The 144,179-nt window shown below is 43.5% G+C and overlaps 7 protein-coding genes across 15 annotated transcripts in view; 1 reads left to right on the forward strand and 6 right to left on the reverse strand.

Moving 5' to 3' along the window:
- Window positions 1-1,093: 1,093 nt before the first annotated feature.
- Window positions 1,094-16,736, reverse strand: LOC139387562 (autoimmune regulator). The gene is made up of 13 exons (XM_071133886.1): window positions 16,590-16,736; window positions 15,950-16,124; window positions 15,083-15,211; window positions 14,394-14,462; window positions 14,135-14,248; window positions 10,096-10,226; window positions 9,751-9,872; window positions 9,542-9,611; window positions 7,009-7,110; window positions 1,972-2,093; window positions 1,607-1,685; window positions 1,371-1,457; window positions 1,094-1,174 (listed from the first exon to the last, which is right to left on the reverse strand). The coding sequence occupies exons 1-13, from the start codon at window positions 16,734-16,736 to the stop codon at window positions 1,094-1,096; spliced, it is 1,428 nt and encodes a 475-aa protein (XP_070989987.1).
- Window positions 16,737-19,164: 2,428 nt separating this feature from the next.
- LOC139386944 (ras-related protein Rab-6B-like) lies at window positions 19,165-25,755 on the reverse strand. Of its 2 annotated transcripts, none has more exons than XM_071132848.1 (8): window positions 25,599-25,755; window positions 23,052-23,110; window positions 22,586-22,639; window positions 22,190-22,295; window positions 21,868-21,979; window positions 21,197-21,290; window positions 20,551-20,617; window positions 19,165-20,061 (listed from the first exon to the last, which is right to left on the reverse strand). In XM_071132848.1, the coding sequence occupies exons 1-8, from the start codon at window positions 25,666-25,668 to the stop codon at window positions 19,997-19,999; spliced, it is 627 nt and encodes a 208-aa protein (XP_070988949.1). In that variant the 5' UTR covers window positions 25,669-25,755; the 3' UTR covers window positions 19,165-19,996. The 2 variants fall into 2 exon arrangements, with proteins under 2 accessions (XP_070988949.1, XP_070988948.1); XM_071132847.1 differs by having other exon boundaries at window positions 22,574-22,639.
- A 522-nt stretch (window positions 25,756-26,277) lies between these two features.
- On the reverse strand, window positions 26,278-35,979 carry LOC139387014 (solute carrier organic anion transporter family member 2A1-like). Its single transcript, XM_071132963.1, has 14 exons — window positions 35,749-35,979; window positions 34,656-34,793; window positions 32,614-32,776; window positions 31,634-31,852; window positions 31,059-31,157; window positions 30,614-30,756; window positions 30,390-30,462; window positions 28,920-29,084; window positions 28,498-28,717; window positions 27,931-28,078; window positions 27,199-27,395; window positions 26,940-27,004; window positions 26,694-26,817; window positions 26,278-26,525 (listed from the first exon to the last, which is right to left on the reverse strand). Exons 1-14 carry the CDS (start codon window positions 35,794-35,796, stop codon window positions 26,405-26,407), a joined length of 1,923 nt encoding a protein of 640 aa, XP_070989064.1. The 5' UTR covers window positions 35,797-35,979; the 3' UTR covers window positions 26,278-26,404.
- Window positions 35,980-36,737: 758 nt separating this feature from the next.
- Window positions 36,738-43,868, reverse strand: LOC139387563 (espin-like protein). The gene is made up of 5 exons (XM_071133887.1): window positions 43,718-43,868; window positions 41,630-41,748; window positions 38,682-38,864; window positions 38,001-38,372; window positions 36,738-37,934 (listed from the first exon to the last, which is right to left on the reverse strand). Exons 1-5 carry the CDS (start codon window positions 43,866-43,868, stop codon window positions 36,738-36,740), a joined length of 2,022 nt encoding a protein of 673 aa, XP_070989988.1.
- Window positions 43,869-48,816: 4,948 nt separating this feature from the next.
- LOC139386513 (kinesin family member 1Ab) lies at window positions 48,817-108,922 on the reverse strand. Of its 8 annotated transcripts, XM_071132093.1 has the most exons (48): window positions 108,610-108,922; window positions 98,289-98,477; window positions 94,321-94,394; window positions 94,002-94,184; window positions 93,200-93,268; window positions 92,382-92,560; window positions 92,117-92,228; window positions 91,482-91,559; window positions 91,196-91,261; window positions 91,069-91,086; window positions 90,813-90,891; window positions 90,176-90,254; window positions 83,210-83,352; window positions 83,053-83,091; window positions 81,793-81,992; window positions 81,401-81,480; window positions 81,240-81,315; window positions 80,983-81,062; window positions 80,608-80,714; window positions 79,386-79,469; window positions 78,079-78,259; window positions 77,890-77,962; window positions 76,140-76,236; window positions 75,829-75,977; window positions 75,313-75,491; window positions 74,890-75,027; window positions 73,900-74,018; window positions 73,612-73,697; window positions 73,354-73,489; window positions 72,941-73,109; window positions 69,752-69,842; window positions 69,433-69,551; window positions 69,283-69,338; window positions 67,428-67,536; window positions 65,569-65,720; window positions 65,305-65,410; window positions 64,973-64,996; window positions 64,506-64,620; window positions 64,273-64,406; window positions 64,055-64,116; window positions 63,675-63,820; window positions 63,219-63,407; window positions 62,976-63,047; window positions 62,052-62,158; window positions 61,733-61,855; window positions 59,647-59,839; window positions 52,520-52,638; window positions 48,817-52,362 (listed from the first exon to the last, which is right to left on the reverse strand). In XM_071132093.1, exons 2-48 carry the CDS (start codon window positions 98,392-98,394, stop codon window positions 52,323-52,325), a joined length of 5,136 nt encoding a protein of 1,711 aa, XP_070988194.1. In that variant the 5' UTR covers window positions 98,395-98,477; window positions 108,610-108,922; the 3' UTR covers window positions 48,817-52,322. The 8 variants fall into 8 exon arrangements, with proteins under 8 accessions (XP_070988194.1, XP_070988198.1, XP_070988197.1 ...); XM_071132097.1 differs by lacking the exon at window positions 83,053-83,091 and having other exon boundaries at window positions 81,793-81,923; XM_071132096.1 differs by lacking the exon at window positions 83,053-83,091 and having other exon boundaries at window positions 69,283-69,356; window positions 72,941-73,127; window positions 81,793-81,923.
- A 12,300-nt stretch (window positions 108,923-121,222) lies between these two features.
- Window positions 121,223-133,781, forward strand: LOC139386556 (alanine--glyoxylate and serine--pyruvate aminotransferase b). Its single transcript, XM_071132204.1, has 11 exons — window positions 121,223-122,753; window positions 123,149-123,341; window positions 123,456-123,520; window positions 126,370-126,470; window positions 126,595-126,665; window positions 126,755-126,839; window positions 126,970-127,068; window positions 127,185-127,254; window positions 130,297-130,392; window positions 130,647-130,775; window positions 133,389-133,781. Exons 1-11 carry the CDS (start codon window positions 122,484-122,486, stop codon window positions 133,494-133,496), a joined length of 1,287 nt encoding a protein of 428 aa, XP_070988305.1. The 5' UTR covers window positions 121,223-122,483; the 3' UTR covers window positions 133,497-133,781.
- Window positions 133,782-138,891: 5,110 nt separating this feature from the next.
- Window positions 138,892-144,179, reverse strand: part of LOC139386557 (bcl-2-related ovarian killer protein homolog A-like) — a 9,957-nt gene continuing 4,669 nt past the window's right edge. The window contains exons 4-5 of the mRNA XM_071132205.1: window positions 140,803-140,966; window positions 138,892-140,124 (exon numbers count right to left, since the gene is read on the reverse strand). Coding sequence (XP_070988306.1) covers window positions 139,999-140,124; window positions 140,803-140,966 — 290 coding nt within the window. The 3' untranslated portion in view covers window positions 138,892-139,998. The remainder of the gene's footprint in view (window positions 140,125-140,802; window positions 140,967-144,179) is intronic.

The raw sequence follows: 144,179 nt of genomic DNA on the forward strand, positions 1-144,179 counted from the left end.
CTTCAGAGTCACTCTTCTGACGGGCCTTCAGTGCTGGCGATATGGTTAATTAAGAGTTATCACAAATGTTTGGTTTCAATGAAGCACGACAGATTGTACATGATGTTGGGCCTTTCATAGATTGAGTGACTCATTAACCAGGTTTTAATCCAACCTTTAATGGCTGGAGCACACGTGCCATGACTAGAGTGGCCACAACATTTTAACAGACCAAAACCAACAGTAGAGGGGAAAATGCGATACATGGGAATTGAAAGATCTTTTTACGTGCACTACGTCATCACCCACAGCCTTTTATCCGCAACCACTCAGTTTAATGGGAACACCCCATTAAACCGAATGGTATGTGTTCATTTCTGGATGTCCGTCATCCATTTCGTATGATATGTTAAGAATGACCATTTCTATGATACGTTACAGGATTTGCAGTTTGTACAATATGTTACAGATTTGCAAAATGTAGGATATGTCATGAATCCCAATTTCTTGTGGCTGAAGTTAGCTAGGTGGCTAGCGTAAGCTAAGCTAGGGGTTAAGGTTAGGTTTAGAGTAGAAAGTATTTGCAGTTGCTACAATGTTACAGTTGTCTGTGGTGAGATTCTAACACGCAACCTTTGGTTTGCTAGACGTTTGCTTATGTGTCCATCCATCCACCCCGACCGACCACTCTACTTTAATTTTAGCCTTAATTAAGTAACCATACCATACCAAAGGTAAAATATCATATTCATTTGAGTGTCCCGGATTTACTACATGACATCTAGCCTATGAGAAGTGAGCCCCCGCTAGGAGACGGTTTCTTTAATGTCCCGTCGGGGAATAAACGCCCATTGCACTGCATCCCTCGTGGAGTTATGCTAAACTCCTGAAAATGTACAAAAACAACATTCCTGAGCTAAGTGACGGTCTTCAAGAAATTCTAGAACTGAGACATTCTCAGTGTCTGGAGCAATATAAATGAAATCATCTGTTATGTTGAACTGTGGATCCTTCTTTTAAGGAGGAGAGAGATAGAGAGATAAAAAGAGAGAGGGATTGTGTTTGTGTGAGATCATAACATGTGTTTTGAGCTTGTTATGTGTGCGTGTGTATGTCATTGGAAGTAGCCCTGAGTGTCCGAGAGAGGCCTGGAGATGTTATGGAAAGCCCACTGCAGGATCCCATCTATGGAGCTCTGCTGAAAGAGGACAAATATAGAACTTCATTAAATAATAGTTCCCTGCCACAGACATGTCTATTGTCTATCTCCGAGAGATAGACAATAGACATAATAGAGATAACTTTCTCTATATGAAATAGCGGAGGGATGTAATGACATGTTATTCACATCTTATATCACTTATCTTGATTCACATGAAAGTCTGATTCACCTCTCCCATGATGGAGTCGAGTTCATCCTTGTGTAGGATGGGCTCTGAGAGAGAGGAGTGCTCCTGAGTGTGTGGAGTCAGACCAACCTGGGTGTACAGTGGTTGAGAGAGAAAATAAGACTGTATAATGACCACACACACACACACACACACACACACACACACACACACACACACACACACACACACACACACACACACACACACACACACACACACACACACACACACTGTACCTGTAAGCCCTTGGATTCCGCCTCTCTGTCTGTTGAGCTGCCCCAGGGCCTACTGCAGGAGGAGCAGATGGACCTCCCACTGTCACAGACAAAGACAGAGGAATGCTGACTGATATGCTGTTGAACGTTCCATTACTAGCCATTGGTAGCCATTAGCGTCACACAAATGATCACGTGACCTCAAACTTTCAGTTGATGTACAGTAAAGAACGCTGTTGCTTTTAGAAAATAGATGGTGCAGCTTATAATATTGAATGAACCGGTGAATACACTATCAGAAACAGAAGATATGACTTGATAGGTTAAAAAGTGTAATACTCAGAGGTGAGTACGACGAGACGAGATGGATTTAGAGGTGGTCTTACTTTGGGAAGTGGCAGTAGGTGTGGTACTTCTGTAGGCACTGGAGACAGAGGGTCAGGTCTCCTCCACTGAGGAGGCAAACCCCACACGTCTCCCTGACCTCCACCACCTCGCCACCTGCACACTGGTACAAACAAATGCATGCATGCACGCACGCACGCACGCACACACACACACACACACACACACACACACACACACACACACTGTTAGCATACTGTAGCACTTATGCTGTAGCCCTTATAACACCTTGTTATAAAGCATGTATAATAGTTTATTCATCATCTATAAATCATTACTCACACATTAGGTAATGTTAGTTAGCTAGTTATTCACTAATGCAATTGTACACGAGAATGCGTACTAAACTACTTTTTTTTAGCACAGCCGTGTTAAAAAAAGTTGTTTCGCACAACCTCGAATGTGTACAGTTGCTTTTCTAATAAAGGTTTCCTATTAAATAAAATTAGTATTTTTATAAATGCAGTCAGGCTACTATTTCAGCCCTCAATGAAAATATAGGCCTGGTCCCGACACATCTATGGTTGTAAGCCAGGCCGGCTGGCCGTTCATTCTATCAGTTAGGTTGCCATCATTCTATCGGTTAGGTTGCCATAGACACGACCCAGCCGTGAAGTCTTTTTGTTCTATATCTATATCAGTCGTTCTAAATGTTTGGTTGCCATGCCTGCTGGCAACGCTCTTATCCCTTGCTAGCTAGCCAACTACAGCTAACACATTCAGGTCAGACAGTGCAGCTAAAATATCAGCAAAGTAGCGGAATTTGTTTAAGCTGTTTTGGATACATCCATGGCAATGAGCTAATGATGCGTGATTTCACTTGGCATAGAAAATGTGCTCTCTCTCCAGGACACTGTTCAGAGGAGCTAGCCAACTACACAGCTAATGTAATCATTTCAAACTGAAGCTGGTAAGACAGCAAACCATTCGTGAAGTATTTTTGTTGTCTATCTATGGACGCGGCCCAGTCGTTTGTTCTAAATGTTCTATTGCCATGCTATCTGGCAACGCTCTTATCCCTTGCTTGCTAGCTAGCTGACTATGGCTAACACCAGCAAAGCAGCTGCATTTCATTTAGTTTGACCTGTTCTTCTATTGACATTTATTTTTATATATCCATAAAAATTATGCTGATTCATGATTTGAGAAAATATGTCCGTCTCGTCCTGACACGTTAATTCTTAATAAGACGGTGGAGATCAAATTTTAGTATTGAAACAATGTTGCAAATGTCAAGAAACCTACATAAAAGTTTGTACAAATCCTCCCTCCGTTGTTAAAAACCAAATGTTAGGCGAGAAGCAATGGGGAAAAAATGTCTAGATGATTTTTACAGTGGAGATCAAGTTAATGATTTGGACTGATGGGACAGTTGATGCACAGGGATTTCTCAGATGGAACAGAAAACAAGATGCCCATTTTTGCTAAACAGGTTTTTCAGTATGGCTTAGAACACATCTCAACCAACTACAATGCTTGTTTTGACCAACCGGTTATAGAAACATTTATAAACAACTTTTAAGCGTTTTAATATGGGTCCTTACAAACCGTGCACTAATCATTAGTAAAGTATTTTTGCAGGGCCTCATCTAAAGTGAGAGCTAATTATACTTTATAAATGTTTTGATTGACCAGTGTAATTTCTTACAAAAAGATGGACATGCCATTGTTAGACATTCCAGCAGTACCTGATGCTCAAAATAGCCTAGAACATATCAATGGTAAAACAATAAGCACACACGACAGATGATGTTTAAGGCACTATATAAAAAAATGTGATTTTAAGACAGTCACACTGTTGTAGTAGTGTGATGTCTAAATTTAGACACATTCTATGCAGAGAAAAATAACGTATTTAGTCTGAAAATGCTAATATTAATATTTATTGGCATTGACTTTTCTACCAAAACCAATGCGTTGACTGCAGTCACTCCTTGGAGCAGTCAATAGACTGCCATCACATTACGTGGAAAGAGTTACTACTTCTAAAGGCTCAGTAAAAGTGCCCCCGAACAAAGCAAATGTGAAAATAGTCTGCGCTTAAAAGACTGAAGCACTGGAAGCATTTAAAGGTTGTACATGCCACATTTCTACTATCAAGTCATACATATAACATTCTACCTCAGTCACATATCACTAGTAAATGAAGGATTAAAAATCCACTAGAGACAAACGGGCCATTATGGCCAGCGGTTGTGTGTCGACTATCTCCCTGTGATTTGTTCGAGGTTGACAACAACAGCAAAACATTTGCATTTACAACTCATCCCCATGTCCTTGGAACAGTTTTATGAATAAAATGGTTGATAGATTTCTTTCAAACGTTCTGTGTTGACCACGACTCCACGACTCCATTTAGTTGCTTCCAGCCTATAGACAGAAACTAAAACAGGAAGCTCCCGCTCTCAGGTCTGTTCGACTCTGGTCCGACCAATCTGATTCCACGCTTCAAGATTGCTTCGATCACGTGGATTGGGATATGTTCCGCATTGTGTCAAACAACAACATTGACGAATACGCTGATTCAGTGAGCGAGTTCATTAGCAAGTGCATCGGCGATGTCGTACCCACAGCAATTATTAAAACATTCCCCAACCAGAAACCGTGGATTGATGGCAGCATTCGCGTGAAACTGAAAGCGCGAACCACTGCTTTTAACCAGGGCAAGGTGACCGGAAACCTGACTGAATACAAACAGTGTAGCTATTCCCTCCGCAAAGCAATCAAACAAGCTAAGCGTCAGTATAGAGACAAAGTAGATTCACAATTCAACAGCTCAGACACAAGAGGTATGTGGCAGGGTCTACAGTCAATCACGGATTACAAAAATAAAACCAGCCCCATTGCGGACCAGGATGTCTTGCTCCCAGACAGACTAAACAACTTCTTTGCTCGCTTTGAGGACAATACAGTGCCACTGACACGGCCCGCTACCAAAACCTGCGGACTCTCCTTCACTGCAGCCGACGTGAGTAAAACATTTAAACGTGTTAACCCTCGCAAGGCTGCAGGCCCAGGCGGCATCCCCAGGCGCGTCCTCAGAGCATGCGCAGACCAGCTGGCTGGTGTTTACGGACATATTCAATCAATCTTTATTCCAGTCTGCTGTTCCCACATGCTTCAAGAGGGCCACCATTGTTCCTGTTCCCAAGAAGGTTAAGGCAACTCACTCACTCACTTCCGTCATCATGAAGTGTTTTGAGAGACTAGTCAAGGACCATATCACCTCTACCCTACCTGACACCCTAGATCCACTCCAATTTTCTTACCGTCCCAATAGACGACGCAACAGACGATGCAACAGCAACCACACCGCACACTGCCCTAACCCATCTGGACAAGAGGAATACCTATGTGAGAATGCTGTTCATCGACTACAGCTCAGCATTTAACACCATAGTACCCTCCAAACTCGTCCACAAGCTCAAGACCCTGGGTCTCAACCCCGCCATGTGCAACTGGGTACTGGACTTCCTGATGGGCCGCCCCCAGGTGGGAGGGTAGGTAACAACATCTCCACCCCGCTGATCCTCAACACTGGGGCCCCACAAGGGTGCGTTCTGAGCCCTCTCCTGTACTCCCTGTTCACCCAAGACTGCGTGGCCATGCACGCCTCCAACTCAATCATCAAGTTTGCAGACGACACTACAGTCGTAGGCTTGATTACCAACAACGACGAGACGGCCTACAGGGAGGAGGTGAGGGCCCTCGGAGTGTGGTGTCAGGAAAATAACCTCACACTCAACGTCAACAAAACAAAGGAGATGATCGTGGACTTCAGGAAACAGCAGAGGGAGCACCCCCCTATCCAAATCGACGGGACAGTAGTGGAGAGGGTAGAAAGTTTTAAGTTCCTTGGCGTACACATCACGGACAAATTGAATTGGTCCACCCACACAGACAGCGTGGTGAAGACTGCGCAGTAGCGCCTCTTCAACCTCAGGAGGCTAAAGAAATTCGGCTTGTCACCAAAAGCACTCACAAACTTTTACAGATGCACAATCGAGAGCATCCTGTCGGGCTGTATCACAGCCTGGTACGGCAACTGCTCCGCCACAACCGTAAGGCTCCCCAGAGGGTAGTAAGGTCTGCACAACGCATCACGGGGGCAAACTACCTGCCCTCCAGGACACCTACACCACCCGATGTCACAGGAAGGCCATAAAGATCATCAAGGACAACAACCACGAAGGCGAGGTCAGTACAGGTGCATCAAAGCAGGGACCGAGAGACTGAAAAACAGCTTCTATCTCAAGGCCATCAGACTGTTAAACAGCCACCACTAACATTGAGTGGCTGCTGCCATACATGTAAAAAATGTATCACTAGCCACTTTAAACAATGCCACTTAATATCATGTTTACATACCCAACATTAATCATCTCATATGTATATACTGTACTCGATACCATCTACTGCATCTTGCCTATGCCGTTCTGTACCATCACCCATTCATATATCTTTATGTACATATTCTTTATCCCTTTACACTTGTGTGTATAAGGTAGTTGTGGAATTGTTAGGTTAGATTACTCGTTGGTTATTACTGCATTGTCGGAACTAGAAGCACAAGCATTTCGCTACACTCGCATTAACATCTGCTAACCATGTGTATGTGACAAATACAATTGGATTGGATATGATTTGATATGTTGTGTCCTTACTCTTTTACCATTGATATGTTCTAGGCTATTTTAAAGAGCATCAGGTACTGCTGGGAATGTCTACCAATGGCGATGTCTACCAATGGCATGTCCGCCTTTTTGTGAGAAATTACACTGGTCACTCGAAACACAAACATAAAGTAATGATTTAATAAATGATGAATAAACTATGTACTAACCATTATACAAGCTTTATTACAAGGTGTTATTATAAATTGCACAAACTAATCTGAAAGAGACTTTGAAATGACTAACGATAACACTAACCGTTTGGAGAGAAAGAGAGACAATAGAATAGACAATTGGAGGAGACTAAAGGCCACAAAACTAAAGAATCACCTGATATGCACAGACCTGACCGCTCTTGGTTGTGGTGACGCTGGAGAGAGAGGTGGAGGATAAGGAAGAGAAGAAGGAGAAGTCGATGGTGGAGTTACTGGAGCTGGTCTCTGTCAACTGGCTCTGAGCCAAGGGCTATGGGAGAGAAGACGAGAACTGTCATACCTCAGTATCGTACTGAGATCGAACCGTTATGCGTCAATGTCACACTGAGGTAGAACCGTTATACCTCAATATCACAATGTGGTATAACTCTTTCACATCAACGTCATACTGAGTTAGAACCGTTATGTCTCAATATTCATATTGGGAAACGGGTTGGAACCTAAATACAGTGCCTTGCGAAAGTATTCGGCCCCCTTGAACTTTGCGACCTTTTGCCACATTTCAGGCTTAAAAAATAAAGATATAAAACTGTATTTTTTTGTGAAGAATCAACAACAAGTGGGACACAATCATGAAGTGGAACGACATTTATTGGATATTTCAAACTTTTTTAACAAATCAAAAACTGAAAAATTGGGCGTGCAAAATTATTCAGCCCCTTTACTTTCAGTGCAGTAAACTCTCTCCAGAAGTTCAGTGAGGATCTCTGAATGATCCAATGTTGACCTAAATGACTAATGATGATAAATACAATCAACCTGTGTGTAATCAAGTCTCCGTATAAATGCACCTGCACTGTGATAGTCTCAGAGGTCCGTTAAAAGCGCAGAGAGCATCATGAAGAACAAGGAACACACCAGGCAGGTCCGAGATACTGTTGTGAATAAGTTTAAAGCTGGATTTGGATACAAAAAGATTTCCCAAGCTTTAAACATCCCAAGGAGCACTGTGCAAGCAATAATATTGAAATGGAAGGAGTATCAGACCACTGCAAATCTACCAAGACCTGGCCGTCCCTCTAAACTTTCAGCTCATACAAGGAGAAGACTGATCAGAGATGCAGCCAAGAGGCCCATGATCACTCTGGATGAATTGCAGAGATCTACAGCTGAGGTGGGAGACTCTGTCCATAGGACAACAATCAGTCGTATATTGCACAAATCTGGCCTTTATGGAAGAGTGGCAAGAAGAAAGCCATTTCTTAAAGCCACCTGGGAGACACGCCAAACATCAACATGGTCAGATGAAACCAAAATGGAACTTTTTGGCAACAATGAACACACCATCCCCACTGTCAAACATGGTGGTGGCAGCATCATGGTTTGGGCCTGCTTTTCTTCAGCAGGGACAGGGAAGATGGTTAAAATTGATGGGAAGATGGATGGAGCCAAATACAGGACCATTCTGGAAGAAAACCTGATGGAGTCTGCAAAAGACCTGAGACTGGGACGGAGATTTGTCTTCCAACAAGACAATGATCCAAAACATAAAGCAAAATCTACAATGGAATGGTTCAAAAATAAACATATCCAGGTGTTAGAATGGCCAAGTCAAAGTCCAGACCTGAATCCAATCGAGAATCTGTGGAAAGAACTGAAAACTGCTGTTCACAAATGCTCTCCATCCAACCTCACTGAGCTCGAGCTGTTTTGCAAGGAGGAATGGGAAAAAATGTCAGTCTCTCGATGTGCAAAACTGATAGAGACATACCCCAAGCGACTTACAGCTGTAATCGCAGCAAAAGGTGGCGCTACAAAGTATTAACTTAAGGGGGCTGAATAATTTTGCACGCCCAATTTTTCAGTTTTTGATTTGTTAAAAAAGTTTAAAATATCCAATAAATGTCGTTCCACTTCATGATTGTGTCCCACTTGTTGTTGATTCTTCACAAAAAAATACAGTTTTATATCTTTATGTTTGAAGCCTGAAATGTGGCAAAAGGTCGCAAAGTTCAAGGGGGCCGAATACTTTCGCAAGGCACTGTAGCTCGACAAATAACTCCACAAATCAGTGCGGATAGAGCAGCTTGCTATGGACTGGGCAAGCTAGTTGTTTACTAGTCTGAGTTCCAGTCTCTGTAACATTCCACTCCTTGTGCAGGTGGGAGTGAGAGAGAGAGGTGGACATTAAGGAGGCTTGGCTTGAAGCGCTAGGCATCATGATACGACGTGCATTATAATGTGTTAAGGATATTAGCAGGCCTATCGTTACTTCACTGAATTACATAATTATTCTTAATTACATAACTTTGAACATCCAAGAGTTGGCTCATACTTTTAAAAAAGTGCTTATGTTCCGGAACACTATAAGATCACTTTTGTTCCCGATTCTGTTTCCATTTGTTGAAATGTTCTCTTCTTTTCCGGTTTTCTGTTCTGATCCCTGAACCGGTTCCAACCCCAGGGTAGAACCATTATACCTCATGATCATGAGGTAGAACCGTAATACCGAGTTGGAACCATTATACCTCAATATCATACTGAGGTAGACCGTTAATACCACAATATCATACTGAGTTAAAAATCATATACCGCATTATAATACTGATGTAGAACCATAATACCTCAATGTCATACCTTTAGGGTGGAAGTAGTAGAAATAGTAGTGGAAGTAAAATGGTATGATATTGAAGAAAATACCAACTTTTGACACTGACCTGAACAGGTTGTACTGGGTAGATTCTCTCTCTTCTCACCTTATTGCCATGGCATGATTGACAGCGCCAAGTGCCACTAGAGAAAGGAAAAAAGCTTGGGTCTTATGAAAGATTTTGACTTTTGTTGGCCTAATGTAAAAAAAAAAAACACACACAAATAAAACAAAGTTATATGCACAGAAGTCAAGTAAGGATTCTGTCCACATAAAGTATACCTTGGTATTGTGGTGAGGGGAGGGTCTAGGCAGGTCAGGTGGTAGGCCCTGGGACAGCCATCACAACAGATGAGCTCACCTCCATCTTTACACACTGCACACTCATCATCATTACGCTGGGCCTGGATACACACACACACACACACTGATAGACACTCATCTTTCATATACAATCTATTTTCAAATCAATGTGAAAATGTAAATGTTGATGAATGTGCATTTTCTTTGTCAACTACATGAGGCAAATACAGAAACACACTCCCTCTCAACATGATTGGTTATTTACCTGGGAAAATAATGTATGAATACAACTGTATTGCTTGAACAGTCACTTACGTCTCTTACCCTGGTGCTGGACTCCTCCTTGTGGTGGTATTTAGTATTTGCAGACTTTGTCTTGTGTCCTCCAGTCAGCTCATTGAATGGCCCAGAGGTGTAATACTCACCACCCACTTTAATGCACTTTTTGGCACTTCCTGTAGAAAGACAAAAAAATGTAGTCCTACTCTCCCCTTTTGTTCTTAATATTTAAATGCCTACAATGAAACCTGTTATGGTGAGATGGTGTCTTATGGTGTCTGTGGAGGTTCATTGGCTGACGGCTATCTAGATTAGATTAAAATCAACTTTAGTATCCCACCAGGGGGGAAATCATTTGGTTATGTACTTAAAAAGAAAAAGTACATAATACATAAAAACATAGAATAATACACAATCAAATTAATATGGAAGTGCAATAAGCCACATATTTACAGCGCAACTGCAATGCATATTTACTGTGCACTCCTATAAACTCTCTATTGGCTCATAAATTGGTGCCGACAGTGAGGGCTGCCGTGCTTCTAGCTCTTAGGAAACTTTGCAGTATTTTATTTTTTTATGTATTATATTTAACTTTATTAGCCCAGAAAATTGTTTGTGTTATTACAGAACTAATGGTTATCAGAGTGGTGGTAACTCACCAGCACTACCAGCAAGCATTATGAACAGGAATATGACTTTCCCAAATCAGATCTTTTGTTCGTACCCCCCAGGGCAATTGAACTGATTCCAGAGACCGACCCAAAACACCGCCTGCGGAGGAGAGGTACTCGGAGCGGACTTCTAGTCCGACTTAGGAGGCATGCACACCACACACTGCTTCCGAGTATATTACTCGCTAATGTTCAGTTTCTGGATAATAAAGTTGACGAGCTTAGGGCGAGCAATTCTTTCCAGAGAGATAACAGAGATTGTAACATACTCTGTTTCATGGAAACATGGCTTACTCGGGATATACTGTCTGAGTCCGTCCAGTCAGTTGGGTTCTCAGTTCATCGCGCAGACAGGAATAAATATCTCTCCGGAAGAAGAAAGGTGGTGTTGTTTCATGATTAATGACTCATGGTGTGATTGTGATAAAATACAGGAACTGAAGTCCTTTTGTTCACCCAACCTAGAATACCTCATAATCAAATGCCGACCGTATTATTAACCAAGAGAATTCTCTTCAGTTATAGTCACAGCCGTGTCTATCCCCCTTCAAGCCGATGCCACGACGGCCCTCACAGAACTTGACTGGACTTCATACAAACTGGAAACCACATATTCTGAGGCTGCATTTATTGTAGCTGGGGATTTTAACAAAGCAAATTTGAAAAAAAGGCTGCCAAATTTCTGTCAACACATTGACTGTAGTACTCGCGCTGCTAAAACATTCGACCACTGCTACTCCAACTTTCAGGATGCCTACAAGGTCCTCCCCCGCCCACCTTTCGGCAAATCTGACCACGACACCATTTTGCTCCTCCCATCCTATAGGCAGAAACTGAAACAGGAAGTACCCATGCTAATTACTATTCAACGCTGCCCTGACCAATTGGAATCCACACTTCAAGATTGCTTGATCACCGGGACTGGGATTTGTTCCGGGTAGCCTCTGAGAAAAACATTGATGAATATACTGATATGGCGACTGAGTTTATCAGGAAGTGTATAGCAGATGTTGTACCCACTGTGACTATTAAAACCTAACCTAATCAGAAACCGTGGATAGATGGCAGCATTCGCGCAAAACTGAAAGCGCAAACCACCGCATTTAACCCTGGCAAGGTGACTGGGAATATAGCAGAATACAAACAGTGTAGTTATTGTCACGATTGTCGTAAAGAGGAGACCAAAGTGCAGCGTGATTAGAATACATTCTTCTTTTAATGAATGAAGAACACAAAGAACACTTAAACAAAAAACAACAAAACTAACGTGACGCTATGACAACGAGTGCAGACACAGGCAACTACACATAGACAATAACCCATGAACTACAATACATCACAGGCTACCTAAATATGGTTCCCAATCAGAGACAACGACAAACACCTGCCACTGATTGAGAACCATATCAAGCCAAAACACATAGAAATAGACAAACTAGACATACAACATAGAATGCCCACTCCTATCACACCCTGACCAAACAAAACATAGAAACAAACAACGCAAATCATGGTCAGAGTGTGACAGTTATTCCCTCCGCAAGGCAAACAAACAGGCAAAATATCAGTATAGAGACAAAGTGGAGTCGCAATTAAACAGCTCAGACATGAGCAATATGTGGCAGGGTCTACAGACTAGAAAAGGAAAAACAGACACATCGCTGACACCGGCGTCTTGCTTCCGGACAAGCTAAACACCTTCTTCGCCTGCTTTGAGGATAACACAGTCCCACCGACACTACCAAGGACTGTGGTCTCCCCTTCTCCATGGCCGACGTGAGTAAGACATTTAAGCGTGTTAACCCTCGCAAGACTGCCGGCCCAGACAGCATCCCTAGCCGCGTTCCCAGAGCATGTGCAGACCAGCTGGCTGTTGTGTTTAAAGACATATTCAATCTTTCCCTATCCCAGTCTGCTGTCCCCACATGCTTCAAGATGGCCACCATTGTTCCTGTACTCAAGAAAGCAAAGGTAACTGAACTAAATGACAATCGCCCCGTAGCACTCATTTCTGTAGTAATGAAGTGCTTTGAGAGACTAGTCAAGGATCATATCACCTGTCACCCTAGACCCACCCTAGACCCACTTCAATTTCCTTATGGGCCTCCACCAGGTGGTGAAGGTAGGAAACAACACATCCACTTCACTGATCCGCAACACTGTGGCCCCACAAGGGTGCGTGCTCAGCCCCCTCCTGTACTCCCTGTACACCCATGACTGCATGACCACACACACTTCCAACTCAATCATCAAGTTGCAGATGACACAACAGTAGTAGGCTTGATTATCAACAATGACGATACAGCCTACAGGGAGGCTCTGGGAGTGTGGTGCCAGGAAAATAACCTCTCACTCAAAGTCAACAAAACAAAGGAGATGATCGTGAACTTCAGGAAACAGCAGAGGGATCACCCCCCTATCCACATCATTGGGACCGCAGTGGAGAATTTGGAAAGCTTCAATTTCATCGGTGTACACATCACTGACAAACTGAAATGGTCCACCCACACAGACAGTGTGCTGAAGATGGCGCAACGGCCCCTCTTCAGCCTCAGAAGACTGAATAAATTTGTCTTGGCACCTAAAACCCTCACAAACCTTTACAGATGCACAATTGAGAGCATCCTGTCGGGCTGTATCACCGCATGGAACAGCAACTGCACCGCCTGCAACCGCAGGCCTCTCCAGAGGGTGGTGCGGTCTGCCCAAAGTATCACCGGGGGTAAACTACCTGCCCTCCAGGACACCTACAGCACCAGATGTCACAGGTAGGCCAAAAAGATCATCAAGGACAACAACCACCCAAGCTACTGCTTGTTCACCCTGCTATCATCCAGAAGGCGAGGTCAGTACAGGTGCATCAAAGCTGGGACCGAGAGAATGAAAAACAGCTTCTATCTCAAGGCCATCAGACTGTTAAATAGCCATCACTAGGCGGCTTTCACCCGGTTACGTAACCCTGCACCTTAGAGGCTGCTGCCTATATACATTGACTTGAAATTACTGGCCACTTTAATAAATGGAACCCTAGTCACTTTAATAATGTTTACATATTTTGCATTACTCATCTCATATGTATATACTGTATTCTATTCTACTGTATCTTAGTCTATGCCGCTCTGACATTGCTCGTCCATATATTCATTTATTCTTAATTCCATTCCTTTACATAGATATGTGTGATTTGGTTATTGTTGGAAATTGTTAGATATTACTTGTTAGATATTACTTGTTAGATATTACTGTACGGAGCTAGACACACAAGCATTTTACTACACCCGCAATAACATCTGCTAAACACGTGTATGTGACAAATAAAATTGGATTTGATTTGAACTTGGAACACAAGGTTTACAGTCATCAGGTTAGGGTTGTGGTCAGGATAGTGTTGTGATTCCAGTGTTACTCACCAGATCCAAACACCTGTTTGATGAGGATCTCCTCTCTGGCCCCACAGCTGACCGGCAGCTCACTGGACGACAGAGTGACTGCCCTCTGTACCGAGGTGGACACCGCCTGGACACCTGCTACATGGTAATAGCACAGTAATAATGGTCAGTTTATAGTGATGATGTTGATAAATTTAGGCTGATATCAAATATTTTGTGCCTTCCCCAAATCATCACAGAATCACAAACAGAGAATGGAATATCAAACAGATTTGATGACCCTTTCCAGTTGGTATCTGAGAGACCACTGCAGCACCTTCACTTTTCTTCACCGACTTCACTTTGCCACCTGGAACAATGACACCAAAACATGTATAATGAGCTTGGTTAAGAAACACTTGAGTTTTCATCGCAGTGCTAGTTGTGCCACCAGAGACTCTGGGTTCGCGCCCAGGCTCTGTCGCAGCCGGCTGTGACCGGGAGGTCCGTGGGGCGATGCACAATTGACCTAGCGTCGTCCGGGTTAAGGAGGGTTTGGCCGGTAGGGATATCCTTGTCTCATCGCGCACCAGCGACTCCTGTGGCGGGCCGGGCGCAGTGCGCGCTAACCAAGGTTGCCAGGTGCACAGTGTTTCCTCTGACACATTGGTGTGGCTGGCTTCCGGGTTGAATGTGCGCTGTGTTAAGAAGCAGTGCGGCTTGGTTGGGTTGTGTTTCGGAGAACGCATGGCTTTCGACCTTCGTCTCTCCCGAGCCCGTACGGGAGTTGTAGCCATGAGACAAGATAGTAATTACTAACAATTGGATAACACTAAATTGGGTAGAAAAGGGGGTAAAAAAAATTAAATAAAATAAAGAAACACTTGAGTTTTGAGTATATTGTAGTACAACTTGTTGTCATATGGTTACGGAGTGCATTATAATGGGTATCTGGTACAATATCTTATATCACACCTAAACTGTTGTTACTTTTTCCGTGGTGCTGAGAGTGGTGAGAGTGATGAGGGTGTCTCTCCCCCAGGCCCCTCTTCCTGCTGTGGGACTCTCGAGACCCTCGTGGGGATCTCTTCCCCTGCTTGGAGCCCACCATCTCCCTACCTGACAAAATGGAACACCACCCACAGAATAAATTATAATTATAATAAACTTAAATTCTTGTTAATCTAACCGCACTGTCCAATTCACAGTAACTTTTACAGTGAAAGAATACTATGCTATTGAGGAGAGTGCACAATTATGAATTTGACAATATATTAATAAACCAATTAGGCACATTTGTGCAGTCTTGATACAACATTTTGAACAGATATGCAATGGTTCATTTGATCAGTCTAAAACTTTGCACATACACTGCTGCCATCTAGTGGCCAAAATCAAAATTACGCCTGGGCTGGAATAATTCATTATGGCCTTTCTCTTGCATTTCAAAAATGATGGTACAAAAAACAAACAAAAAACATGTTTTTTTCTTTGTATTATCTTTTACCAGATCTAATGTGTTATATTCTCCTACATTAATTTCACATTTCCACAAACTTCAATGGTGTCAAGAATATGCATATCCTTGCTTCAAGTCCTGAGCTACAGACAGATTTGGTATGTCATTTTAGGCGAAAATTGAAAAAAAGGGTCGGATCCTTAAGATGCTCCAATGTCACTACAACTCAACTCCCTCACTTCAGGGACACAGCCTTTCAATCAACTGTTTTTCTCTGCCCAAACTACCCCCTCATATGCAATTGATCACTACCCCAAGTACCCCCTGAGGATAAACCAAGTACCCTCAGAGGTTCTAGTGCCACAGGATGAGAAACTGCTTAAGATGGGGTTACCAACCTGGTTGAATGCTGGTCAGGAGGGCCTGCAGTCTTGGGTAGCTGTGCTGGTTGTAGTCCTTGGCCAGGTTGGTCCAGAAGGCCTGGATGGTGGTCCTACTCTGCTCCAGGAGCCAGGAAAGCAGGGAGTACATGGCCTTGTGGATCCCCTCTCTGCCCTCCTTCTCCAGGGTATCCTATGGGTGGTCATAGCAAATTTTTATGATAATAATACTTTTTAGCAAACATTTTTATCCAAGGCGACTTACAGTCATGCGGGCATACATTTTTACTTGGGGCTAGTGCCGGGAATTGAACCCACTATCCTGATGTTGCAAGTGCCATGCTCTACCAACTGTCATTCAATGTTCCATGTACTGTAGAAAATGGTACAGAGTGAAATATACACCGATTTTTGTTGTTGTTGTTAATAGATAAGAATAAGATTTAGATGATCTGCAAGGTCTTCTCAGCACCCAGAACCAAATCAGTTAAGGCTGTTACGAGAGACAATCTACAAGGCGATGTATTGAAGAGAAAATATAATAATTGTACATGACCTCCGTCCAAGCTAACATCAGGAAATGCTCAAACTTTCTCCATAAGAGCTCTTACATCAATATGAAATATACCATTATTATTATATACTCCCCATAGCTCACCTTCAGAATTTGGTCGCTGATGATGCTGCGGTCCACCAACCCATAGAGCAGTGGGAAGGGATCATCAATCACCATGGAGATGTCCGTGCGGAATTCCTTGAGCTGGGAACGGGGGTCAGGATCCTCAAAAGCCTCGACTCTGGACATGGCTCACAGTTTAGTATGTGTGGTGTTCATTCATACAGTATGTTCAAGTGGTCTAATGTTGTCTGGCTTTTATGTGTGGTGTGTTGCTGTTAAGTCGCACCGGCGAAGTGTAACAGGAGAATCTGAAATGATTGAAGTGACCTTTGGTTCGTGACCTCAGTGTTGGAGGTGTGGCTAGTCCAGGTGAGGGTCACTTGATGGGTATGTCCGCCATGGTTGCTCAAAAGTGTTTCTGGTTTCCTTTTTCCAGATGAACACACACACACACACACACAAACACATTTGAATGATTATTTAGAAAGTCCTCAGTTAAGCCACTGAGATTTGCTCTGCCACTCACCTCTCCAGGGTCCACATGTACATTGGTACTCTAACCGCCTTGCCTGTGTCCACCTGTCTCTCGGGGGGGGGGGGGGGGGGGGGGGGAACTAAAGACCACCACTAACTCCTGCAGGGGAATACCTGATTCCAGTCTCACTAGAAAAGCCCAAACCCATGGGGACTGAGAGCCCAGGTGAGTGGCAGTCTACACGTCACTGTGATACGAATCTATTAGAAGGTGCTTTCCACTTCAACTTCCCCCAAAATGTGTCATTGTTTGTCTGCTATGATCTCGGCCACAAGTATTAATCGTGAATGTGTGGTCATATTTTTTTTTTTACCTTTATTTAACCAGGCAAGTCAGTTAAGAACAAATTCTTATTTTCAATGATGCCCTGGGAACAGTGGGTTAACTGCCTGTTCAGGGGCAGAACGACAGATTTGTACCTTGTCAGCTCGGGGGTTTGAACTCGCAACCTTCCGGTTACTAGTCCAACGCTCTAACCACTAGGCTACCCTGCCGCCCCATATTGATACTGTCACCAGATTGGGTAACATTTGACATGTAATTACATGATTAATGGTTTATTTAATCATTTCTAAATGTGTTATAAACCATTCAATAACAGTGACTATTCCCCACAATGTGTTTTATTTAGGCATTTCTATGCAATTTAAAAACTCTAAATGCTGTTTGGAGAACTGCAAAAAACAAGCAAAAATGATCATTATCACCTTGGATGCTGTAGCTTCATTCACCTCAGTTGATCTACAGACACATGGCTATACAATTACCCGCCACACGTTAACTCAGATTAACTCAAAACTATCATTTAACACGTTCCCTGAGTGCCAGGTCAGTAATGATTACTACAAGTTCAGATAGCTGGCTATCTCACATAGGTTAAATTGAGTGACTGTCAATGGGTGACATATGGAGGAAAACAACCCATTTTTGAAAGTGCGTCTTCTACTTTGATGTTGTTGTTTCTTTAATACAAAAAATAAATAAAAAATACAGTCTTATGTAGCTACGGCCACGACCTCAGATACTCTTATGATGAGAGCCATCAGAGGTATCTGCGCCAAGGCATACATTTCAACGTGTATTCTTCGGGCAAACAAAGTAATTGAGACTGAGGATGGACCTCTGAAGGGAGATAATGCCCCGTGTGCTGACGAAAGGGACAGAGTCCTCATTGTGACCGTCACCGACTTGACGTCAAACGACGCTGGAACATACTGGTGTGGCGCGAAACAATTTGGTGCGGCATAACCACACTGAAGTCAACCCTCGACGTCTCTAAAGGTACTGCAACACCTTTGTGTCGCACCCTCAAGTACTTGTCACTCCCTCAACAGATTGCATTATACATTCCTAATCAGGCCTCTGCTTTTGGCCCGAAACCTAACTTGAGATCCCTTCCCATTACTCATTTTTCATTGACTCGGTGCACGATTGGCGTGATTGTCAACATCCTGTATCTCAAGTTAAGGGGTTCCACCCTAAATGACGAGGCGGAGGTCTTTTCTTGTCTTTTCCCCACTAGCACTGACTTAGCTGGTTTAAAAAAAGACTTTGCCGATGGGAAAATGTACTTGGTATGAGGTGTTGTTGTCTCACCTAGCTATCTTAAAATGAATGCACGAATTGTAAGTGGCTCTGGATAAGAGAGTCCGCTAAACGACTAAAGATATCAAATGGAATTTCAGATATAACCTATTCACACTATTGTGCAAACAGTGCTGTGTTGACCAAGTCATTTTCTTTCCACATTGTCCTTTCAAGCACGGTTCCAGCAACTGTGTTGGAGGTGTAGCCAGGCCAGTAAACTGCTGCTCGGGTTGACTCAGTTGTTCAAAAATTAGGTTCGGGGCCAATTCTGAATTGAGTTGTGAATTGCTCTTTAATTGCAATTCATTCTTGAATTACAATTGAATTTCAATGCGCCACACCTTTACAGGTCTGCATTTTTAAATAAGTAGAGCAGTCTGGAAATACTCAAAGGTTCTTTTGTAGGTTCATAATAATTCACCATTCCCTTTTGACAGACGAGACCATTTCGCAATGGGTAAGTGTGGATGGTTTAGGAAAGTGAAGCCCTTTAATCTTTCATTTATTAATAATTAAACATTATTACATTATTCATACCAGTGAACAAGGACCACTTCTACCGAGGGACGTTCATAACATACATATTACATTATTATATACAGTGCAGTGCAGTGCAGTACAGTGGAGCTTAATGTGTATTACCAGGGGAAAGGAGGAAGGAAGAGGGAGGGGGAGGGGGAGGGGGAGGGCTTGTGAAATTCCATTGGCTTTTTTTCTTCTTCATTTACCACAGCACAGGTGTTCTATAAAAGTTGCCCATTGAGAGTGACATATTTTCACAGCTATAGTACTGTAAGTAAGGGTGAATCTATGGTAAATCGACGCCTGTGGGGAATATCAAATGGAACACATTGTTGATATGAGTATGCTATTATTATGCTATAAAACATTCTACGTTAGTCGAGCCACTCCAGGGTTGTAAGGTTTGAGATCAGCATGCATGCGTGCTGCAGATATTCAGACAGGGCAGCCATCTTGGAAATGGACTTCCCCACTTTTCCCAATTTACGTGTCATTTTTGGTGCTTTCCCTTTTATATAAAAAAATACAAAACATAACGGCGAAAAGAATTCGAGTTTCACTCCATTTCCTCCCTTTTTTCATTTTCTAAAACTTTTTTTTCTCTTTTTTTTCCTTCTCTGGCACTTACATATTGACAAAGTATACACTATTTTACAACTGAAGACTGAAATAACACTTGATTCGTCCAATCAGATATACGGTACGCAGCCCATATCCAATCAGAAAAGTCAACTGGAAGCTAACCAGTAGGAAGCAACACAACAAGCCTATGGTGTGAAGGAAGCTGTCCGACAGCTCTGCATTAACACAAGCACCCACCCTCAGGGACAGTGGGTTCTGCTGGTTTGTCCAGCTTAATGTCAATCACTGGAAAGTATCCAATTAAGGAAAAACTTAGGGAATAGATAAAACATTATCTGCATATTCCATTCTCAACAACAAAAAAGAGTAAACAGAGAGGACTATAATGCAACATAATAGACACTCCCCACTCTCTCTCTCTCTCTCTCTCTCTCTCTCTCGCTCTCTCTCTCGCTCTCTCTCGCTTTCTCTCTCTCTCGCACACATCGTCTATCTTTCATCAAGTTTCCCTAGGCACAGGGTGCTACCCTGCTATACCGTCACTAGGGGGCATCCTCTCCCCCTGTCCTATAGAATTCATACCAATCAACTACGTAATATTCCTGGTTCACTGCACTGAAGACGTCTGCCTATTTCTACTTATTTCTTTGTGACAGTGCCAGCAACCACGATGAGTTAAACCAATTTTTCTCTGCACTGAGTCTCTCTTTGCTGTTCTGGGCCTTGGTTGACAGATTGTTAAGTCACTCAGTGACTCTCTGTTCTAAAGGATACTGCCTTCAGGGTTCGCATCGTCCAAGCTCTCCATCCCAGGTAAGGCTGCTGCCACACGTCGAAACAGCTAGTGATAGAGAGAGGGGGGGAGAAAGGGGGAGAGAGAGGAAGGAAAATACATTGAAAATACATAATACAATTAACATAAAGCTACATCTTAAAAGGAATTTCCACTACGTAAATCTTACACACTATAAACAAATGGTTCTGTATAGTGCCAAAAACATAGTTGTTTGGCTTGCAAACACAGCAGAAGCCTTTTTGGTGCTATATGTAACCTTTTTTTTGAAGGTTCTATAAAGAACTATGCTCATCGGGTTCTAATTGGAAACTTCAAGTTCCACAGAGACATGTGACTAACATAAATGGAATAATGTGTCCCTAAACAGGGGGGGGGGGGTCAAAATCAAAAGTAACAGTCAGTATCTGGTGTGGCCACCAGCTGCATTAAGTACTGCAGTTGTTTGGATTTTTACGAATTATCTTTGAAAAACAGGGTCCTTTTTTCTGAGTTTAGAACCATCATCTTTCCCTAAAAAACCCTTGAGGAACCCTACTTTTTTTTGTGTGTATTCTTGAGTGAGTCAAACCTGAAGCATATAAAGTGCCTAATTAAGAAATTGAAAATGTTTATAGGAAGAATCACCTGTTTGACATTGGTGCCTGTTTTGGCACTGGTTTCGATGAACATCACGTTCAGTTCTTTGGCTCTCTGTTCTCCCTCTTCAATAGTGATTTGTCTGTGGGAGAATCAGACCAAAGCATACATTCAGATGTTAAAGGGGAATACTTGCTAGAAATCTTTAACAGTTTTTTTTAGAACCAATGGCGTTAAACAATTGATGCATTAAATCAAATCAGGTAACTTATGTTCATCATTTCAATCCATATGTAATCCATTTTAAAGGACTTAAAAAGTCAAAATAAGGCAGACAAAAGACCATGATAGGATTATCCAAGTTCAAAGCATTCAAAAACAGATACAGATGTACTATCTGAATTTGATCACTCTTTTGTCGAAGAGCATTTTGCAAACTTGTAGTGTATTTGAGGTTTAAAAGGCTTCTAAAGTTTTTAATTTCCACCTACAAACTTTGGAAGCCACAAAAATGTCCTAACAAAAAAATGTATCAACTCCTATAAAAATGTCCATTCATTATAATCCACATAATAATTCACATGTCCTGTTGCTGCAGGATTCTTTTCCTGCTGTGAGAAACTGGTCAAATTAAGATAGAACACCTGTATACAGCATGTATTCAGTATGCAGGCCTAATATGTAAATAACATGTGCACCAGACGTAAACGATCACCCACCTCTTCTCCTCCAGGTCTGTCTTGTTGCCCACTAACATGATGATGACATCACTGCCCCTCTCTGTTCGAACGTCGTCAATCCACTTACAGGTCTGCTGGAACGAGTTCACGTCTGGGAAGGAAATATATTATGTACCTTTCTACTGGATGTTACTGTGTGTTACAATGTATGCCATTGAAGGGCACAGTGTGTGTGTGTGTGTGTGTGTGTGTGTGTGTGTGTGTGTGTGTGTGTGTGTGTGTGTGTGTGTGTGTGTGTGTGTGTGTGTGTGTGTGTGTGTGTGTATCAGGTTCTGCTCGTCGTGTGAGTTCTGCCACTCACTTGTAATGTCATACACAACCACAGCGACAGTAGAGTCCCGTATGTAGCTGGGGATGAGGCTCCTGAAGCGCTCCTGACCTGCTGTATCCCACAGCTGCAGTCTCACCTAGACACACACAAGCCCACTGAGCTGCAGTACTTGCTAAGCAACACTGTTAAACTACAACAAGCCGTTACAAACATGTTGATTTAACTTCATTTCACCATAATAATTTATGAATGACTCATTTACATTATGCAGTAATATGTATAGTATGTATAGTTAGTATGTGTAGTATGCTAGGACAAATGAGGGTGCTTTGTACTAGTTAGGGTGCTAGGCCCCTAAAAAAATGGGTAAATAATGTAGTCAATGTTGATCTGTGTTCATTTCAGGTAACTGACAGAGTTTCTTACTGTTCGGTCCTCCAGGTACATGGTCTTTGATAAGAAGTCAATCCCAATGGTCGCCTGTTAAATGAAACAACAGGAAAGTGATACTCGCAATAATAGTGCAATAAAAGTCCACTGTGTCACAATAATAGCACACAGGTTACACTGTGTCACAATAATAGCACACACGGTACATTGTGTCACAATAATAGCACACAGGTTACAGTGTGTCACAATAATATCACACAGGTTACAGTGTGTCAATAATAGCACACAGGGTACAGTGTGTCACCCTCTATCTTTTGTTATTCACAAAGGAAAGGGATCTACTGTGATAGATAGGAAACATAAAACATATATTTTGTGTGAAGGCCAAGTGCGCAAATCTAATCATGTCTATTGTAATTAGATTTGCATTGCCCTTTGTACTGTAGTTGTTGTCCTATCATTTGTTTGTACCAAAACAGGAAGTAAAGCAGCCAGGTCTTACCTGATATGTGTTGTCGAAGCTGTCGTACATAAACCGGGTGATCAGCGATGTCTTCCCCACTGGAAGAGGAACAGAACACAGGGTTGAATATTGAAGAGTTTATTTCTAAAAAAAGCTACGTCCACCATTGTCTTTTTTCATCAGAAATGAATGCTTATGGGTACCTTTTTGTGGGTGTGCAATATTACTGGTTTCAGAATTTCTATTCCTAGATTTTAGATGTGTATTAAAATGGATTTTGTTGCAAAGGGCTATATATCATTTTTTTTTTGCTGGAATTGAATATTCGTATACTGTATATTTAACATATACATTTAACCCATCATAAATCTAGCATCATTCTATAGTGTTTGGTTAGAGTTATGTCTCGTCCCAAATGGCACCTTATTCCCTATATAGTGCCCTACTTTGACAAGAGTCCTATTCCCTATATAGTGCCCTACTTTGACCAGATCCTTGTTCCCTATATAGTACCCTACTTTAGACCAGAGACCTATTCCCTATATAGTGCCCTACTTTAGACCAGAGCCCTATTCCCTATATAGTGCCCTATTTTAGACCAGAGCCCTATTCCCTATATAGTGCCCTACTTTAGACCAGAGCCCTATTCCCTATATAGTGTGCTACTTTGACCAGAGCACAGATCACATATTACTGTATTGATTAATTTAGTAAAATATATATATATATATATATTCAACATTGATGTTACAAATGTATCATTTCTACAGTTCTTTATTAAAAATGTATTATTTTTTTATCACATTTGACTTTTTTCTCTGAGATGAAGGCGGCTATATTATGCAACAAATTGGGATCGTTTGTCTCTCTGAAATAAAACCATCTAGTGTCATTTAACAACCCCATGCCATGAAACCCCAATCTCTTTCAGAAGTTCTTTAAACAAAAAAAACTAATATGCCAACATTTCTGAAAATGGATATACTGTATAGTATTTTGGGACGAAACTCTTCATATACATATATGTATGCATGCACAAGCACGCTCTCGCGCACACACACCCAGACACACACACACGAAACCCACAATCACAGGTACACTGAATGACAGCCTCGTTAGCACCCATTACCCAATGTTTATCACTCACAGGCCAAAACAATATGAGGTTAAGCAATTTATTAAAACCTGAAGATCTAAAGATCACCAATTCAGTGTTTTAGGGGACACTCATCACAATTAGTAGCCTACAGAAAACAATTGGCATTGGCCAATACAGGCTTGAAATAAGCACCACGGACAGCTACATAACAGCATACATTATGGAAAGCCACTAGGCTGCTACATACAAATGCAATAACACACATGCACACACAGAAACAAACACACACGCACACAGTACCATGGACAGCTACATCTCAGCATCCTTTTCTATGGAAAGCCATGCCAGCTACCATTATATACACACAACCATACAAGAACATACACTCAGTTATGGAATAGACATGACACACTCTCTCTCTCTCTCTCTCTCTCTCTCTCTCATACACACACACACACACACACACACACACACACACACACACACACACACACACACACACACACACACACACACACACACACACACACACACACACACACACACACACACACACACACACACACACACAAATCCATTATATTATAAATAAACCATTACAATGCCCAAATGTATAGTATTTTACACTTCAACTCCATGATCGAGCAGAGGTGGATAGCCACTCCGACTGTCTGCTGTCTGACCACGTATTCTAAGAGGTTTATAGCGCTGAACCATTATCGATCTCTTGAGTCTTTGCCATATCAACCACGTAAACAGTCATTGTTCTCTAAATTATAGAATTATTGAATAAATCATCATGTTATGACACTAACAGACCATTCGTGACAATTAGGATATTATGATTTGGAACGGTGAGTCAACGGATTGGAGACAGTGACTGCGAGGTTTATAAATTCGACAGACATCGCCAACCTGGGTGTGTCCCGAAATGACACATGGTAACTATTTATCTATATAACCATTTTAAACCGGGGGGAAAAAATCATAGCTAATCATATAATAAGTTTCAATGTTGAAGTCTATAGTCAACGATTGAACTGTGATTAAATGTTATTATAATTTTGAAACAGCGAATATTTCTGCCGGCCACTGCACCACATCAAAACATCCAAATTCTTATATCACGTCGCTTACTGTATCTGTAATACCAATGATGATGAAATACAATGAAACATGATTAAACAGAGAAATTGTTTGAAATCAAATATGAATATCGGTAAAATGCGGAGGATAGCCTACATTGTATTTCATGACGTTTTAGATCGAAATGGATGACTAATCAGATTTTCTACAGAAACAAAATCGTGACAGGAACCAGTGAATTGGTTGATTGAGTTAACATTTGACACAAACTCTCAGCACATTTACAAAATAGTGAAAACTTTCAAATAGACCAAAGAATACAGTTATGGCCTTCAAGATGCGTTATCGTGTTTGGCAACTGATAACCAAGCCTCCAAGGCGTTCCAAAGGACTCAACTCACCGCTCTGTTCTCCTAAAAAGACCAGTTTGAATTTCCTCAGAGGGTTCCCCAAGTCTCCTCCGGCGGACATGGTTACAGCGATAACTCTATCGGATTATAATAGAGGTTTTCTGATCCAGAGGCGTTGGTTCGATCACTATCGGTGTGTCGGGATCCTCGTCTGCTCATAGAATGATGGGAATGCAGCTCAGCGTCGTCCTGTCAATTTAGGATGCGTGTGCGCCTGCGTGACCTCACCTTATTCATCCTCTCACCTTCTTGAATATTATTGCATTTTCTCCCGTTAATTACAGTGTAGAGCTACTCAACAGTAAAGTAAGTAACATAATACAATATTGATGCTTTCCGGTTAGTTTTATTTTCAAACAGAATGTGTTATAAACCATTTGTTGTAGTAATATGACATTCAGATTCATTCACAAATAGTGTCATTTATACACATAAAAACAATGTAAATAATGTACAATAAAACAGTAGTGTATACAGGTTTTCATGATAAGCAAACCAAAAACATTCCTTTATCAAAGTAGCATATGAAGTTATCAAAAGTCCCTTAAAATAATGGAAGAAACTATGTCAATTTTGATTATAGTCCAAAATGAAACACTTTCAGTGTTGATACTACATAATAATAACATTTAGCAGACACTTTTATCCAAAGCGACTAAGACAGCTCAGTTTAATTGGCCGATGCGGGAATTGAACCTGCAACCTTAGTATTGCCCGTATTGTGCTCTAACTTAAGCCGTAAGAACCAATGGTCTTGACCCTTTCCCCAGTGGCCCCTCATGGTCAGTGCTGGCCTCTCACACCGGCACCCCAGGCTCCTTCTCAATACTCAGACAAGGTGTGTGCTGTACTCTCCAGCCTGCCAGGGCTAGCAGCACCAACCCCAGGCACTTATAACCCAACTGCAGCCCAAAGTACCTGGGAGAGAGGACACAGCAAGAAATGTACCTTATTCAGTATATTCATCATGATAAGTGTCTTTATTTATTCCCAATCTCAATTTTTTTTTAAAAAAACACTCACAAGGACAATAAGACTTTGTTCTCAGTGACCCCTAATTTGCAAGCACATCAAGTGCGGGCGCACCTGTTCCGAAGGATGTTGTTGTCGTAGTAACCACAGGCGCCCTGTTTTTTCCCACAGGCGTGCTTCCACCAGACACAGGAGTAGTCAATGGCCAGCCCAAACACTGCAGGGGCTGGCAGCCAGGCTGAAACATATATACAAAATATATTCAGACATTGGATTTTTGGGGGGGGACTGGAACATAATGGAAAATTAAGGATAGGGCACTGTTGTCCAGCAATCACATGCGCTTAGAGGCTAACTTACCTAGCATTCTTATCAGCAGGAACTGGACTCCAATTGCGAAGGATTTCTCCTCTTGAAAGACTGTCCTGAAAAAATAAATACAAATCATGCATACATATCATCGTCATCATCTTCACCCCACCACCACTGTCATCGTCATCATCAACACCATAATCATCATCACCACCAGCACCATCATCAACACCACCATCCTCATCATTGCCACCACTATCAACACCATCATCACCATCATTATCACCACAACCGTCATCGCCGGTACCTGAGCACCATCATATAGATGGGGTTGTGGGAGAGGCTGGCAATGAAGCCAGCGAAGGCGATGAGGAGAATGGCAGGCAGGACGAGGTGAGGGCAGCTCTTGGTGCAAGAACCTGGGAGGGCCCTGCCCATCCCCATACCAGCCGCGCCAGCGGGCACAGCAGACAGAGCGGTCACACAGCTACACATGGTGTAAGTCTAGGGAGGAGAGAAAGGGTACATTATTTTAACAGTATTTTCTTACAGTCTTAAAGGATGTCCCACACTGCATACAGAATTAGGATCTTAATTTGAGCCAGTTTGCTAACAGCAGGAAAATAATCCCATCAGAAGGAAATATGAATTACTATGTGTATTATAATCAATGGACATTTTTTTGTAGGTTTCTTGCTGATACATTTTCGATAGGGCAAATCAAATTTGACATTTTAGAGTGGAAATCACAAACTTTAAAATCCTTTTTAAACCTTGAAAAAACCACAAGTTTGCATTCACAGCTGTGCAGGAGAATCCTCAGCAACAAAAGAGTGAAGTTTAAGATCCCACGTCTGTAAGCAAAAGGACTAGTAGCCCTTTGACTCGTTTATGAGATACAAGAGGCTACCAAATGTCTTTTGAATACCAACTTCCAGATAGTTTGGTTTCAAACTGGTTTGTGCTATCTCGCCACAGATCTGTTGACCAGGGCTAGGTTTCACATACAGTCTATCTCAAGGATGACCTAATGTCGTACCTGGACTCTGTGAGGGTTTAATGTGTCGACGGAGACATCGGTGCAGCCAGCGTGACAGGGAGAGATGTACTCTGTGTTGTCCTCTCCACACACAGGGTTAAACATGTTATTCAGACAGGAACAGTTGGAGTTACAGAGAGATAGAGACCTGGGGGTGGTGGGGGGGGGGGGGGGGGGGGGGGGAGGAGGAGGATAACAACACAACTGAGATCGGGTGGTCCTCAGATAGAATCACAGGTTTTGATGACGACTGACTTGTGCCTTTCAAGATATACTATTTGAGTTAGTGATAGAATGGAATAGAATATTTGGCAACATTTCAGTGATGGTTGATTAGGAATGTATTGAGTGAAGGCTACAATGGTGCAACATGTTGAGTGTACAATAAAGTCAGTGATCTGTAGAAAGGTCGTGATGTAGAAAGAGTATAGGGAGACTTAACATGAATAATTGAGAGCAGAGGATTTGTGCTGCCGATTATTATTATTATTATTTTAATTTTTTAATCACACAGTAGAATACCGCACAGTAATGAGGGGTATTTTTGTATAGACAGATCCCGCTCACCTATTAGTCCACTGGTCCTGTGTGTCACCGTAGCCTGTGTTGACCCCCGCCACTCTCTGAGTGGAACAGCCCATGAAGAAGAGAGGTACACAGAGCAGTATGGAGAGGGAGAGAGGTGCCAAACACAGCCAGAGAAGGGTCCGCACAGGTGGGCGTACACACTTCATCACCACCCCGCCCAGCAGCAGCCCTACAGCAGCCATGGGCAGGTTGATGGCCCCTGGAGAAAGACAACAGGGTGGAGGTCACAGTTGGTTATTGAGAAAAAACGATGGAAAGTTGAAAACTACTTAGAGGACATTGTGTGTGTTGTGTGTGCGTTTGTGCGTGTGTGTGGTGTGTGTGTGCGTATGCGCGTATGTTTCGTGTGCATAGGTTTGTGTACGTGTGCCTGTGCATGTGTAGCGTATGTAACTCCTCACCGATGAGTAAGCTGCTGTAGGCGGCGGTAGTGCCGTACTGGTGCTCCAGGAACTTGCTGAGGAAGGTGGCGAGGCCGGTGATGGAGGAGGAGAAACAACACTGAGACAGGATCAGCAGCAGGAAGACGGGCCGCAGCAGAATCCTCAGGAGCAGACGCGGGAACACTGGGATATGCACAAGAACACACACAACGGCCACACACATATACACTATACATACAAAAGTATATGGACACCGCTTCAAATGAGTGGATTCGGCAATTTCAGCCGCAACCGTTGCTGACAGCCAAATCGAGCGCACAGCCATGCAATCTCCATAGTAGAATGGCCTTACTGAAGAGCTCAGGGACTTTAAATGTGGCACCGTCATAGGATGCCAACTTTCCAACAAGTCACTTTGTCAAATTTCTGCCCTGCTAGAGCTGCCCCGGTCAACGGTACGTGCTGTTATTGTGAAGTGGAAACGTCTAGGAGGAACAACGGCTCAGCCGCGAAGTGGTAGGCCACACAAGCTCACAGAACACGAACACAGAGTGCTGAAGAGCGTAGCGCGTATAAATCGTCTGTCCTCGGTTGCAACACTCACTACCGAGTTTCAAACTGCCTCAGGAACCAACATCAGCACAAGAACTGTTCGCCGGGAGCTTCATGAAATGGGTTCCATGGACGAGCAGCCGCACACAAGCCTAAGATCACCATGCGCAATGCCAAGCATCGGCCGGAGTGGTGTAAAGCTCGCTGCCATTGGACTTTGGAACAGTGGAAATGCGTTCTCTGGCCGTTCTCTTCATCATCTGGCAGTCCAACGGACAAATCGGAGCTTGGCAGATGCCAGGAGAACGCTACCTGCCCCAATGCATAGTGCCAACTGTAAAGTTTGGTGGAGGAAGAATAATGGTCAGTGAAAAACAGTGAAAAACACTGTTTTTCATGGTTTGGGCTAGGCCCCTTAGTTCCAGTGAAGAGAAACCTTAACGCTACAGCATACAATGACATTCTAGGTGATTCTGTGCTTCCAACTTTGTGGCAACAGTTTGGGGAAGGGCCTTTCCTGTTTCAGCATGACAATGCCCCCATGCACAAAGTGAGGTCCATACAGAAAAGGTTTGTTGAGATCGGTGTGGAAGAACTTGACTGGCCTGACCTCAACCCCATCGAACACCTTTGGGATGAATTGGACTGCGAGCCAGGCTTAATCGGCCAACATCAGTGCCCGACCCCACTAATGCTCTTGTGGCTGAATGGAAGCAAGTCCCTGCAGAAATGTTCCAACATCTAGAGGAAAGCCTTCCCAGAAGAGTGGAGGCTGTTATAGCAGCAAAGGGGGGAACAACTCCATATTAAAGGCCATGATTTTGGAATGAGATGTTCGACGAGCAGGTGTCCCAATACTTTTGGTCATGTAGTGTATATTAACATACACAAGAACATACACACAAACATCGACTTAATCCCTTTAAAGGAACTTACTCTTTAAGAAGTCAATTAAAGAGGTCTCTGAAGAGGTCTCATCTTTCAAAGGGTCACTTTCAGTCTTAGGTGCCTGAAAAAAAGCCAGATAATCAGTCAATAGCCTGAAACATTTTGAGAATGAGGTATTAGTTATCTCTTGAATCGACTTAGAATAGAATGAACCCAAAATGAACCCCTTAGAATAGAATGAACCCAAACCCAGGAAGTGGTTGACCACCTACTTTGGCCTGGGCCGGTACCTTGACCCTGGGGAAGAAGAAGTAGGGGATGGAGGCCAGAGCCAGACATCCAGAGGAGACCAGCAGGCCCATCCACCATGCCCCAACCCAGCGAGGGTCAGACAGGGTTAGGTCCAATGGACTGTCTGGGGTGGGATAGAGGGGGATTAGAGGAATGGGGGAGACAGGGAATAAGGAGGGGATGGTAGAGAGGGGTGAGAGGGGATGGGGATAAGGATTGGGATGATGATGGATGGATGGATGGATGGATGGATGGATGGATGGATGGAGAGAGAGAGAGAGAGAGGATGGGGAGAAGAAGAGGGATGGGGCTCAGGAGCAGGGAGAGAAAGGTAGAGAAAATGAAAGTCATTGCTTCATATTGTGTATACTGTATATGTTCTTCTCATTCTCACAAACAGGATCTAACGGTTCAACAGTGACTAACCTAAACCTATCTTGTCCACATCTACATAGATTCGGAGCATCATGGAACCCAGGAGGTACCCAAAGGCTGGCCCAAACACAGAGATGGAGAACAGGATGGCTAGAACACAGAATAACTCAATTATGACTTCAATTCCAATCAGGTGATACTTGAAATATTCTCCTCACCAGGACCAGATTCAATGAATCCCCATAAATGATTTAATTGATAATATCCTCAGATCAAAATCAAAATCATCAACAAAACATTTAAATCTAACAAATGTTTCAATTAACAGTTTGTCCGGTTCTCCTGCCAGAAACATATTTTTATTTTTTATTTAGCCTTTAGTTAACTAGACAAGTGAGTTAAGGACAAATTATTATTTACAATGACGGCCTACCCCGGCCAAACCCTCCCCTAACCCGGACGACACTGGGCCAATTGTGCGCCGCCCTGTGGGACTCCCAATCACGGCCGGTTGTGATACAGCCTGGGATCGAGCCTGGGTCTATAGTGACGCCTCTAGCACTGATCCCTGATCATAACAGATTCAGGTAAAGCAGCACTCAGGCAGCACTGTAGCAGTATCTTACCAATGTAAAGAGCTGAATTCCCAGGCTCAGCAAAGTCGTCTATGTAGGAGATGCCAAAGGGTTGGATGGGCACCGAGCCAATGCCAAACAGCACCTGGGAAGCAGCCAAGGTCAGCCACTGGGTCCGCGCCTCAGAGGGGTCCCCACCGCCCCCCTGTCTGCACACTTCAGGGGCAGAGGAATTCTCCCTTGGAACACACATGTCCCATGACCCACCGGCTAAAAGCACATTCATATATATATTTCTGTGAGGTGATCAGTTCAGTCCCGTTGAGAAACATGCATTGAGCGTTATTATTACTTGTGCCAACCTATGAAGTACAAAAACAAACAAAAAAATATATGCACTCAGTATTGAGTGACACCTTAATATTGAGTTGCACCGCCCCCCGGTTTCCCAGTTTTTAATTTCCTGTTTTACTTCTGGGGGGAATGCAGTTAACAATTGTGAATTCGTGAGGAAGGTGACTTCCTCGCAAACGGAAACTCTCACCCAAACACCTCTCTTTAAACACCGTGTTTATCATGGCCAAGAATCACATTTTTGTTTTCATTACTTTTTGCAATACAGACCATTTTGACTTTGTAGCTGTGGAATCTAGTAGAAACCGTCCGCACACTGGACCATTTCACACACCGCCTTCACCCAATCCTGTTTAGTCCACTTTTGTTTTTGTTTTTTACCAAACCAAGAACTAACTACTGCTGCTCGTATTAACATAATTCTATGTGAGCCTTAACAGATTCTCACCGTTTCATCTGTCCATGAGAGATTAGTTGAAATATAACTAAATTGATAAAAGTGTTGATAAAATCTTAACATTTTAAACATTTTATACATTTTATACATACATTTTCTCTAAAGTGTACTATCTCGAGCCAGCCTGCACTGTAATGCATTGAATTTTGGCAAAACTGCCTTGTAATATTCCCTGCACAGTAATATATTGAGAGTAATATATAGGGTTTTGTCTTCTTACCAGCTGACATAGAGTGGTACTGGTAGGGCTTGGACAGGAAGTGAGGTAGGGCCAAGGTGGCAGCAGCACAGGACATGAGCAGCCCCCCAAAGCCAATGAAACGAGGCCGGTTGACCCGGCTCCCAAAGTAACTGACAAACACCACCAGCACCATGTTCCCCATCTGTAGGACACAGTCACAGCAAAGCGGACATACAGTTGAAGTCGGAAGTTTACATACACCTACATACGCCAAATACGTTTAAACTCACGTTTTTCACAATTCCTGACATTTAATCTGAGTAGAAATTCTCTGTCTTAGGTCAGTTAGGATCACCACTTTATTTTAAGAATGTGAAATGTCAGAATAATAGTAGAGAGAATTATTTATTTCAGTTTTTATTTCTTTCATCGCATTCGCAGTGGGTCAGACGTATACATAAGCTCAATTAGTATTTGGTAGCATTGCCTTTAAATTGTTTAACTTGGGTCAAACCTTCCACAAGCCTTCCACAAGCTTCCCACAATAAGTTGGGTGAATTTTGGCCCATTCCTTCTGACAGAGCTGGTGTAACTGAGTCAGGTTTGTAGGCCTCCTTGCTCACACATGCTTTTTCAGTTCTGCCCACACATTTTCTATAGGATTGAGGTCAGGGCTTTGTGATGGCCACTCCAATACCTTGACTTCGTTGTCCTTAAGCCATTTTGCCACAACTTGGGAAGTATGATTGGGGTCATTGTCCATTTGGAAGACCCATTTGCGACCAAGATTTAACTTCCTGACTGATGTCTTGAGATGTTGCTTCAATATATCCACATACTTTTCCTTCCTCATGACGCCATCTATTTTGTGAAGTGCACTCGTCCCTCTTGCAGCAAAACACCCCCACAACATGATGCTGTCACCCCCGTGCCTCACGGTTGGGATGGTGTTCTTCGGCTTGCAAGCCTCCCCCTTTTTCCTCCAAACATAACGATGGTCATTATGGCCAAACAGTTCTATTTTTGTTTCATCAGACCAGAGGATATTTCTCCAAAAAGTACGATCTTTGTCCCCATGTGCAGTTGCAAACCGTTGTCTGGCTTTTTTTAATGGCGGTTTGGAGCAGTTGCTTCTTCCTTGCTGAGCGGCCTTTCAGGTTATGTCAATATTGGACTCGTTTTACTGTTGATATAGATACTTTTGTACCTGTTTCCTCCAGCATCTTCACAAGGTCCTTTGCTGTTGTTCTGGGATTGATTTGCACTTTTCGCACCAAAGTACGTTCATCTCTAGGAGACAGAACGCGTCTCCTTCCCGAGCGGTATGACAGCTGCGTGGTCCCATGGTGTTTATACTTGCGTACTGTTGTTTGTACAGATGAATGTGGTACCTTCAGGTGTTTGGAAATTGCTCCCAAGGATGAACCAGACTTGTGGAGGTCTACAATTTATTTTCTGAAGTCTTGGCTGATTTCTTTAGATTTTCCCATGATGTCAAGCAAAGAGGCACTGAGTTTGAAGGTAGGCCTTGAAATACATCCACAGGTACACCTCCAATTAACTCAAATGATGTCAAATCGTCTATCAGAAGCTTCTAAAGCCATGACCAAATTTTCCAAGCTGTTTAAAGGCACAGTCAACTTAGTGTATGTTAACTTCTGACCCACTGGAATTGTAAAACAGCAAATTATAAGTGAAATAATATGTCTGTAAACAATTGTTGGAAAAACGACTTGTGTCACGCACAAAGTAGATGTCCTAACCGACTTGCCAAACCTATAGTTTGTTGACAAGAAAGGGTCTCTCTATAGTGAGAATGGAGCACCACATAATATGTTACATTAAATCCCTTTTTTATTTAATAGAATTTCAAAGAATGTGACTTCAAAGTGGCTCTTATTCCTGTGTATTGACGCTATGTTCCCCATGTACTTTTGACATATCTATACTGTCATATATATATTCTTTAGTGATTTCAAGTATTGCTGTGCTCATCCAGGCTATATAGAAGTGCTGGAGTGCATAGACAGTTGCACACGCATGTGTTTAATCCCAGTGGAGACCAGCAGGGGCTGCTGTACCTCGTGCAGAGAGGAGACGGTGCCCATAGACATGCTGTTGAAACCGAAGCGCCGTTCAATGGTGGTGATGCAGCTCTTGAAGTAGGCACTGTGCAGCAACTGGGTGAGCTGGAGCAGACTGTGACACAGCACAAATATCTATGTGTGTGTGTTGGGGGGGGGGGTAGTAGTCGCATGGTAAAGAGGGAAATAGGGGAAGGAGAGAGACAGAGGGAGAACCAGCGACCGAGAGAGGAATAGGGGATGAAAAGAGAGATGTTGGAAGGAAGAGAGAGAGATAGAGAGGGAGAGAGAGAGAGCAGACATAACTCAAACTGTCAGCCCACAGCAAAGAAGATATTCTCTGCTACTGCTACTACCTGAATCCCATCAGTCATGGAGTTACCTGCAGATGTTGGTACTTGGAGGTCTTCACTGCTTATAGACTTTCTCTGTGTACCAATAGTAAGTCGATAGGCACTGAAAACCTACATGAAATTCTTTGTCCTTGTGTGTTCTGTTTTTTCCTCTGGTAACCTTTGTTCTACCTCTTATGTCGTGCTGTGACTGAAGAATGAGGGGAAACGGTTTTTGATCTCGACTTTGAGCCTATGTATAGAACGTTTGCAGTCCGTGCAACAAGTGGGATCTAGAAGCAATATTTGTGTTGATCTTCAAAGTCTTTTCCCTCACCACAAAACACTTGCACTTTTCCTCACCCCCCCCCCCCTCTTATTCTTGTTGGACAGTTGAATCAGTCATTTCAAAATTGCTTGCTTGCTTAATGGACATTTTAGTTTTGAATCAAATTGGTCAGCAATTAAAGGGATGTTCAACTCCAAAATCAAAGTTTGTCAGAATGTTTACAGACCTCAGGTAAGTCCACATCCCAGGCCATCTGTTTTGTAGATCAAGCTATGCGCCACACTTCAAAATGAATGGAAAACATAAGCACCATGCAATTTACAGACGTGCTTATCTTTTACATTTATTTGGTTTTGAGGGATAGCCGGATCTACACAGCCGATGTCATGCACTCATCTAGAGACTCTAACATTTTTGAGATGTAAAAACAGCTGAGAATGTCCCGAAGAGCACACGCATTCATACATACCTTGATGTTACAAGATGGTTTTGACTTCTCTTTTTTCTCCTCCTCCATTCTGACAGCTTGGCAACGTTCACTCACCCCAACAGGCGAAAAACAATCCAAACTTCCACGCTTCTTGCCGACTGCGTGTGAGAGTGTGTGTGTGTGTGTGTGTGTGGATGTCAAGGTGGAATCGTGGTGTGCATGTGCGTTGGGGTGGTCACAACAAATTATTCGAGTTAACCCTTAGATGCCTCCGAGAACAAAAAGTCCCTTCCCAAACCACACCTGGACAGGAATGTGATAAAACGTCCAATGTGTCAGACAGTACAGAAACAGAGAGTTGTCGCAAGCACATGGTAACATCTGAGTCAGTAATTGGCTGAATGGGTCCCCCCCCCCCCCTTCCCACGGATTGGCATGACTGCCTTTGGCTTTAAAAATGTGAGCAAAGCAACTCCAATCAAATCCCGGGAAGGTACATGTTTAGCCAACTGTATGGCCCAACCTGGATTGTTGTGCATTCTGGTCTAAGATCGGATGGACATTCTGGTCTACACCCAACAGAAGAATGGCTTAACATCAGAGAACATCCAGAGGACTTGATCCTTCAAAGGTCATTCGACATAAGGTGCTTTATAGTGTTGTAGTGGTTCAATAAAAAACAGTTTGAGCTGCAGTAAATCATGTTGTACCTTGGGCGTGGGAAGACCTTAGGTTATGTTGTAGGGACGTATGCTCTTGGTCTTAATATTTGCAGTATCGATATCATAATATACTCATTATGGAAGCAGAGTCATGCCAAAAAAACAATTTGGATTTGGATTTAATTACAGTAGACTCGGCTTCTTTCAATTGATTCACAATTGCATAACATGTACGCACACTCATAAACTGAATTCAGAGCATTCAATCTTCCAATTTACCTTCTGAAAGCACCAGATTAGCAAAGAAAAATCTAGAAATGCAACAACGTTATACAAAAATATCAAAAGGCAAAGTGAAAACAAGGACTAGTGTTTGAAATCAAACAGCTCAGCTTCTTTCTCCTTCCAGAAAGCAAAGCTACGGTTGATGTATTTACAGATCTCGTCATTGCTGAAACAGGAGAAGTCCGTGCCGCTGCTACACTTGAGAAGCTCTTCTTCTTCCGGAGTGGCAGTCTGCACTAGGACCTTGGGCACTAGCCTTGTGTCTGGATACTGGCACTCTCTGGCAACCCCAGGATGGGACCTTCCAGGTACTACAGCATTCCCAAAGAACCTGGCTTTGATGTCCTCAAATCCGTCACTCCACTGCCGCTTCCCTTCTTGGATCTCCTGGAGGATGGCCTTGTGGAAGTCCCTGACGGTCTCCCATGGGAAACAACCTACATGATCGAAGACCTCGAAGCACAGCAGGTGCCTCATTTTCCGCTCCTCAGCCAGCAAATCCTGCTCCAGGATGTGGAAGTAGCCCAGCATGAAAAGGTCAAGGGTCAGGGTGTCGTAGGCAACCGGCGCCCCGTCCACCTGGATAGGCAGGAAGTGCTCGGGGGAATAGGTGGTGGGGCACCACTGGCTTAGGGATACCGGCGAAGACTGTATTTTGGCGCTCCGCCAGGTGTTGAGCATCTTGTCTACTGCAGTTTTTTGGCGGTAGAAGAGAAAGAGAGAGCTGGTCCGGTGTGGCGTCCCCATTTGTGTCGTCCAATTTTGTATCCCTGATTGTATTGTTGTTGTCTGATGTGGTGTCCCTGACTGTGTCGAGTTCCTTATTGTGTCGACCACGGCCTCTGCTCTTTCGACTGCCTCCTTTCTCACCCTGGCTCTCACAGAGATGGCGTATGCTGACTTCTTCCAGTGGCTCAAGAACAGGACAACAATGCGTTCTTTTCTCAGGCTGGTCGTCTCCATGACCCGGATTGGGGTAGGGATGTCATGGCGGGCTAGTTCAAGTTCACAGCCTAGAGCGGTGTTGGGGGTTTGAACAGCTATCTCAGAAGCTTCCACCCTCCCTCTCGGAGTCTGGCTCCTTGTAACCGGTCGATGCGAGTCATTCACAAACCCCCCAAACGGGTAAATCCCCCCAATTTGACCTTCAAAGTTGGACCTCAAACTCCTCACCGACACCCCGGACTGCTGGATCTCCCTCTCCACCCTCTCCCTCCTCCCTTTGCTGTAGCTCTGGCTCTCCAAGCGGTGGCTGAAGGATGACACCATCTCAACACGCTGAAGCCTACACATGCCCCTCTCAATCCCCGCCCCCACCGTTTCCCCCTCCCCTTCCCCCACCACCTCCATAACCACTTCCTCATCTCGGCTCGTCAGACTGGCCAGGAGTTGGTACATGCTCTTGACAATGCCAGAGACACGACTACACCACACAGGAAGAGGTAGATGTCCGTCTGCGTCCATCTGCTGGAGGAACTCATTGTTGACGGCGATGTTGGCGATGGGGTCGGGTAGGATGGCGCGGAGCTCCTCGGTGAGACGTGCCAGCTCCAGCTCGTAGGCCTGGCAGCGCTTCTGCATGGACACGTTCTCAATCTGCCTCTCAAGGTAGAGCAGGTCGTCCTCAGTCAGCAGCTCACCGAACGGGCCCAGGATGGCGTTGTGGGCCTGTGAGTACTTCCAACCATCTGCTTCGGTGTAGCTATTAGCCATGTCCTGGTGGTGAGCAAAGGAAGGAAAGGTCTCAACTTAAAAACAATGGAAAGGTTGAAGCTAAAATGGTTAGCATCATCAGCTACATGCTACTTTTAGCTATCTACATGCTAAACAAAACTAGTGTTACACATGAAAAATACTTGTTTGTGACGATGTTAGAGTTTCTTCCACACTATAAATGGCACAATCCTCAGACACCCAATGGTAATTTACTCCAGTCCATATCCGGAAAACTATGGAAGCATCAATCTGCTTCCATCGCAGTTAACGACTGTACAGAATGCTACATGCATGTCGGTGAAAACATACCTTCATCCTTTGCTCCTCCTCGTCCTGTAACCTGGCCTTGAGTTGGCGCACCATAACCTGCCTCTTCCACTCTGCAATGGGCCGGCCACTCTCGTCGTGGGTGGGCACCAGAGAGTCTATGTCAGCCAGGATCACCTCCTCTATGGGAATGAGCTCCAGTAGCTCCCCCTCACTGTCAGCCCTCTGAGGAGATAATATACCATCAACACATAGTTTATTTCCAAAAAGCTTTCTCCACTAATTTTTCAACATAATTAAATGCTTATGGGTACCTTTATGTGTATGTAAAATATTATTGTTCTCAGATTTAATATATTTTTTTCTATTAAAATGGGCTTTGTTGCAATATGCTATATATCCATTGTTTAGCTGGAATGGATATTCATATCGGGTATATTTAAAATATAAATTCAACCCATCATGAATCGAGCCTCATTCTATAGTGTTCGGTTAGAGTTAGGCCTCGTCCCAAATGGCATTCCCTTGCGGCGTAATACCAAGACGTGCATTACTTTTGACCAGAGTCCAGATCTCATACTACTGCAAAGATTTAAAAAATGTTTTTTTTTTTTTTTAAATATTGATGTCACAAATGTATAATTTGTACAGTTCTTTATTAAAAATGTAATTATTTGTCACCTTTGACTGTGTAAAGCCTTGCAGTGCTACTTTTCTCTGAGAGTGAGTCGGATACAGTGCATTCAGAAAGTATTCAGACCCCTTGACTTTTTATACATTTTGTCATGTTAGAGCCTTGTTCTAAAATTGGATTAAATAAATACAAATCCTCATCAATCTACACACAATACCTCATAATTGTCACGATCGTTTAGAGATGGATTGGACCAAGGTGCAGCGTATACATTTGACTTTTATTAAATGACACCGAAAAAACAACAAAATACAAAAACGAAGCAACATGCAGTGCAGAAAGCAACTACACACAAACAAGATCCCACAATCTAAGGTGGGAAAAAGGGCTGCCTAAGAATGATCCCCAATCAGAGACAACGATAAACAGCTGCCTCTGATTGGGAACCATACTAGGCCAACAAAGAAATAGAAACATAGATTTGCCCACCCAAGTCACACCCTAACCAAATAGGGAATAAAAAAGGCTCTCTAAGGGCAGGGCCTGACAATAATGAGAAAGTGTAAACAGGTTTTTAGATTTTTTTTGCAAAAAGTACCTTATTTACGGTATTTAAGTATTCAGACCCTTTGCTATGATACTCAAAATTGAGCTCAGGTGTACCCTGTTTCCATTGATCATCCTTGATATGTTTCTACAACTTGATTGGGGTCCACCTCTGGTAAATTCAATTGATTAGACATGATTTGGAAAGGCACACACCTGTCTATATAAGGTCCCACAGTTGACAGTGCATGAAGTCGAAGGAATTGTCCGTAGAGCTCCAAGACAGGATTGTGTCGGGGCACAGATCTGGGGAAGGGTATCAAAAAATGTCTGCAGCATTGAAGGTCCCCAAGAACACAGTGGTCTCCATCATTCTTAAATGGAAGATGTTTGGACCCACATAGAGCTGGCCGCCCCAGCCAAACCTTGTAATCAGGGGAGAAAGGCCTTAGTCAGGGAGGTGACCAAACACCCGATGGTCACTCTGACAGAGCTCCAGAGTTCCTCTGTGGAGATGGGAGAAGAAGGACAACCATCTCTGCAGCACTCCACCAATAGAGTGGCCAGCCGGAAGCCTCTCCTCTGTAAAAAAGGCACATGACAGCCCACTATGAGTTTGCCAAAAAAGTACCTAATCGACTCTCAGACCATGAGAAAGATTCTCTGGTCTGATGAAACCAAGATTGAGCTCTTTGGCCTGAATGCCAAGCATCATGTCTGGAGGAAACCTGGCACCATCCCTACAGTGAAGCATGGTGGTGGCAGCATCATCCCGTGGGGTGTTTTTTTTTCCGTGGCAGGGACTGGGAGACTAGTCAGGATCGAGGGAAAGACGAATGGAGCAAAGTGCAGAGAGATCCTTGATGAAAACATGCTGCAGAGCGCTCAGGACCTCAGACTGGGGTGAAGGTTCACCTTCCAACAGGACAATGACCCTAAGCACACGGCCAAGACAACGCAGGAGTGGCTTTAGGACAAGTCTCTGAATGTCCTTGAGTGGCCCAGCCAGAGACCAGACTTGAACCCGATCGAAGATCTCTGGAGAGACCTGAAAATACCTGTGCTGCGACGCTCCCCATCCAACCCGACAGAGCTTGAGAGCATCTGCAGATAAGAATGGATACAGGTGTGCAAAGTTTGTAGTGTCATACCCAAGAAGACTCAAGTCTGTAATCGCTGCCAAGGTGCTTCACCAAAGTACTGAGTAAAGGGTCTGAATACTTATGTCATATTTCTGTTTATTTAAAAACATTTAAACTATTTTTTTCATTGTCATTATGGGGTATTGGGTGTAGATTGATGAAGGGAAAAACATCTATTTCATCCATTTTAGAATGAGGCTGTAACGTAACAAATGTGGACAAAAGTAAAGGGGTCTGAATACATTCCGAATGCACTGTATATCTTGTTTGGCAATAGATGTGATAGTCTCTCTGAAAAAAAGTGTCTAGTGAAACAAACACATGTCTGTCATTTAACAACTCCATGCCATGATTAGATATGAAAAATACACACCAATCTCTTTCATAAGTATAAAAAAAATACAGAATTACCAACATTTCTGAAAATGGATATAGCGTTTTGGAATCATAATAGAGCATTATATTACACGGAGCATACAAATGATATTTTACTTTATTTATATAGGCCTACATTGACTTGTGTTGCTCAACACTCGGCGGGTGAAAAGGCAATGAAACAATAGTGCACAGATAAGATCTATCTATCTATCTATCTATCTATCTATCTATCTATCTATCTATCTATCTATCTATCTATCTATCTGAACAAGCTCCATGAAAGGACTGACGTTTTGTCCAGTGAAGACAGCAGTGATCCCAGCCTGTCTCAGAGACTTGATAGGCTTCATCTGGGAGAACAGGGTTTGGTCCCTCTCTGGAGGCTTCAGCAAATTAAAGGAGCCAACAACTACAAAGGCAAACACAACACAGTTTGTTATATCACGCTTCAACAAAAATGTATCTTTGTGGAAATTTTGATTTGAGTTGTTTTGGATACTTTAAACCTTGTGGTTTATTGTAATGTACGAATGGTGTATGATTACTTGGGGTTAATAGGTTTTTTGACATGTTAGCTAGCATACCCAAAGTGAAAATGCTAGCTCAAACTTCCCCTGGTGAGAGTGTCGCAGCTGACTTGGCCCATTCAAGATAACATGTTGCAGATCAATAAAATCTGGTTGGTTTAGACACAAAATAATTAGCTAGCTAGTTAGTAATATAGCACTATAAAGTTGTAATTTATACAAGTGGGTTGGATATAAAAGAATACAAGTAAAAGAATATAAAAGAATACAAGTGGGTCGGATTTTCATTTTGCCAACATGTAGCCTGCCGTTTGCTGGAGCTAACGGTAATCCATTAATAAAAGAGGTTCACACTTGCATTAGCTGGCCAAAATGACATGAAACGTGATCCAAATGTATTAAAGAGCAGCTGAGCTGACTGATTTACACTGTTTCAATCCTACTCATTAGGAAATGTGACTGAGAATGAGATTTGGGGGCTTGGAGACTTGCTTTGATGTGGGTGTCTCTTGTGTGTGTGTTCGCACGCGGGAAGTATTTGCACATATATATATATACACACACTACCATTCAAAAGTTTGGGGTCACTTGTTTTTGAAAGAAAAGCACATTTATTGTAAAGTTTATCATTTTAAAAGGCTAATTGATCATTAGAAAAACCTTTTGCAATTATTTTAGCACAGCTGAAAACCGTTGTCCTTATTAAAGAAGCAATAAAACTGGCATTCTTTAGACTAGTTGAGTATCAGCATTTGTGGGTTCGATTATAGGCTCAAAATGTCCAGAAACAAAGACCTTTCTTCGGAAACTCGTGAGTCTATTCTTGTTCTGAGAAATTAAGGCTATTCCATGCGAGAAATTGCCAAGAAACTGAATATCTCGTACAATGCTGTGTACTACTCCATTCACAGAACAAACTGGCCCTAACCAGAATAGAAAGAGGAGTGGGAGGCCCCAGTGCACAATTGAGCAAGAGGACAAGTACATTAGAGTGTCTATCCCGGAGTCGCCTCTTCACTGTTGACGTTGAGACTGGTGTTTTGCGGGTACTATTTAATGAAGCTGCCAGTTGAGGACTTACCCACAAAACACCAGTCTCAACGTCAACAGTGAAGAGGCAACTCCGGGATGCTGGCCTTGTAGGCAGAGTTGCAAAGAAAAATCTCAGACTGGCCAATAAAAAGAAAAGATTAAGACGGGCAAAAGAACACAGACAATGGACAGAGGAAGATTGGAAAAAAGTGTTATGGACAGACGTGTGAGTGTGAGGTGTTTGGATCACAAAGAAGAACATTTGCGAGACGCAGAAAAAAAATGAAAAGATGCTGGAGGAGTGATTGACGCCATCTATCAAGCATGGTGGAGGCAATGTGATGGTCTGGGGGTGCTTTGGTGGTGCTAAAGTGGGAGAGCTACATATGGACATTACCAAAATAAATGATCTAATGACTGTCTCTGCGCCACAAAATCTACAGAGCTGGGAAGGTTGTGTCTCCCATATAAATATATAACATTCTATTGGTTCCAAGAATTTTGTATAATAATTTAAATAGAAAAATTCTAAGTTTTGAATCCAGTGTCATTTTCCGTATCAGTTCCTAAACCATGCGCCATGGAATCGGTACATCGAAAATCTCTTCCCAACTATTTTGCAATCTATATGGCACAGCTGTCAATTATGGTTTGGTGAATCATGGGTGACTCCATCATTTGTAAAACGTTTCAGTAAATTATTTTTGGTATCATTTCCATGTTGAAGATTCAAAAATAATTTGGTGCATTTTCCCCCATATTCCATCCAGTTCGAACAATTATCTGGAGGTGTCTTGCAAAGTCCTAAATGCTCCTTACCAGAAGAGGCCACCTGTACATGTTGCATGGAGCCCGTGGCGTTTCTCATTGAGGGGGAGTATATCGGGGTCAAAGATGAGGATGATGCCAGGGGCGGGGTGGGGTAGCGAGGCTGAGGAGGCACCTCCTTCACCGGCTGCTGGGGACACATACGGGACAGGGATGAGGAGTATGTCAATGAATAAACAGTAATAGATAAATATATTGGAACAAAGATATATTACAAATATATTACACATATATTTAGTATTGTAATGTATATAGAGAAATATATATATTTACAATATATTTCTGATATTATATACACTGTATGTATATGTGCACTGAGTGTACAAAACATAAAGAACACCTTCCTAATATTGAGTTGCACCCCCCCTTTTGCCCTCAGAACCGTTGGGGCATGGACTACAAATTTGGCTGGATGTCCTTTGGGTGGTGGACCATTCTTGATACACACGGGAAACTGTTGAGCGTGAAAACCCCAGCAACTTTGCAGTTCTTGACACAAACCGGTGCTCCTGGCACCTACTACCATACCCCATTCAAAGGCACTTCAATATTTTGTCTTGCCCTACACCCTCTGAATGGCACACATACACAATCCATGTCTCAATTGTCTCAAGGCTTAAAAATCCTTATTTCCTGCAGTGGGCTAAATCAGGGTCACACAGAGTGTTTCTTGGTAGTCTTAACCAAATCTAATTTGAAACAAAAGTATACACCTCACACGCATGGTTATGGGCTTACAAGAAATACCAGGTCAGATATAAGAGTTGAAATGTATTAAATTTAGAGTTTTCATCACAATATTACACTTTATATACATCACAGAAGACTGAAATATAACAAAATTGTTTGACAATTTTTAAGTAAAAAAAAAAAAGGTTTATTAATTACTAAATTATGAAAAATATGAACAACATTCCACCCATGAGGCCACTAGGTCATTTGACGTCAGGAAAAGGCTACCCTGTCTCCTACCATTCATCTACACTGATTGAAGTGGTTTTAACAAGTGACATCAATAAGTGATCGAAGACAGCTTTTTAACAAAGTGACTTTTTAACATGTTTTCATGTCTTAAAAATGTTTTACTTTTGTTAAATCATTTGTACACATTTTAAATGGCTTTTACAGATTGGACGTTTTACAAGAAAAAGTTATATTATTCATGGTTGTTTCTATTGTTTTTAATGAATTGTACTTTTTAACCACATGTACTTTTTAAATGTAATATTCAAATGCTGTGTTTTATGTTTTTATGCCGTTTTAATGTGTATAAAATTACGTGCAAAAATATATTTGAGCTGTTTTAAAGGAAATGCAACAATAAAATGTAATATATATATATATATCAATAAGGGATCATAGCTTTCACCTGGATTCACCTGCTCAGTCTATGTCATGGAACAGCCAGTGTTCATAATGTTTTGTATACTCAGTGTCTATACATATAATATGTCTTACAACACACTCACTAGCAGAAGGCGACTGGGAAAGCTGCCGTTAACGTCAATATTAATTGACAACGTGCAATCATTGGACAATAAATTAGACGAGGCACGATCACGAATATCCTACCAACGAGACATCAAAAACTGTAACATCTTATGTTTCACGGAATCATGGCTGAATGATGACATGAATATTCAGCTAGCAGGATATACGCCTCCAAAAGCAAGGCACTACAGAGGGTAGTGCGTTCAACCCAGTACATCACTGGGGCTAAGCTGCCTGCCATCCAGGACCTCTATACCAGGCGGTGTCAGAGGAAGGCCCTAAAAATTGTGAAAGACCCCAGCCACCCGTCATAGACTGTTCTCTCTACTACCGCATGGCAAGCGGTACCAGAGTGCCAAGTCTAGGACAAAAAGGCTTCTCAACAGTTTTTACCCCCAAGCCATAAGACTCCGGCACAGGTAATCAAATGGCTACCCGGACTATTTGCATTGTGTGCCCCCCCAACCCCTCTTTTACGCTGCTGCTACTCTCTGTTCATCATATATGCATAGTCCCGTTAACTATACATTAATGTAGATACTACCTCAATTGGCCCGACCAACCAGTGCCCCTGCAAATTGGCTAACCCGGGCTATCTGCATTGTGTCCAGCCACCCGCCACCCGCCAACCCCTCTTTTACACTACTGCTACTCTCTGTTAATCATATGTGCATAGTCACTTTAACCATATCTACATGCACATATTACCTCAATCAGGTGTCTATATACATGTAGCCTCGCTACTGTTATTTTTCACTGTCTTTTTACTGTTGTTTTTATTTCTTTACTTACCTATTGTTCACCTAATACCTTTTTGCACTGTTGGTTAGAGCCTGTAAGTCAGCATTTCACTGTAAGGTCTACACCTGTTCTATTCGGCGCACATGACAAATAAACTTTGATCCGATTTATTCAACGGTGACTGGTTTTCCAGACTTCAGGGTCGGTCACCTTGCTGCTCTCCATTTCAGCCCGTGAATAGGTTCCTCCTTTTGTCCAGGTAGAGGCAGGATAGTTCAAGGTCAAGTCCAAGGAGTATCTTCAGACCCAGAGCCTCTAATACACTGTTGGTCTCCCACTCCTCTCTTTCTCTCTGGATGGGAACCCTCTCTGAAAGACAGTGTTAGAGAGGAAGAACACCACATAACGTAGCAGTTGCCGTTACAGTCGGATGATAATCAGTAGTGAATTGGGTTAGCCATACTGTTCACATGACATTTCACCTACATTAAGCATTTTAACAACAACAACAACGACGACGACGACATCAGCAACTCACAGACCCGAGCTGGCCAAGAGTACCCCACCTAGAGAGAAACGTGACCTCAGAACATGACCCACGAGTCGATAAGAGGCCCCAAACCAATCTTCTAAGAGACCAAGACCCCCAGGAAGGAGGATACATACAGTATGCTAACACCCACACAAGCACACACACACGCTACTGTACACAAAGTCCAGAGGTAAAAGCTAGAGGTGAAACGTGAGCCCAGACTGTTGAATGTAGCATACCCCCCCCATGGGATGTAGGAGAGACAGACAGTGAGTGTGTAAGAGGTCAGACACCTGATAGTACGGTTCAGGTAACCTTAGTGATTCACAGGATGTTTAAGGACTTAATGCTATTCATTAGCCTAAATGCTACAGGGTCCACTTATGGTACACTGTGCCACCCAATAACACTACACTGGCACTTAATCCAAGTGCTGTGGTTCCTTAGCTACAGTGATACACATTCTAATTAGTCAATATTAAGATATCAAGAGCCCAATTGAAAGAAGGATTAATTGAATGCATGAACACATAAGCAAACGTATGCTTTCCATCTCTAATTTCGAGAAAGCTTGTTTTATAAGCATCCGTAAGCACCCCCCCACACAATCACAGCAATGATTCCTATTACTGAAAGATAAGGTCAATATGAAACAAAATAAATCCCTATCTGTTCACAGTAGCAGGAGTTTATCAGTCACCTCACCTGGAGACTGACACACTGAACAACAATGTGAGACAAATGTAATGGTGTAAGTGACCCTGCTATGGTTATTTCCCCGTTTTATAAAAGAAAACCATCCTTTGGTTCAAGGAATCAGACAACATGGCTTGGCATTCATTATTTCAGAAAGTCATTTGTGTTAATACTAAAACTACTGACAATATGTCTAGACACAGATCTGTCTCTGCTGGTGAAACTCTACCCTGCAGTACTCCAATCATCACATGTTTTGCCCTCTCAAAACACCCAACGATGGTTCACACATCATTTTTTTATTTTTATACTAGAGATTCCTCTAAGCAAAGATGTATACTTACAATAACTGCTGGACTCCCGGCATAGATTAAGTGCTGGTATGTTTGAGAAACGGTCTTCAACTTCTTTGACGCCCTCTTTAGCCCGGCCAGCCAATGAACAAGGAAGAGTGGCCCATGTTCCAAACCCTCAGATAGGGGCCTTCTTAATGTTAATTATTCAAGGGTGGGATTGGATGTCCAGGGATATGGAAGTACAAGTAGACCCAATGTCATGTGGATGTATGTATGCGAGGGAACCAAAGGCTGGGGGCAGGTGAAAGAAATGACATGTGACAAAGGAAGGCGAGCAATGCCTGTCAGTCAGATTGAAGGCAGCGAGGCATTGAATAGCGCTTGGCTAATTTGCTCGCCATTATGTTGTGGCGTCGGAGACATTCATTGGCATCAGGCTATTGATTGATAAAGAGATCTGGCTTTGCAGTGATGGGGCCAGAACAAAATTATTGAGGCTGTATGGGAGAACTTTTTGGGTAAGAAAAGGCAAAGCACCAAAGCCAGAAACGCACACACACGCACTGGCGCGCCCCCCCCTCCACTCCCCAAACACATGCTCACGCTCACAATTCCACATACATACAACAGGCCATGCTCCCCAATATGTCCCAGATTACAAAACCCTTTTAATCCCTGAATTGTGAATTGTCCTGTAATCCCTTCTGCACCATCCCCACCATGGCACACTATTGAGTCCCATTGTGTGGAGTAATAAGCAAAACATTTATGTCTCTGTTATTAAGGGATTAGGCTTAATGACCTGTCTGTCTGGCCTGAGAACATCCTGAGTGCATTATCAATTATGGAGGGAGGCCATCACGGGCGTCGAGGACCACACACACACACACTGAACAGGTAGGGCCAAACACACACACACACACTGAACAGGTAGGGCCAAACACGCACACTCACTGAACAGGTAGGGCCAAACACACACACAACAGGTAGGGCCAAACACAGACACACACACTGAACAGGTAGAACCACACACACACACACACACACACTGAACAGGTAGGGCCAAACACACACACAAGACACACGGACACACACATTGGCTGTTCATCCAAAAAAACTAATCATCAAGTATTTGATTAATTGAATCCGCTGTGTTAGTGCTGGACTGGACCAAAAACATGCACACCATGTAGGTTCCCCAGGAAGAGGAATGAATAGCACTGCATTAGAGATGCTTGTTCTCGATGTCCAGTTGAGTTGTCCAAACCAGCACATCTATGATCTTTAGCTAATAAATGATGCCAAACAAAATCCAAACAAAGGACACAAGCAAGTGTTGCATAAATGTCACATTTATTTCGACAACTGGTTACGTGTCCACAAACATTAGAAGACACTAGAACTCCAACACTCAAAGATAACGTGAGCACTGAGATGATGTCACAGGCCAGTTATTATGGTATAAAGGAACAGGGGGGTTACATCTGTGCGATTGGCTGTGGCGGATCCTATCAGGTTAAATATTTACAAGAAAGGTGCCAATCAAATGTCAAGAAGAGTCAATACCGAGTCATGGAGGTGGGCTTTTCTCTACAGGGCTGCACTGAGGGGGATAGGACATCAATAGCAAGCAGTAAGGGAAAGAGACAGAGAGACCAGGGTGAGGAAGAGACACATCTACATGCTTGGATCCAGGAAATGCCATGTTAAAAAAGCAGTCAAATCAGTGAAAGAGCCAAACCATATTCGTCTATAGCCAGATCACTGAACTTCAAATGCGTTGTTTTAACTTGCAGTGATTTCTTCTTTGAGGACAGAAAGTCAGCTATCCTAGCATTAACAAGTAGAGTTAAGAGTCCACTTTACAGTAGATGCAGTAAGATGCATTTAAGGTGCTACACGCTAAAGCGACAATAGTACAGTTGAAAAAACAACATCTCCTTCTGTTGAAGGATATCCTACCCCCCAACCAATCTTACTCACACATTATTCATTAAATTATGAGGTGTGATAAATACAATAAATTAGACTTGGATGACAATTCAATAGCTCAAACATTCCCCGCTGACATACTCCACCTCCAAATAGCAACAATAATTCATAAATAAAGCTTTATTTTCTTCCATTGTTCGAGCAGACAAAATAAAGTGGCACACCAGTGTACAACAAAGCTTAAAATGCATACACCAAGATGACCCCAACCTGACCCACCATATGAATCCCAGATTCCGTAGTTAATGGTATTTAGATCATGTTTTTGGTGTTTTTGGTGTCAGCGTTCTAGAATCAGAAAACAGAAAGAACCGCTAGGGGGGGGGGGCGTGATTTTCCACTGAAACCAATCAAATATTGCACTGCAGTATAACAGCAATTATATTCCTTATTGGGAGGATATGTTTATAATTGGAGGCTATAAACGCGTAGTTATGGGACAGCGTGTGAGCATGCCATGTCTTGCATGTTTTACCTTGCCGTGGCTATCTCAGCATGCTCTGTAGGTTGGCTGGCCTAAAGCATGCACGATCTGCTACAACGGGAGAATTGTGTTTGACCCGAACCACGACCCTCGCAGTAAGAACAAGGAACAACAGTAAGACATGATCCAATTGGCTGTCTGGCCACGGCCCTGGTCTGCTGCGCTAACACACGACGTTACCGTAAACACAAGACTAGCACTTGATTTTCAATAAAGCATGTCCACGCAAGAGCATAGCACAGCTAGACTAGGAGACAACCGGCAACTTTAGTTTGAAATTGGCCATCTTTTATGGGCTGCTAGACCAACGTAGCGCTGAAAGAGTCACTTTGCTTTTACTTCAGTCGGCAGCGCCCCCTTGATTGACTTAGGACTCGTTTTGTTCCAGAGAGCAGTTTTGCATGTCATCTGGATGTAGCAGTATGGTCACAGAAACAATACACGGCTTCCTAAGTCCCTGGATGTGAGACAGGTTCATACTGTATAGGTTTCGGATACAAACGCCAGGCTGTAAAACAAGCTATACAAAAGCAGAGCAAAGGATGTTAAGACGCTACTTTACAACAAGGAGCTGACGTAGGCTATATACTGTATTAGGGCTATTTAATCCAAACGGATAGATTCACATGGACACATAGCGTCAATAGAAGGTTCATAGCATCCCAGTAAATAAATGTTTGCTTTGATACATGTAGTACTGAGCGAGCGTGGTGGACGTCAACGATGTGAAAGTGTGGGATTGATGAAAAACTGGAAAGAGAGAGAGAAGGGGGGGGGGGGGGGAGGGAGGCACTACCTGGTGCATAACGATGTACTTTCAGACTCACAACTGGACTGTCGAAAAAAAAAGGTCAAAAATATCCCACTAACCCGTCAATACAGTAGGATCAAATTTGTCCTTACAATTATTCAACATTACTGTAACCCACCACCATAGAACGGAATAAACGTCAACTTGCTCGAATGGAACCATTCTCAGTGTATCCACATGGTATCATTCACTTATAAACAGACATTCAGGGTCAACATAGAGGAGTAAAATAGTAGGTTTTGATGTTTTGAAGATTACATTAATATCTCTAAAACCTGGGAGCCATTTTGTCAAGTACACAACAGAGAAAATCTTTACTATTTAAAATTGAGATTGGAATGCTTTGGTTTAAAGCAACTGAGTGAAATAAAGTGTACATAATGCAACAATAAAGTGCGACGCGACAAAACTGGTCAGTGATCCCATACAAATAAAAAAAAGAACAAATAATGTACGTACACAAATAATATGGAAAAACACATTAGGTGAAAATAAATCAGGGACACAACTGCTCTCCACTGTCAGGCAGCCAGCGAAATGACATGCTTTATACTCTACTGTAGCAAACGTGTTACTATGAAATGTCAGCACAGCGAACTCACCATTATCCAAACATGGAAGCCAAAGAGTCATCCTATTGTCCTATCATATTCTATCCATCATATTATCCAATTATTACAATTCTATCCCACTGTATTCTGTCCAAAACATTGGCAACAAAACATTGTCCTATTATGTCACTTTTCACCCTACACTGTCCAATGTACCTTCACAGCATCCCATCTATCACACTGTATATCGTCCAAAACCTTGGATACAAAACAGATGCAATGACAACGAGTTACAGTGTGCGCCTGCAGCCCAGCGATTTTCAACATGAGGTAATATGGATACGCTGTTTTAACATGAGAAAGAGCATTGATAGGTACTGCTATCTTCCCTGCACTAAACACACACACACAGAAACAGAGATATCTTATGAGAGGACTAGAAAAGGGAATATACCATTTTCCCATTATTCTTTTTCTTATTAGACTACAGTGTTTATAAGAAATACATGAGAGGTTTGGATATGGGGCATCATATACAAATAGAGGGTGGTAGTAGTAAGTTGCATGATATTGGAACTGATAACAACTCGGACTAAGACATAAACGTTATATTCTTCCTTTGTTTGGCTAAACCCTATAGGGGCTGTAAGCCTGGAAGGTAAGGTCTACATACACATGACAATAAGGAGCATAACAGCCAGCGGAGCTAATCCCCACTACTCAGGGTTGCGTTGTTAGGTAGTCTTACAGTATATGGGTTTTAATGGTCTTTAATGGGTAGTTTATACCATGCATGATCCAGGTAACCAGGAAGAGGCGTCAAATAGGAGATCGGCTGGGATGGTTTTAAGTGCTGTTTGAGGACGTATCAGCGACAGGATGGAGCACTGTTAGGACGGAGAGCAGCGCAGGAGAGAGCTGTTTAGATAAACTATATACAGCAGAGGGTCCGTGGACATTTCAGATGTCCCCCCCCCCACACACAGCGGGTGTTCCTGTTCCTCACATCCTCTGGCCTGACTTTCTTCTGGAGAGCTTAGACCTTTGAAGAGGTAAGAGAGGGGAGGGTTAATCTTAAATAAGTGTTTACAAGGAGATTGAACTAATCTGGTATTACACTAAAAATCAAGAGATGAGGAAAGGTTTTCACTCATGAACACGTAAGGTAACCAGGTTGAGGCAGTGAGGGGTTCCTATACCTGATGGTTCCGGCGAGCAAGGGGTTAAAAGCATACAGCCAGTCATGCATCTCCTTGTCATTACTGGCCTGGAGGAGTATTCCACGATGTTCGGTGCACACTGCAAATGTGTTTGGAGTCTAAAAACAGAGAGCATGTTCTGTGGTTACAAGGAGGATGACATGGTAAATTAGCTACATTTGGAAAGATCCAGGATAACATTACGTAAGGGTATATGTATTATATATTTACAAATATATTGACAGAACAAATGTATATTCCAGCAAATATATTTGTGGAATATTGTATTTGTGGTATATTTATAGTATATTCCTGAAAAAATGTATGATGTATTTGCAATACATTAATGACATACAGTACCAGTCAAAAGTTTGCATACCTACTCATTCAAGGGGTTCTCTCTATTTTTACTATTTTCTACATGTAGAATAATAGTGAAGACATCAAAACTATGAAATAACACATATGGCATCATGTAGTAATCAAAAAAGTGTTAACAAATCAGAATATATTTTATATTTTGTATTTTTCAAAGTAGCCACCATTTGCCTTGATGACAGCTTTGCACACTCTTGGCACTCTCCTTCTTGGTCAAATAGCCCTTACACAGCCTGGAGGTGTGATTTGGTCATTGTCCTGTTGAAAAACAAATGATAGTGGGACTAACACAGAACCCAAACCGGCTGTGCACATGGGCCATCGTGCATACATTAACTTTGTCCCCCCACATCAAACGCGATCACGACACATAGGTTAAAATATCAAAACAAATTCTGAACCGATTACATTAATTTGTGGACAGGTCGAAAAGCATTAAACATTTATGGCAATTTAGCTAGCTAGCTTGCACTTGCTAGCTAAGTTGTCCTATTTAGCTAGCTTGCTGTTGCTAGCTAATTTGTCCTCGATATAAAACATTGAGTTGTTATTTTACCTGAAATGCACAAGGTCCTCTACTCCGACAATTAATCCACATATAAAACAGTCAATCGAATCATTTCTAGTCATAGGTACCTGCTTCTATAAACCAATGAGGAGATGGGAGAGGCAGGACTTGCTGCGAGATCTGCATCACAAATATAACCGACTTCTATTTTTTATTTTCTGTCAACGCAGACGCTCGTTGGCATGCGCGAGCAGTGTGGGTGCAATAATTGAATAATATAGATTTCTAAATGTATTTTGCAACGCTAGCGCACACGACGCTAAATGACTATTGCCCCCTAGCACTCACTTCCGTCATCATGAAGTGCTTTGAGAGACCAGTTAAAAACTTCTTGATTCTACTTGAGACGCATATGTCTCAAGTAGGCACCTGGAAATGCAAATGCGCTACGCTAAATGCTAAATGTACTCGTTAAAACTCAAACCTTGATCAAAATTCACAAGCAGGGTATTGAATTAAAGCTACACTCGTTGTGAACCTAGCCAACAAGTCAGATTTTTAAAATGCTTTTCGGCGAAAGCATGAGAAGGTATTATCTGATAGCATGCACCGCCTCAAAATGCCTGAATGCGACGTAAACAAAGACTCTGCTTATCCGACGCAGCACAAAACGCAGAAATAAAATATAAAACATTCATTACCTTTGACGAGCTTCTTTCTTGGCACTCCTATATGCCCCATAAACATCACTATTGGGTATTTTTTTCGTTTAAATCGGTCCATATATACCCAAAATAGCTTTCTATGGAAGCTGTGTCATTCAGAAAAAAACATTGTTTTTAAACGCTGCGTCATTTTTTAAAATTAAAAAAGTCGACGATAAACTTTCACAAAACACTTCGAAATCCTTTTGTAATCCAACTTTAGGTATTAGTAAACGTTTATAATCTATCAAAATGATTACAGGGCGATGTATATTCAATAGCTCCTCGTCTGCAAATCAATGGCTGCCAATGTCCACATTTACAGCGTCCTGGTGGAGACTGGAAGAAACGGAAGCCAGATAGTTGGATTTTCCAACAAAAAATTCAATTGAAAATGACGATAATGACGACATCGTGTGGAATTTGTATGAATTGCATGCAGGTCGATATTAAATTTTGTCCTCTTTTAACATCCCATGAAAGTGACTTATGGAAATAATTTTTAGCTTTCAGAGAGCAGTTTTTCTTGCGTTTTTCAATGAAACACACAATCTGTTATAGTCACAGCCGTGATTTAACCAGTTTTAGAAACTTCAGAGTGTTTTCTATCCACACATACTAATCATATGCATATACTATATTCCTGGCATGAGTAGCAGGACGCTGAAAAGTTGCGCGATTTTTAACAGAATGTTCGAAAAAGGAGGGGGTAGAAGTAAGAGGTTTAAGGACCATATCACCTCCACCCTACCTGACACCCTAGACACACTCCAATTTGCTTACCACCCCAATAGGTTCACAGACGACGCAATCGCAATCACGCTGCACACTGCCCTAACCCATCTGGACAAGAGGAATACCTATGTAAAAATGCTGTTCATTGACTACAGCTCAGCATTTAACACCATAGTACCCTCCAAACTCGTCAATAAGCTCGAGACCCACCCGGCCCTGTGCAACTGGGTCTTGGACTTCCTGTCAGGCCGCCCCCAGGTGGTGAGGGTAGGTAACAACATCTCCACCCCGCTGATCCTCAACACTGGGGCCCCACAAGGGTGCGTTCTCAGCCCTCTCCTGTACTCCCTGTTCACCCATGACTGCGTGGCCATGCACTCCTCCAACTCAATAATCAAGTTTGCAGACGACACTACAGTCGTAGGCTTGATTACCAACAACGACGAGATGGCCTACAGGGAGGAGGTGAGGGCCCTCGGAGTGTGGTGTCAGGAAAATAACCTCACACTCAATGTCAACAAAACAAAGGAGATGATCGTGGACTTCAGGAAACACCAGAGGGAGCAGCCCCTTTATCCACATCGATGGGACAGTAGTGGAGAAGGTGGAAAGTTCCTAGGCGTACACATCACGGACAAACTGAAATGGTCCACCCACACAGACAGTGTGGTGAAGAAGGCGCAGCAGCGCCTCTTCAACCTCAGGAGGCTGAAGAAATTCGGCTTGTCACCAAAAACACTCAAACTTTTACAGATGCACAATCGAGAGCATCCTGTCGGGCTGTATCACCGCCTGGTACGGCAACTTTTGTACAGGTGCATCAAAGTGGAGTCCGAGCTGGGACTGAGAGACTGAAAAACAGCTTCCATCTCAAGGCCATCAGACTGTTAAACAGCCATCACTAACATTGAGTGGCTGCTGCCAACATACTGACTCATCTCTAGCCACTTTAATAATGAAAAATTGATGTACTAAATGTATCACTAGCCACTTTAAACAATGCCACTTTATATAATGTTTACATACCCTACATTACTCATCTCATATGTATATACTGTACTCTATACCATCTACTGTATCTTGCCTATGCCGTTCGGCCATTGCTCTTTCATATATTTTTATGTACATATTCTTATTCATTCCTTTACACTTGTGTGTATAAGGTAGTTGTTATGAAATTGTTAGGTTAGATTACTCTCTGGTTATTACTGCATGGTCGGAACTAGAAGCTCAAGCATTTCGCTACACTCGCATTAACATCTGCTAACCATGTGTATGTGACAAATACATTTGATTTAATTAGATTTTGTGTAGTCAACCTGTAAGTGCAAACCAGATGGGATGGCGCATCGCTGCAGAATGCTGTGGTAGCCATGCTGGTTAAGTGTGCCTTGTATTCTAAATAAATCACTGACAGTGACACCAGCAAAGCACCCCCACACCATCACACCACCACACCACCACCTCCATGCTTCACGGTGGGAACCACACATGCAGAGATCATCCGTTCACCTACTCTGCGTCGCAAAAAGACACGGCGGTTGGAACCAAAAATCGCACATTTCGACTCATCAGACCAAAGGACAGATTTCCACCGGTCTAATGTTCATCGCTCATGTTTCTTGGCCCAAGCAAGTCTTCTTCTTCTTATTGGTGTCCTTTAGGAGTGGTTAGTTTGCAGCAATTCGACCATGAAGGCCTGATTCACTCAGTCTCCTCTAAACAGTTGATGTTGAGATGTGTCTGTTACTTGAACTCGGTGAAGCATTTATTTGGGCTGCAATTACTGAGGCAGGGAACTCTATTGAACTTATCCTCTGCAGCAGAGGTAACCCTGTGTCTTAATTTCCTGTGGCGGTCCTCACGAGAGCCAATTTCATCACAGGGCTTGAAGGTGCACTTGAAGAAACTGTCAACGTTTTTGAAATTTTCTGGATTGACTGACCATGTCTTAAAGCAATGATGGACTGTCGTTTCACTTTGCTTATTTGCCATAATATGGACTTGGTCTGTTACCAAACAGGGCTATCTTCTGAATACCACCCCTACCTTGTCTCAACACAAGTGATTTTCTCAAACGCATTAAGAAAGGAAAACAAAATTCACAAATTAACTTTTAACAAGACACCCCTGTTCATTGAAACACATTCCAGGTGACTACCTCATGAAGCTGGTTGAGAGAATGCCAAGAGTGTGCAACGCTGTCATCAAGGCAAAGGGTGGCTACTTTGAAGAATCTCAAATATTGTTTAACACTTTTTTGGGGACTACTACATGATTCCATATGTGTTATTTCATAGTTTCGATGTCTTCACAAGTATTCTGCAATGTAGAAAATAGTACAAATAAAATAAAAACCCTTGACTGGTACTGTACAATACATGACCAAATGTATGTGGACACCTGCTCATCACATTCCAAAATCATGAGCATTAATACGGATTTGGTCCCTGCTTTACTGCTATTATTCCATACCGATCTCGACAAACCATTTCTGTATGGACCTCGCTTTGTGCACAGGGGCAGAGTCGTCTGGAATGTAATTTTATGCTGTAGCGTTAATATTTCCCTTCAATGGAATTAAGGGGCTTAGTCCGAACAATAAAAAAAACAGACACAGACTATTAATCCTCAACCACCAAACATTACAGTTGGCACTATTTATTGGGGCAGGTAGCGTTCTCCTGGCATCCGCCAAAACCCAGATTCGTCCGTCGGACTGTCAGATGGTGAAGTGTGACTCATCACTCCAGAGAGCGCGTTTCCACTGCTCCAGTGTGCAATGGCAGAGAGCTTGACACCACTGATGCTTGGCATTATGCATGGTGATCTTAGGCTTGTGTGCGGCTGCTCGGCCATGGAAACCCATTTCATGAAGCTCCCGATGAACAGTTCTTGTGCTGACGTTACTTCCAGAGGCAGTTTGGAACTCGGTAGTGAGTGTTGCAACCGAGGGCAGACAATTTTTACGCGCTACGCGCTTCAGCACTCGACGGTCCCTATCTGTGAGCTTGTGTGGCCTACCACTTCGCAGCTAAGCTGTTGTTGCTCCCAGACGTTTTCACTTCACAATAACAGCACTTACAGTTGACCAGGGAAGCTCTAACAGGGCAGAAATTTGACAAACTGACTTGTTGGAAGGGTGGCATCCTATGACGGTGCCACGTTGAAAGTCACTGAGCTCTTCATTAAGGCTATTTTACTGTCAATGTTTGTCTATGGATATTGCATGGCTGTGGGCTCAAATGTTATACACCTGTCAGCATTGGGTGTGACTGAAATAGCCGAATCCACTAATTTGGAGGGGTGTCCACATACAAGTGTATGTGTTACATATTTTTTCATTTGGACAATTGAAAATGAGATGGTGCATCTCAAGAGATTTCATCCTGTAAAATGTCTAATAAATAAACATATTTACAGTGCATTCGGAAAGTATTCAGACTCCTTGACTTTTCCCACATTTTGTTACGTTACAGCCTCATTCTAAAACTGATTAAATAGATTTTTGTTCCTACCCCATAATGACAAAGTAAAAACAGTTTTTTTTACATAAAATAAAAAACTGAAATATGACATTTACGTAAGTATTCAGACCTTTTAATCAGTACTTTGTTGAAGCACCTTTGGCAGCGATTACAGTCTCGAGACTTCTTGGGTATGAAGCTACAAGCTTGGCACACCTGTGTTTGGGGAGTTTCTCCCATTCTTCTCTGCAGATGCTCTCAAGCTCTGTCTGGTTGGATGGGGAGCGTCAGTGCACAACTATTTTCAGGTCTCTCCAGAAATGTCAGATTGGGTTCAAGTCCGGGCTCTGGCGGGAAGGTGAACCTTCTCCCCAGTCTGAGGTCCTGAGCGCTCTACAGCAGGTTTTCATCAAGGATCTCTCTGTACTTTGCTCCGTTCATCTTTCCCTCGATTCTGACTAGTCTCCCAGTCCCTGCCGATGAAAAACATTCCCACAGCATGATGCTGCCACCACCATGCTTCACCGTAGGGTATTGACCAGGTGATGAGCAGTGCCTGGTTTCCTCCAGGCGTGACGCTTGGCATTAAGGCCAAAGAGTTCAATCTTGGTTTCATCAGACCAGAGATGCCTGATTGCTGCAGAGATGGATGTTCTTCTGGAAGGTTCTCCCATCTCCACAAAGGAACTCTGGAGCACCTCCCTGACCAAGGCCCTTCTCACACCAATTGCTCAGTTTGGCCGGATGGCCAGCTCTAGGAAAAGTCTTGGTGCTTCCAAACTTCTTCCATTTATGAATGATGGAGGCCACTGTGTTCTTGGGTACCTTCAATGCTGCAGAAATGTTTTGGTACCCTTCCCCAGATCTGTGCCTCGACACAATCCTGTTTCGGAGCTCTAGGGACAATTCCTTTGACCTCATGGCTTGGTTTTTGTTCTGACATGCACTGTCAACTGTGGGACCTTACATAGACAGACAGGTGTGTGCCTTTCCAAATCATGTCCAATCAATTGAATTTACCAGAGGTGGACTCCAATCAAGTTGTAGAAATCTCAAGGATGATCAATGGAAACAGGACCCACCTGAGCTCAATTTCAAGGTACAAGGTATTTCAAGGTACAAGGTACTTCTGTGTTTTCTTTTTAATACATTTGCAAAAACGTTTTCAACTTGTCATTATAGGGTATTGTGTGTAGATTGATGAGGTGGAAAAAACAATTGAATACATTTTAGAATAAGGCTGTAACATAACAAAATGTGTAAAAAGTTGAGCGGTCTGAATATTTTCCAAATGCACTGTATGTTATATTTGAAAGTAGTTCTGGTTGGTCGTACCCGGAGCAGAGTCTGCTTGTCCTCGCTGTATTCCACCTGGGCGGAGGAAAGGTTGATGACGGAACGCTCAACGCTGTCCCTCTCGTTGCGGTACAGGTAGACGTAGGGCCGGCGCACCACTACATAGCGCTTCACCCAGCCACTGGTGTGGGGCTCCAGGAAGTGTAGGTAGCCTTTCTTAGACACGATGGGGCTGAAATAAACATAATTTCTATTTGATTATTTGTTGTTGATAAACAAAAAACAGCCCATTCAATACATTGATTATTATCCAAATAACTCAGGTGTTGTTTATATATTTTCCAACATTAAAAGTGATTCTAAATAATGAATCTAGCATGGATACTGCCCGTCATAATTCACAACAATATCATACTGCATGACTCATCTGGTCTCTATGGAATCCTGTACAGTGGTCCTAGTTTAATCGTACTTTTGTTACAGTGGGGCAAAAAAAAGTATTTAGTCAGCCACCAATTGTGCAAGTTCTCCCACTTAAAAAGATGAGAGAGGCCTGTAATTTTCATCATAGGTACACTTCAACTATGACAGACAAAATGAGGGGGAAAAATCCAGAAAATCACATTGTAAGATTTTTTATTAATTTATTTGCAAATTATGGTGGAAAATAAGTATTTGGTCAATAACAAAAGTTTCTCAATACTTTGTTATATACCCTTTGTTGGCAATGACAGAGGTCAAACGTTTTCTGTAAGTCTTCACAAGGTTTTTTGCTGGTATTTTGGCCCATTCCTCCATGCAGATCTCCTCTAGAGCAGTGATGTTTTGGGGCTGTTGCTGGGCAACACAGACTTTCAACTCCCTCCAAAGATTTTCTATGGGGTTGAGATCTGGAGACTGGCTAGGCCACTCCAGGACCTTGAAATGCTTCTTACGAAACCACTCCTTCGTTGTGTTTGGGATCATTGTCATGCTGAAAGACCCAGCCACGTTTCATCTTCAATGCTTTTGCTGATGGAAGGTTTTCACTCAAAATCTCACGATACATGGCCCCATTCATTCTTTCCTTTACACGGATCAGTCATCCTGGTCCCTTTGCAGAAAAACAGCCCCAAAGCATGATGTTTCCACCCCCATGCTTCACAGTAGGTATGGTGTTCTTTGGATGCAACTCAGCATTCTTTGTCCTCCAAACACGACGAGTTGAGTTTTTAGCAAAAAGTTATATTTTGGATTCATCTGACCATATGACATTCTCCCAATCTTCTTCTGGATCATCCAAATGCTCTCTAGCAAACTTCAGACGGGCCTGGACATGTACTGGCTTAAGCAGGGGGACACGTCTGGCACTGCAGGATTTGAGTCCCTGGCAGCGTAGTGTGTTACTGATGGTAGGCTTTGTAACTTTGGTCCCAGCTCTCTGCAGGTCATTCACTAGGTCCCCCCGTGTGGTTCTGGGATTTTTGCTCACCGTTCTTGTGATCATTTTGACCCCGCGGGGTGAGATCTTGCGTGGAGCCCCAGATCGAGGGAGATTATCAGTGGTCTTGTATGTCTTCCATTTCCTAATAATTGCTCCCACAGTTGATTTCTTCAAACCAAGCTGCTTACCTATTGCAGATTCAGTCTTCCCAGCCTGGTGCAGGTCTACAATTTTGTTTCTGGTGTCTGGTATCCTCTTTGGTCTTGGCCATAGTGGAGTTTGGAGTGTGACTGTTTGAGGTTGTGGACAGGTGTCTTTTATACTGATAACAATTTCAAACAGGTGCCATTAATACAGGTAAAGAGTGGAGGACAGAGGAGCCTCTTAAAGAAGAAGTTACAGGTCTGTGAGTGGCAGAAATCTTGCTTGTTTGTAGGTGACCAAATACTTATTTTCCACCATAATTTGCAAATAAATGTTGTCATTTTGTCTGTCATAGTTGAAGTGTACCTATGATGACAATTACAGGCCTCTCTCATCTTTTTAAGTGGGAGAACTTGCACAATTGGTGGCTGACAAAATACTTTTTTGCCCCACTGTATATTCCTTTCCTAATTTCGTCATAAGATGTAAATATTGTGATTTTTCATTCTTCCTGGAGGCTGTTGCCATAGTGATAACCAAAAAATGGTCTGGTCTCACCTGACGCGGATCTCCTGGATGTCAGGGACGAAGGTGCAGCCTCTACCCAGGGTCCTCTTCTTGTCCACAGGACTGAAGGGGTCCAGGTCTGGGCTGGAAGCGCCAGAGATGGGCTCAGTGTGTCTGCAGACCAGGGGGGAAAAAAACTCTCGCAACGCTCTCAAAATATTCTCTGTGCTCTCTCAATGTCCTATCAATGCCCTATTAACAAGGTCCTCTCAACAAAGAGAACAAACTCATTTGCATATGCTATTTGTCCAGGAGCAAGCCTTGGGTGAATAAAATGGGAGTAAGAGGTGACAGTTGAAAGGTCACATACCTGATGTCATAATGTCCTTCCACCAATGAGGGGCAAGTAGAGGACGGAGTTAGCGTGCTCAGACTAGAAGAGGATGGAGACATCAGCGACGCTGACATCTCAGACAGCTGAAACGCACACACACATACAAGTGCATACAGATAATCACACAGACATACACACACACAGAGAGATATGCACGTACACGAGAACAAACAAACACACAAAAATAAGCACACAAAAAGACACATACAGTGACACCATTATACATAAATCAACAGCTCCCATGTACTGTATTGCACTTTGAAGGGTCTGCAAGGTCTGATACCAATCAGGCAATGCGATGAGGTCACGAGAAGAGATAGGTTTCTGCCCCAGGCCTTTTGGTTAAACATGTTACAGACAACATGCTGTAGTAGGGACAAAGAGGCCTGCCATTCTCTGAGGGGGGGGGGGGGGGGGAAGAGGGGGCTAGGGGTATGATCAAAAAAGGCTAGGTTGAGGAGGGTCTGGGTGAAGGATTCCATAGGTCAGAGGTAAATCTACAGAGAATATGGGACCTTGGCTTAGGGGACGGGGTTTATGATTGATGAGGACAAGAGCAAGTACATATGAATGAATGAAGGAACTGAGTGCGGTGAATCATTTAGTTACTCTGTTTTTAGTTCAAGTACTTTCTTAGAATGCAGTTCCTCGTTAGAATTCAGTCATTTGTTGGAATACTCAATTCTCGGAGAGGCTGAGTGTGTGAACGAGACAGGGGATCAGGAGGGGAAAGTATCTTGGGTGGGATCAGTGACAATAGGCCCGGAGTCCACAGGGGCCACGTTTTTATGGGATACAAAGGGCTTCGGGCTAGGGTTCTGGCTGGTTAAAAGTAGCCTGCATGGGGTACTATAAGTGGGTTATAGAGGGGGTTAAAGGGCCTGGGGGGCTGGGGCTCACCTTGCTCTCACTGGCACTGCTGCTCACCTGGCTGTACTCCCTGTTGAACGTGTGCATGAGCAGCCGCAGACACTGAGACCCCAGGAGGAAAAGAGGACGAGGAAAAAGAGAGATTATTATTACTCATAATAACTACCAATTCAAGTTATAATGCATTTTAATCCAACAAAGAGAGATAACCAAAAAGGTGGCCAAGCAAGTGTTAGGCCTGGTTCCTAACTTAAGCCAGGGACTGGTAGTCACCTTGGCAGCCAGCTCCCTCTGCCTCTGGCTGGGACTCTCCAGGGCGGGGCTACCCCCGGGGCAGTGGCTGAGGATGGGGCTCTTGGCAAAGTCGCTAAGGTCACCACTCTTGCAGAGAGCGTCCTGCCCCACTGCCAGGGTGGCCTCCAGTTTCTCCCGCAGCAGCAGGTAGTGCCTGGTCTTCTCCACCTGTACAGACCCAACCAGAGAAACCATTGACTTTCTTTTGGCACAAAATGGCCGTCATGCATCGTCCAGGTGAGTCACCTTCATTGGTGAGTATTAACTCTATTCAATAAAAGGTACTTTGAAAACAGCTACTGTATATGAATGCCAACCATGATGCATAATGTATTCCTATTTATTGACCAACCAATTCCATCACAAATTGACTCCACTACTCTGTGGAGTCTTCGCCCCAAACACACTACAGACCCCACCAATGCCAGGCCTCACCTCCTGCAGAAGGCTGAGTTTCTCCAGCTCCCATTGGTGGTCCAGGATGAGGCTGTCGCTACGGGGCCTCCACCCAGCCAGGTTCTCTTCCCCACGGACGTATGCCACCGAGGTGTCCAAGACACGCCTGCGCCGCCGCTGCATGCCTGAGGGTGAACAAGAGGGCAACAGAGTGTTTCATATATGCCTGTAGAATAACAGATACACACTGCCAAGAGATCATTTGGTGATATGCCCAGTGGTTAAATCAAGGTTCTGATGCACACGGGATGACAGACATGCGGCATCCATGCTTGTGACAAATTGTGTAAGGGTGACAACATCGTGGAGCGTTCATTTTTCTCAAGCTTCAACTGTGTCATTCAATCAATTTAACTTACCGGGACTTCCGGCATCAGCGACATGGCAGAGACTGACTTCATACACTCCAGTGACACGATTACTGAGAGAGAGAGAGAGAGAGAGAGAGAGAGAGAGAGAGAGAGAGAGAGAGAGAGAGAGAGAGAGAGAGAGAGAGAGAGAGAGAATGAGTTGTGTCTACTCTACAAACAACATAGAAATAAAGTTCAGATTCAGAGTTCCAGAAAGGAGGCTGAACCTCTCTGAGGGCCTGAGACAGCCGGTGCTGAAGAGGTTCCTGATGGAGCGTGAGGCGGGGAGCTTGGCGTCACGGGAGTAGAACACCATACAGAAGTCTTTGGTGATCACTGTTGGTTGGGTGCAGTTCTCCATCTGAAGAAAGTTGGAACAAAATGTATCCAAGTCAGAACTCACTTAATCCAAGCCGATACTACTTGGGTTACGGTTTAGAACGAATGTTGATCCGTTTACCTCTAGGTAAGCGGAGAGAGTGATGTAGATCTTTTCTCCATAGGGAGTGACACGGTTCAGGAGGAGGGAGTTGTGCATGGAGCTATCCCACGCCGCCTCAAATCGGTAAAACGTCCTGTTCAGTCAACATACAGGCAAACGTTACGGGGGGTTTTGTGTATAGAACATGTTTTCATTTTGTCAATGGTGAATGAATGGGAGACATGTAAATATGATTTTTCTCCATCAGCATATCAGCGGGGAAAAAAAATGATTAAGTTGCACAAGACCCTCTAAAACAACACTCAAACAAACTATATATACACATATTTACAAGGACAGAAACAAACACCGCTGAGTTCACCTTTGAGAGTGAAGTCAAATGAAAGCATGAGGAAACAGACAACAACAACAACAACAAGAACAGAAAGCTGATTCAGGGAACATACAATTGACAAGAGGAGAAGGAGAAAGGTTGTGTGTTATACCTATGGTCAACTCCCAGGGACATGCTGCCATACAGTGAAGCGCGAAGAGAAAAGGGCGAGAAGTTATAAGCAAGCAGCTCGGCTGTGGATTTTACAGTAACAAAGTGGCAAAAAAATGAAGAAGACAAGTAAACACAATAGAATATTGGATTCAAATGCATGTGGTCTTCAGTGCCAAAATACATAAAAAAAAAAAAAGAGAAAAAGAGAACGAGAGAAACAAAACATACTCAAAACGTTCCATTATGGAAAAGGCCATTAATACACAACCATGTTATTAGGTGTTACAGCATGTACAGGAACTAGCTGTGTAAAGAGGAGAGGGGACGTACTTGTCATTATATGAGGGCCAGATGTAGCCCGCAGATAGAATGTTGAGAGACAGGATGTTGGGGTCGATGATGGTCTCATCAGCCTCTGGAGTATTCCGGATCCGCCCTGAGAGGTCAAAGGTCAGTGGTGGATCTTTATGTGCTGAAAATATGAACCTATGCAATCTTTATGCTCCGTAAAGACGGATCTACGGGATCTTGATGTGCGGTAAAGATGAATTTACTGTGCCCATGTCGTTGTCGTCTATTTTCATCCGTACTCACCCACCACCAGCTCCTTGACCTCCTTCCACTCCACGTCATTTCCTGTCTCGTGCGCTATGGTGACTGTGATCCTCCGCTGGATGCCCTGATGAAGCAGGAAGGTTCCGTGGCAGGGCATGCCCCCTCTGTGGTCCACCACTGAAGGGATGTAGCTAAGGACAAACAAAATGGCATATTCATCAATTACTCACATGAATGACCCTAAACTGTCAGTAACGCTTAACTTTGCAGTTCTATTACCACTGGTATTTACCATGAAATTACTTGGTGAGAGAATTCTGTAATTTCAATGGCTAATGGTGCAATATGTAGAAATCAATCCAGAATTTCCTGGTTGCAAAAACTCTAATAGTTAGCCTAATTTCAGTTTATGTGACAAAACAAGCAGTTATTGTGTAGAGAATCATTGTACCATCTAAACCGCTGTGAAATATATTTCCCATAACCAAAAATATTGTATTTTCAGCTGTTTGAAGCTGGTGTACAAAACCGAAAGTAAAAGGCAAAACTTAAGAATGGGAAGCATAGAAACAGTGCATGTATAACAGATCTACCGCTTCTTAGACTTGCTTTCAATGAGAATGACAGATCTATAACTCATATTTCTATGTTAATTTGGTTGGTTGCCCAAAAAGTGACATATTGCCACTTTAATGACCATGAAGAAGGGGAAATATTTAAATGTTTAAACATGAAACTATTTGTAAAATGATTAAATGTCATTTTTGCCTCCTAAATAAGATCATTGTTTCACAGTAAAACGTAGGCCCAGTCAGTGGCCACACCCAAGCGAACCGGCATTGGTTGAGAACTATGAAACACACCCTTCTCTCCCCCAGTGCAAAAGCCCGTTGACAGAAGTCAACGTCAGTTCCCGATGACTGGTGTCCGTACATTTAAAAGGTCAAATTTCAACGTGGAGGTGACAATCACCATGCTGGAATGGTGAATTTCGACTAGACCAGCCAGAATACAGCATGAGCTGATTATGGCAACTTGTTATGAACTTTGATCTATTATTCACTAAAGAAGAAGTGATACCTCCTAGACGTCGAGTTATCAGCTGCAGCTGTAAACATACACGGCCTAGGAAAAGACAGATATCTTCTAAGAACAACAGGGTACTTTAACGTATCCGCTCTACAACACTATGACCAGAAAGATTCTTCAAAGGACAATGGCGATCTCTCTCTTCCATCTTCGACCCATCTATCGAAGCGCAGCTCAGCTCAGAGTAAATATATATCTTTTATATCATTTTTCTTTTCCAAATGGGCGGATATTAGAATGCATATGATTCTGTATTTACGGTAGCAAAGCTTCTCAAGGTCCGATAGAAACCCAATCCCTTTGTCCCTCAGTCTTCCCGCTCTTTCATTCAAACCCAACCCCTTTCCTTTGTGTAACCAGCCATCATTTCGGTTTGTCCACCAGGGACTTTTCATGACATGATTAGTAATCGATGTGTGATCTATCCTGTGTGTATATATATGTAATTCTGTGTGATTATTTGTGTATTTAGTAAATAAATAGTTAAGCCAATTTGTGTATTGCTGATTCAACTTGTTAGCTAGGGTTCGTGCAGATAACCAAGTACTTACGACAAACAGAACGAGACTGATCAAGGTGACGATGAATAATTGACTGTTGATATAAAAGATCTTCAGATCTTTAAGAGAGTGGATTCGGGAGATAACCACTCTATATAAATGAATGCTTCCGTGGTGCCCCAGGTTATTAATGGTTTAATTGTTGCATTGTTTAATTCAATCACGTAATCAATTAAACATTAGGTAATCGATTTGATAAAATAGCATGTCATTTAATTTAATCATAGTCAGAGACAAGACAATACTTACTCTCCATTGGCCTCCAGCTCACAGATCTCGAAGAAGGCCATGAGGTCATATTTGGAGTGGCACGGGCCGGCCGTGGAACGGGTCAGAGTATTCAGCTTGGTGGCTGGTACTGTGAAAGAGAAGGTCAGAAATGTGTCTGAATATTTGTGACACGCAAGCACAATGAGGTGGATGAAGGTAGGGATGTTTAAAAAATACATAAAATCAGCAAAAAAAGAGTCACCCCTTTGTTAGGACCCTGTCTTTCAAAGATAATTCGTAAAAATCCAAATAACTTCACAGATCTTCAATGCTTGTTCAATGAACCATAAACAATAAATGAACATGCACCTGTAGAACGGTCATTAAGACATTAACAGCTTACAGACGGTAGGCAATTAAGGTCACAGTTATGATAACGTAGGACACTAATGAGGCCTTTCTACTGACTCTGAAAAACACCAAAAGAAAGATGCCCAGGGTCACTGCTCATCTGCGTGAACGTGCTTTAGGCATGCTGCAAGGAGGCATGAGGACTGCAGATGTGTCCATGGCAATAAATTGCAATGTCCGTATTGTGAGACGCCTAAGACAGCGTTGCAGGGAGACAGGACGGACAGCTGATCATCCTCATAGTGGCAGATCACGTGTAACAACACCTGCACAGGATCGGTACATCCGAACATCACACCTGCGGGACAGGTACAGGATGGCAACAACAACTGCCCGAGTAACACCAGGAACACACTATTTTTCTTAGAAGGAATGAGCGTTACACCGAGGCCTGTACTCCAGAGCGAGAATAATTTGGAGGTGGAGGGTCCATCATAGTCTGGGGTGGTGTGTCACAGCATCATCGGACTGAGCTTGTTGTCATTGCAGGCAATCTCAACGCTGTGCGTTACAGGGAAGACATCCTCCTCCCTCATGTGGTACCCTTCCTGCAGGCTCATCCTGACATGACCCTCCAGCATGACAATGTCACCAGCCACACTGCTCGTTCTGTGCGTGATTTCCTGCAAGACAGGAATGTCAGTGTTCTGCCATGGCCAGCGAAGAACCCGGATCTCAATCCCATTGAGCATGTCTGGGACCTGTTGGATCGGAGGGTGAGGGCTAGGGCCATTCCCCCCAGAAATGTACGGGAACTTGCAGGTGCCTTGGTGGAAGAGTGGGGTAACATCTCACAGCAAGAACTGGCAAATCTGGTGCAGTCCATCAGGAGGAGATGCACTGCAATACTTAATGCAGCTGGTGGCCACACCAGATACAGACTGTTACTTTTGATTTTGACTCCCCCCCCCCCCCCCCCCCCTTTGTCCACTTCTGTTGGTCACATGTCTGTGGAACTTGTTCAGTTTATCTCTCAGTTGTTGAATCTTGTTATGTTCATACAAATATTGACACGTTAAGTTTGCTGAAAATAAACCCAGTTGACAGTGAGAGGACGTTTATTTTTTTGCTGAATTTATATATAAAACATATATAAATATTTTACACATTTTTGTTCTCCAGTAATGCCTTCATGAACATGTGAACTTTCATGTGCCTCAATTGCAAACTTGCATGGGATCTGTAAATATTAAATTATGAGTTTAGCCAAGGAGAAAGCACTGAGCTAAATAGGGAGAAAGACAGGATCCTTTCTGGCTAGCCATCATTGGCTGAGATAATGGAGGGTTTGACCATGCTGATGGTTGGCCATAAGCATTTTTCGTCATAAGCCCCATTTGGGATGGGCCGTCACATTTGTACTACTAACCAATATCTGGTTAACACTCTCGTACAAAATGGCTGCAGTGCCAACTTGCTCAGCTTGGTGGCTGGCACATTCACAAAGATGTAGAAAGAGACACATACCAAATAAACCACTCACCTGGTTTAGACAAGGGCATGACCCTTGGGAACTGCCTCCTAGAAGGTCGAAGGGGACTGAAATAGAAGTGTGAACTTTTAAAATGGTCTACTTTAGCAAGACAGTGAAACGGGATCATTTGAAGAAGAAGAGGGCAAGTACAGTTCTCACCTGATGAGGTCTTTGCAGAGGGGTGGGAATGGATGTTTCTGGTAGTGGCCAAACACCTCAAAGACGATGGGCTGGGTCTTGATGTACTCCACAAACGACTTGGTAACCTCTACCGTGATCTAATAGACCATCAAAAAAAAACGAGGTAGGCTATCACGCAAGTTCCTTTACGAGGCCAGCGACAACAGGATGATTACAAGGCGACACAACAACAATCGGTAATTCATGATTCATTCATGGCAATATCATAGAAATAACGTTTGTAGTAACCTATGAATAATAATAAGGAATAGCAATGTTATTTCCGGGCGGCGCTTACATTCTGTACATGGTAGAATCCCAGCGGAGGTCCTCTGCCAGTGTTCTTGAGTGGCTCAGTGGAGAAAGCCTCATCATGTCGGTGGATGAAGCTGGAAAGTAGGGAGACCACATTCAGTCAATATGCGTACCTATTCACTACACATATATATTAAAACGACGACACTGTTGCATTACTACTATGTACTATTGACTACTCTCAATGTGGCGCACTGATTACGATCACATTTGGTGGGACACTTGTCTCACACCATCAGACGAGTCTACTTCAGGAGTAACACTAACCATGAGAATTTTGTTTGTTTAAACCAAGAGAGGATGGAGTCGTTTCTGGATGAAGAAAAGAGAGAAGTGAAAGGTCTTGAAAGACAAGGCTTTTTGCATTTACATTTGAGTCATTAAGCAGATGCTCTTATTTCAGAGACAATTACAGTAGAAATTACGGGAAGGTGCTTTGCTTATGGGGCACAGACAAAATTTTCACAGAGTCAGCTCAGGGATTTGAGACAGCAACCTTTCAGTTACTGGCACAACGCGGTAAACCACTAGGCTGCCTGCTGCCCTTTTCCATAGCATAGCTTTCAAATAGTTCACGTGTTAGATGTCATCTAAAATGTAGATTCCTGCCTCAATAAAAATCGTTGTAAATTGCCGAGGAGACAAAACTCAAGGTCATAGTCAAAATATGATGAAAATAGGAAATAAAGTTGAGGAACAGGCCTTGAAATGACTCATTTTGCTTTCGACACATAACAGTCCAATTATACATGACTAACTATTAGATTTCGACTTCCTTACAACTGTCAAATGGATATGATCATGTTATGTGACCGTACAAAATTGGCACCATTTCATAGACTCTGCCTCCCTGCACCTAAACAAGCCCCCCTGGATTGTGTGCCCCACGTCCTCATTACTCTGGCAGTGGCATGTGTTACTGTTGCTGTCATGTCTACAGCGCTATCACCCCTCTTGCTTTTGCTAGCCTTTTCGGGTCGGCATTAGCAGTGAGCGAGACTCTCGCATTTTTCCGTGACCTCTTCCGCGGTGTCCATCTGCGGCTTGCGGTGGCTGCTTGGTCGAGTGACCGCCGCAAGGATTTCTGCTGGAACAACTCTACGGATGTAACTGGTACATTCAACACTGGACGTGGCTCTAAGCGGCTACTTCTCCCATTGGACTGTATCAATTCCAATCGTGTCGCTATAAAGCAGCCCCCTTTTCCCCTCTGGCCTCACCGTTATTAAAGGATTGATCCCGTTTCATAGGTTGGCTATTCTCAGAGGGGCTCATCACAGAAGATGCAATTGATGTCATGTGTTTGACTGAAACCTGGCAACAACCCGTATGAATGTTTGGCCTTTTAACCTTGCGATCAGACCTCAAACGGGCTGTAACTCAGGTACAGAATCTGACCTCATTTGAATGCCTAGCGTTCACACTGTTTGGCCCAAAACCACTGCTCCTCATTTTGATACACAAGCCTCCCATAGTCTCCCTTGTCTTCCACTCAAGAGTTTAAGGCACTGACATCTTCCTGCTCCATGTGCTACTTGGGGACTTAAACGTTCATGTACACTCCAGCATGTGACTTTTACAACCTATGTCAAAGGCTACAACCTGGACCTGGTGTGCTACACTGGCCATAGATCCCTCCGACACGTGTGGCCTGAACCACACCATTTCTGACCACGTGGCCATCCTATTTAATCTTTCCATCTCCCTCCCCAAGCCCCGTACCAAATGCACCATGACCCTCAGAAATGCAAAAACTGTCAACCCCCCTGATTGAACTGATTCAGTCCCATGAGAACCCTGACGCTCCCCACAAGGCCAAGTCTACCCACTACTCTAACATCAGAAAAAGGTCATAACCCGAGAGCTCCCTCCTCCCTGATCTATAAGCTACAACTGCCTCATGGTTGACATTGTCAATGTGTCCCTCTGCTCTGGCTCTGTACCCCCTGAACTCAAACCGGCTGTTACCACTCCTTGTCATCGTCTATATCGTACCATTCCGGCAAAATCCTCTGTCAACACAGTCTGGAATTCCACTGTTACGCTGATGACACACAAATCTATGTTCACTCCAAACCCACCTCTGACAGCAGACACCCCCCCCCCCCCCCCCCCATCATCAGTTGTCAACTGTCTAAAATACATAAAAACATGGATGAGCTCGACGTCCTGAAGTTCAACGGCGATAAGACAGAAGCTATGTTGGTGGCACCCAGATCTCTCCTGAAGAAGGTTGACCTTAACGTTGACGGCTGCTCTATCTGTACTACCTCTCAGGTGAATAATCTGGACCTGAATCTGGATCTGGGGGTCATCCTCGATACCACACTCATCCTTTGATGCCCACATTAAAACCATCACAAAATCTGCCTTCTTCCATCTCAAGAACTTAGGCAGTCTCAGCCCCTCACTTACTGACTCAGTTGCTGAAAACCTTATTCATTGCCTTCATTACCTCACGCCTGGACTATTGCAATGGACTCCCTGCCAGCTCCCTCAACAAACTTCAGTATATCCAGAACTCAGCTATAAGACTCCTCACCCGCACCAAACCCTGGGAGCACATCACACCCACACTTCTCCACCTCCACTGGCTTCCAATCAAACTCCTTACCTACACATCCATGCATGACTTGGCTCCCTTCCCTCTTTCCAACATGCAACACATCTACACCCCCACCCGCAGCCTTCGATCCTCTGTCTCTGGCCTACCCCCCCCCAGCAATGCCACCCCCACTCTCTGGAACTTTCTCAGCCCTGAACTCCTAGTGCGTTTTAAACCTTGGTCTAGCTGTTTTTTTGTTGTTGTCTTTTTAATCTTCCTATCGTGTAAGGGATGCAGAGGTCGTTGAAGTTAGCTTCTCAATTTGAACTGCCTTGACGACTTTTGTCTCTGTTGTTGCTGTTATTATTACTTATTCTTTTTTTTTTCTAAATTCAGAGAGTTTACATTGTTAAAGTACCTGAACCACTGGCACTTGCAGATGTTCCTAAGGAGAGAGTTTTAGAAACAAATGCCTCTTTATGCATCATCTTGTCATCGTCATCATTCAAAACACTTTCCCTCACTGACATCTTGTCAAGTCTCTCCCTAAAAAAAAACTCCAAACCGTCCTGGTCAAAGCTAAAATACCACAAAATGAAAGGGCTTGAATGAGTGGGAGGCACTTACTTGAACTGGCAGAAGATGTCAGCATACTCAGCGGAAATGCTGGAGGCCTGCAGCACTGTGACCCTGAAGGTGAAGGTGGAGCCTATGTGGAGGTGGGACAGGGCCTTCTCCAGGGGCAGCTCCAGACCCAGACCACCCTTCAGTGGGCTCCTGGGGACCTCTGGTGTGGCTGTGATGGGGGACAAGTCTGTGGTCATGGTAAGTACACATGATAAAGACAGGAAATGCCTGCAGTCCTGCACACGGTATGACCGGGGAGACCCAGTGCTTTACTCCTGCACCATGACTTACACAAATTATAAGTACATGACCTTTTCAGTTAAGTCTTCCCCTGCTAAACAAATGTGTGCTGTTCATATCTACCGCCACAATGATGTAATCGAAAAACAACATGATTGGGAGGATCTCCTTACCTGCACAGGTGTTGTTGTTGACCTCGTCAGGGTCAGCTCCTACATCAGAGTTCTGTCCCTCCCCTTCCACGAAGCGCAGCTCTTCGTGAGAGGTGTTAGAATGGGACATGCCGCCGGAACACGACTCTGTCTGGAACTGACCAGCCAAACACGTGGCCTTTTAAATAATGACACAGCATTTTCCCAATCTCGATACTGTATGCAGACAGCGATTTGGCAAGTAATTCAAGTTCCTGTATAATTTCTTACGGATTCTACCTTCTCAAACTGTTGGTCCTCAAAGGATATCTTGGCGGTTCCTGACTGCCTTACGCCAGAACCATAGTCAGGGGCTTCTTCATCAGCTGGGGAGAGACAATAAAAATGTTGGAACCTCATCCTATTTTGAAGGCCATTTTTATCAAACAGCAATTCACTACCCTCTCAGCACCCACGTGGGTGTCCTTCACAAAACACTAAACATTTGTGTCTAATACTGCATGTTAACACAAATGTATCGCACAGTAAAAGGATAGAGACATGACAATATGGCACAGTAGCTGATACCTGAGATGGCCTGCACTGCCACCCTGAGGAAGCCCTTCACCTCTCCCTTCTCACTGACGATGGCCACGCGGTGCACGAGCGGCACGGGGTACAGCAGGTTACTCAGGTACACAAAGGCCCTGCGGCCGGGGGAGGAATAGAAGGGGAGAACGGGATAGAGAGGAAAAGAGGGGGAGAGAGGAATAGAGGGGGAGAGAGGGATAGAGGGGGAGAGAGGAATAGAGGGGGAGAGAGGAGGAGAGAGGAATAGAGGGGGAGAGAGGAATAGAGGGGGAGAGAGGAGGAGAGAGGAATAGAGGGGGAGAGAGGGATAGAGGGGGAGAGAGGAATAGAGGGGGAGAGAGGAGGAGAGAGGAATAGAGGGGGAGAGAGGAATAGAGGGGGAGAGAGGAATAGAGGGGGAGAGAGGAATAGAGGGGGAGAGAGGGATAGAGGGGGAGAGAGGGATAGAGGGGGATAGATAGAGCGGAGGAGAGGAGGAGAGAGGGATAGAGGAATGGAGGGGGAGAGAGGGGGAGAGAGGGATAGAGAGGGATAGAGAGGGATAGAGGAATAGAGGGATAGAGAGGGAGAGAGGAAAAGAGGGGGAGAGAGGAATAGAGGGGGAGAGAGGAATAGAGGGGGAGAGAGGAATAGAGGGGGAGAGAGGGATAGAGGGGGAGAGAGGGATAGAGAGGGATAGAGGGGGAGAGAGGGATAGAGGGGGAGAGAGGAATAGAGGGGGAGAGAGGAATAGAGGGGGAGCTGTATCAGACAATCATTTCAGAGCAGAGGACCGTCGTAGAATGTTGAGGTAATCTCTAGTGGGGCAAGTCTACTGACCCTGGCCCTGTTCAAATATTTCTCATGTGCATCCTCCTATAAGTGTATTGTATTGTCTCTGTTTCCATCCTTTTGCTCTTATTAGGAAACCACTGGCTACTTAGTGATTACCTCAAGAAAGGAAGGGAATGACATTTGAAAAGACTAGGACCTGGGACGGTGACTGACCTGCCCACCAGACGGAACCATGGGAAGCGGTCATAGAAGGGGTCTCCTCCAGTCAGAGCCTGGTCACAGTCCTCCACAGTGCTGCTAGGCACCTCCGCCGCACGGTCGTACATCTCCCTCATCAGGTCCAGCCTCTGTCTATAGGGGGCAGCAAAGACAAGGCACACGACCAGGACAGAGCACATCAGAGCAACAGACACTGTAAAGTAGACGCAGACCGGGTAAGTCCATATAGGCCTACATACCAGGGCCTCGCGTGTACTGAGACACATATCATAACGTAAAGCCGCAGAGAAATAACCGGAACAAATGCTCAGAGCCACGAAAACACACTCACACAGTCTAATGTCAAGGTCCTCACAAGTATAGTGATACTGTACAAACTCACACACACACACACACAATTCCCGCCCACACACATACCTGAGTTTCTCCAGGGTCCAGTAGTGTGTGGCCCCGTTCTTCTGGTCCTGGACCTCCACAGCTACGATGGTGCTGGGGAAGGGCCGTTTCTCCCGCTCCATGGCCACGCTGGGGGGCAGCAGGTCCGGGGGCAACGGGGAGTACAGTGTGTCTGTCAGCAGCACAAACTGGAACTGGACCTGTAAAGGAGAGGACCTGTTTAGCATTTTAGCATGTCAGCAGGTTAGCGACAAAATCATTGTTGTCAATTGAAATCTAATTTTGCGGACTCATCGAACCGATTCACAATAGAGCCGATCTGATTCAATGACTTTGCAGGGGCACTATTTCGCAATACCAGTCTTTGCTGACTCATCGAATCGATTCATTGTTTTCTAAGACTAGACTCATTCGATGTACACTCATTTGGTAGACTGACTGAACTGATTAATAACGCAGTTTCCTTTGACTGATACCTCACAGTTTCACCACTGAATCCTTGTTCTACTTTATAGATTGTATATAATGACAGTGTACCTTCTTCTTGAGCTCCACACTGATGGCGTTGGCTTCCTTGAGGAAGATGGCATTGCCCCACAGCAGGTCCCTGAGGGAGGTGAACTGGTAGAAACGCCACTTACGGAACGCCCAGGATGCAAGCTCCATCTCACGCTTTGTCCACGGAACTATGGGAAAAACTTAAAACATTCCATAATTCAGAAAATATTCCATTCTCTGACCTTACCTCAGAAATAGATATTTTATTTCAAAATCATTGTAAACAAAATCATTGTTACCCATCTAGAACAAGGTTGTTCTAGATGGGTAACTGTCAATCAATGTCTCACCTTCCTCCTCAGGCTCCTCTTCTTCGTCTGGGGACTCCAGGTAACGGGAGTTTCTGTCCACCTGTTTCTGCAGGGCTTCCAGTTTACTCTCATAGTCCTGGGAGAGACCCCGGTACAGACACATCAAATCACATGACAGAATAACGGCTATATACACTCACTGGCCAGTTTAAAAATGGTCAAAGACTCCAGCCACCCTAGTCATAGACTGTTCTCTCTGCTACCGCACGGCAAGCGGTACCGGAGCGCCAAGAATAGGTCCAAGAGGCTTCTAAACAGCGTCTACCCCCAAGCCATAAGACTCCTGAACATCTCTTCAAATGGCTACCCAGACTATTTGCATTGCCCCATGAATCTGTACCGGTAACACCCTGTATATAGTTATTTTACTGCTGCTCTTTAATTGCTTATTACTTTTATTTCTAATTCATATTTTTTTAAATATATATATATATATATTTTGTACTATTATTTTTGTCTTTATTTTGATTTGATTGTTTAATTTATTTAACTGCATTGTTGGTTAGGGGCTCGTAAGTAAGCATTTCCCTGTAAGGTCTACACATTTTGTATTCGGCGCATGTGACTAATACAATTCGATTTGATTAGGTACACCACCCCGTTCACGAAAAAGGTTCTCTCCCACAGACAGTGAGTCACGTGGCCATTGTTCGCAGGATAAAGCAGGCAGACCGGCATCGAGGTATTCAGTTACTCTTCGAATGAACGTTGGAATGGGCAAAACTAATGTCCTAAGCAACTTTTTTAGCGTGGTTTGATCGTCGGTGCCGGGCGCCACCGGTTCCAGTATCTCAGAAACGGCCTCCTGGGCTTTTCACACACGACAGTGTCTAGAGTTTACTGAGAATGGTGAGACAAAAAAACATCCTGTCAGTCGCAGTCCTAGCAACAGTGGTGTGCAGAACAGCATCTCGGAACGCACAACTCGTCTCGGTCCTTGTCACGGATGGACTATTGCAGACGACCACACCGGGTTCCACTCCTATCAGCTAAAAAAACAGATGAAGCGGCTCCAGTGGGAACGCCATCGCCAACACTGGACAACTGAGGAGTGGAACAACATTGCCTGGTCCGAGGAATCCCGGTTCCTGTTGCATCATGCTGATGGCAGTGTCAGGATTTGGAGTAAGCAGCATGAGACCATGGTCCCATCCTGCCTGGTGTCAACGGTACAGGCTGGCGGCGGTGGTGTAGGGAACGCTTTCCTGGCACATGTTAGGTCCCTTGATACCAATTGAGCAACGTTTGAACGTTGTATAATCCATGCCCGAAGAATTCAGGATGTTATGGAGGCAAAAGCAGGGGTCCGACCCGGTACTAGATGGTGTACCTAATAAACTGGCCACTGAGTGTCTCCATATCCAAGTAACTGCCAAAATAAAGGAAACACCCAATAAAGTGTCTTAATAGGGCGCTGGGCCACCAGCGCAGCTAGAACAGCTTCAATGCGCCTTGGGCATAGATTCTACAAGTGTCACATCACTCTATTGGAGGGATGTGACACCATTCTTCCATCATTTGGTGTTTTGTTGCTGGTGGTGGAAAACTCTGTCTCAGGCGCCAATCCAGAATCTCTCATTAGTGTTCAACTGGGTTGAGATCTGGTGACTGAGACACAAACACCCTTTAAACCCCCTCCTTTGTGTTTCCTTTATTTACACAGTTACCTGTATTTATAAAAAAATAAAGATTTGCTTTTTAAGGGATCTCTCTTAGTGGCCTGTCTTACCAGTCTCTGTTGTTCCAGAAGGTTACTGGCCTCCTCTCGTTCTCGGCGGTATTGATCTTCTAACTCTTGAAGCCTGCAAAACAAAATAATTGCAAATCCTTTTCAAGCGAAGTCATACAAAGTCATACAAAAGGATGATGTGTTACTACAGCTGGTGCTTTGCCAAAGGCAGTCCATCTGTTATTGTACCTTGACTCCATCTCCTGCTTCATGTCGATGCCCTGTTTCTCCAGCAGCTCTCTCTGGGCGAAGGCCCAGTCCACGGGCTCCACGGGGGTCTCGGCGCAGGGGGTCCTCTCCCGCTCCTGCCGCGCCTGCTCCGGGTCATTGAAGCGGAACACATGGCTCTTCCCCATGATAATGCGATTTCCTGAGGTCAGGAGTCCGGTCAGTCGCATCACACCTCAGTCATTTCATCAATGTCATAAACCTATTACAGTTTGTTTTACAATCGCTTACACACTAAAAGTGGGACTCGAGGCACACTGTGAAACGGTTAACTCTAGTACCTAATCTCCAGACAAAGTCCGCTTTACACTCAGTTTGCAATCGCAAAACACACTTTGTGCAAAACACTAAACACAGTTCTCTGCATTAGACACATCATTCAAAACCAACAGGGCTTGTGTTTCTTTTGGAAAACACTTCCATTCAAAATGCCACACTCATTTACCGATTACCTAAACCCAGTTCACATAGAAATCAGAGCTTGAGCACTGTAAATAGGCTTCAGGTTGGCTTTCTTGGTTCGGACAAGAAAGGAGGCCAATTTTGGAGAGAGAGTTAGAGGGAGAGGAGTGGGAGGAAGACGATGACAAAGAGAAAAAGGATGAATACACAATGTTTTGAGAAAGAAATTCATTTTATTTTTTACCCTCCTTGCATTTCTGTTCATAGTGTGAATATATACTGAATATGCATACATACTGTATATATTTGTGCACATACATGTACGTGTGAGTGCTATGACAAACTGCCGTGGACACCACTGAACATGCAAAAGACGCAAGATAGTAGTGTTTTACATTTGTCACATCCGTGTGTAGTTGGCGTGTATAGGAGCTAATCATTTGATGGTTTGTGTGTAGAGTTGTGGTGCAAAAACACCATTTTGAGAAGAGTTAAATATCGTTTTGAATAAAGTGTTTGGTTTTGCAAGAGATCTGTGACGTTTTGCATGTTGTGCGTGTGTGTTTTTTGGGGTTTTGTGTGTAGAGTCGAGAGACGAGGAGCCATAGTTTCAGAAATCATGTGGAAGCAATTGTCAAAAACTGTAATGATTTTAGCCTTGGACTGTTCAAGTGAGAATCACCAGTGTGAATCACCTATGGTGATTCTTTGTGTATTTATGATGTTGTATATGGAAGCAGATTCATGCCTAGACAAATACAAAATATTTCATACAAATCAGTGTAGTGTTTTTTTTAGTATGTTTTGTGTCTGTTGTGTATCTTTTCCCGTACTTAGTGGAAGATGCTGAGGGGTTTAAGCCTTACCTGAACGAAGCAGAGTAGGCGTGGTCACCAGTTTCCCGTTGACGTAGATCTCCGCCCCCTCGCAGGGCTCCAGGATGACGTTCCCTGTGTCATCATCATCAACAGACAAGAACCACCGGGGATGGTGAGCCTTTGGCCATTCTACAATGGCTCCCTTTCTTACTCAATTTCCAGTCCTGGAGGACCAAAACACTTCTAGTTTTCATCCTCTCCTTCTAATCGGGGACTAATTCACACCTCTCACACCAGGTGAGTGCAATTAACCACCGCGTAGAAACAAAAAAACAGAAGTGTTTTGGCCCTCCGGGACCGGGAATTGGGCAGCCCTGATGTACATGTACTGAATGGATCATTTGTTTGCCCTCAATGAGCTGTGATCTACAAAGCCTGCATAGGTAAAGGCAAGAGGGTAAAAGGCAACTACCGTCCTTTTCTGCCGTGATTACATAAGGGATAATCAACGAGGGGCTATGCGTTCTTTGGAAAATAATGAATGAGGTGGAAGGTGTGTTCCACGAAGCGCTAGCGGAGTGGAACTGACCTTCCACAGTGTTACACTATTTTCCAGAGAATGCATAGCCCCTCGTTGATTATCCCTTATGTAATCACGGCAGAAAAAGACGGTAGTTGATTATCCCTTTTGTTCCATGGTTATAATTGAACACATTTGCGCTAGAAATGTGTTGATTTGCCGGGAAAGAAACGTGTTCAACATTCACTGACGTAGCTAGCAAGTTTACTAAATAGCTACAGTAGTTGCTATGCTAACCATTTTACATTGGCATCCAGTTTATAAAAGCAATAAGGCACGAGGGGGTGTGTTATATGGCGTTGGCGTCGTGCCTAAGAACAGCCTTTAGCCGTGGTGTATTGGCCATATACCGCACCCCCCACAGGCCTTATTGCTTTTATAAACTGGTTACCAATGTAATTAGAGCAGTACAAAAATGCTTTTGTCATACCCATGGTATACGGTCTGATAAACCACGGCTGTCAGCCTATCAGCATTCAGGGCTCGAACCACCCAGTTTATAATTTACTATAACTATAGCCTCACTAGTCCAAGTCTCTTTAGTCCATAACCCAGTCTCAATAGTCTCAGCCTCTACAGACCCTATAACCTCTGGTGCACGTAAGCAAAATCTGCTAAGGATTCTTCTCATAGAACTAGAACTAATAGAAACTATCATGGTTCGTCCACAGTTGGTCAGTTCAGTCTCACCTTCTCCGCCGGAGCCTGCGGTGCTACTGAAGGTGCAGTGCTCGTCTTGGATAAAATGGCCACTGAGCACGATGTCCTGGCGACTTCTGGCGTCGTCACGTCCAACCCTGAGGGAAAGATGCATCGGATACTGAGTCGATTGATTAGCTTTTTACATAGATGTCTTTCTTGTAAGAGCACTGTTTCACTCTTCAAATTCCGAAGGAAACATCGTTGCCCACTTCACAGGGCCATTCTGATCCTTGATATTCCAGGTAGTAAACATAAAACAGCTGACTCCCTACTCCAAATCCATCCGTACTGTACCACGGGACTGGAGGCCACTTCCATACAAAAGAGGTACACATTTCCTGCAGATGAAAGAGTCGTTCTTACTTGGTGGTCCCATCTTTGATGTAGTAGAGTAAGCACTCAGACATCAGTGGGTCCTCATTCAGGTTCACCAGGTGAGGGGTCTAAAAGAAAGACAAGAACATGGTGACTTTGCTTCCACATATGTTGACATTTTGTGTTGAAATACTGTTGACAGGGGTTGTTGTAGCATGATGGAAATGGATGTCATGCACAGAGGATTGTGGGTAGCGTAGTACATCTCACTACAGTTGCCATAAAGGGTGTACTGGGGTTCTGACCTTCTTGGGGGAGAACACGCCCACGGTGCCTCCATCTTCTCTCATGGCCACACCCATCTCAGCCAGTAGGGCCTCCCTACATATAGCAGAGAAGCACAGTTATTTGAGACAGGTGGACTCAGATAAGGATAGAGGTTAAAGGTTAAAGCCGTCTGACACACCTCTGCATCCGGATATCTTCAGTACGCCGCAGCTTCTCCTCCCATGTCTCATTGAGCTCAGCAATGATTTTCTCTGTTTCCTAGAGTGAAAAGAACGACAAATGTCTAAGTTGGCATGGTACATACACGCCATAACATTATGGTTAGCCTCCATGACCCTTACCATCTCTCTCTATCTCTAACCTACTGGTTCCCCTCCCTGATCTCTTTCTCCATCTGTCCGCAGCTGTCTAACTATCCCTCTATCTCTCCACTGCCCTTCCTCTCCTCCTCTCTTTCTCATTCCATCTCGCTCGCTCACTCACTCACTCACTCACTCACTCACTCACTCACTCACTCACTCACTCACCACCTCTAAGTTCACCCTCCCTCCCTCCCTTCCTCCTCCCTACCTTGAGTCTCTCTATGGCCTCCTCAGAGGCAGGGCTGAAGATGCGGTCATGCAGGTTTGCCATGGAGCCCGCACGACTGGACAGGGCGGAGAGAGAGGGGGAAGGACTCATCCCAGTCATGGCATTGGTCACTGTGGATAGATCACCCGTTTGATTGACAGCCTGGCGATTATTGACAAAGTTCTTGTAATCGCACAAGTCTGCCAGAAGAAGAGCGGGAGTGTGTGGGGGAGAGAAGGAAAGAGAGGGGAGCAAACAGCAGGAAGGTGAGGAGGAGGAGACATTGGGGTTGGAGAGAAAGAAACGCAGAGAAGTGGGTATACGGAAGAAAGGGAAAACAAGGGAGGAGTAAAAACAGAAGAAGAGAGCTCAACAAAAAAAAAATGTATCGTAGAAGCAGAGACAGGTGCTCACCAAAGGCATTGCAGATGAGAGCGAGAAAAGAGCAACTTACACTGGTGGATATGCAAAGCATACGAGAAGTTAGAGAGCAAACGTTTTTCTCTGCCATTCATATGCAAAATACATACAGTAACAAGCTGAAAAACAAGCATATGTCATATGATATATAGGGCAGCCAATCTAGAATACATGTATTTTAGTTCTTACTTGCAGCATAATCTCCAGGCTGAAAGGCTGTGAAAGTATTATACAATTAAAATCAATGCAATTCCTAAAAACTGAATTTATCCCGCAAGCGACAGTTATGCAGGGCAAGCAGTGTGAATTAGAAGTAAGGCAGCAGAGCTCTAGAGCCCTAGCCAGAGCCCACATTAAGAACCTGGCATATCAAAGACCCTCTACAGAAGCAGAGCGTCCAATCAGATAGCTACACACCCAGAGAACCAGAGTGTAACACAGGCTGCATCCCAACAGTCTAAAATGGCTTCCTCCCCCCCATCTTCATCTGCACTGATCTGAAAGGACTGGAAAGGGGAAAGTCTATTCTCTTAGAGGAGTCCACCATCTTGCTTTCACCTATCCCATGTTTGCAGATCAGTGCAGAGGAAGAAAAAGGAGATGAGGAGAAGATGCCATGTTAAACTTTTGAGATGCATTCCAGTCCCAAAGAGGCGGACAGTAAAAATGTATTTTCTTCAGTGTGTACTGGATTTATGGATTTTAGATGGGTTTTTGGGATGGAGTCCTTCCATATAGCTCTGGGGTGTTATAGGATTTTAGTATGGTAGAGGTTTAGCTTTATTTATTTTATTTATTTTCAGTTAGCTGAAAAGCGGAGGGGTGCTAGAATATACACACTTTTCAAACCAGCTATCACAGGATCGGGACATCGATACGCTGAGAGGAAAGAGGAGAGAGAAGAGTGTGTGAGACACTCACACACACATCTGTATGGCTCTCATCCAGTGTGTGTGTGTGTGTGTGTGTGTGTGTGTGTAGGTAGGTAGGTACTCACTGTCTATGATATCTCCTAGGCCCTGGGCGTAGAGGAGGTCCTTGAGTCGGCACACCTCCTCCTTCAGCTCACGCACCAGACGGTTGTTGGGGTCCTCGTTGATGACGGCGTTACAGCGGATCTGTTTGGCGCGGTCAGCATACCTGGGAAGGATCAAAACCATTCAAAGGCAGGTTCACCCCAAAAATATGTCCACTGTTTATATGATGGGAGAAACATCGTCATCGATAGGGACAACATAGGTTCAAGGTATCATTATTTGCAGTTCCTGGATCACTTCCTGGTTTAGTCTCTCAATGCATAAAAATGAGGGTTCCTCGAGGGTTCTTTGGGAAGGGTGATGGTTCTATGTGGACACATAATGACTCAAAGAACACTTTGAGCTCTTCAATTGTTCTTTGCAGTTCACAAAAGGGTCCTTTGCTCTTTTAGTGATAGTTAAAATGTAGGGGAGGAAGCTCGGCCTGGTTTGCTCACAGCTCTTTTTGTGTAACCATGAGTGAGAGTGTCATTCCAGTTTATCTAATGTGTTGTGTTATGCTATTTTATGTAACTACGGCCAGTGACGGTGTCTTGTGAAAGACTCACATATGCCCAGCTGTTCCAGCGATATCTCAACTTGTCTATTAACACTTACAGAATTTTAAATACAGTGGGGAGAACAGGTATTTGATACAATGCCGATTTAGCAGCTTTTCCTACTTACAAAGCATGTAGAGGTCTGTAATGTTTTATCATAGGTACACTTCAACTGTGAGAAACGGAATCTAAAACAAAAATCCAGAAAATCACATTGTATGATTTTTAAGTAATTAATAATAATTAGTAATTTGCATTTTATTGCATGACATAAGTATTTGATCACCTACCAACCAGTAAGAATTCCGGCTCTCACAGACCTGTTAGTTTTTCTTTAAGAGGCCCTCCTGTTCTCAACTCATTACCTGTATTAGCTGCACCTGTTTGAACTCGTTACCTGTATAAAATACACCTGTCTACACACTCAATCAAACAGACTCCAACCTCTCCACAATGGCCAAGTCCAGAGAGCTGTGTAAGGACATAAGAGATAAATTGTAGACCTGCACAAGGCTGGGATGGGCTACAAGACAATAGGCAAGCAGCTTGGTGAGAAGGCAACAACTGTTGGCGCAATTATTAGAAAATGGAAGAAGTTCAAGATGACGGTCAATCACCCTCGGTCTGGGGCTCCATGCAAGATCTCACCTCGTGGGGCATCAATGATCATGAGGAAGGTAAGGGATTAGCCCAGAACTACATGGTAGGACCTGGTCAATGACCTGAAGAGAGCTGGGACCACAGTCTCAAAGAGTAACACACTATGCCGTCATGGACTAAAATCCTGCAGCGCACGCAAGGTCCTGCTGCTCAAGCCAGCGCATGCCCAGGCCCGTCTGAAGTTTGCCAATGACCATCTGGATGATCCAGAGGAGGAATGGGAGAAGGTCATGTGGTCTGATGAGACCAAAATAGAGCTTTTTGGTCTAAACTCCACTCGCCGTGTTTGGAGGAAGAAGAAGGATGAGTACAACCCCAAAAACACCATCCCAACTGTGAAGCATGGAGGTGGAAACATCATTCTTTGGGGATGCTTTTCTGCAAAGGGTACAGGACGACTGCACCATATTGAGGGGAGGATGGATGGGGCCATGTATCGTGAGATCTTGGCCAACAACCTCCTTCCCTCAGTAAGAGCATTGAAGATGGGTCGACCCAAAACACACAGCCAGGGCAACTAAGGAGTGGCTCCGTGAGAAGCATCTCAAGGTCCTGGAGTGGCCTAGCCAGTCTCCAGACCTGAACCCAATAGAAAATCTTTGGAGGGAGCTGAAAGTCCGTATTGCCCAGCGACAGCCCCGAAACCTGAAGGATCTGGAGAAGGTCTGTATGGAGGAGTGGGCCGAAATCCCTGCTGCAGTGTGTGCAAACCTGGTCAAGAACTACAGGAAACGTATGATCTCTGTAATTGCAAACAAAGGTTTCTGTACCAAATATTAAGTTCTGCTTTTCTGATGTATCAAATACTTATGTCATGCAATAAAATGCAAATGAATTACTTAAAAATCATACAATGTGATTTTCTGAATTTTTGTTTTAGATTCCGTCTCTCACAGTTGAAGTGTACCTATGATAAAAATTACAGACCTCTACATGCTTTGTAAGTAGGAAAACCTGCAAAATCGGAAGTGTATCAAATACTTGTTGTCCCCACTGTATAATATGGCTGACCACATTGAGAAAGGTTCTTTACAACCATCCTCCATAAAGGTGTCTTCAAAAAGTACAGCATTCACACCCATAGACTTATTCAACACTTTGTTGTTTTACAGCCTGAATTAAAAATGGATGAAATAGAAGCACCTTTGGCAATGATTACAGCTGTGAGTCTTTCTGGGTAAGTCTCTAAGAGCTTCCCACACCTGACTTGTACAGCAATTGCCCATTATTATTTTCAAAATTCTTCAAGCTCTGTCAAATTGGTTGTGGATCATTGCATGACAACCATTTTCAGGTCTTGCCATAAATTTTCAAAACGATGCAACTCGGCCACTCAGGAGCATTCCCTGTCTTCTTGTTAAGCAACTCCAGTGTAGATTTGGCCTTGTGTTTTAGGTTATTTGCTGAAAGGTGAATTAATCTCCCAATGTCTGGTGAAACCAGGTGCTCCTATAGGATTTTGCCTGTGCTTAGCTCTATTCTGTTTCTTTTTTATCCTGAAAAACTCCCAAGTCCCGTTACAAGCATACCCATAATATGATGCAGCCACCACTATGCTTGAAAATATGGAGCGTGGTATTCAGTAATGTGTTGTATTCGATTTGCCCCAAACATAACACTTTGTATTGAGGACAAAAAGTTAATAGCTTTGCCACATTCTTTTCAGTATTTCTTTAGTGCCTTGTTGCAAAAGGCATGCATGTTGTGGAATATTTTTATTCTGTACAGGCTTCCTTCTTTTCACTCCATCAATTAGGTTAGTATTGTGGAGTAACGACAATGTTGATCCATCCTCAATTTCTCCTACCACAGCCATTAAACCCTAACTGCTTTAAAGTCATCATTGGCCTCATGGTGAAATCACTGAGCGGTTTTCTTCCTCTCCTGCAACTGAGTTAGGAAGGACACCTGTATCTTTGTAGTGACATAGTGTATTGATACACCATCCAAAGAGTAATTAACAACTTCACCATGCTCAAAGGAATATTCAATGTCTACGCTTCTTTGTGAGGCCTTGGAAAACCTCCCTGGTCTTTATCTGTCCTCCTAGACCTTAGTGCTGCATTTGATACCATCGATCACCACATTCTTTTGGAGAGATTGCAAACCCAGATTGGTCTACACGGACAAGTTCTGGCTTGGTTTAGATCTTATCTGTCGGAAAGATATCAGTTTGTCTCTGTGGATGGTTTGTCCTCTGACAAATCAACTGTAAATGTTGGTGTTCCTCAAGGCTCCGTTTTAGGACCACTATTGTTTTCACTATATATTTTACCTCTTGGTGATGTCATTCGGGAACACAATGTTAACTTTCACTGCTATGCAGATGACACACAGCTGTACATTTCGATGAAAATAGCCTTGCCTGGAAGCCTGTGTTTCTGAAATAAGGAAGTGTATGGCTGAAAATATTCTACTTTTAAACTCGGACAAAACAGAGATGCTTGTTCTAGGTCCCAAGAAACAAAGAGATCTTCTGTTGAATCTGACAATTAATCTAGATGGTTGTCCAGTCGTCTCAAATAATACTGTGAAGAACCTCGGCGTTACTCTGCACCCTGATCTCTCTTTGGACGAACAAATCAAGACTGTTTCAAGGACAGCTTTTTTCCATCTACGTAACATTGCAAAAAATCTGAAACTTTCTGTCCAAAAAATTATGCAGAAAAATGTATCCATGCTTTTGTCACTCCTAGGTTAGACTACTGCAATGCTCTCCTTTCCGGCAACCTGGATAGCACTAAATAAACTTCAGTTAGTGCTAAACACGGCTGCTAGAATCTTGACTAGAACCAAAAAATGTGATCATATTACTCCAGTGCTAGCCTCTCTACACTAGCTTCCTGTTAAGGCAAGGGCTGATTTCAAGGTTTTACTGCTAACCTATAAAGCATTACATGGGCTTGCTCCTACCTATCTTTCCGATTTGGTCCTGCCGTACATACCTACACGTACGCTATGGTCACAAGACGCAGGACTCCTTACTGTCTCTAGAATTTCTAAGCAAACAGCTGGAGGCAGGGCTTTCTCCTATAGAGCTCAATTTTATGGAATGGTCTGCCTATCCAAGTGAGAGACGCAGACTCGGTCTCAACCTTTAAGTCTTTATTGAATACTCATCTCTTCAGTAGGTCCTATGATTGAGTGTAGTCTGGCCCAGGAGTGTGAAGGTGAACGGAAAGGCACTGGAGCAACGAACCGCCCTTGCTGTCTCTGCCTGGCCGGTTCCCCTCTCTCCACTGGGATTCTCTGCCTCTAACCCTATTACAGGGGCTGAGTCACTGGTTTACTGGTGCTCTTCCCTGCCGTCCCTAGGAGTGGTGCGTCACTTAAGTGGGTTGAGTCACTGACGTGATATTCCTGTCCGGGTTGGCGCCCCACCCCTTTGGGTTGTGCCGTGGCGGAGATCTTTGTGGGCTATACTTGGCCTTGTCTCAGGATGGTAAGTTGGTGGTTGAAGATATCCTAGTGGTCTGGGGGCTGTGCTTTGGCAAAGTGGGTGGGGTTATATCCTGCCTGTTTGGCCCTGTCCGGGGGTATCGTCGGACGGGGCCACAGTGTCTCCCAACCCCTCCTGTCTCAGCCTCCAGTATTATACTGCAGTAGTTTATGTGTCGGGGGGCTAGGGTCAGTCTGCTATAGCTGGAGTATTTCTCCTGTTTTAAAGTAAGTATGCTCTCTAATTCTCTCTCTCTTTCTCTCTCTTTCATTCTCTTTCTTTCTTTCTTTCTTTCTTTCTTTCTTTCTTTCTCTTGGAGAACCTGAGCCCTAGGACCATGCCTCAGGACTACCTGGCCTGATGACTCCTTGCTGTCTCCAGTCCACCTGGCCGTGCTGCTGCTCCAGTTTCAACTGTTCTGCCTGTGGCTATGGAACCCTGACCTGTTTACCGGATGTGCTACCTGTCCCAGACCTGCTGTTTTCAACTCTCTAGAGACAGCAGGAGCGGTAGAGGTACTCTCAATGATCGGCTATGAAAAGCCAACTGACATTTATTCCTGAGTTGCTGACCTGTTGCAACCTCGACAACCACTGTGATTATTATTATTTGACCCTGCTGTTCATCTATAAACATTTGAACATCTTGGCCATGTTCTGTTATAATCTCCACCCGGCACAGCCAGAAGAGGACTGGCCACCCCTCATAGCCTGGTTCCTCTCTAGGTTTCTTCCTAGGCTCTGGCCTTTCTAGGGAGTTTTTCCTAGCCACCGTGCTTCTACACCTGCATTGCTTGCTGTTTGGGGTTTAAGGCTGTGTTTCTGTACTGCACTTTGTGACATCAGCTGATGTAAGAAGGGCTTTATAAATACATTTGATTGATTTATGGTTGAATCTGTGTTTGAAATTCACTGCTAGACTGAGGGAACTTAGAGATAATTGTATGTGTGGCGTACAGAGATGAGGTAGTCATTCAAAAATCATGTTAAACACTATAATTGCACACAGAGTGAGTCCATCGAAATTGTTATGTGACTTGTTAAGCCTGGATTTATTTAGGCTTGCCATAACAAAGAAGTTGAATACTTACTGACTCAAGACATTTCAGCTTTTGATTTTTGATTAAAAAATAATAATAAATGGTGCTATATAGAACCATTGTTAACCCTTTAACTGGCACACCAAGAAAAACGTATATGTTTCTGTAAAAGATGTGTATTAGCCTCAGTATAGGCCATAATTGAGGTATTTTTCTTTGCATGACTTAAACTTTGATAGATAATGCATTGCAAACATCTCAACCAGCCGGTTGAGTTGCCCATTTGGAGTAAACTAGTTTTCTATCTGAATTTGCATAGACTTTTTAATGTGTTTACAGTTTTATATGCTTAGAATACCAGTAAAATGACATGTATTGAATGATATTGTGAAACATATAGAAGATGACAGGCAGACATTGAATCATGATATGAATTTCAAAGGATTTTTGTATTTGCACAGACAAAGAAAGTCCCAAAACAATATTTCTCCATTGTCCATTATCACTAGCTTTGACTTAATAGCACTCCTTTAATGGGCAACTCAACCGCCTGGTAGAGCATAGACTTCAAGAGTTCCTAAATTAGTAACAACAACACATTTGTAATTGAATCATTCTTAAATGATGTTTTAGATGTCAACAACATTTTGCAACGTTGTATATGTCCATTTTATACCCAATGAGTTAATAATTAATAATAATGTTTGGTAAATGACGTTCACTTGCTGGTTTTCAACCATTTTGGAATGCATGTTTCAAAAAATATGGGAGTCCAATAACAATGACCGCATGATCAATTTACTAAATTACATTGGATGAGATGATAAAATATGCCAAACAAAATGCATATGCTTAATTGAATTTAAAATTGGTTGTCAAAATTAGCTCAACTGCCCAGTTGAGCTGCCTGTTAAAGGGTTAATGGTTCTTTATAGAACCTTAGGAAATTGTTATTTTTAGCACCATACAGGTTCCATTTAGAACCTGATGAGCATGGCTCTTTATTGAACCTTCAAACAAGGGTTCTATAAAGCACCAAAAATAACCCCTGTCTTGTACTATTTAGAACCACTTTTGTGTGTAGTCATTACACTTGTGTACATTACTTTATAAGGAGGCAGGTGGCTGGAACTAAAACTGATCCTCACAGAGAATGACAGTGATACTGAAGTACTGTAGGGTCACATAATAACTATGGATTTGAAGTTTATTTTAACCTGATTATTTGACCTCAGAGCTGGGTTGTTACCTGAGGGTGCTCAGGGTCTCGTCATAGTTGATGTCAGCAGGGCTGAGGGCTGCCACCATGGCGGTGCGAGAGTTACCTCCTAATGGACAGAAAGGGGCAAAGAGGTTAATTTGGGGATGAGGGCAAGAGGAGGAAAGATTATTTAAAGGGCATATGCAGAGAAATTCAACAAAAGAGTAAACAGTGATAAGGATGCTACATTTGACGTAGTCGGCAGGATCTGGGCTAGTAGGTGGAAAGGGGGGCCGCGGCTGGTCAGGTAGGTGAGGGAGGACTAGAAGGTAGGTTGGCAGGTCTTGTGTGCTTTGGATGTCTTATGTTTATTGATGTTTTGTTTACTGCAGCCCCCTGCAAAATAATGGGGGGGGGGGGCGTTGGTTGCCAATCTTTTTCCCTGGAAACAACCAAACAGGTATTTGAAAACCAGTGTGATTTGAGTTGTAAGCTGCTTGGATGGATATGGGCATCTAATATGTTTATAGACATGTGAATTGTTCACCGTGGAAATGATGGAAAAGTTGAATAAAATCTTTGAATCATCATCTGCAGGGGAATTAAACAAAATAGCAAACAGTGCTAAGAATGCTACAATTGGCGTAGTCGGCAGGTTCTGGGCTAGTAAGTGGAAAGTACGTACCCAGGTTCTCTCTGAGAAGCCAGGTCAGCACTGAGTCTCTATAGGGGATGTGGCTCTCCACCTTCTTCTTCTTCTTGTTCTGTTAACAGTTCATTTTAACAATTAGGATAAGGATACTGTCTCAATAAAAGTGCATTTACCTGTTGGGAAATACAAGAAGAAACGCTCGTGAATCATCTACTTCCCAATCTCTTAATACCATTTCCCCAAATATTTTCTGAGAAAAAAAATGGAAGAAGTCATTGAAATTGTGTACCTTATTTGGTGCTGAGTCCTAGAAAGAAAAAGAAATTGACCGAACTTAATTAATTGTCAGTCTTACCAAAATTCCTTCAATGACCATACAGACAAAGAGTTGTGTACTGAAAACTATAGACTCTCACCACTTCAGCTAATGCAGAGATGACTTTCCCCAGTGTGGTCAAAGATTTATTGATATTTGCTCCTTCCTGAAAAGGAACAGATGGGGCACACTTAATCAAACGAAAAGCCTTGCGTGCAACACAAACAACTACACAGTCCACAATCTTGAGAAACAGAACCTAGAGGCTTTGTAAAGTTCATAGACATGTCAACTTGAAATGTTAACTTGAAACGGAGGAATTCATACATTGATATCACTGGGGGGTCGGATTCAGCCCATAAAGTTGACCCAAAATAGCCTCTCACCTTCAGCCTGGTTCCTTTGGCTCCTGTAGAGTCTGCTCTCTCACTCCCAGCCAGATCCACCAGGCTGATCTTGCTCACCTGCAACAAGAAACTCTCTGTTATCATTTGTTTTGGCATGAATCTGCTTTGATACTCTGTATCACAGTGGGAAATGCCCAGATTCCAAATGCGCAGTGGTAGCCCCAAGAAACTCTATTTGAGGACTTATCTGTAATGAGTAGTGTTATCATGAACGATAACACAGTGGATGTCCAGATAGCATGGCAATATAGACCTCAATCAGAGTTATAAACCATGCATAGGTCAAAGTGTTACAAAACCCTGGTGTGAGGCATCTTGAGGGATCTTAATTTGAGACAGTTTGCTACAGCAGGAAAATAATCCCAGCAGCAAGAGGATTTTTTTTGTAAAGGTCAATACATTTTTCTTTAGGGCGAATCATGTCTGATTTCTTTTGGTGTGTAAATTACAAACTTTAAAAGCCCTTTGAAACCTGGAATGCACTACAAATTTCACAGCAACAAGAGTGATCAAATTAAGATCCTACATCTGTAGGGGTTTATAACTCTATGGCCTCAACCTATTGCAATAGCTTGAATATGAGGTTGAACCTGGTTATTAAGTCTGCGCAGTACCTTCTCAGATGTGTTTTCTGAATCCATGTCGTGTTTCTTCTGCGTGAAGATGATGTTGAAGACAGCATGAGAGCGGCTGCTGGTCTCGTTCATGTTGGTGGCTGCCACCGTCCTGAAGGAAGAAAGAATTTAACCTTGTGACATCCATCCATCTCTCATCCATCCATTCATTCATCCATCCACCTATTTATCCATCTATCCAGTCCATCCACCCCCCACATCCACCGACCCACCCATCCATCCATCCATTCTAAGTCCCATTTACCTGGCCTTGTTGCCAGACTCCATGAGGTCCTGGATGTCATTGTAGGAGGTAACGGCCAGCTTGGACAGGTCCTCCACGTAGGGCCCCATCAGGGGGTGCTCTCTCACACGCAGGTTCCCCTTGTTCTTCGGGTTCAGCAGGTCACGCACACGCTCACAGTAGATCTCCATGTAGCTCACCTGTGGAGGTTGTCAATACTCTATAGCAGTGCCAATCAAGATAACTAAGTGCCAATCAAATGTCTATTGAGCAACACCACCTTGGGGCAGAGAAGACACTCTTATCTGAACTCTTAACATATGCACAGCAAAATTAATGGAGTGCATTTAACTCGGAAATGTATACTAAAACGATGTTGGAGGTGGCTTATGGTAGAGAAATTAACATAAAATTATCTGGCAACAGCTCTGTTGGACATTCCTGCAGTCAGCATGCCAATTGAGACATCTGTGGCATTGTGTTGTGTGACAAAACTGCACATTTTAGAGAGTGGCCTTTTATTGTCCCCAGCACAAGGTGTACCTGTGTAATGATCATGCTGTTTAATCAGCTTCTTGATATGCCACACCTGCCAGGTGGATGGATTATCTTGTCAAAGGAGAAATGCTCACTAACAGGGATGTAAACAAATGTGTGCATACAGTATGGGATCTTTTCTGGGATCTTTGATTTGATTGAGCTCATTAAAAATGTGACAAACAATGAACAATTTTTGTTCAGTATGTATCACCCAGGAGGTAAAAGCCCTACCCCACTGATAAGCAGTAGGCCTGTCCTGTATAGAAGCTCATTCTCAAACCACTAGAGGGAGCACTCACCTCCACGGAGTAGGACAAGCTGTTTTCCTTATTACTGTCACTTATCTTGGTGAAGAGGTCCTCACACAGCTGGCAGACAGAGAACATGGAGGAGCATTGTTAGACTCGGCTATGAACCAGGGTTGGGGTCAATTCCATTTCAATTCCATCCAATTAAGGAAGTTCACTGAAATTCCAATTATCTTCAATGCTTTTCAATTAGGAAAATGTGGAATTGGAATTTGTTTTAGTTTCTGAATTGACTGGAATTTAAATTGAATTTACCCCAACCCTGATATGAACACAGCATATGTATTATCAATAAAAGGCTTTGATGTTTTTGGCATAAAACTAAATGGGTTTCCAAATATCCAGTATCTGACATGATGAAGTAACTTCACATTATATGATGTTTAACTACATTTTGTCATTCGTTCATTCATTCATCCATCCACCCATATATCCATCCATCCATCCATCCATCCATCCATCCATCCATCCACCCATCCATCCTTCACCCTTCCACCCACCCATCCATCAACCCACCCTTCCATCCACCCATCCACCCTTCCATCCATACATCCATACATCCACTCTTCCACCATTAACCCATCCACACTTCCACCCATCACACTTCCACTCACCCATTCATTCATCCATCCATCAACCCACCCTTCCATCCACCCACCCATCCATCATTCCACCATTAATCCATCCACACTTCCACCCATCACCCTTCCACCCACCCACCCATTCATCCATCCATCAACCCACCCACCCATCCATCATTCCAACCACCCAGCCATCCAACCATCCAGATTACCAGAGGGATGATGCCTTGCTGATCCTTCTGGTCCTGCTTGCCCATCATGGTGTAGCTCTTCCCAGATCCAGTCTGGCCATAGGCAAAGATACAAACATTGTATCCCTCAAAGGCATGCAGCAACATCTCCTCCCCAATGTCCTTGTACACCTGCTTCTGGGAATGATAGTTGATGTCCTCCGGCTGCAGAGAGAAAGACAGTGTTTGAGTATGAATACACCGTTAGTTAGCTATTACGGAGTGAATGCAGAGCTCATGGCTTGCATGGTCTTGAAACGCATGATATTCAAGTCTTTCAGGTGTATGTGGTGAAACTCACTGTTGTGTGTGACCAGTAAGAGTAGTCGAAGTTATAGCTCTTGTTCTCCTTCGGCTGTTTGGGGTTTATGATTGCTAAAAGCACAGACAACAAGTAAACAAAGGTTAGAGAAGTGCCCAGACCAAGCCCATAAACTAGCAGAAAGTAAGCTATGGTGAAACACTGTGTAGTTCTTGGCTATGGCAGACCAAATGTAAATACAGTGCCTTGCGAAAGTATTCGGCCCCCTTGAACTTTGCGACCTTTTGCCACATTTCAGGCTTCAAACATAAACATATAAAACTGTATTTTTTTGTGAAGAATCAACAACAAGTGGGACACAATCATGAAGTGGAACGACATTTATTGGATATTTCAAACTTTTTTAACAAATCAAAAACTGAAAAATTGGGCGTGCAAAATTATTCAGCCCCCTTAAGTTAATACTTTGTAGCGCCACCTTTCGCTGCGATTACAGCTGTAAGTCGCTTGGGGTATGTCTCTATCAGTTTTGCACATCGAGAGACTGACATTTTTTCCCATTCCTCCTCGCAAAACAGCTCGAGCTCAGTGAGGTTGGATGGAGAGCATTTGTGAACAGCAGTTTTCAGTTCTTTCCACAGATTCTCGATTGGATTCAGGTCGGGACTTTGACTTGGCCATTCTAACACCTGGATATGTTTATTTTTGAACCATTCCATTGTAGATTTTGCTTTATGTTTTGGATCATTGTCTTGTTGGAAGACAAATCTCCGTCCCAGTCTCAGGTCTTTTGCAGACTCCATCAGGTTTTCTTCCAGAATGGTCCTGTATTTGGCTCCATCCATCTTCCCATCAATTTTAACCATCTTCCCTGTCCCTGCTGAAGAAAAGCAGGCCCAAACCATGATGCTGCCACCACCATGTTTGACAGTGGGGATGGTGTGTTCATGGTGATGAGCTGTGTTGCTTTTACGCCAAACATAACGTTTTGCATTGTTGCCAAAAAGTTCAATTTTGGTTTTGACCAGAGCACCTTCTTCCACATGTTTGGTGTGTCTCCCAGGTGGCTTGTGGCAAACCTTAAACGACACTTTTTATGGATATCTTTAAGAAATTGCTTTCTTCTTGCCACTCTTCCATAAAGGCCAGATTTGTGCAATATACGACTGATTGTTGTCCTATGGACAGAGTCTCCCACCTCAGCTGTAGATCTCTGCAGTTCATCCAGAGTGATCATGGGCCTCTTGGCTGCATCTCTGATCAGTCTTCTCCTTGTATGAGCTGAAAGTTTAGAGGAACGGCCAGGTCTTGGTAGATTTGCAGTGGTCTGATACTCCTTCCATTTCAATATTATCGCTTGCACAGTGCTCCTTGGGATGTTTAAAGCTTGGGAAATCTTTTTGTATCCAAATCCGGCTTTAAACTTCTTCACAACAGTATCTCGGACCTGCCTGGTGTGTTCCTTGTTCTTCATGATGCTCTCTGCGCTTTTAACGGACCTCTGAGACTATCACAGTGCAGGTGCATTTATACAGAGACTTGATTACACACAGGTGGATTGTATTTATCATCATTAGTCATTTAGGTCAACATTGGATCATTCAGAGATCCTCACTGAACTTCTGGAGAGAGTTTGCTGCACTGAAAGTAAAGGGGCTGAATAATTTTGCACGCCCAATTTTTCAGTTTTTGATTTGTTAAAAAAGTTTGAAATATCCAATAAATGTCGTTCCACTTCATGATTGTGTCCCACTTGTTGTTGATTCTTCACAAAAAAATACAGTTTTATATCTTTATGTTTGAAGCCTGAAATGTGGCAAAAGGTCGCAAAGTTCAAGGGGGCCGAATACTTTCGCAAGGCACTGTAGCAACTAGAAAGAGTCTTTGGCTGGCTACATAGATATAATTAGTGCAAAATGCATTGTCATCATTTTAGGGATAATTGTAGACCTGGTGGAATCTGAAATTAGGCCAGGCGTTTGGGGAAAGCTGAGCAAGTGCCTCTCTGTGAAGGCTTGAATGGCCAAAGCACAAACGTTGATCATGCTCCTGGTAGCAGCTACTGTCTGTGGTCCATATACACTGAGTGAAGAAAACATTAGGAACACCTTCCTAATACTGAGTTGCACCCCCTTTTGCCCTCAGAACAGCCTCAATTAGTCGGGGCATGGACTCTACAAGGTGTAGCAAGCGTTCCACAGGGATGCATGTTGACTCCAATGCTTCCCAAAGTTGTGTTAAGTTGGCTGGATGTCCTTTGCATGGTGGACCATTCTTGATACACACAGGAAACTGTTGATCGCGAAAAAAAACCCAGCAGCGTTGCAGTTCTTGACACACTCAAACCTTTCCGCCTGACACCTACTACCATACCCTGTTCAGAGGCACTTAAATCTTTTGTCTTGCCCATTCACCCTCTGAACGGCACACATACACAATCCATGTCTCAATTGTCGCAATGCTTAAAAAATCCATCTTTAACCAGTCTCCTCCACTTCATCTACACTGATTGAAGAGGATGTAACAGGTGAAAATCAATAAGGGATCATAGCTTTCATTTGGATTCACCTGGTCAATCTATGTCTATGTACCTACACTGAGTGGTTTTGTGTACTCAGTGTAGGTACTGCAGTGATGCAATAGTGATGATGTTCCTCTGGTTAATACAGCAGCATCCTCAGTGGTGACTGACCTATGATGATGTCACTTATGCACTTCAAAAGACTGGGTTTGTGGGTTATATATTGTGTATCAGGTATTCATAGGGATATGTGATCAGCCAAATTGGAAGTCTTTGTTGTGTGGAACAGAATAATGTGGTTCAGTCCTCCTGAGACAGTTGCATCCAAGAGAGAGGACAACTATTTCCTATCGTATTTTCTAGTTCCTCATCCTTGTTCGCTTGTATTGACTGGAAAGGTGAAATTGAAGAGGATGGTTGATATTGCTATTTGCCGTCCTCCCTATTACTTTCAACGGTCCAGTACTTTCACATCAGTCAGGAAGAGGAAAGGAAGCCATTTTTGAGTATTCCGAATCTGTGCCATGCTAAAGACTGTGGGAATGAGGTCATCATCAGACCGTTGACAGGCACAAAGAAGCAGAATATGACACACACACACACACATATCATCTGACCTAGCGTCTCAGCTGAGACAGAAACAACAAGGCCTTTTGGACCCTCTGGGCCATGTGATGAGGGATGAGAAGCTCTAGAGGTCACCCCCACAAACACATACACACAGAGACAGGCTCTCAGTTCTCATTGGAGCCTTTGTCTCATGTGTTGCACGCCTCACTACCCACCATCCTGTCGCTTTCAAGCATGTGTTCCGAGCATCAAGCAGAAAATGGCAGAAGCGCAATGTTTCAGTGATTCTCTACAGTAGAGATGATCGGAATCCACCATGAAGGGTCTATGTTGTGATGAATTTATTAAAATAAGCTTGAGATGGTGTTAGATCGAATGCATAATAGCACCTCCAAAACCATTTAAAATGCCATATGAGGCTGTCTCCTAAAAGCCCAATCTAAAGCAGACCATATTAGTAAATATTTCATCAAACTACATTCATTATTGATGAGAACATCTCTGCCTGGAGTTATCAGACTGGAAATGCTGTATATCCCAATGGAAGGCCTTTCAAGGATTCATCAATACATATTCCAGAGACATTACTAGTATAGAACATTACCTACATAGACTCTAATATTTCCCCTACCAGTACGTAGGCATGGCGGACCCCAAATCACTTCCTCATCAGTTGACTTGGCCCAACTAAAATATTTTAGATTTGAAATACTTCAATAGAAATGTTTTGTTTTGGTTGTGGTAGCCCAACCCTGGATAGGCCTTCTGATTTGGGGGCCAATTAACATCCATCCCAGGTTAATCAAGAAGTAACCTACAACGAAAGAGCAAAGCTGAAGACCTCAGGTCCATGTGTTTTCTTACACCAATGACAATATAATAGACATTTCTTATCATGCAAATATGCAATACTCACTTGTGGTGTTCCCTGACATCTGGATGATGCACTTGCTGTCCTTCCCGATCTCTCGAGAGTTGAAGGGACGGACCCGGACGGCCACCTTCACTGAAGCCCCCGCCATGATGCCTGTCAGTGGGGGGATGCGCCCGCGACTATAGAGGGGCTCAGTCAGGAGGGGCTTGTCACCAGGTAGATGCTTAACACCTGTGGAGAGGGAAGCCATAGTGAGATGGTGATTTGATTGAAGATCTAATTTGAATGAATTTGTAATGCCATCATCTAAGAAAAGACTGCGCACGCACAAAAATATTGAGGTGTATAAACTTGGCGCACGCCATACGTATGCGCATGTTTCCCGTTATGAATCAGACATGTCGTGAAACTGTGAACGAGCATTATACACTCTTAGAGAAAAAGGTGCCAAGTAGAACCATACAGGGTTCTTCGGTTTGTCCCCATAGGGGAACACTTTTTGGTGCTGGGTAGAACCCTTTGCAGAGGGTTCTATCCAGAACCCTCTATGTAGGGTTTTTCAAGGAACCCCATGCATAAAATATGGTTCTGCCTAGAGTCGTCTACCATGAACCATTTTATCATCTAAAGGTTCTTCCTAAGCCATCTACGAAGGGTTCTAACGAGAACACTTTTTATGAATGTATAGAGCCCATCAGCCTTATTATGACAATACATAATATTTACTGTATCAGAAGACCTTTCTTTAAGGGCCAAGTTTTATCCTAACACAGTGATGTTAAGAATCTCCTGGTTTACAATGTTGGCTTATAAAGTGATGTGTAATTCTTACTGCAATCCAGCCAGAGTTAGGATATCCAACAAGTGGAATTGTTAATCACCCGCAACCTGCATTCTGGACTGCCAAGGTAGGGAAGATGGAATATTGAGACTACCTCAAACATCTAAACTGTCTCAACCATCTCAGTAACGGGTGCCATAAATCCAATTACTAACAGAGTGGATTCGTTTAGAAAACTGTATGTTATTTATATTTGTGCAACATAAAATGTATCAATCAACCAATCAATGTACATGCAAAAACACAGATATTACAGTAAAACAAACCATTCTGAAACACTACCTGTAATAGAGCATGCTGGGAAAAATTATATATGGGTCTTTGTAGAACACTTCTTGCCTTCCAAGGAATCATCAAAGACTTCCAAAAACAGTTCATATGATGTTAATAAAGGTTCTAGGTAGTTTTCCAAAAAGGGTTCTTCTGATCAAAACGGTTCTTGGTAGAACCCTATCCCTCCGCAAATAACCCCTTTTATAGTGACAATAACACCCTTATTTTCTGTATACTGGGGAGGAATTGGAATTAGGCCAAGACTGTATCTAAGGAAATAGCATTGCATGGCGAACTTGATCAAATGTCTTTAGAGGTGTTGGCAGAATGTTTTCTTTTGCAGTGACATTTGCTGTATCTGACCGTTTCTGAAAGACAACAACAAGTGCACATTGTTGTGAACCTGTAAACAGATTGTTTGAATTCAATAATGTTTTGTATTTACTTTTTCGTGAACCTAAATATGCTGCACTGTCTGCGAATTCTGAAACATTTTCTACTTTCTAATCTAAACTAGCCTACAGTAAGCCCACATACAGTGGTAGCCTACACACATCAATGCAAAAGATCAACTGTCTGTTCACCTGTGAAATTCTACTGTATGTAAACCGCACTCTCTTTCGGACATAAAAATGTGAAATTATAATATTGAATAGGCACAATGAGAGGTGCGCTCAATAATTTGTTGTATGGCTACTTGGGGAATATGAACTCATCGTGGCCATAAAAGGTGAGGAATTTATTTTGCAATGGTTATGATACATGTACTATGTTTATAAGTGAAATATTGTCTGCTCTGGAAATTTGACAGTACAGTATTCAGACGTAGCCTACAAAACGTCAATGGAAAAGGTGAACTGTCTCGGATGTCTCGGATCAAATAGAGCAAAATACTTTAAATAGCTTATCTATTTACTACTGTAATCTGGGTGCAATTAAATGAGAGATGGGACAAATGGTAACCTATCTTAACTTGTTGAAGGCCTATAGGCTATTTCGCGAATAGGAAAACATCACAGTCAGAAAAGGTGAGGAATTTATTCTGCAATGATCATGGAAATGAAATAAATCATAGGAAATAAATGCCTATTTCCCACTCTCCCACCCTGGTGCACGACGTAGCCGGTTTACTAAGCGCCAGTCCTGGCAATCCAGAATTACACACACCTGGCAACCATCATTACGCACACCTGGCAACCATCATTACGCACACCTGGCAACCATCATTACGCACACCTGGCAACCATCATTACGCACACCTGCGCCCCATCATTCTACACACCTGGACTTCATCACTGCCTTGATTACTTCCCCTTTATCTAGCACTCTGTAGCCTCATTCAACAGACAGTATTGGTTCTGTTTTCTTGTCCAGACGCTGCTCTTGTTTTGTATCTTGCCACATTAGTTATTATTAAACTCACCAACTGCACCTGCTTCATGACTCCCTATGTCTCTGTTACAATAGATTTTCACTTTTCTCACTAACAGCAAATTATTGCACCTTGCTATTATATTTATCTTCCTGTTTTTTTGTTAGGAAAACGAGTGTCATCATACTGTATATCGTTATTAATATACACCTAATGTGTGATAACTAGCAAATTAATTAGCAAACTAACGTCAGCCTGCCTAGCTGGAGTTTCTGAAGAAGGAAAATGTTTTATTTGTACAATTTCCAAAAGATAAACAAACAAACATTTACGAGACGTGTTTGTGCTGTCATTAGTAGCACAATTTCTAACTTATTTGCATTTATTTTTACTTACACTTGTATGTTGAATTCTCCATTTGTCACGTTCTGACCATAATTCGTGTGTTTTCCTTGTTTTAGTGTTGGTCAGGACGTGAGCTGGGTGGGCATTCTATGTTGTGTGTCTAGTTTGTCTGTTTCTGTGTTTGGCCTGATATGATTCTCAATCAGAGGCAGGTGTTAGTCATTGCCTCTGATTGGGAACCATATTTAGGTAGCCTGTTTTGTGTTGGGATTTGTGGGTGATTGTTTCTTGTCTTTGTGTCTATGCACCAGATAGGACTGTTTTCGGTTTTCACATGTATTGTTTTGTAGTTAGTTCATGTTAAGTGTCTCTTATTAAAGAACGATGAACTATAACCACGCTGCGTTTTGGTCCGCCTCTCCTTCCCAGGAAGACAACCGTTACAGAATCACCCACCACAACAGGACCAAGAGGCGTGGTGACAGGCAGCGGCAGCAAGAGCAGAGCAAGGAGGAATGGACATGGGAGGATGTTTTGGACGGCAAGGGTTGCTACACTTGGGAGGAGATCCTGGCGGGAAAGGATCGCCTTCCATGGGAACAGGTGGAGGCAGCTAGGAGAGCAGAGGCAGCCGGAGAGAGGAGCCGGCGATACGAGGGATCACGGCTGGCAAGGAAGCCTGAGAGTCAGCCCCAAAAAATGTATTGGGGAGGGGCACACAGGAAGTATGGCGAAGCCAGGTAGGAGACCTGCGCCAACTTCCTGTGCTTACCGGAGGGCGAGAGAGACCGGGCAGGCACCGTGTTATGCTGTGGAGTGCACGGTGTCCCCAGTGCGGGTGCATAGCCCGGTGCGGTACATACCAGCTCCTCGTATCGGCCGGGCTAGAGTGGGCATCGAGCCAGGTGTCATGAAGCCGGCTCTACGCATCTGGTCTCCAGTGCGTCTCCTTGGGCCGGCGTACATGGCACCAGCCTTGCGCATGGTGTCCCCGGTTCGCCTGCACAGCTAATCCACCTCGCCGCACTGGCAGGGCGACCGGGAGCATTCAACCAGGTAAGGTTGGGCAGGCTCGGGGCTCAAGAGCTCCAGTGCGCCTGCACGGTCCGGTCTATCCAGTACCACCTCCACGCACCAGCCCTCCGGTGGCAGCTCCCCGCACTCGCCCTGACGTGCGTGTCCTCGGCCCAGTACCACCAGTGCCGGCACCACGCACCAGGCCTACAGTGCGCATCGTCTGTCCAGCGCTGCCAGAGCCTTCCTCCTCTCCAGCGCTAGCAGAGTCTCCCGTCTGTCCAGAGCTGCTAGAGTCTCCCGTCTATCCAGAGCCGCTAGAGTCTCCCGTCTGTCCAGAGCCGCTAGAGTCTCCCGTCTGTCCAGAGCCGCTAGAGTCTCCCGACTGTTCAGAGCCGCTAGAGTCTCCCGTCTTTCCAGAGCCGCTAGAGTCTCCCGTCTGTCCAGAGCCGCTAGAGTCTCCCGTCTGTCCAGAGCCGCCAGCGACGCCAGTCAGCATGGAGCCGCCAGAGCCGCCAGTCAGCATGGAGCCGCCAGAGCTGCCAGTCAGCATGGAGCCGCCAGAGCCGCCAGTCAGCATGGAGCCGCCAGAGCCGCCAGTCAGCATGGAGCCGCCAGAGCCGCAATTCAGCATGGAGCCGCCAGAGCCGCCAGTCAGCCAGGATCCTCCAGAGCCACCAGTCAGCCAGGATCCTCCAGAGCCGCCAGTCAGCCAGGATCCTCCAGAGCCGCCAGGATCCGCCAGAGCCGCCAGTCAGCCAGGATCCGCCAGAGCCGCCAGTCAGCCAGGATCCGCCAGAGCCGACAGTCAGCCAGGATCCGCCAGAGCTGCCACAGCATGGAGCCGCCAGAGCCGCCAGTCAGCATGGAGCAGAGCCGCCAGTCAGCATGGAGCCGCCAGAGCCGCAATTCAGCATGGAGCCGCCAGAGCCGCCAGTCAGCTCCTCCAGAGCCACCAGTCCCAGGATCCTCCAGAGCCGCCAGTCAGCCAGGATCCTCCAGAGCCGCCAGGATCCGCCAGAGCCGCCAGTCAGCCAGGATCCGCCAGAGCCGCCAGTCAGCCAGGATCCGCCAGAGCCGACAGTCAGCCAGGATCCGCCAGAGCTGCCAGTCAGCATGGAGCCGCTAGAGCCGCCAGTCAGCATGGAGACGCCAGAGCCGCCAGTCAGCATGGAGCCGCCAGAGCCGCCAGTCAGCATGGAGCCGCCAGAGCCGCCAGTCAGCCAGGATCCTCCAGAGCCACCAGTCAGCCAGGATCCTCCAGAGCCGCCAGTCTGCCAGAATCCACCAGAGCTGTCAGTCAGCCAGAAGCTGCCAGAGCCGTCAACCAGCCCAAGCTACCTCTCAGTCCTAAGCTACCCCTCAGGCCTGAGCTATCCTTCAGTCCTGAGCTACTGCTCAGTCCTGAGCTATCCTTCAGTCCTGAGCTATTGCTCAGTCCTGAGCTACCACAGTCCCGAGCTGGGGGGGGGGGGGGTACTGTCACGTTCTGACCATAGTTCTTGTGTGTTTTCCTTGTTTTAGTGTTGGTCAGGACGTGAGCTGGGTGGGCATTCTATGTTGTATGTCTAGTTTGTCTGTTTCTGTGTTTGGCCTGATATGGTTCTCAATCAGAGGCAGGTGTTAGTCATTGCCTCTGATTGGGAACCATATTTAGGTAGCCTGTTTTGTGTTGGGATTTGTGGGTGATTGTTTCTTGTCTTTGTGTCTATGCACCAGATAGGACTGTTTTCGGTTTTCACATGTATTGTTTTGTAGTTAGGTCATGTTAAGTGTCTCTTATTAAAGAACCATGAACAATAACCACGCTGCGTTTTGGTCCGCCTCTCCTTCCCAGGAAGACAACCGTTACACCATTGATGTTGTTTTCGCAGATTTTCTTAGCAAATGTACAACCGTCACGAATTGAATTAAGGGGCGTTTCAGGCCCCGGAGTGAACATAATTGTACACTCGCAAACACGACTATAAACGAGGGCTGAGGGGCTTACGAAGATGTTCAGCGCCAGTAGCTAGTGCCAACAACAGTCGGTATTTAGCACAGTCATAGCAAGTAAACCCTTTCTGTAACCGTTACTGGGAACGTTGTTGTAGTTAAGGATGCATTGGTCTTCAAATGAACCTGGATTTGTTACAAGATACCGTTCTGATGTATCTCTGCACATCTCTGGCTAGTGCAAAGTACATTGCTATGTTCACAGTAACTTGCCACTAGCTTCCTGTAAGTTACTGTAAAATTCTGAGCAATGACAGCGCAACACGGGTAAAAAAAAAAGAAAGTAAATGCAACTGTAAGCATGTTAGCATTTGTGTAGCAATTGGACTTCTAGAGGCCTGAAAGTCTTCCAAACTGTCTGGGATTACAGTGCAAAACAGATCAAAATGACACAGATATATATTCAACCATTTGAAGTTTAAGACCTGCTGTCACTGATGTGTTCTTTATACACCTTAAACAGCTAGAAAACTACTCCAACATATCAATTGGTACACAGCATTCTCAATAACGGGTGCATGAAATAACTTACAAGGCACGCCTCAAAATAAGTTCATGAGCCAGTGATGCTTTCCCCTCCCACAACATTTTCCTACAATACACTATATTTTAGAGAATGCTGAAGTAAATATACAGCAGACAGTACTTTATTGTTAAATGTTACTGTAATAAAAGTACAGCAATTGCTAACATCAAATATGTAATTATATATATCAGCATACCAATTTTGCGTTTTATTTCACTTGAACTTGTTTCACTTGAACAATTCAATGGGGTTTATTGGCATGGGTAACATGTGTTTACATTGCCAAAGCAAGTGAACTAGACAATCAGAAATGAACAACAAACACTACACTCACAAACATGGCAAAGGGATAGAAACATTTGTCATATAGTGATTATATACAGTCTTGTAAAAATGAGCAAACACATCTCATTTACATTGGTACAGCACTCTCACTAACGGGTGAAACAAATATAGCCTCTTACAAGGTATACCTCCAAATTTGTGAGAAGGGTGCAAATTGTGGACTGCAATTTTGGGGAGTTCCGACACGTGGGCATTCCTGCATCTTCAGGAAACTCTCTTTGTACTTACAGTGCATTCGGAAAGTATTCAGACCCCTTCCCTTTTTCCACATTTTGTTACTTTACAGTCTTGCTCTAAAATGGATTAAATATTTTTTTCCCTCATCAATCTACACACACAACCCCACAATAACTAAGCAAAAACTGGTTTTTAGATTCTTTTTGCTCATTTATTTCTAAATAAAAACAGAAGTACCTTATTTACATAAGTATTCAGACCCTTTGCTAGACTCGAAATTGAGCTCTGGTGCATCCTGCTTCCATTGATCGTTCTTGAGCTGTTTCTACAACTTGATTGGAGTCCACCTGTGGTAAATTAAATTGATTGGACATGATTTGCCTATATAAGGTTCCACAGTTGACAGTGCATGTCAGAGCAAAAACCAAGCCATGCGGTCGAAAGAATTGTCCGTAGAGACAGGATTGTGTCGAGGCACAGATCTGGGGAAGGGCAGGAAAAAATGTCTGCAGAATTGAAGGTCCCCAACAACATAGTGGCCTCCACCAATCTTAAATTGAAGAAGTTTGGAACCACCAAGACTCTCCAGGGGCTGGCCGCCCGGCCAAACTGAGCAATTGGTGGAGAAGGACCTTGGTCAGGGAGGGTGACCAAGAACCTGATGGTTCCTATGTGGAGATGGGAGAACCTTCCAGAAGGACAACCATCTCTGCAGCACTCCACCAATCTGACCTTTACTGTAGAGTGGCGACACGGAAAACACTCCCAAGTAAACGGCACATGACAGCCCGCTTGGAGTTTGCCAAAAGGCACCTAAAGGACTCTTAGACCATGAGAAACAAGATTCTCTGGTCTCATGAAACCAAGATTGAGCTCTTTAGCCTTAATGCCAAGTGTCACGTCTGGAGGAAACCTGGCACCATCCCTACGGTGAAGCATGGTGGTGGCAGCATCATGCTGTGGGGATGTTTTTCAGCGGCAGGGACTGGGAAACTAGTCAGGATCGAGGGAATGATGAACTGAGCAAAGTACAGAAAGATCCTTGATGAATATCTGCTCTAGAGCGCTCAGGACCTCAAAATGGAAGGTTGGAAGGTTCACCTTCCAACAGGACAATGACCCTAAGCAAACAGCCAAGACAATGCTGGAGTGGCTTCGGGACAAGTCTCTGAATGTCCTTGAGTGGCCCAGCCAGAGCCCGGACTTGAACCCGATCGAACATCTCTGTGCAGCGACGCTCTCCATCCAACCTGACAGGACCTGCAGAGAAGAATGGGAGAAACTCCCCAAATACAGGTGTGCCAAGCTTGTAATGTCATACCCAAGAAGCTTGAGGCTGTAATCGCTACCAAGGTGCTACAACAAAGTACTGATTAAAGGGTATGAATACTTATGTAAATGTGATATTTCTTTTTTTATATAAATTAGAAGAATTCCTAAAAACCTGTTTTTGCTTTGTCATTATGGGATACTGTGTGTAGATTGATGAGGAGAAAAAACAATTGAATCCATTTTAGAATAAGGCTGTAACGTAACAAAATGTAGAAACAGTCAAGCGGTCTGAATACTTTCCGAATGCACTGTATAACGTTACATTTTTAAGCTAGGACAGGCGGGAGACTTTGGGCGCACCAGTACAGTAGATGGCGTTAATGCACAATAACGTTGGATGCCGATAAACCCCAGAGAAGAAGGGGAGGGGGCGACAACGGTAGTTAGCTAAACATACACCAGTAGACAGTGTCCTTTGTCCTCGCCTGTCGGGCGCAGTTTTCTCGCAGTTCTGTTAATGACGGCAGGGGTAGGTGTTCAACAGGAGAGAGCGAAGTACACTGTGTGCTAGCTTAGCCAGCTAGTCTGGTAGTCCGGGAGGCGGTGGCGACATCGTGTGCTCGCTAGCTAACTAACTAGCTAGCTAGCACATGGTGTCCCTAACGAGCAAGTTAGCTTGTTAGCACACCGTGTCCCTAACGAGCAAGTTAGCTAGTTAGCTAGCTACACAGTGTCACCCCAGCCTACGGTGCTAGCGGGGGGCTGTTCATGAAGAATCAATGGAATGCTTGAGGGGGAATGACCACATGCAGGAATGCCCCAAATTGCGGGCCCATTATTGAAATGTGTTAATGGGCCACAACAATACCATGAACCCGAAAAATGCTTTTGGCACTCCAAAATTACAGTATGGTACAATATTATGTTGGGGGAGTACTGAATTACAGTATATTACTGTAGATTTACAGGGAAAGGTTTTTAAATTCACAAAACAGTTTCTCACTGTATTCTGTGGGTGGTACTGTGTTTCAGTACATATCTAACAGTACAGTAGCCAGTGTGTTACTGTAGATATACAGAACAAATATATACATATTTGTATATATTGGTATGTAGACTACTGTATTATGTAGGGTACAGCATTCTAACTAATGGGTGCAAGAAAATATAGCCTTTTACAAGGCGCACCTCAAAATATGTTAATGAGACAGAGATTATTTTGCAAACCACATTTTCCCACAATGCATCATAATTCACAGTATGCTGCTGTAGATATACAGCAAAATAGGTAATACAGTATTTTAATACAGTATTTTAATTTGTCAATTTAAAGCAATGTGTAGCACTACATAGCCTGCTTGCTAGCACCAACATGAGGGCAAACTAGCGTGGCTATCTGTACAATCGATCACTGCTCTTATTTATTTTCATTCTCGATGGGTATTTAAATATTTTTGTCTACAACGCAGCAGCTGACAATGCCAATATGTAGCCTAATTAGGGCCTGCGTCGGTAGGCCTATTGACCAAATAATGTCCCATCCATTACAAAATAGTTTGGCTTGTTACGTTTCATGATTTCCTTGATTCTACAGAAAGCAATAGGCTATCAACCCAATGTGGTTGCGAAAAATCTCCCCAGTCATATCTTTCATGTGCACACCGTCAGAACACATATTTTTGCCAGCATCACAAAACATACAGCACGCAAACAAAAAAAAATGTAATAAGTACATAAATTACATAATTGACAAATATTATGCACCAACCTAGTTCGTGGTTTTCTGTTTACACTCGAAAAGACCGAAAATTCATAACGTAAATATTGTCTTCTCCAACATCTTGCGCTGCCGCACCTCAATGCAAACGCACTGTCAAAGCAAAAGGCTACTGGACATCACTCCATTTGGTGCTATGCTATTCGCCCACTGTAAATATCGATGTCATTGAATTCATCCGCCCATAAATTCATCCCTGCGACACGTTAGCAAATTCAGGATTATCAGATGTAGTTGTTTGTTTTGACTGTGAATCAGATTGAATTAAATAGGCTATTGACAAGGTTATTCTGTAAACCTGTAAAAACAATTGTTTCAACCCTGAGAAAGAGCGGAGCACCACCCTTGGTTCCCCACTGCGTCAACCCAAGGCCATGATCAAAAAACAACATCTCATCAGAAAATAACACATCTCAATCGTTTTACCTAACCACCTCGAATTCGACGACAGCAGTGGGTTCCTCCTTGATATGTTTTCCTCCCGTCGATATCAGCTAACAGCCTCCCTCGGTGTATCCATGCAGGGAGTATCCGCCCCGAGCAATAGAAAGAGACACAGAGCTAGACCACCCCAGTCAGGGCTATGGTTGAATGGGTTCTAACAGGGCCTGGTACACAGTAGCGCGTCAGTCTGTCTGCCAGCAAGCCAGACATGGGTATGGTAGGGTAGGGGAGTAGACAGGGAGGAGAGAGGAGAGGAATTAGGCTAGAGCTAGATGGATGCAGGAGGCGAGCTCAGAAGAGAACGACCTTTGGTTGGTCCACAGTAAAAATGGCTCAGGTGCCTCAGCCAAGGCTGCTGGGAGTCAGTGATGACATCGGCATCATCATAGTGGGAGCAGGCAGTAGAGCAGTTATTTAAGAAAAAAAAAATGTATTGCAACAATAATAACAATATTACACATCAATACAGTGTAATATAATGGGGAGGGGGGGGGGGGGGAATTAAATAATAGAACCCAGTGATGCAACACAGAGAAGGGAGGAGGGAGGGGGAAACTGAGGGAGAGAGCAAACAGGGAATGAAAAGGCTGGGATGGATAGGAAATGGCTAGGGATCCATGTGTTGACGCCATGATACAAAGAACAGATACAGTACTTTGAGGTGGGGTAGATCTCATTGGTGTCTCACTAAGCTAAACAGTAGAGAGTAACGTTGTAATTCTATCCCGGGGTCAATGCATGTACACATACAGTACCACACCAAACATGCATCCACTGGCTGTTCAGTGAACGAAGTCTTTGTTGTTCGAGATCAAGTATTCAGCTGTGTGGACACGAGTCAACAATTTGGGTCATTGTTTCTGGCAAATATGGTTTCTTTGTCTAGTGACACAAAGGATGTGTGTTATTACACTGGACTGCAGCGCTATTACAGAGTAGAGAGCAGAGATATGTTCGAAATGTTCTAAGAAGTCACCATGTAATTCCCTGTATTTGTATTTCCGTGAGTGATCTCTGTGAAGTAAATATATTCATGGGATCTTCCTCCTTTCAAGACACTGTAGTTCTCTTCCGAGATATTCTAATGAAGCTCTTTCTCAAATCAACTTAATACGTCATCATTTTGAATAGACAGTATCCTTGATCATATGCTCTATCAGAGCCCGGTCATAGAGGCTGTATCACAACCGGCCGTGATTGAGAGTCCCGTAGGGGCGGCGCACAATTGGCCCAGCGTCGTCCGGGTTTGGCCGGTGTAGGCTGTCATTGTAAATAAGAATTTGTTCTTAACTGACTTGCCTAGTTAAATGATGGTTAACATTTAAAAATAATAATAATAAAAATAGAGGACGCTGAGGAGGGTAGTAGAGGCGCAATGTTTCAACGCCATCTGCTGGACAGCTGTCACTATTACATAAAGCCGGCATAGATAATCAAATCAAATCAAAATAGCACAATAAAATAACAATACCGAGGTTATATACAGGGGGTACCAGTACCGAGTTAATGTGAGGGGGTACAGGTTAGTTGAGGTAATTTGTACATGTAGGTAGAGGTAAAGTGACTTTGCATAGATGATAAACAGCAAGTAGCAGCAGTGTAAAAACAAAGGGGGGTGTCAATGTAAATAGTCCAGGTGGCCATTTGATTAATTGTTCAGCAGTCATATGGCTTGGGGGTAGTAGCTGTTAAGGAGCCTTTTGGGCGTAGACTTGGCACTCCGATAACGCTAGCCATGTGGAAGCAGAGACTGGGGTGGCCAGTCCTCTTCTGGCTGTGCCGGGTGGAGATTATAACAGAACATGGCCAAGATGTTCAAATGTTCATAAATGACCAGCATGGTCCAATAATAATAAGGCAGAACAGTTGAAACTGGAGCAGCAGCACGGCCAGGTGGACTGGGGACAGCAAGGAGTCATCATGTCAGGTAGTCCTGAGGCATGGTCCTGGGGCTCAGGTCCTCCGAGAGAGAGAAAGAAAGAGAGAAAGAGAGAATTAGAGAGAGCACACTTAAATTCACACAGGACACCGAATAGGACAGGAGAAGTACTCCAGATATAACAAACTGACCCTAGCCCCCCGACACATAAACTACTGCAGCATAAATACTGGAGGCTGAGACAGGAGGGGATTGAGATTGTTGGGGCGGTATGCCAATTGCAGTGGGTCACTGTGGGGACGATGTCGTTGATTCACTTATTGATGAAGCTGGTGGCTGAGTTGGTATACTCCTCAATGCCATTGGATGAATCAGAGAACATATTCCAGTCTGTGCTAGCAAAACAGTCCTGTAGCGTAGCATCCACATCATCTGATGACTTCCATTTTGAGCGAGTCACTGGTACTTCCTGCTTTAGTTTTTGCTTGTACGCAGGAATCAGGAGGATAGAATTATGGTCAGATTTTCCAAATGGAGGGCGAGCTTTTAAAATGTTTTTTTTTTATATACTTAGTTTTTATTGTAGGAACACAAAGAAAGTACAAATAAAGTCAAATAAAAGAACAACAAAAAAAGATCTGTCAGTTACAGTGCACTTCATACCTTCATCATCATATCATCATATTAGTTACATTGACATCTTTGAATTAGACCTTTTCCAAGTACGAAACCCATTTTTCCCAGTATTCTTGACCTCTCTCCTGTTGAGTTCTTAAAGCAAAGGTCATACGCTCCATGTGGTGTATTTCTTCTACACTGTCTATCCATTGTGTCACTGTGGGAGGGTCTTTTTGAAGCCATTTCCTAGTTATAGCCTTTTTCCTGGCTGCAAGTAGAACCTTCAAGAGGTACTTTTCTCTATTGTGTAAGTTATCAGGTATTTCACCCATGTACAAAGAAATGAATGTTTGTTCTATGTCAAATCCCATTATTTTTCCAATGTTAGATCTTATTTCTCCTCAGTAAGTTTCGATTGCGGGGCAAGTCCAAAAGATATGAGAGTGGTCCGGGAGGGCGAGCTCTGTATGCGTCTCTGTGTGTGGAGTAAATGTGGTCTAGAGTGATGTTTTTATCCGGTTGCACGTGACATGCTGGTAGAATTGAGCTAAAACAAATTAAAGTTTGCCTGCATTAAAGTCCCTGGCCACGAGGAGCGCCGCTTTTGGATGAGTATTTTCTTGTTTGCTTATGGCCTTATACAGCTCGTTGAGTGCGGTCTTAGTGCCAGCATCAGTTTGTGGTGCTAAATAGATGGCCACAAAAAATATAGATGAAAACTCTCTAGGGCAGATAGTGTGGTCTACAGCTTATCATGAGGTACTCTACCTCAGGCGAGCAATACCGAGACCTTCTTAATATTAGACAACGCGCACCAGCTGTTATTTATAAATAGACACACACCACCACCCATCCTACCAGACGTTTCTGTTCTTTCCTGCCAATGCACGGAAAACCCACGGAAAACTCAGCCAACTGTATATTATCCTTTTTGTCATTCAGCCACGACTCAGTGAAACATAAGATATTACAGTTTTTAATGTCCCGCTGGTAGGATAGTCTCGAGCGGAGATCATCCATTTTATTCTCCAGTGATTTCACGTTGGCCAATAGAACGGATAGTAGAGGCGGGTTACCCACACGCCGATGAATTCTCACAAGGCACCCCGCTCTCCGCCCCCTGTATTTCCATCTTCTATTCACGCAAATGTTGGGGATTCGGGCCTGGTCTCTGAGAAGCAGTGATAATATATACAGTGCCTTGCGAAAGTATTTGGCCCCCTTGAACTTTGCGACCTTTTGCCACATTTCAGGCTTCAAACATAAAGATATAAAACTGTATTTTTTTGTGAAGAATCAACAACAAGTGGGACACAATCATGAAGTGGAACAACATTTATTGGATATTTCAAACTTTTTTAACAAATCAAAAACTGAAAAATTGGGCGTGCAAAATTATTCAGCCCCCTTAAGTTAATACTTTGTAGCGCCACCTTTTGCTGCGATTACAGCTGTAAGTCGCTTGGGGTATGTCTCTATCAGTTTTGCACATCGAGAGACTGACATTTTTTCCCATTCCTCCTTGCAAAACAGCTCGAGCTCAGTGAGGTTGGATGGAGAGCATTTGTGAACAGCAGTTTTCAGTTCTTTCCACAGATTCTCGATTGGATTCAGGTCTGGACTTTGACTTGGCCATTCTAACACCTGGATATGTTTATTTTTGAACCATTCCATTGTAGATTTTGCTTTATGTTTTGGATCATTGTCTTGTTGGAAGACAAATCTCCGTCCCAGTCTCAGGTCTTTTGCAGACTCCATCAGGTTTTCTTCCAGAATGGTCCTGTATTTGGCTCCATCCATCTTCCCATCAATTTGAACCATCTTCCCTGTCCCTGCTGAAGAAAAGCAGGCCCAAACCATGATGCTGCCATCACCATGTTTGACAGTGGGGATGGTGTGTTCAGCTGTGTTGCTTTTACGCCAAACATAACGTTTTGCATTGTTGCCAAAAAGTTCAATTTTGGTTTCATCTGACCAGAGCACCTTCTTCCACATGTTTGGTGTGTCTCCCAGGTGGCTTGTGGCAAACTTTAAACTACACTTTTTATGGATATCTTTAAGAAATGGCTTTCTTCTTGCCACTCTTCCATAAAGGCCAGATTTGTGCAATATACGACTGATTGTTGTCCTATGGACAGAGTCTCCCAGCTCAGCTGTAGATCTCTGCAGTTCATCCAGATTGATCATGGGCCTCTTGGCTGCATCTCTGATCAGTCTTCTCCTTGTATGAGCTGAAAGTTTAGAGGGACGGCCAGGTCTTGGTAGATTTGCAGTGGTCTGATACTCCTTCCATTTCAATATTATCGCTTGCACAGTGCTCCTTGGGATGTTTAAAGCTTGAGAAATCTTTTTGTATCCAAATCCGGCTTTAAACTTCTTCACAACAGTATCTCGGACCTGCCTGGTGTGTTCCTTGTTCTTCATGATGCTCTCTGCGCTTTTAACGGACCTCTGAGACTATCACAGTGCAGGTGCATTTATACGGAGACTTGATTACACACAGGTGGATTGTATTTATCATCATTAGTCATTTAGGTCAACATTGGATCATTCAGAGATCCTCACTGAACTTCTGGAGAGAGTTTGCTGCACTGAAAGTAAAGGGGCTGAATAATTTTGCACGTCCAATTTTTCAGTTTTTGATTTGTTAAAAAAGTTTGAAATATCCAATAAATGTCGTTCCACTTCATGATTGTGTCCCACTTGTTGTTGATTCTTCACAAAAAAATACAGTTTTATATCTTTATGTTTAAAGCCTGAAATGTGGCAAAAGGTCGCAAAGTTCAAGGGGGCCGAATACTTTCGCAAGGCACTGTATATATTATCATGTCTCATTTTCCTCTCATAATATAGTAATGATTCTGACTACCTAACATCTTTAGTCATTTGAAAATGTAGAGACAAAAGATATTAAAGATATTAAAAAATATATATTAAAGACTAATACATGCTTATAAAAATAATCAAATGTTTGAAGGTCACTATTTTGTGAACTTGTTTTGCAGTATTGACTTGTGCAAGGATCACAAAAATGGTATGCTCAGTTTGTGATGGACAACAGTGACAAACTGATAGCCTGACAGACGTCATGTCTGCTCTTCTGTTCATCAGATAAGGAAAGACATGATGTAGGCAGGACAAACAGTGTTAAGCTGGCACGTTATTTGGACATGTAGGGCCAGTACATATATATTCAGTACAGGGGTCCTGACAGTGCTCATGATCATGCCAGATTTGATTTCCCCTTTTTCGCTTTACCCAAACCAAATCAATATACACTTTCTCTTCCCCTTTCTCTCCCTCTACGTCTCTTTCTCGCTTCCTCTTACCCCCTTCTCACCCCCCTCTCTCTCTCTTTCTCTCTCTCTCTCTCTCTCTTCCTCTCACCCCATTATCTCTCTCTCTCTCTCATGCTCTCTCTCTCTCTCTCTCTAGTGCAAAGGCCACAGAGATAAACAGTCTGTCAAATTATTGATCACGTGTGACATCAGAGGGAGGCACACGGATCGTTCAAGATCCTGTTGTAACATAATAGCTAAACCAGACTGGACAAACTTGAAGCCAATTGAGCTGCCCCCTACTTCGAGAAACTCACAACTTTGTTTCATCAAGCAAGGAAAATTCGAAATGATTCATCCTGTCCACTAGACATTCATTCACAATGGATGGTATATTCTTATACCCATTACATGTGTTTCTGCATGGATTTCTGAAAATAGAGTTCTGGCTATCACATTGTATTCTCATTCAATCGATCAATTGATGATGTGAATCAAATGTATATTATAGTACTCCTTCAAGTAACTCCTTTAATTTATCTTACCCCTTCCTTCCTTGAACTCTTTTAAGTCGACAAGTTGGTCAAAACTCCCACCCTGAATGACTTCACTGTACTCAAAGTCAATGAAAAGTCATTATTACTTTAAAATATTTATGTGATACTGACTCAAATCTATACTAAAAATGAATATAAACGCAACATGTAAAGTGTTGGTCCTAATGTTCATGAGCTGAAATCAAAGATCCCAGAAATGTTCCATACGCACATACTCTCAAATTTTGTGCACAAAATTGTTGACATCCCTGTTAGTGAGTATTTCTCCTTTGCCAAGATAATCCATCCACCTGACAGGTGTGGGTTATCAATAAGCTGATTAAACAGCATGATCATTACACAGGGGCACCTTGTGCTGGGGACAATAACAGGCCACTCTAAAATGTGCAGTTTTGTCACACAACACAATGCCGGAGTGCACGCTCCGGCCGCTCAAGGTTCCTTTCCGCTACCTGTTTGGACCAGGACCGTCCAATGTGCCGCCCCGAGTTTTAGCCTCAGGTGGTAGGGCAATTATCGGCCATTTGCACCCAGAAATGTACGAGGTAAATGTGTAACCCCATGGCTGCACCCCTGCCTAGTCATGTGAAATCCATAGATTAGGGCTTAATTTATTTCATTTGACTGATTTCCTTCTTTGAACTGTAACTCAGTTTACTCTTTAAAATCTTAAAAAGTGTTACATTCTGTGTTTATATTTTTGTTTAGTGTAAATGAAAGTCACACCAACTCTATTTTTGTAAATTATGATAACAAATTACCTTTTTTCCCAGCATGCTCTATTTCAGATAGATTTAAAAAAAAAATGTTTTTCATGTGTTTTTGCATTGTACATTGATTGATTGATTAAATGTTATGCTATAAAAAATATATATCTTTTTTTCTAAACTAATCCAATCATTGAAGTTTTCACCTGTTACTGAAATGGTTGTTCCAGTTGAAATGTCTTAGGTAGTTTCTGCCCACTCTTCTTAACCTTGGCAGTCATTATGAATGCAGGTGAATACAAATGTCAACTGTTGGACTAATGCTGGCTAGATTCCAATAGTAATTGCTCATCCCTTTGCAAGCCAATGTAATGTGAACAGTTAGGGTTGCAGAATTCTAGTAAGTTTTCCAGAAACCCTGGTTGGAAGATTACAGGAAAAATATTTGCAGAGTTTTGCAATCTTTCTTGCAGGCTTGATGTGGCCTGTAAAACAACGAGTTTCAGGCCAATGTATAAGGCCTTATGACATACAGTATGTAATGGTTCAAGTATGATTTTTTTTTCTTTCTTTTGGAAAAGTTTTATTAACACATTTCCTTTAAAAACAGCTCATACATTTTTTACATAATTTATACACATAAAAACGGCAACAAAGCATAAAACACAGCATTTGAAAGTTACATTTAAATTTGTTAAAAAGTATGTGTTGTTAAAATCAATGAAAACAACCATGAATAAAAGTACTTTCCTTGTAAACATCAAATCTGTAAAAGCCATTTAAAATGTGTACTAATGATCTAACAAAGGTAAAACATTTTTAAGACATGAAAAACATGTTAAAAAGTCACTTGGTTAAAAGGCTGTCTTCAGTCACTTGTACAGGAGCGGGGTGAGTCCTTATCAAACTCGCCTCATCCTGCTCCTCTGAATAAATTACCGTCCCCTCCTTCGGGGCCCAGAGGAGATCCCTCCCCTAGGCGCATCGCCCTAGGCGCCGCAGCGCTGTCAGGCCGTGGCCGCCGGGACCTAGGGTGTTGTGGGGGACCCTTCGCCTGGGGTCGAGGCCCCCTTCCTTCCGTACCACCCCAGGGCTTCCGTGGCTACCATGGCCACTGCCTGGGGGGTGGTCTCTACGCTTTTCCCTACCAGCAGGTTGCGGGAGGACCACAGTGCTTCCTTCAAGCACGTGAGGGTGGGCCAGTACTTGGTGAAGGCCTTCGATGGAATAGGCCTTCGGCCCACTCCATACAGCACGAGCTGAGGTGTTAGGTCCTCCCCTGCTGGCAGACACAGGGTTATCAGGGGGCCTGCTTCCTTCCACAGGTCCCTGGCAGCTCTGCACTCCCAGAGCATGTGCCTCACCGACTCTTCTTGGCCGCAGCCTGGTCGGGGGCACGCGGATGTCCTCGCCATGCCACGTGAGTGCATAACGGCCATCACCGGGAGGATCTCATGGGCGACCATCCAGGACAGGTCCCGATGCCGATTCAGGAGAGCAGGATGGGCCACGTTGCGCCAAACCGTTGTGGGCTCGCCTATAGCGAGCCCGCGCACTGGACACACTGCTTCCCGATCTTGCACAAGAGAGAGGAGAGAGCGGTGTTTAGTTAAGACCATGACTGTTTCTTTTTCCAGTTTAAAATGTCTTAAAACTTCTGGAGCTGGATGTAGTGCGTGGGTATCAGGAAAGAGACTGGGGCTCGCAGGTCGACTGGGATCAGCCTCAGAGTCCTGAGGTAAGATCCCAGCCAGAACCGTGTGAGGGCCTGAGTCTTGTTGTTGACCGGGGAGGTGGCAAGAGTCAGAGGTAACGCTGTGTCGCGGCTGCCCAGGAACAAGCAAGCCTTTCCCCCCCTTGGACCTGGGCCTCTTTACCAGCTCCCTCCTCAGCCTCTCCCACTTGCCTCCCCACAGGAAGTAAAAAAGCATCCGCTCCAGGTCTAAAATACTCCTTTGAGGGGGAATAAAAACAGAACTGATTAATAAAAGCACAGGTAAAATCACAGCTTTAATGATTAAAACCTTGCCCTCAAAAGTCAGCTGTCGCAGTCCCCAAAAACCCAGTCTCTGTCTTACTGTCCCCAGGATCCCACTCCAGTTACCGATCCCTCCTCCCCCCCGGTCAAACTTTACCCCCAGTACCCTTATGTCCGTCATTTTGACTGTCAGAGGTAGTCTGGTCAAGTCTGGGTCTGCCCACGGTCCGAAAAATTGGGCCTCTGTCTTGTCTCTGTTCAGTCTCGCCCCAGAGGCTTGTCCGTACCAGTCAGTCTGTAACGGTTTTCTTCCTGGGAAGGAGAGGAGGACCAAAATGCAGCGTGGTTATTTATAAACATCTTTAATGAAAGATGAAAACATGAACACTATACAAAATAAGAAAACGTGGAAAAACCGAAACAGTCCTAACTGGTGCAAAACACAGAGACAGGAACAACCACCCACAAGATACCTAAAGAATATGGCTGCCTAAATATGGTTCCCAATCAGAGACAACGATAAATTGAGAACCACTCCAGGCAACCATATACTTACCTAGAATGGCGGCTCTGGCGGATCCTGGCAGACGGGAGACTCTGGCGGCTCTGGACAGACCGGAGACTCTGGCGGCCCTGGACAGACCGGAGACTCTGGCGGCCCTGGACAGACGGGAGACTCTGGCGGCCCTGGACAGACGGGAGACTCTGGCGGCCCTGGACAGACGGGAGACTCTGGCGGCCCTGGACAGACGGGAGACTCTGGCGGCCCTGGACAGACGGGAGATTCTGGCGGCCCTGGACAGACGGGAGACTCTGGCGGCCCTGGACAGACGGGAGACTCTGGCGGCCCTGGACAGACGGGAGACTCTGGCGGCCCTGGACAGACGGGAGACTCTGGCGGCCCTGGACAGACGGGAGACTCTGGCGGCTCTGGACAGACGGGAGACTCTGGCGGCCCTGGACAGACGGGAGACTCTGCTAGCGCTGGAGAGGAGGAAGGCTCTGGCAGCGCTGGACAGACGAGGCGCACTGTAGGCCTGGTGCGTGGTGCCGGCACTGGTGGTACTGGGCCAAGGACACGCACCTCAGGGTGAGTGCAGGGAGCTGCCACCGGAGGGCTGATGCGTGGAGGTGGTACTGGATAGACCGGACCGTGCAGGCGCACTGGAGCTCTTGAGCACCGAGCCTGCCCAACCTTATCCGGTTGAATGCTCCTGGTCGCCCTGCCAGTGCGGCGTGATGGAATAGCCCGCACTGGGCTGTGCAGGCGAACCGGGGACACCATGCGTAAGACTGGTGCCATGTACGCCGGCCCAAGGAGACGCACTGGAGACCAGCTGCGTAGAGCTGGCTTCATGACACCTGGCTCGATGCCCACTCTAGCACCGGCCGATACGAGGAGCTGGTATGTACCGCACCGGGCTATGCACCCGCACTGGGGACACCGTGCGCTCCACAGCATAACACGGTGCCTGCCCGGTCTCTCTCGCCCTCCGGTAAGCACAGGAGGTTGGCACAGGTCTCCTACCTGGCTTCGCCATACTCCCTGTGTGCCTCCCCCCAAGAAATGTTTGGGGCTGACTCTCGGGCTTCCTTGCCAGCCGTGTTCCCTCGTATCGCTCCTCTCTCCGGCTGCCTCTGCTCTCCTAGCTGCCTCCACCTGTTCCCATGGGAGGCGATCCTTTCCCGCCAGGATCTCCTCCCATGTGTAGCAACCCTTGCCGTCCAACACATCATCCCATGTCCATTCCTCCTTGTGCTGCTCCTGCTGCCGCTGCCTGTCACCATGCCGCTTGGTCCTGTTGTGGTGGGTGGTTCTGTAATGGTTTTCTTCCTGGGAAGGAGAGGAGGACCAAAATGCAGCGTGGATATTTATAAACATCTTTAATGAAAGATGAAAACGTGAACACTATACAAAATAAGAAAACGTGGAAAAACCGAAACAGTCTTAACTGGGGCAAAACACAGAGACAGGAACAACCACCCACAAGATACCTAAAGAATATGGATGCCTAAATATGATTCCCAATCAGAGACAATGATAAACACCTGCCTCTGATTGAGAACCACTCCAGGCAACCATAGACTTACCTAGAACACTCAACTGAACACAACCCAATAGACTACAAAACCCCTAGACAAAACAAGACACATATAATCACCCATGTCACACCCTGGCCTAAACAAAATAATAAAGAAAACACAGATAACTAAGGCCAGGGCGTGACACAGTCCTCTCCAGAGTCCTGTCGATGGATAAAAGGCCGGTACATAAAATGTTGACGTCGTCCATGTAAAAGACGCACTTGGCGGTCATCCCCCCACTCCCCGGGATACCCACCCCACTGATCCGTTGGTCCCTTCTCAAGACCTGTGCCAGTGGTTCAATACAGGCCACGGACAGAAGAGGAGATAACGGACAGCCCTGACGGATGCCACAGTGTACTCCCACTGCTTTTGACAGATGCCCACCAACAAGGATTTTGCTGGTGATGTCCCCGTACAGCAGTCCCATCCAAGCTAAGAACCTGTCCGGGAAACCCATTTTTTGCAGTACCTTAAAGAGGTACTGGTGTGAGACCCGATCAAAGGCTTTTTCAAAATCTAAATTTAGGACTACAAGCTGCATATTTCTGTCTCTCGCATAACAGATGGCATCTCGGATCAGTATCAGGCTGGCCGTGATCTTCCTTCCTTCCGGGAACGGCACAGGTTTGATCCGGGTGGATCACCTCCCCAAAAACAGAAGACATTCTGAGTGTTAAAACCTTGGTAAAAAGTACTAACTATCAAAGTACTAACTATCAAAGTTTAAAAGGGTTATCGGTCTCCAGTTCTTCAGGTCCATCCTGTCGTTTTTCTAAGGTAAAAGAGTGACGATCCCCACTCTAAAACTGTCAGGTAGTCTGTCAAGATGTTCAAAGTCAGTAAAAACAGTCAGAAGTTCGTCGGCTAAAACATCCCAAAAGGTCAAATAAAAACTCCAAAGGGAGGCCGTCCTCCCCCGGTGATTTTACCCCTTTTAAAATGTTTCAGTCCTTGGTCGATTTCTGTCCTCGTCAGGTCTTTTATCAGGTCGTCCGTGTTGTGTAGGGTCTTGTCAATGTATGTTAAAAGGTCCCCCATTGTTTCCTTGCACACATCTTTTACCCTAAACAGTTCTCCATAAAAATCCTCGACTACTTATTTTATTCCCTCTGTATCTGTTTTTAAAACCCCATCTTTATTTTTTAAACCAGTCATTAACCTACCCTATTTTCTTAAAAAAGTACCTAGTGCACTTCTCCCCCTCTTCTAATTCCCTTTCTTTACTTCTTAAAATAACCCCCTTTTACTTCTTAAAATAATTATCATAATGGTTCAAGTATGATAATAGTATTCAGCTAGGAACTCACTTAATGAAGGCCATAAGAATGACAACAATGGAATTCAACAACCATGTCTCTGTCACTAACAAATACAGTCATGGGTGGTACCTCTACAACTCAATCGAAAAGACAAGGTGCACTGGGAAATGATTTGAGGCGTGGCTTCCTGGGGACATTACATTTAAGTACAGTGTACTTAAAAAAAACTGCATTTGTATTACTCATATAAAGGTAGCACTGCTGTAGTCAGCTATTTAAGTTTCTTAACTTTTTGCTTTTAGGTAATCGGTTTCCTCAAACTGTTTGAGTAGACATAACTTCTTTGGTTTTACAGTATAGAATGCGTGCTTCTTGGGACCGAAGAAAGTTCTCTCTGTAACGTTGAGATTTGCTTCACTGAAAGAGCTGGTCACCGCTAGCAAGCCTATGCTTTTATACAGTGAATGAATGAATGAATTAACGCATTTGATTTTGAGTATGAGCTGTATGAAGTTGTTCTAGGGCTTTTTCTCGACACAGGAATCTGTGGGAAATGTTACTGTAGGTTGTTTTTCCAATTATGGCCAACTCAAATTCCATTTTAAACAATGACCCATTAACCACAAAAGCCGGTGTTAACTCACTTTTCAAGGAAAGGGCTCTAGACAGACGAGTGAAATATTGATTTAATTTGGTACACATGAAAAGTGAATGTGCGAATGTGTGTGTAGTCACATGCCTCTTTGTTTGTCCTCTGTTCAGCCAATCCTCTCACTTAAAAAGGGTAGACTCCTCTAAAATCCCGAGCGAGTGCAGCACAAGGGGTGGGAAAGATCAACAGAGCATACACCTCCTGCTACAAGTCCAAACCAAACTCAACTGGATCCAAGCACACTTATTTCCAAACTGTGCCAAGTGCAAGTCTTCACTTTTCTCATGATAGACATGCTAGTTATTTATACTATGTGTATTTGAAATACATGTAATTATGCTTCTTCATGGTTCAATTGATTCATGGATATTTAGTGAACATTGTATGGCAAAAAGGAGTTCCCAAAATATTCCATATAACAGGTGTTTGAGAAAACGTTCAGTTAGGCCTAACTCCTAATGTCATGCCCAAGGAGAGCAAATATTGGTAATAGTATAAACCCCCTCTAAAACTTCACTCATTCAAACTAGGAAACACATACCTTCAGATGAATATGGTCATGATAATCACATGCTCTCATTAATAATTGATCGATAATGTTAAAAAGTATGTTAAAGTGAACAATCTTTAACAGTTGATGGCTGACAATATAATATAGAACACTTGAGCCAATTCCACCTCTGTACAGTTTTGTCCATGACGTGACGCACAACGCTCGGTGGCCAAGAGGTCAAAGACCTGTTTGTATTAAATCTTCACTAAAACCCGAAGTCAACTCCAGTCCCTCTGTCTGTCAGTGCAAGTCACAGTCGTTGTAAACACCGGAGCGAGGAGCTAACGATGATGCAGCGGACTTTGTTTCGCAGGGGAGCGCTGCTGGCGCAAAAGGCGGCTGTGGAGGTATCACTGCTCCCGATGAGCGCGCCTCTACAGCCGCGCCTTGACCGTGCCATGTCCTCGGTGACCATCCCGCCCCCGGAGTGCATGCTCCGGCCGCTCGAGGTTCCTTTCCGCTACCTGTTCGGACCAGGACCGTCCAACGTGCCGCCCCGAGTTTTAGCCGCAGGTGGTAGGGGAATTATCGGCCATTTGCACCCAGAAATGTACGAGGTAAATGTGTAACCCCTATTGCTGATAAATTCATTGTTTGATAACTATTTTTTACTTTTTGGCACCGCCAGAGGGGGTTCATTATCCAGAAGTTATGTTATTTATAGACTACTCAGTGCGCCTATAAATTCATGGTCAATATGAAGGAACACATTTAGGATATTATTTATTATTTCTAAATTGAGATGTAAATTAAAATAGTTTTAAAAAAGTATTTATTTATTTTTTACAATTTATGGAATTATCTCCTGAGTAATTGTGAATGCGTCAAATACGTATTTTGACACATTTTACCCTTCACAACTGACAAAGGATTTAATGAACCACTCATAATTAATCTATGTAGGCCTAGAACTACAACTGTTTTATTCAACAATTTGACGCGTTGCTTGTAGATCATGAACGACATCAAGAAGGGGATCCAGTACGCTTTTCAGACACAGAACAACATGACGATAGCAATGAGCGGCTCGGGACACGCAGCCATGGAGTGCGCCGTCTTCAACACGGTAGAACCCGGGGAGAGCGTGCTCGTGGCTGTCAATGGAATATGGGGAGAGCGAGTGGCTGAAATCGCCGAGAGAATGGGTATGTTTTACGCACGGTTTTACTCACCAGTGTTTGCGAGTTAATGTAATTTGAGAAAATTGTTTATGGTCTTGTTTTGTCCGGATATTAGACTTTCATCTGGATTTATTCCAGGTGCCAATGTTCACATCATGGTAAAAGCACCGGGTGGAGTTTTCAGCAATGGAGAAATTGAAAAGGTAATTGTTTGTTAATGCATTAGGCCTACCAAAGTAGCATTCACATAGAGATTGTTCAATACAGGTTTCAATACAGGCTCATCGGCGACTTCAAGGTCACCAACCCTCACCTGTGACCAATTCTAGTTAAACAGTGAGCCCCAAAAATATTTGGACAGTGACAAAAATATTTGGACAGTGGGGGGAGGGGGGAGGGGGGGGCTTTGTACTCCAGCACTGAATTTGAAATGTTACAATGACTGGCAGCTTTAATTTGAGGGTATTTTCTTCAATATTGGATGAACCATTTAGAAATTCTGTGGTGTTAAGTACTTAAGAAAAAACACTTTAAAGTACTACTAAAGTGGTTTTGGGGGGGTATCTGTACTGTAATATTTTTATTTTTTTTGAAAACTTTTACTTTTACTCCAAAATAAAACAATGTACTTTTTACTCCAAACATTTCCCCTGATACCCAAAAGTACTTAATGCTTAGCAGGACAGGAAAATGGTCCAATTCGTGCACTTATCAAGAGAAGTGGTCATCACTTCTGCCTCTGATCTGGCAGACTCACTAAACACAAATACTTTTTTTGTATGTCTGAGTGTTGGAGCGTGGCCTTGGCTATCCACCAAAAAATGAGTGCCATCTTGTTAGCTTAATATAAGGAATTTGATACAATTTATAATTTTACTTTTGATACTTAAGTATATTTTAGCAAATACATTTACATTTGATACTTACACTACTGTTCAAAAGTTTGGAGTCACTTAGAAATGTCCTTGTTTTCCATGAAAACATACATGAAATGAGTTGCAAAACGAATAGGAAATATAGTCAAGACATTGACAAAGTTATAAATAATGATTTTTAATTGAAATAATAATTGTGTCCTTCAAACTTTGCTTTTGTCAAAGAATTTGCAGCAATTACAGCCTTGCAGACCTTTGGCATTCTAGCTGTCAATTTGTTGAGGTAATCTGAAGAGATTTCACCCCATGCTTCCTGAAGCACCTCCCACAAGTTCGATTGGCTTGATGGGCACTTCTTACGGTCAAGCTGCTCCCACAACAGATCAATAGGGTTGAGATCTGGTGACTGTGCAGGCCACTCAATTATAGACAGAATACCAGCTGACTGCTTCTTCCCTAAATAGTTCTTACATAGTTTGGAGCTGTGCTTTGGGTCATTGTCCTGTTGTAGGAGGCAATTGGCTCCAATTAATTACCATCCACATGGTATGGCATGGCGTTGCAAAATGTGAGTGATAGCCTTCCTTCTTCAAGACCCCTTTTACCCTGTACAAATCTCCCACTTACCACCACCAAAGCATCCCCAGACCATCCCATTGTCTCCACCATGCTTGACAGATGGCGTCAATCACTCCTCCAGCATCTTTTCATTTGGTCTGCGTCTCACAAATGTTCTTCTTTGTGATCCGAACACCTCAAACTTGGATTCGTCTGTCCATAACACTTTTTTACAATCTTCCTCTGTCCAGTGTCTGTGTTCTTTAGCCCATTTTAATATTTTATTTTTATTGGCCAGTCTGAGAAATGGCTTTTTCTTTGCAACTCTGCCTAGAAAGCCAGCATCCCGGAGTTGCCTCTTCACTGTTGACGTTGAGACTGGTGTTTTGCGGGTACTATTAAATTAAACTGCCAGTTGAGTACTTGTGAGGCGTCTGTTTCTCAAACTAGACACTCTAAATGTACTTGTCCTCTTGCTCAGTTGTGCACCGGGGCCTCCCACTCATCTTTCTATTCTGGTTAGAGCCAGTTTCCACTGTTCTGGGAAGGGAGTAGTAGACAGCGTTGTACAAGATCTTCAGTTTCTTGGCAATTTCTCGCATGGAATAACCTTCATTTCTCAGAACAAGAATAGACTGACGAGTTTCAGAAAAAAGGTCTTTGTTTCTGGCCATTTTGAGCCTGTAATCTGACCCACAAATGCTGATGGTCAATATACTCAAGTACTCTAAAGAAGGCCAGTTTTTTTGCTTCTTTAATCAGAACAACAGTTTTCAGCTGTGCTAACATAATTGCAAAAGTGTTTTCTAATGATCTATTAGCCTTTTAAAATGATAAACTTGGATTAGCTAACACAACGTGTCATTGGAACACAGGAGTGATGGTAATAATTCCACCACTGTAGAAATTAAACTTGTGTGTGTTAAAGTAGTCAAAAGTTTAGTATTTGGTCCCATATTCCTAACACGCAATGATTACATCAAGCTTATGACTCTACAAACATGTTGGATGCAATTGCTGTTTGTTTTGGTTGTTTCAGATCATTTTGTACCCAATAGAAATTAATGGTAAATAATGTATTGTGTCATTTTGGAGTCACTGTTATTGTAAATAAGAATATAATATGATTCTAAATACTTCTACATTAATGTGGATGCTACCATGATTAGGGATAATACTGAATGAATCTTGAAAAATGATGAGTAAGAAAGTTACGGAGGCATAAATATCATACCCCCCCCCCAAAAAAAAATACCGTTATTGTAATGGTGAGAGGTGTCTTTGGGGTTCTCACTAATCATTACTCATGATTAATTCAGGACAATCCGTAATCATAGTAGCATCCACATGAATGTAGAAGTATTCAGAAACTATTCGTATATTTTCTCTCCGCCTTCAAGAGAGGGGGCCACAAAAAAATGTGTCCACTTGGTGGGTTGGCCCCCCAACCAAATCTCACGTATGGCCCCCAAAAGGTCAGAGCCTGCCCTGATTTCAGTCATATAGCCTATATATTAAATTCATATCGTCAACATGGCAAGGGCTTGGGTAACTATGGAGGGCATTTAGGGCCAAAAGTATTTTGTTTATCTGACTGCTTATCTCCTGTCTATCGATAGGCCCTGGCCAAACACAAGCCCGTTTTGTTCTTCCTCACACATGGAGAGTCCTCTGCTGGCCTCGCCCACCCTGTCGACGGCATTGGAGACCTCTGCCGCAAGTGAGACTCCGCTCCATCTCAAAACATACTGCAGGATATCTCCACTGCATTTCTCTCAGTTCACACAATGATGACAGCGGCTTCGAATTCCAGGCCTACATTCCTCTCTCTTCTCTCTCCTCAGACACAATACCCTGTTTCTTGTAGATACTGTCGCGTCTCTTGGGGCGTCGCCTATTTTCATGGACCAGCAGAGTAAGAGAGCTTCAGACACCTATTTCATTTTCAGTCTGTCTGTCTTAGTGTATGGGGTGTATGATGTCATCGTTTTCTTGTCTTTGTAGATATTGACATCCTGTACACTGGCTCTCAAAAGGCATTGAATGCACCCCCTGGTACAGCACCCATCTCCTTCAATGAAAGAGCATGGTGAGGGTTTGTGTGTGTGTGTGAGAGAGGGAAGAAAGAGGGGGAATGATTTTGAATGGAGACCAAATGAATGCTTGAATTTTGAGAAATATGGACTTTACACACTCCCTCTTGACCCCCCACCATACAGCCAAAAGATGTTCAACAGGAAAACAAAACCAGTGTCCTACCTCTTTGACATGGCCCACTTGTCTAACTATTGGGGAAATGATGGTCAACAAGCCAGACTGTAAGTCTACAGTATTGTCAACGAACAGTACTTTGTTATGAGAAAATCTCCCATCCTAACCAGGTGAAATAATAATAAATAAATAAATAACACTCTTTCATTTTGCCCCGTTTCAGATACCACCACACAGGACCAGTGTCTGGGTTCTTTTCCCTGAGGGAAAGTCTTGCTATTCTTGCTGAGAAGGTGTAGTGGCTATTTATAACCATTTTAAAACCCTATTTTATTTTTCTTATAGCCACAGTGGAGAATGAGCTGACTATTTGTTCCTGCCGTGTGTTGTCAATGAATCCAGAAATCGAATGTCCACAGGTTGTTTGCCGTAAAAAAATAAAGTTACATTTATTTCATATCTTGGCTACAAAATGTTGCAAAAAGTAAATCAAAAGACGATATTTAAGTTATAACTTAAGAATTATTGGATCAAACAATCAAACAATATCACAAAGACAAAGGAAGCACGGTCAAAAGACGGTATGGGCTCCAGCCAGCTATTCCCGGCAGGCCTCTGCGCCCATGACTATTTAAGCCATCTCCAGCCTGCAGAGGGAGGCATAGACACTTACACGTGATTAAGATCAGTCAAACAATATGACAAACAATCAGAATGGCATATAAACAAATAATAGAATTCTAATTTATACAAATAACAAAACCTGCTATTTGGCCCTTACATACCGGCCCCTTATTGTGAGGCAACAACAATTATCTAAACATGTTTAGAAACGGGCCAAAATGTGCGGGTGTATGACATCATTCGTCGCTTTAGCTGATGCACTCTGCTTCACCACCTCAGATGGCAAACGTGCTGTGCTCTGACCTTTCAGACTTCTCCACCTTCTCTTTTTTTTAAATTTAATTTTTTTTTTTTTACCCCCAATTTCATGGTATCCAATTGTTGTAGTAGCTACTATCTTGTCTCATCGCTACAACTCCCGTACGGGCTCAGGAGAGACGAAGGTTGAAAGTCATGCGTCCTCCGATACACAACCCAACCAGCCGTACTGCTTCTTAACACAGTGCGCATCCAACCCGAAAGCCAGCCACACCAATGAGTCGCTGGTGCGCGACTATTGGCAGCGACCAGTACCTGTGTGTCACGTCGGTCACTGCATTCTCTAAGTGGACAGTCACCACCCAATCCTAGTAGGGTCTCGACAGCATACGGGCCTGCTACTTGACTATGGATCACCTGCATTACTTGTGATGCATTGTTCCTATTTAGCAATCCAATGTCAGCATGTGTGTGACAGCTTAACCTCTCCCAGATATGGCCACTTGGACAGCTCATCTTGTCTGGGAATGTTTTCCTTTGTCACTGGTAGGTTTATGTGAGTGTAAACTTCCAATAGTTTAATGAACTTGTTGGTGTCAAGCCCACTCACCTTTGACAGGCCTTTCCTGGCCCATGGTACGCAGCAGGGCGTTCCTTCTTGTTCCTGTTACATTCAGCTGCTGAGCCAGCTTGTCGGTGCAGAATGTTGCTGAGCTACCTGTGTCTAAGAATGCATATGTTAGCAATACCTTGTTTCCTTTGCTGGATTTCACATGAACCGGTATGATGGATAGAACAAACCTCTCTTCACCAACTCAATATTCCCGGTCCTCTTTTCTGTAGTTCCATATGAAGCACACGAGGGTGGACTTAGTTGCACACATATGAGATGCCTACTACAGTCTCTGCTCAAGTGCCCCTTGGTGAGACGACAAAAGCAGATGCCTTTCTCCTTTAGAAAAGGTATCTTCTCCCTGCTCAACTTCTCCTTTAGTAATGGACACAGTTGCAGTGTGACCACCACTGCAGTACAGACAGACAGATTAACATGGAGTTTATGAGCTTCAATTCACCTGGGTCTGTTGTGGTTGTTCAGCCTCAGTCCGATGATGCCGTGACCTGCCGCCCCAGACCATGACGGACCCTCCACCTCCAAATCGATCCCGCTCCAGAGTACAGGCCGCGGTGTAACGCTCATTCCTTCGAAGATAAACGCAAATCCGACCATCACACCTGGTGAGACAAAACCGTGACTCGTCAGTGAAGAGCACTTTTTGCCAGTCCTGTCTGGTCCAGCGATGGTGGGTTTGTGCCCATAGGCCAATAGGTTGGTGCCGGTAATGTCTGGTGAGGACCTGCCTTTCAACAAGCCTACAAGCCCTCAGTCCAGCCTCTCTCAGCCTATTGCGGACAGTCTGAGCACTGAGGGAGGGATTGTGCATTCCTGGTGTAACTCAGGCAGTTGTTGTTGCCATTCTGTACCTGTCCTGCAGGTGTGATGTTCGGATGTACCGATCCTGTGCAGGTGTTGTTACATGTGGTCTGTCACTGCGAGGACGATCAGCTGTCCGTCCTGTCTCCCTGTAGCGCTGTCTTAGGCGTCTCGCAGTACGGACATTGCAATTTATTGCCCTGGCCATATCTGCAGTCCTCATGCCTCCTTGCAGCATGCCTAAGGCACGTTCACGCAGATGAGCAGGGACCCTGGGCGTCTTTCTTTTGGTGTTTTTCCAGAGTCAGTAGAAAGGCCTCTTTAGTGTCCTAAGTTTTCATAACTGTGACCTTAATTGCCTACCGTCTGTACACTGTTAGTGTCTTAACGACCGTCCCACAGGTGCATGTTCATTAATTGTTTATGGTTCATTGAACAAGCACGGGAAACAGTGTTTAAACCCTTTACATTGAAGATCTGTAAAGTTATATGGATTTTTACGAATTCTTTGAAAGACCGGGTCCTGAAAAAAGGGATGTTTCTTTTCTTGCCGAAAAATTTGAAAGTGTGTGAATGATAACGCAGTGCAGGAAATTGAGAAATGTATTAAAATGTTGGAAGTGAATGCTGGGATTAAAAAATGAACTAGGCAAATGAGCAAAAGCTGTGTGCATTAAGGAAATAGACACCTGGCTCAAATAGAAGCCTGTCTCTAGTAAGTGCCTGTTGTGTTCAGTGATTTAAGCAAATAAACGGCAGGCTATTAATAACATTTTTAGGTTAAGCACATGTGATTCACTGAGCCCTCCGTTAGGTGCACTGAGCTCTCCATGATGGAATAATAACCTTAATGAATAAACCATGTTTATGTTCATTATGATGCAGTCCTATTAGCTGATTACTTTGAACGTTGCTTCTAATTCTCAAAATAAATCTGAAAAAAGTATTTACTGGCCGTTTTGGACCCGTTTCCGGCTTACTGTGCCTGTCCCATCAGTACCTAGTCTTTGTCTTCCCGTAGGGACTGGAGGAGTCCTGGAGGCACCACAGGGAGGTGGCAGGGTACCTCTGGAAGGGCCTGGAAGACATGGGGCTCAAGCTATTCATCCAGAACAAGGTAAAAAACTTGCCACCCAACTGAAATCACACCCTATTCCCTATTCGGTGCACTACTTTTCTCCAGATGCTATTTTCATATGAAGTAGTGCAGTGTGGAATAGAGGTCAATTTCAGACAGATTGTCAACAAACAATTTACGTTCTACAATAATAGTGTCCCTTTTTTAACATCCTCCAATTTCAAGGCTGGTGCAATTCCTTGGTCTTGAATTTCACAGTCTAAATGTGGGACCGTGATATTTTATTCATGCAGGACCTTAGGCTGCCTTCCGTCACCACCATTGCCATACCTGAGGGCTACAACTGGAGAGAGATGCTGCAGTACATCATGAAGCACCACAATATGGAGATGACTGGGGGCCTGGGGCCCTCCACTGGCATGGTGAGTGTAAGGGGAGTGTTAAAGTTCTAGCTAATTGCCTATGCATAACTACTAACATGAATATGTTTATAAACCATTGCATTTGATATGGGAGTTGAAACCGTCTGTAGAACAAATGGGATGGTTAGACAATCAATGTAGGGAAGAAAGTACCTTGTTGTCGTCAAGGCTGTCCCACTAAGCATTTGACATCAGGCGACGTCTTTTGGACCTCCTGTTTTGGTCCTCCATCTTTTTTTGGTCCGGACCGGCCTTGATTTCAACGTCCACAGACATCCGGACAGGCCTTGATTAGCCCAAACATAGATATCTATAATTGGTTCAGATCTGAACGAATCATAGACATTTATGTATCACAAGTTTGGATAGCACAGTACAGAACAGCCGAGTACAGTAAATTACAGTACAGTAAAGAAAAGTATAGTACAGTAGAGTGCAGTACAATACAGTAAAGTATAGTGTAATGTATTGTACCCTACTTTACTGTAATTAACTCTACTGAACTAAACTGTACTCTACTGAATAAAACTTTACTGTCCTGTACCGTACCATACCATGTTCTACTGTGCTAAACTATGATGTTCAAACTTGTGAAACGTAGCCTAGACGTCTATGATTTGCAATGATTTGGATCAGGTCCGCACTGACGAAATGTGTACTTGTTTGGGGGCGGAGCTCATTAGAATAACAAGAGACAACAGGTAGCCTAGCGGTTAGAGCGTTGGGCCACTAACCAAAAGATTACTGGTTTGAATACCCGAGCAGTCAAGGTGAAACATCTGTCAATGGGTCCTTAAGCAAGGCGCTTAACTCCTGACGCTGTACTACTATGGCTGACCCTGTAAAAAACAACACATTTCACTGCACCGATAATAAACCAACTTTTTTTTATTTTTACACCCAGCATGCTTTGTAAGTGTTTTGTTTAACATTTAGGCCATTCAACAGACGCTCTTATCCAGAGTAACTTACAGTCAGTGCATTCAACTAAGACAGATAAACAACAACATATCGCAGTCATAACAACCGTTACTCAAAATGTTATTGTGGTTGAAGTGGTCTGTTGGTTTATTCTGAACATTATCATTGCCCGTGTTAATGCTTTTGAAAAAGCTAACATAAGTGCATGTGATGGATAGGAGAAATAATACATATACTATATAAACAAAAGTATGCAGACATCGCTTCAAATTAGTGGATTCGGCTATTTCAGCCACACCCGTTGCTGATAGGTGTATAAAATCAAGTACGCATCCATGAAATCTCCATAGACAAACATTAGTAGTAGAATGGCCTTACAGATGAGCTCAGTGACTTTCAACATGGCACTGACATAGGACGCCACCTTTCCAACAAGTCAGTTTGTCAAATTTCTGCCCTGCTTGAGCTGTCCCGGTCAACTGTAAAGAGCTGTTATTGTGAAGTGGAAATGTCTAGGAGCAACAACGGCTCAGCCGTGAAGTGGTAGGCCACACAAGCTCACAGAACGGGACCGCCGAGTGCTGAAGCGTGTAAAAATTGTCTGTCCTCGTTTGCAACACTCCCGACCGAGTTCCAAACTGCCTCTGGAAGCAACGTCAGCACAAGAACTGTCCGTCGGGAGTTTCATGAAATGGGTTTCCATGGCCGAGCAGCCGCACACAAGCCTAAGATCGTCATGCGCAATGCTGAGCATCGGCTGGAGTGGTGTAAAGCTCGCTGCCATTGGACTCTGGAGCAGTGGAAACACGTTCTCTGGAGTGATGAATCACACTTCACCATCTGGCAGTTCCAATGGATGCCAGGAAAACACTACCTGCCCCAATGCATAGTGCCAACTGTAAAGTTTGGTGAAGGAGGAATAAGATGTTAGGAATAAGATGTCAGGAGATGTTTTTCATGGTTCAGGCTAGGCCCCTTAGTTCCAGTAAAGGGAAATCTTAACGCTACAGCATACAATGACATTCTAAACAAGTCGGTGCTTCCAACTTTGTGGAAACAGTTTGGGGAAGGCCCTTTCCTGTTTCAGCATGACAATTCCCCAATGCACAAAGCAAGGTCCTTACAGAAATGGTTTATTGGGATCGGTGTGGAAGAACTTGACTGGCCGGCCAGCACAGAGCACTGATCTCAACTCCATCCAGCATCTTTTTGATGAATTGGACTGCGAGCCAGGCCTAATCGGCCAACATCAGTGCCAAGCCTCACTAATGCTCGTGGCTGAATGGAAGCAAGTCTCTGCAGCAATGTTCCAACATCTAGTGAAAAGCCTTACCAAAATAGTGGAGGCTGTTATAGCAGCAAAGGGGGAACCAACTCCATATGCAATCTTCAGTTGGCTCCTCTTTTTTATTGTTTTCTATTAAGAGGCATGATAAATTATTATTGTGATACAACGCTTACTTGAGAGTGTATAGCAGTTGAAATTTGGCCATAGATGTCATTGTCTTCAAATTGGCCATTGTCTGTAAATGACATATTTTCAACGTCCGGAAAATATTTATTTTTGACATTTGTATAAGACATCTTTTCAATGTAATTTTTCACACTCGGGTGTCCTGAGCAATTATTTGATGGTTGAATTTCTCATGTGAGCTCTGTCAGTGATGTGTCCACCATTTTGTTTGACCCCAGGTGATGCGTGTGGGTCTGATGGGATACAACTGCCAGAAGACCAATGCAGACATGGCACTGTCTGCCCTGGCCGACGCTTTGAAGAACTGCAAAAAGAGCAAAGCATAAAGAAAGTTTATAATGCCTTTTTAATACCCTAAACAAACATGCATTCGGCCATGCTGGAGGACACCTGGAAAGAATGGGCAAAGGCGTCAATCTGTGAAAGTATTATCACGGGTGTTTGTGAGCCCAGAGATTTGAAGCACAAATGTAAAAAGACAGATTCCGACATACATTCACGTACAACTGCTTTCCTAATAGAGACTTTGTAATTGCTGTAGAAGGTAAATGCTCTACAGGGAAAGAATATAAAATATGTTTCAAGGAGTCAATAAAATATATACAATTCTGCATTGCGTCCATTTTACCTTGCATATTCAGGGAAATAAATGGCCTTCAAAAGACAAAATGATGGAAGTGCCAACACATTTGACCACACCCCAGACAGCATGATAAGAAAATGGTTGCTCATAGAAATAAACTTGAACAGATTCAACACTGCATTGCCTGTATTGTACACACACACACACACACACACAGGGAAATGTAGGTATAACAGGAGTGTAATCAGTCGCAAAACGGAAAAAAACTAAAAATTATATTGGACAAATTCAGGTAGGTCCCTCCCCGTTTGCTTCCATTTAAGAAACGTTTTGCAACAGAGTAGGCGTAATGAATACGCCCCAGCTCACCTGACGAGAGCTCGTGGGTGCATAATTTTTAATTAAAAAAAATTAGTTTAGGAAAAGTTTTTGTTATTGCATTTCCTTTAAAAACAGCTCATATATGTTTTTGTACATCATGTTATACACATAAAAACGGCATAAAACCACTGACAAAAGGACCAACAGCACGGACAACGGGTAAAGTATGTTTAAATATCATTTATTCAACATTCTGGCTTGTAGAGACTTTGCGTCTTTTTTACATTAACTTCTTTCAGACTGATATCCCATGGAGTAACCATGGTAACATTCTGATGTTTAGACAATTTTTTAAATCTAAATTCCAACGGTGAAACATTGTATCACTACAATGTTGCAAATGAATGAACTGCGTCTGGATGTATCTTCAATGTCAACAGCAAACCAACTCGATACAACTTAACTTGTGGATATACCTTTCAATTGTTTTAACATGCATTACTTCTGACATCGCTCTTCATGTAGGGTGGCTATAAGGTTAGATTCAGGATGTCAATAACAAACGGCCCAAGCAACAGTTGTCTTACACTACGAGTGTATTTATTCACTATGATTGTATTCATTGGCTACGTCATATACATGCCATGGTTGACTGGTAGGATACGCAAATGACGCGTACAGTGTATTTGGAAAGTATTCAGACCCCTTGAGTTTTTCCACAATTTGTTACGTTACAGCCTTATTCTAAAATTGATTAAATAGTTTCCCCCCCTCATCAATCTACACACAATACCCCACAATGACAAAGTGAAAAAGGTTTTTAGAAATGTTTGCAAATGTATAAAAATTCCATAACAGAAATACCTTATTTACAGAAGTATTCAGACACTTTGCTATGAGGCTCGAAATTGAGCTCAGGTGCATCCTGTTTCCAATGTTTCGACAACTTGATTGGAGTCCACCTGTGGTAAATTCAATTGATTCGACATGATTTGGAAAGGAACACACCTGTCTATATAAGGCCCAGCAGTTGACAGTGCATGTCAGAGCAAAAATAAGCCATGAGGTCGAAGGAATTGTCCCTAGAGCTCTGAGACAGTATTGTGTCAAGCACAAACTTTTGTCAGAATACCAATGTCTATAGCATTGAAGGTCCCCAAGAACAAAGTTGGCTCCATCATTCTTAAATGGAAGAAGTTTGGAACCACCAAGACTCTTCCTAGAGCTGGCCACCTGGCCAAACTGAGCAATCGGGGGAGAAGGGCCTTGGTCAGGGAGGTGACCAGGAACCAGATGGTCACTCTGACAGAGCTCCAGAGTTCCTCTGTGGAGATGGGAGAACCTTCCAGAGAACGACCATATCTGCAGCACTCCACCAATCAGGCCATTATGGTAGAGTGGCCAGACAGAAGCCACTCCTCAGTAAAAGGCACATGACAGTCCGCTTGGAGTTTGCCAAAATACACCTAAAGGACTCAGACCATGAGAAACAAGATTCCCTGGTCTGATGAAACCAAGATTGAATTTGTCCTGAATGCCAAGCATCACTTCTGGAGAAAACCTGGCACCATCCCTACGGGGAAGCATGTTGATGGCAGCCTCATGCTGTGGGGATGTCTTTCAGAAGCAGGGAGGAAGCTAAGACAACGCAGGAGTGGCTTCGGGACAAGTCTCTGAATGTCCTTGAGTGGCCCAGACAGAGCCCGGACTTGAACCCAATCGCACATCTCTGGAAAGACCTGAAAATAGCTGTACAGCCACGCTCCCCATCCAACCTGACAGAGCTTGAGAGGATCTGCAGAGAGCATCTGCAGAGAAGAATGGGAGCAACTCCCCAAATACAGGTGTGCCATGCTTGTAGAGTCATGCCCAAGAAGACTGTGTCTGAATGAATGAATGAATGAATTAAAGATCACGCAAGACAGGAGGGTGGGCGTATAACACGCGCGAACATCTAACGATGTATCTCATCATGGTCAACGTTGCAACTACTCGCTACATAGCATGTAGCTAAACCCTTTACCCTAACTCCTAGGAGTATCTGCGGGGGGGAGCTGTTGGCCGTGGTTGGAGTAGCCAGGAGAAATGCTTGTTGAAGTTTTAGATTATCATGGATTTATCAGTGGTGACCGTGTTACCAAGCCTCAGTGCAGTGGGTAGCTGGGAGGAGGTGCTCTTGTGCTCCATGGACTTTACAGTGTCCCAGAACTTTTTGGAGTTAGAGCTACAGGATGCAAATTTCTGCTTGAAAAAGCTGGCCTTTGCTTTCCTGACTGACTGTGTGTATTGGTTCCTGACTTCCCTGAACAGTTGCATATCGCGGGGACTATTCGATGCTATTGCAGTCCGCAAGACAGGAGGGTGGTAGAGGGGGTGATTTTGACCAGTTCTGACATAAAAAAAAGGCTAATTGCTCCCCCTGGTATAAACAGCCCACTTGAAGTGATGAAAACCTGCTCCATGACAGCCCTTTTGGCAAACTCCAAGCGGGCTGTCACCTGCCTTTTACTGAGGAGTGGCTTTTGTCTGGCCACTCTATCATAAAGGCCTGATTGGCTGCAGAGACGGCTGCCCTTCTGGAAGGTTTTCCCATCTCCACAGAGGAACTCTGGAGCTCTGTCAGAGTGACCATCGGGTTCTTGGTCACCTCCCTGACCAAGACCCTTCTCCCCTGATTTCTCAGTTTGGCTGGGGTGGCCAGCTCTAAGAAGAGTCTTGGGGGTTCCAAACATCTTCCATTTAAGAATGATGAAGGCCACTGTGTTCTTGGGGACCTTCAATGCTGCAGAAATTGTTTTGTACCCTTCCCCAGGATTGTGTCGAGACACAGACCTGTCTCGGAGCTCTACGGACAATTCCTTCAACCTCATGGCTTGTTTTTGCTCTGACATGCACTGTCAACTGTGGGACCTTATATAGACAAATGTGTGCCTTTCCAAATCATGTCCAATCAATTAAATATTTTATTTCTTATATTTCACCTTTATTTAACCAGGTAGGCTTGTTTAGAACAAGTTCTCATTTACAACTGCGACCTGGCCAAGATAAAGCAAAGCAGTTTGACACATACAACGACACAAAGTTACACATGGAATAAACAAACATACAGTCAATAATACAGTATATACCACAGGTGGACTCCAATCAAGTTGTAGAAACATCTCAAGGATGATCAATGGAAACAGGATGCAACTGAGCTCAATTTCAAGTCTCATCACAATATGTATTTTTATTATTACTTTTTTAAAATACTTTTGCCAATTATTCTAAAAACCTGTTTTCGCTTTGTCATTATGGGGTATTGTGTGTAGGTGAGGGACAAAAATGTGGAAAAAGTCAAGGGGTCTGAAAACTTTCTGAATGCAGTGTGTAGCCTTTTGTGTAATTCCTTGCTCTGATGAGTTTCTGATTTCCGCCATGGTATGCTTCCTGTGTTTTTATGCCATGAATTTTATGCACAAGTGCATCATCTGCCTTTTACAAAGGGCAACCCTGATTAGAGTATCCCTTTACGCACATTCTTTGTATGCATTCCTGTGCACAATTTTCCATGTTGCATTTATTTGTCATTTTTCTCATGTTGCCTCTATACGCTGATGTGATACTGTTGCAGGTGTTTTTCATATAGTTTACTTGTCATGTGACATTTACCTGTCCCCACCTCTATTTCGAGAGACACGTCAGCTTCCGTCCACAACGCTGCCTGACGAAGACTCTAGTAGACAAAACGCGTTGCAGTTGTGCGTCCTGATACTCGGCTGACTGTTCCCATATTTATTATTTTGTAAATATATTATGTTAATAGTTCACGGCTGCCTACTCGTCTTCTTTCTACAAAATAATATGAAATGCTCTAAGACCAGGTTGGCTCGTGATGTTAAATTGCAGGTTCAGATGCTCCGATCTCAATACAATTTGGAGAACAGTCGAGAAAATAACACACTGACTACACAATGGACTAATTAGAATTACGAAAGCAGTACTATTCAATGTGTGTGAGATAAGAGGATCAAATGCATGTGTCTCATGGGGAGTGCGTGAGAGTAACATTTGAAGAAAAAAAACAATGTATCACCGAAACGGGTGATGTTTTTTCTACAAATAATTTGTAATGTTTTGTATGAGTTCAGTATGAAGCACTTAATTTAATGCTACCATAAACCAGGTTGTGTCCTTCCCACAAAGGCTGTATTGAACCCAAATGGATCTGTTGAATAAAAACAAATGAAACTCCTTGATGGCGCCGACAGAGATGTTCGCCTCGCTTCAGGTCCTTAGAAAACTAGGCAGTTATTTGTTTTTATATGTATTATTTCGTACATTGTTTACAAGCATTTCGCTACACTTGCATTAACATCTGCTAACCATCTGTATGTGACCAATACAATTTGATTGATTTGAACAATTAAAATGATCTAATTGTGATGATTTTGCTCCGCTGTTTACAACACCATTATCTCGATGGTGTTACGTTTATTTTGCATATAAAAGCTCAATATTAAAGGCCCAGTGTAGTCACGAATTAGAGTTCACTGTGCGTTATATATATATATTTTGACACGGAGGTTGGAATAACACTGTGAAATTGTGAAAATTATGATAATGCACTTTTTTAGTGTAAGAGCTGTTTGAAAAGACTGCCTGAAATGTCAGCCTGTTTTGGAGGGATGGAGTTTTGGCCTGCCTGGTAACGTCACCATAAATAAATCAAAGTTACAAACCTCTCTGCCAATAACAACTAGTTTTCCCCTCCCCACTCAGACCACTACCAGACAGCAACATTTTTGCTTGAGGAATTGCTCTTTGCTAAGAAGCTGTTTCATTTGGACAATTTTAATTGAAAATAATCACAATAAGGTACTAAATTGTTATCCATAAATTATTTGATATTGAGATAAAAAATTGCTGCATTGGACCTTTAAGTAAATATTGCAAGTGACCACAGAAAAGATGCTGTAAAGAGATACAGATTCAATCATCATCATCATCATTACAGTTTCCCAATAAAATACATTAGTTAAAGATAGTATTTAAAAAGTCTCAAAGAAATAGAATAGGCATCATTCTGTCTTTTGTACTCAATGGTACATATTGAGGGGTACAACTGGGGTGTACTCATTAGTGCACACTGTAGCAAAACATTTTGCAACAAAAGTGTTTCTTATTGGACAAAATGCAAGGTAGATCCCTCCCCGTTTCTGCTCGTTTGCTTCCTAGTGAATGCACCCCTGAGATCAACAGCACTGTACAGTTTGGACAAAGCCTGGATAGACTGTTGCATCCCATCACAACAAATTAGTTACTCATCATACATTTCATATGTCCTTCACAGGGGTGCAGCAAAAAGCATCACATTCTTGTCCATAGAACAGATGCTATCACTTTGTCAATTTTTCAGTGTAAAGTCCCAGATGATATTCTTGAGTTATCATCAGACTGGATCTTACTTCAGAGATTTGAGCACCTACCACAGTACACATACTCACTGCAACACGGTAGCGGAAACTATATTACAACACTGAAAGATACATGGTTTTGTACAAGTACTTTGAGCAAAAGTTGATCATCGGAACTGAAGATATGTGTATATGAAATTGACTGTGACTACACTTTGTATAATCTCTCATGGCCGGGAAGTGAAAACGTACGCGAGAATTTTACTTCCGGGTAACTGGGATTACTCTTCGGAAGAAGAGCAGTCATTGTTGATTAAATTGATGATGATTATACAAAATGTGATACTGTGACTTGCACTCTGCACGAAGGAGAGTCACTGTTTAGATGGCCATCACCAATCTTAACAAAATGTGTTCCGTCAAAAAGTTAGAGGATGTCTGCTGTCTAGTTCATCTGAAGCACAGAGCCTTCAAATTCAAGGACTTGGAGCTCTTGGCCTTTCAACCACAGTTCCTCTCCCAATTCCTTCATGGCTCCTTCATAATGTAGATGTACAGTGTTGACAGAAAGTGCTTGCAGGATTCGGCAACGGGAGACAGCCAATGGGTCTGAGGAACGGCATCTAACTTCACCACACATTTCTTAATGTCGGTCTGGAAAAAGACAAAGAGGTCACGTTGGAAAGGTCACAGTTAGAAACTTTCAGGAAACACTTATCATTATTTCCTAAATGCCTTGTGTCCTCTAGCCTTTCTTCCTTCTCAAAAACACATTAGAGGAGAAGGTCAGAGGGAAGGACAAAATGTTTTTTTGGAGAAGGAGGATGTAAGGAATCAATGTTCCTTCAATTGAGAAGAAAACAAAAATCGTTGGTTATATGTTGCCCATGTGCTTCCCCTGGGAACCAGTAGAGGGCAGCATAGGGAAACTACTCACATCAGTGTAATTCAAAAAACGACATGGAGGCAGAGAGGAAGAGGCGAAGCGAAAGGTTTCACTCTCTCCAAACTGTCCAAAATTAGCCATATGGGCTTATGGGCTAATTTTGGACCTAAGCTTGTCCCCTGCCTTCCCGCATTTGGGACAACGACATCCCATTTTTAGGCGGAGACATGAGCATCTCGTCATTATATACAGAGAGGGAGGACACTAGCTGTTGCCATTGGTGTCGGCTAATGGGGATCCTAATAAGTCAAATCAAAATCCAGAATGCGGATTTAATCATCTTCCTTTTACTTAAGCCACAACTATGTGGTAGTTACAAAAACAAAAAAAAACTGTCCCTTGGTCAGCAACAACAGTCCAGCAACAACAACAGTCCAGTCACTCACCCATCCTCCACGTTTCTTCAGCCAAGGGGCCAGGTTCTTACGGACAAACTGACCCAGACTGTCCACTATGGTTTGGACCGTAGCAGGCTGGTTCTGACGTACACAGTCCACCGCCAGAGCACCGGCCACGGCATACATAGATACTACCTTACCCCATGTGATGCCTACGGACAGGAGAGAGAGAATCACAGATTAGTTGGCTGATTGTGGTGTAGGGGATCTTGATGCTTCATTCTTTTTTATTGCAATACTAAAGCATTAATGAAAAGTACTTAGCTAATATCAAAACAGTAGACTCCTAATAAGTGTGCATTGTAGTTAACCAGTCCCAATTCAAAAAATTATTTGTGACTCGTTTCAGGAAACTAGGCATATGCGTCACTACTTCACAGGAGAGGCATGTGAACGTAAACATGTGTTTTTTCGGCAGAAATGCCTTCTGGAACATGTGAACTTTCATGTGACTTAATAACAAACTTGTATCGCAACTGTAAATACAAATCAAATTGTTAAATTGCGAGTCTAGTTATAGTTTAGCTACGGAAAAATACAGGAACCTTCCCGCTAGCCATGATTGGCTTAGATAAGGGATTGGCTGGACATGCCGAGAGAGGAGTTCGGATTGGTCTGCCGTGTACATTGCATTCGGGAAAGTATTCAGACCCCTTAACTTTTTCCAAATGTTGTTATGTTACAGCCATATTGAAAAATGTATTAAATAGTTTTAGAAATAGAGGTGGGGATCAGGTAAATGTCACATGACACGTAAATAAATGTGTAAACACATGTACAACAGTATCACATCAGCGTATAGAGGCAACATGTGAAATAATATGAAAAATAAATGCAACATGAAAAATAGTGCACAGGAATGTATACAAAGACTGTGCATAAAGGGATACTCTGTCAGAGTTGTATGCGTAAAAGACAGATTATGTGCTGGTGCGTAAAATATCACACCCTGGCGGTAAGCAGAAACTCAGCAGGGCAAGGAATTACACAAAAGGCTATACAGTGCATTCGGAAAGTATTCACACCCATTGACTTCTTCCCACATTTTGATTCTGGATCGGCACCTGGGACAGGGTTTGACACCACCATCAGCAAAATCACCAAATTATAGAATTTCTTGTGGAAGAATGGTGTTGCATTCCCCGAATAGAATTCCAGACACTAGTAGAATCTATGCCAAGGGGCATTGAAGCTGCTCTGGCAGCCAGACACCCAATTAAAGTAACTGCCCAGTGTTTCCAGATTTCTATGAAATACAAGTGAAATAGTTTTCCATCCAGAAAATGGTAACGAAGCATGTTAAAAAGCTGCTTTTCTGTGTTGGAAGGGTGTGTACGTACCCCCAACAACAGAACGGTATGGGCGTATACCAGTCATTAAAAATAATCACGCAAGTAGACCATTGATTGGACAGCTCATCCTCCTCATGAAGTTGAAATCATGTTCTATGAGGAAAGAGCAAGCATTTTTGAAACGGCCGGTTTGAGAAACAAGTTTGAGGTGTTTTTTTTTTTAAATGTCCCCCCCAATTTATGCTTTGGCCACAAACACAAGTATAAAACGAGTCAACAGCATTATTTGGTACGAGTTAACAGAATACGACATTTAAAAAGTGAGACGTGCACTAGGCAGTTACTTTAAGATACGGTTTTGGGGTTCCTTTAGTTTGGCAATTACCTATATCTACATGCTCCAGTTTAGTGCACATATGCAGTCCCAAGACACTACATACTTCAGAAGTCTACTGTACAGTATTAGCCAATAGAGAGAAAGAGCAAGTGATGGTTGCGACCGCATCAGAGCTTCACATCAAAGAGGTCACTTGTTTCCTATTAAAGCCGTTCGGGTGCCACCCTTGTTATGGCTGTGATGCAATAGCGAGGCTAATGGCATTAGCCTCCTTTAAGCCGTTTTGTTTGCCTGAACTGACTGACCTGTGGCTTGGCTCTATAGACTTTGGAGAAGGATTAAATAAGGTAACTCCCTCTGGGACAGGACTGTACTCGCAATGTCTAACTCCCTACAGAGATCTGACCCTGATGTGAGACAACACAGCCCAGAATAGAGAGAAGATTGTCTAGGTATAAGAAGAAGATGGAGGGAAGGGAGAGGAGTGGAAGAGCGAGAAATGGGGCACATTTGGGGGAAGCAAGCTTGGTTGGTGCACTTGGCAGGAAGTGTACAAGAGAAAGCTGCTCTTTCAATGCATCAAATCAAATGTATTTGTCACATACACATGGTTAGCAAATGTTAATGAGAGTGTAGCGAAATGCTTGTGCTTCTAGTTCCGACAATGCAGTAGTAACCAACGAGTAATCTAACCTAACAATTCCAAAACTACTACCTTATACACACAAGTGTAAAGGGTTAAAGAATATGTACATAAAGATATAAATGAGTGATGGTACAGAACGGCATAGGCAAGATGCAGTAGATGGTATCGAGTACAGTATATACATATGAGATGAGTAATGTAGGGTATGTAAACAAAGTGGCGTAGTTTAAAGTGGCTAGTGATACATGTATTACATAAAGATGCAGTAGATGATATAGAGTACAGTATATACATATGAGATGTGTAATGTAGGGTATGTAAACATTATATTAAGTAGCATTGTTTAAAGTGGCTAGTGATATATTTTCCATCAATCTCCATCAATTCCCATTTTTAAAGTGGCTGGAGTTCAGTCAGTGTGTTGGCAGCAGCCACTCAATGTTAGTGGTGGCTGTTTAACAGTCTGATGGCCTTGAGATAGAAGCTGTTTTTCAGTCTCTCGGTCCCTGCTTTGATGCACCTGTATTGACCTCGCCTTCTGGATGATAGCGGGGTGAACAGGCAGTGGCTCGGGTGGTTGTTGTCCTTGATGATCTTTATGGCCTTCCTGTGACATCGGGTGATGTAGGTGTCCTGGAGGGCAGGTAGTTTGCCCCCGGTGATGCGTTGTACAGACTGCACTACCCTCTGGAGAGCCTTACGGTTGTGGGCGGAGCAGTTGCCGTACCAGGCGGTGATACAGCCCGACAGGATGCTCTTGATTGTGCATCTGTAGAAGTTTGTGAGTGCTTTTGGTGACAAGCCACATTTCTTCAGCCTCCTGAGGTATGTCCATTAATATGTTATTAACATATTATATGGGTCATAAAAAATCGAGAATTGTCTCACTACACACATATGTTTCTGCGTCTCACCGGTAGAAAAACAGGCCATCTACATTTCCTGGTTGTAAGCAAACCACAATATCCAGAATTGATAGCGATTTCAGGATGCCTTCAAGGGTGGGAACACAATTGGACAAGGAAGCATGGCTCCCGTCAGGCTGTAATCTTTACAAAGCCAGGGGAAACGAGTCACCCTAGATATCCTT

Source organism: Oncorhynchus clarkii, chromosome 28 (genome assembly GCF_045791955.1).
Source record: "Oncorhynchus clarkii lewisi isolate Uvic-CL-2024 chromosome 28, UVic_Ocla_1.0, whole genome shotgun sequence".
NCBI lineage: Eukaryota > Metazoa > Chordata > Actinopteri > Salmoniformes > Salmonidae > Oncorhynchus > Oncorhynchus clarkii.

Excerpts from the sequence above, each read along its gene's own strand:
- LOC139386944 (XM_071132847.1), bottom strand. The coding sequence starts at position 25,668 with ATGTCCGCCGGAGGAGACTTGGGGAACCCTCTGAGGAAATTCAAACTG. Across the intron at positions 23,111-25,598 it reads CTTTTTAGGAGAACAGAGCG|TGGGGAAGACATCGCTGATC; the intron begins GTGAGTTGAGTC and ends TTCCTCTTCCAG. Across the intron at positions 21,980-22,189 it reads GGTTGTGTATGACATTACAA|ACGTGAACTCGTTCCAGCAG; the intron begins GTGAGTGGCAGA and ends TTTCCTTCCCAG.
- LOC139387562 (XM_071133886.1), bottom strand. The coding sequence starts at position 16,736 with ATGTCCAGAGTCGAGGCTTTTGAGGATCCTGACCCCCGTTCCCAGCTC. Across the intron at positions 1,686-1,971 it reads ACCTACTGCCACTTCCCAAA|TGGGAGGTCCATCTGCTCCT; the intron begins GTAAGACCACCT and ends TGTCTGTGACAG. Across the intron at positions 1,175-1,370 it reads TCGACTCCATCATGGGAGAG|AGCTCCATAGATGGGATCCT; the intron begins GTGAATCAGACT and ends CTCTTTCAGCAG.
- LOC139386556 (XM_071132204.1), top strand. The coding sequence starts at position 122,484 with ATGATGCAGCGGACTTTGTTTCGCAGGGGAGCGCTGCTGGCGCAAAAG. Across the intron at positions 122,754-123,148 it reads TGCACCCAGAAATGTACGAG|ATCATGAACGACATCAAGAA; the intron begins GTAAATGTGTAA and ends CGTTGCTTGTAG. Across the intron at positions 127,069-127,184 it reads GATGGTCAACAAGCCAGACT|ATACCACCACACAGGACCAG; the intron begins GTAAGTCTACAG and ends GCCCCGTTTCAG.
- LOC139387014 (XM_071132963.1), bottom strand. The coding sequence starts at position 35,796 with ATGGAGGAGGAGAAAAAAGAGAAGTCAAAACCATCTTGTAACATCAAG. Across the intron at positions 34,794-35,748 it reads AACCATCTTGTAACATCAAG|ATATTTGTGCTGTGTCACAG; the intron begins GTATGTATGAAT and ends ACACACACATAG. Across the intron at positions 27,396-27,930 it reads TAAACCCTCACAGAGTCCAG|ACTTACACCATGTGTAGCTG; the intron begins GTACGACATTAG and ends TCTCCTCCCTAG.
- LOC139386513 (XM_071132092.1), bottom strand. The coding sequence starts at position 98,394 with ATGGCGGGGGCTTCAGTGAAGGTGGCCGTCCGGGTCCGTCCCTTCAAC. Across the intron at positions 92,229-92,381 it reads GAGTCTGGCAACAAGGCCAG|GACGGTGGCAGCCACCAACA; the intron begins GTAAATGGGACT and ends TTCTTCCTTCAG. Across the intron at positions 74,019-74,889 it reads TGGTTCCGTCTGGTGGGCAG|GGCCTTTGTGTACCTGAGTA; the intron begins GTCAGTCACCGT and ends CCCCGGCCGCAG.
- LOC139387563 (XM_071133887.1), bottom strand. The coding sequence starts at position 43,868 with ATGTGTCCCCAGCAGCCGGTGAAGGAGGTGCCTCCTCAGCCTCGCTAC. Across the intron at positions 38,373-38,681 it reads AGGAGGAGCAAAGGATGAAG|GACATGGCTAATAGCTACAC; the intron begins GTATGTTTTCAC and ends GCTCACCACCAG. Across the intron at positions 37,935-38,000 it reads ATGAGGAAGTGGTTATGGAG|CGTGTTGAGATGGTGTCATC; the intron begins GTGGTGGGGGAA and ends TGTAGGCTTCAG.